We start from the raw sequence: 144,179 nt of genomic DNA on the forward strand, positions 1-144,179 counted from the left end.
TTTTTTTTCAAGTCTCTTATGAAAATTTGTTGATTTACGATGTTTTAGGAAGCCTCTCCAAAAATCAGCTCGATAAAAAATTTTCGAGAGGTCGCTCACGAATTTGGAAATATCAAAAATAATCGAACTTTAAATTTTTATTTCAAATTTTTTTTCTTACGCTGAAAATTCAAGCCCAAAATTTAAATATTTAGACCTCGCTCAAGAATTTTGAATGCTTCTTAGTGCTGTCTTTTAAACGTTTTCGAGCGACCCTTGAATATTGATAATAAAACTTCTCGATTTTTTCACCATCGATTTGCATCATAATGAATGGAAATATAACTCGAGAGATAGAAATAATAAGTTATTTACATACTTTTTTATTTTTTAATTCGATTTTTACATTTTTTCGCTCAATCAAAACTTACCAAATTTTATTGTTTATGACTGTTCTGTATATTTTTGGTAATGCAAAAGTTATATTTTAGTAAAATGACAATAATTGAGTTATAAAAGAAAACAAAAACTAATTCAAAGTATTAGTCACATATTATCAGTTAATTTTCAAAATTCTCGCGCGGCGTTTAAATATTTAAATTTTGGGCTAAAATTTTCAGCATAGACATGATTTTACAAATATAAATTATTGCTGCCACGAGAAAGAAAATATTTCGAAGTAAAAATTCAAATTTCGATCATTTTTTATATATTCAAAATTCGTGAATGACCTCTTGAAAATTTTTTATTGAGCTGATTTTTGGAGAGGCTTCTTAAAACATCGTAAGCCAACAAATTTTCATAAGAGACTCGAAAAAAAAAATAGTCGGTTTTTTTGGGCCACCCTAATATATATATTGAATGGATACGCTAGCCCGTAATTTCAATTATTTTTAATTTTACAAAATTATGCTTTCAAATTTATCAACTCGTTTATTCAATCATATCAATAACTATTGATTTTATGTCGACTATCGTATCCTATATTTATCTTGACTCATTCATCGAAAACCACTTAATTAATCTTTGATTGACTGTTGACACATTATTCTACAAATAAAATTCCCAAATTTACATTGATCAATTTCATAGAGCCAATCACAGATTGAATGTGAGTGTAATATAATAATTACCTAATTAATATCAGTAGTAATTAATTAAATTAATTTATTGAGTCAAAATAAATGATCGATTATGTAATAAAATATTAATTCTAATTTCTACTCGAAATTATTCGAGGATTAAAACCACAATAAATCAACTTGCCTGATGATCCTTAACAACAAAATAAAATAAATTCAATAAATATAACGAAAAAAAAAATTAATTATTTTTCTAAATAGTTTTCTTTTAACCGAACACATTAGAATCAACAGTAACTTTTTAAATATATATATAATCTAATAAATATTTATAACAATTAATAAATCAACTGGAAAAAATATTTTCTATTTTTTTGGTTTTTTCGCTAATTTAGAATCCTACGTAATAAATAAACTAATAAATAAATAAATAATAGTAAATAAGCAAAAAAGATTAACAGGTAAGTTGTTCTAATGTAATTATCAAAAAAGACTATAAGACCCGTGTGCAGCTTACAAAACAAGTGACCATATTTCAAGTCTCGAATAAAGCGTGCATCGTTTGGGTCTGAACTACTGCTAAGTAGTAGGAGGGACCGTGATATCGGACGTACTTATTTCGAAAAACGTTTTTATTTATTTATTTATTTTTTTTTTTTAATTATTTTCTCTAGGTGCCTAATTAAACTACTACACTCTGCTCTGGATGAAAAAGCTAAATACTCTTTGTTTTTTTTTTAATTAATTTAATTTAACTTGTAGTTACTTTATTTAATTTAAATATTTTGTTTAAATTTTTATTTTTTTAATTATACCTCATCTTTATTTATATTTGTGACCTGAACTTACATGAGCAAACAGACTGAAAATTTAGCCTTAACGTGATTTGATTATCGGAGAACAAACTATGTACACATTTGCGCTAATTGTGGGAGCGAGCAAACAGTTAGAAACTAAAATTAAGAAAAAAAAAAAATAAATTAAAATTACTCTGTAGACTTATCGTTAATTAATTCGCGATTAGGCCCCATTTAATCCGTATCATCCCATGGGTACGCAAATTTAACAGACGAATAATAGCAAACTGGAAAACTGGATTATCGAATACTACTTTTCCTCTATCGTACAAATTATAATGTAACATGATCGTAATATTGCCCAGGGATTGCAAACTCATTCAATCGTACTTTTCATGCAAAAATATTCTGTTACATTTGAATGTTATATACATATATATATATTCATATATATATACATATATATATATATATATATATATATATATATATATATATATATATAACATATCTACGCATGACTATATGTATATAAATGTATGTAGTATTATGTTTGTGTGTTTTATATGAATCAATGTACGTTCGTTTATATGACAGCTATTTCCCTAGCGTCCGGTAGTATGACCGGAGCCGGAAATAAAATTTCATGGACGTTTAATTCTGGGCACGATTCGTAATACGATCGGATTGACGTTTTGCGAATAAAGAAATTTAAATAAACAAGCATACATATCTTTTGTTCTTTAGTATTTTTTATTTACTTTTTTGGAAGGAAATAATTTAGATCTAATGAGATCTAATTAAATTAACGTAGATCTATTTTTTTTTATTTCATTTTTATGAATTTATGAAGATCCATATAAAACTTCTAAATTGAAAAAATAAAATTTGATTGGACTGATCTAATTGATCGTGATGCGCTTCGTAAAGGGAACGATCTAGATAGCTACCGTTGTTCATTAAATAAATCTTTTATATTTGAAAACTGATCTTCCTTTTTGGAAGGCCAAGCCAGGCATGGCCATATATGATTATGCATAGCCTTGTATGGCTATATATGCACATACACGACTATGTATGACCATGTATGACCATATATGGCCATATATGTTTAATTAATCGCAGGCATACATGGCCATATATAGTCATACAAAACCATGTATGGCCATACATGGCTTTGTATGATTCGTATATGGCCATGCATGACTATATTAAAAAGTTTGTATGCCCATGTACGGCCATTAGGACGCTTCGTTTCCGGCGAAAGTATTTTTTTGTTGCTCATCATGCAAAATATTGTTTTTTATGCTAAAACAATAATTCCTGCCAAGCTTGAGCTCTTAATTCCAATCCTAAGTACTTTCTATTTGATTTTCAAGATTTTCCATTTAAAATACACGTAAATTAAATTACTTTTTTTTAATTTTCTAATACTCAGCTGCGTTTTATGGTATCGACGCGGTTTTGGTCGCAAATTGTAGGGAATTTGGTGTTCTTCAAAAGTGCCCGTAGTAACTTAGCTGTAATTCTAGCTGTTTCGCTGATGTCCGCTGAGGAAGTCATTTTTCGTATCAAATTGACCTTTATTGGCTTGCAGAACGTAAACCAATAAATGCACACCAAAAATGTAAACGGAAATTTTATAGGAAATTTTATTCTCATCAAAAAAAGCCCTATAAATCAAGTCGCTGAAGTCCATAGTTTCCGAGTTATAAGAATTTTAATAATTTAAAAAGTAAAATAGAAATTGTCATTTTTTTTTTAATTATATTATATTTTTTTAATTATTAAAACTCCTATAACTCGGAAACTATGGACTTCAGTTACTTGACTTATGGAGCTTTTTTTGAAGGAAATTAAATTTCCTATAAAATTCTCATTTACATTTTTGGTGTGCATTCATTAGTTTACGTTCTGCAAGCCAATAAAGGTCAATTTGATACGAAAAACAACTAGAATTACAGCTAAAGTACTATGGGCACTTTTAAAGAACACCAAATGCCCTACAATTTACGACCAAAACCACGTCGATATCATAAAACGCAGCTGAGTATTAGAAAATTAAAAAAAAGTAATTTAATTTACGTGTATTTTAAATGGGAAATCTTGGAAATCAAATGGAAAGTACTTAGGATTGGAATTAAGAGCTCAAACTTGGCAGGAATTTTTGCTTCACCCTAAAAAACAATATTTTGCTTGATGAGCAACAAAAAAAATACTTTCGCCGGAAACGAAGCACCCTAGTGGCCATATATGCTCCATACATGAACCATATACGGCCATGCATGGCCATGTATGATTTATTTTTCACGGGAGGGCAAGAATTTAAACTTTCGGCGAAGGCATGGTAAAAATCTTAAAATTTCCACAGTTTGATGATTTGCTCTTTTTGGTATTTGTCAACGTTAATCTACACACAGGTCAAGAAAATGGTCAATAATAAAAAAGTTATTTCTAAATATATCTAGGTAGACTGTTAGATTTTTATCTCTATTGATCCAAATTATTTCTTCCCATATTACTTTTTTTTTGTAATCAGTTATTTATTTCTTTTTTCTTTTATTATTATTATTATTATCATTATTATTATTATTATTAATATTATTATTATTATTATTATTATTATTATTATTATTATTATTATTATTATTATTATTATTATTATTATTATTTTTATTATTATTATCATTATTATTATTATTACTATTATTATGATTATTATTTTTGAAACTCTAGCTCCCACATTGCATTATATATTAAGTCGAATAGACTAGAATAAATCAATTAAAAAAAATGCATGAGTGATGAAAGTTTAATATTGCAATCTACACACTACAGATCGAGGTATTTTTTCATTTTACGTATGCTTAATTTTTATTTTTTTCATTAAATATTTAATGACATAACCTATTTCATAAATAATCAGCAATCCTTAATGACTTTAGATTCATTTCAGTTGACTACTATTCAATAATTAATTAAAATAAATGCATATAATTTTTTATACTTATTTTTAGATGTGAAAAGATGTCTATACACCATTTTTAGTATACTTTAAACGTTACCCAAGCAATAAAAATAATTTTTATTCCAATGTATATATAATTATTTTGATTACATTGAAAATTTAAGAGTAACGTGGCGCCACTGATATTTTTATTGTATTTTATGTAAATTAATTTAATTATATATTACATTTTAAAACTACTTATACTAATGAGTAACACATTAGATAAATTCAAAGTTAACCCTGTAGTACACTAAAATAATTACCTTTTAATATTATTTTTATCACCAAACTTTACTAATTAATTAGCGTTTAATCAACCTGACACAATGGCAAATCTACCTGTTCTGATTAAATTTAATTATTATACTTTATTTACAATAATTTATTAATTTTGATGCTGATGTGATTTGTAATTATTATAATAATAATATGTAAAAATTTATTGTTGTAGAAAATTAAGCTGACATATTAGTCATCGGGGTTATATATTTTGACATAATATTTGTATATTGAGCAGTGAAAATAATAAACTATAATTTTAATCTATTACTCAAAAAGATTCGGAGAATGAGAAAAAAAATACGTAAATGCTTATTCATACAAATTATTATCAAGAACGGATGACAGAGAAATATATTTTTGCATACTCATATTTTATTCGGTTTTTAATAAATTATATTTTTTGAAGATTTCAACGCCTTTATTTATTCCTTCAATACTAAACTCATTGTGGGATTAGTAAACGCTTCTTTAGTTAAGCCGGAATATCAGAATATCTGGTAAAGACTACGAGATATGTTATACTGAGTTGTGAGTAGAGGATTTCAGATTTCGGAGAAGAACTATGGTAAGCTTATCGTAATACGAATTGGATCTTTTACTTTACAGGCTCCTCGACTTTTTTAATATTTATTCATCCATATTTTACATATTTTACTTTTTAAATTTTATTAAAAAATAGGAGAGATCAAGGCATACTGGGATACCCTTGTTAAAAATTTTGTATGTACAAAAAAGTTTTGTTAAATCCAAAAATGCACACCTCAATCGCTCATATTATTTTTAAATCATTACTTTTATTTTATTATTATTTTCTTGTATTAACTGATTTTTTTTGTCATTAATTTTTATTTAACTTTTAAATTATTGAGTTGTAATTTTTGCCGTAAATTTCTCTCTGTGTACTCAGACTTAAATAATTTTTTTCGTTGATAATTGAACTCAAATTAAAAGTAAACTTTCAACTGCACTTGGATTAATAATTTTTGATTTACCATTTATTTATTTTAAATAAACAGTACCATATTAAAAAAAAAAAAATATCCCCGATGACTAGATTTTGATATATATTTATAAACGAATTGAAAGTCTTTATTTCATGATCTAGCTTCTCACGCAATATTTTATCACTACTAAACATTCGTGTCTGAAATAATAAAATAGCAGTCACGACACAAACAAAAGATAACGAAGTAAAATATAAATAAATAGTAATAATAAGAATTAACCAAACTATTTTTAGTTTTTTTTTTATCTTACATGCTAGTACTTTGGTAATTAATTTTGCATCAATAGTATTTAAAATGATAAATAATAATCCATATACTACAAATGGACGTTTTGTTCATGGGGTATTTGCTTTTACGCATTTTTTTTATAGTTTAATATTTTTTTTTCAAATTCCAATTTCTTAAAAAAAAAGCAGTAGAAAAATAAATGAACATAAAAGAGTTTACAGTAAATTTTTCCCTGCGAAAAGGAATGAGCTCACACGATTATAAATAATCGATTGTTACTTTACCCTCTCAGTCAAGCAGACTCTTCTCTTATCGGCACTATCAATTTTCATCTGTCGGCGAGTCGACTCACCACCATTAGGGTCAGACTTTACTTGACTTAGACCGTTGAAATATATATATATATAAAAAAAAAAAAAAATAACCAAGAACAGAGAAAGTCAGACGGTAAACGTGCTGTTCTTAAGATATAGAATAAAACACGATATAGAAAAGAGTAGAATATTTTCTCTGTTATTTTGTATCGTTTCTTTCCCTTTATTTGTTAGCCTCTCTATTCTCCCTCGTCCCTATACTAGTAGAATTAACGATATGAGGACGACAGTTCCCTGGCCCAGATAGAGAGAAGAGGGTGAGTCGAATCGTCGATCGAGGACAATTCTTCCAAGGACGAAAGTGTGACGATGGACGTGACGAGTTTGAGAGATTTCGTCTGGCGTACTGATCGCGTGACTAGAATTCTTTAAATTTTATCATGAATATCTATAAAATAGCAAAAGAAATGATGACAAAAATAATATTCCGTTACATAAAAAACAGAATTGTCATTTTTTTGTTATTCTTTTTTTTCTGTATTATCTAAATAATAGCGGTAAAAGACACTTGATGCAAATTTTTTGCAATATTTTTGGTTCTACTTTCGATACTTTTGTCGCATTATATATTTTTTTTTATACTTTTAATTAATGACACTTGGCAGTTTACGTATAATGTTCATAATCCCCACACTCCGAGTGTGTGGGTGGTGACGAGCACTAGGTGGGATTTGGATCTTCGTAAGCTTTTTCATAATCTCGTCGTCGTATCACGGCAAAATGTGTCATTTGAAATGAGTTCGTTTTTTTACAGCCACGTTCTAAAGTCCCGGTCATGCTGTAGCCCATGTTAAAGTCACTTGATGTTACATTTGATGTCAGGTACAACTATAAAAAAAAAAAAAAATTTAATTAATTTTATTTTTTATATAAATTTTTTTATTTTTACTAAATTGTAATTTATTAATATATCTTTTCAGTTTCAGAATAATATCTTGGATAACTAGTGCTATCGAGTATAATACACAATGTCACTAATTGTCTACGATATTTTATATTATAAATGCTCAAAATTTAAACACCATTAAAATCCTAAGTTGGCGTCATGTATGCAGTCGCAATTCTTCTGATAATTTGTCGATATAAAAATTAATATTTATTTATTTTATTCAATTTAAAAAAAAACTATGTTACCAACATGCTATCGGTTCAACTTCCAGATTGTTTTCAAGCTTTGAAAATAAGAAATTAATTTCAAATTTAAGTTCAGAAATTTTTTTTATTTAGGTCAGAATTAGAAGTAACTCACAATCTCAAACACTTTGCAAAAGTTCCTTATTCTTGAATCATTCAAATTAAACTAAAATTCTGGGTGGCCCATTTTTCCCCTAAATATTTCTAGGTATCCAAGCTTTTAGCCCCCCCCCTCGCCCTTACACTCATGCAAAAAATTAAAGGAACAGAAATTTTTTAGTAATTTTTGAAAATAGCTTTTTGTTATTTTTAGTATAGATTAATTCTGTTTCAGACCTTTATATTCTCTTGATTCTTCCTAACCTATAAAATCATTGTATATAACACCCACCAAGAAAAGGAAAATTTTGAAGTGGTCACACTTTTCAGAGTGATCAAATTACCGAATCTTGACCTAGATCAGAAATCAATATTTCAGACTTATCTGAAATGGTAGCTCATTTCACATTAGTACCCTTCATAATATAAAACCATTAAACTATGCTTCTTTGTAATTTTACACGCAGAGAAGTTTTTAGTAAAAATTACCCGAAAAAATATGATGTTATGAGGACATGAGGAAAACATATAAATTTTTGCCATACACATTGTAAAATATACTACTTGGTAACATGTAAATTAAGTGTTATTTCTACTAATAACATAGTAAAAATTTAGTTACTCACTAGATGTCCTTACAGTACCAAACTTTATAGGTAATTTTTACTCAAAAATTCTCTGCGTGTATATTTTTTATATTAACGAATGAATTAGAACAGCTGAATTATCCACTCGAAGATTAACAATACTGTAGTCTAATAATTATACCAAAAGTACGATTTCAGTATGGTATTCAACTATTATCGAGGACTTTGGAAGTTCAATAGTTCTAAATCACAATGTAACCTCATATACCGAAAGCCAGTCAAAGGTGACCACAGTTACTCTAACCAAATTAGAGTTCTTGATACCAATAGTAAACCCACTGAGCCACCAGAAACTCGAGATTAACCATTAGTTAATAATTTTAGTTATCTATAGTGACATAGTGAGACATGCGACCTATTTCTATTTACATTTGATTGATTATTTGTTGAATACACACTTTTTAAGTAAAATAATACATTGTGGTCGGACAGGCAAAACAAGACCGCCAACGAAATAATTGACTTTGGTACATTTGAATACGGTATCTTTTTTTTTATTTACATTTGAAGTAGTCAAACCAAATTTCAGTTGCCATAGAACAAAATTTTTTACCGGGGCAGGCAAAATCTCAAAAAAAAAGAAAAAAAAAAAGGGATTTGCAATAAAATCATCAAATCGAGATGCTGAAAAAACAAAACTGTTGAAGATAGATAACTTATATAAAATTTAAATATAGCGAAAAAGGCACAGTATGTATTTTTTGTGACCAACAACACATTGAATCCACTGAAAAATTCCTGAAAAAAAATTTTTTTCAATTTTCTTTGAAAGATAAAATTTTGGGGCACTCAAAATTGTACAAAAATGATGATGAGTCGTAAACAACGATTAAGAACAAGTTTGGGGAAAAAAGTATTTTTTACTAAGTTTTTGGTGTTGTCCGTTTTGCCCAGCCCATCTCGTTTTTTTCGCTCTTTCTTTTCCTGTACATTGCTACTACCATTAAAGTCTTATGTAACTTAAATGAAATTGAATATTTATGTTTGTGTTACCATATTCCTTTATTTTGTTAGGTAAACAGAACTATAACATTATTTATTTCTCAGCACAGTTAGATATGTATAATATCAAATTGTTCACGGTTATTTGTACATGCATATGTTGAAGATATATTCCACATGAAAATCCTCAACACGAAAGATATACCTTTTAGCACATGCTTATACTCTGTAGCAAGAAAGGATAATAGTGGTGCTTCACGACGTATGATATGACGTGGAGAAATATCACAAATAAGAGAGAATACTCTCAGCAGGCAAAGTATATATACTGCTTATATAATATGCTTTATACATTTTAGTTTTGTCGTAAAATTTCCACAGCATAATGTACACAATTTCTTGTTGACAAAACACTAACTCTTTGATATTTATAAGTATACACCTATATTTTCAAAAAATCTCAGTCATTTTTATGATTAAATTTACCAACTATAACTTATAAAAAGTATATATTTATGTTATTGATCAATCAAATTAGGTGAATTTGAGGCAAAACATAACACCATTTTTTAAGAAAAAAAATATTTCGTTTCAAAATATTTAATGATTTGTAGAAGAAATGATGAGTCGAATTGATCAGTTTGGGCTGGCCAAATTTCAGAAAAAAAAATTTTTTTTTGAACACTTATGGTCCATTTTACCTTAGGGCTAGCTTTTTCTAGTTTTTAATAAAGTAATTCGGATAACAGAAGCTCGAAAAACAAAAATTTATTTTTTTACAAAAAATTTAAAATTGTCTGCGCTATTCAGCCAGACGAAACAATCCGACCCATATTTTTTGCAAACTGTAGTTGAGCATTTTTAAAGAAAAACAACAACTTTTTTTTAACATACTTTAACAGTTCGGAATCTCATCTCTAATGGAAAATATATGTTTACTTGGCATGCAAAGTGATGTTTTGAAAAACTTCAGAACTCTGAGTGATGGAATGAAATTGAAGTGACAATTAACTCTCAATTTCTTACATTTTTATTAGAAAAAGTATATGAATTAACATCTCATGTATCGTAAAAAATAAAATAATTGTTCATTTATCAACAATTCATCTTTGAAATAAAATATATACTTCAATAATTACGTTAATTCTGAATTTAAACATCGGTAAACTAAGATATGCATATAAAGTTGCTTATTTAATTTTCCGAATTCACGTTAAACGAAATCTTTAAACTTAATAAAAAAAAAGGTATATTGAAAAGAATATTGTCACTTGAATTTTATAAACTTCAAACTGAAGCTTAAAACCAAAAAAAAAATCACCATCAAGGTGTCTCGGTTTATGAAAATCCCAGGAGGTGTCAAACGTAATGAAGGACTTTATCCTTACGACAACGACGCTATTGACAAAGTCGTAGTGTCTGTGGTAAATACAAAGATAATCCCATGCGACTGTAGCCGTCTGATAAGAGTGGCAAGAGTAGCAAGTAGAGTTTGGCTACATTTGTTGGACGATTCCCAAGGTATACCCGCATGAATACTCCAAACTATAACTAAGTCATACAATTCTATCCACTTTTTTTTTTTTTATAATATCATATAATTAACAACAACGTTCATTTAGAGAAGAACTGGGTAAGGTGCGATACTGAGGCAAAATGAAAAACCAATTTAGACAAAAGAAATCTGGAAATCGGTTGACCTTGCGGGTCAGTTCCAAAACTTCCTGTTGTTTTCAAGCTCAAAGAGCTTAAAATTATTATTTTCGGTATTTTTAATTTGGCCATATCTTAGATTCTATTGGTGTTTTTAAACTTGAAAACAGGTACGCTTCGTATTGAACTTGGAAAATTTAAAACATCGAAAATAATTAATAAACAAATGTTCTTAAAATTTTTATTCACGATTATAATCAATTGAGTCAATGTATTCAGACAGAAATCATTGTAAATGATTAAAATAAGGATTTAAATTAGTTTTGACTCAGATCAAAGTGTTAATATATCAAATATCCGAGAAAAAGGTCAAAAACCGTGTTTTTCATGTACCTGAAGATCTGAACTTTTTTTGCGCAACGAAAATGAAAAAATTTATGAAGTTCTACTGTTTAAAGGTGACTTGAGTTAACATCCATACACACACACACACACACACACACACAATCGGACATCATTCTGAAAATGGTCGGAATAACTTCCTAGGACCTCAAAACGTTTTGCAATTGTGTAGTTATTTTTCCTAATTTGTTTTTAGAAAGCACTTTAATTTTTTGTACTTTATCAATAACAATTAACACTAATGTGAATAATTAAATTAAATATTCAACAAATTTTTCATATCACTTGTATTAAATCTGCGAGTTTAAATTCCGGTTTTGCTAGTTGAAAGAAGCCAATTTCCGAATTCAGACCAATATGATTAAGCAGCTAAAAACTGATCAGTTTTTTCCTTAGGAAAGCAATTTATTAGTTTTTGCCGCCTAAATTATAAAAAATTTGCAAAAATTAAAGCATGCACCATTTTTCTTGCAAACAGTGGCAAAAAGTTAAACTTTAGGTGCAGATCTGGTAAAAAATATAGTACACACCACGGATGAAGATAGGAAGTCCCAAACCGCGTGTTTGCAACGTAATTTCCAATGAGGCAATTGCACACGCGGGTTGGTATGTCCTACTTTCTTTCCTTAGAGTATAATGTACTTTCCTGACTTCACCATCCCTGTTAGAATTGCATATGTTTGTTGTAACCCTTAAAATATCTATATCATTATTATAACCAACCAAATTAGCAGTTGTGTTCGGAAAATTAAAAAAATAATGCGAGTTCCCAAAAAATATTGTTAAATTAATAAAAAGTCATTATTTCTCCTGGTGAATTACTTAAACTTTCATATTTGAAGCAGCATTATTTTTTTACTGTGCTATCGGTCAAAAATTAGCCTGTTTCAACTGGCTCCAGATTTAAAACTCCCAGTATCACTACAGGTAATTTTAAAAATATAGTGAATAGAATGGGATAGAACACGATTTCAGACTTTAGGTGATGTCAGCCCTTGCTTTCGTTTCAGACAGTCAACTCCACTCTTGTCTGAAATCGGCTTTTCCCATTTTCTGCCACGCAATATACTGTTAAATAGTGACCTTTCAGTTTTCAATACAATAATCAGATAACAAATACTCTAAAACAAGAGGAATTTATTGTTTTTTAAAATTCTGAATTGCCCACAAATTCAGGGCTAATCGAATTATTCTGTCTTTTTTTTACAAACGATCACCAAGAATTTTTTCAAAAACAATAACTTTTTCATCAAAAAAATGATGGCTAATTTTGCTCTGGTTTTTCCAATTATTACAATTAAATCGAAAATAAAACCGATACATAATCAACTGGATAAACATGCATCACCTTGAAATCCGGATCAACAGTCTGTCGCTTAAATGATCCAATGATATAGAGCGTTCCTGTCCCCGTATCAACCATCTTCGCTTGAGTTGTGTATCTGAAATCATACAATATCTTAACTATATACTTGGTTATACGTATAGATCAATAGCGATAACACATAGAAACAATACATTAATGTTCGTATGAATTATAATCGTTGATTACTAATGACGATTGATGATCAATGGATTCATCACACGTCAGCAAAATCTCATTGATCTTGCTCTTGTCTATACTATTTGCATTCTAGACGTATGATCTCTTGATCATGATATCATATATAACGTCTTAGTAAATACACCATTTATATATATATGTATATAGTACTCTGGTAATTACATAAACGCACGATTAGATCAGTATACTCAGCTGCGGCTGCTGCTAGTGCTTCTGTTTCTAATGCTTCTGCTACTACTACTGCTACATGCCAAAACTGTTAACTAAACATCTGAGCATTTGGTGAAGTAAGTGAGACTATATATGACAAGCAATGAGCTTGCACAGCTATAATACATGTATCAAACTTTAATAGTAGTAGAATCTAGGCTTATAAATTTGTCAGAATTCAAAGTGAAACTTTTGTTTTATTACAGTTTCATATATATTCTAATACATGTTTTTTTATGAATTGTAGAAAAATTATAGAATTTTAATGGATTATTGAAAAATTATAGAATTTTAGTCAGCAATTTATATTTCATTGCTTTATTTTATTGAGTATGACTTATTGTGTACGACACAAAAACTTGGTTGTTAAATACAAATGTATGTACGCACACGCACACACACGCGCGCGCATGTATACATATACTGTAGAAAAGCGAAACAGTTTTGTAAATTTATACTGAAATATCCTTGTAGTGATCCTCTGTGGTTTTTGAGCATACCCGTGCCACAAACATCACCCATGGCGTTCTATCATAGTCAAAACCACCAAACCAACCTTGTTGCTATCAGAGTAGCCTGTTAAACTTGCTTGCGTCTCTTGTTTCCTATTTAAATCACGTCAAATACTAATTATTATGTAAATTGTATGCATACATTTTTAAATTGTGGAATTATATTTTATTTGTGATTATAATGGACTTTTGTTTTTGAATGTACAATTGGAACATGAATATTATTTGACATAGAAGAAAAAAATTTTTTTTTCATAACATCTGCTCTGAAACTTCAATTTGTAACGATTTTTTAGCTAAAAAGAAGCTAATTTCAGGCTACTGCCATGTTAACGCTATGATATGAAACAGAATTCAATTAAATCCTTACTTCGATCACTTCCATTGATTTTTGCCTAATAAATATATTTTTTTTTGTTTATTGAACATGATTGTTAATAAATATTTAAAAGACGCTTATTCATTAATTATTTTCGATTTATAAAATCTCAAACTTTAACATAAAACGAAACTCTTTTGAGCTTGAAAAGCTCATAAAGACAAGGGCAGCAATTGTATTTTCGAGCTCGAAGAATTCGAAAATGTATTTATACTAAATATTCTCGAGCTCTTTGAGTTCGAAAACAGCGGGAAGTTTTGGGGCTGGCCGATGCCCAGATTTTCTCATAAACTTTTGAACCAAGCGTATTTTTTGCACGGAGAGAAAAGAATAGTTCTGATTCCGATGCTAGAATGGTAACCGTTACTATGTTACATAGAAACGAAGATTTTTGTGAAAATCTTGAACGAATTTGCTGGGAAAAATCTTTAGAATTGTGGCAAAAATATGAGTGACAGCTCACATGACGCATCGAGGTTAGAGTAAGACAGCAGCCGCGCCAAACCCCATTTTCAACATTAAAAAAATTATTGTTCGTGGAGCTGGAGTTCCAGAATTCGAGACTTTTTTCAGAAATTTCTTCCTCTTTAAGGATCTTCTTTTAGATTTTCGATATCGCTTATAGTTATTGAGTTATGAACAAAAAGCTAAGATTCTGTATTTTGTTTATGTTTTTTGTTAATCAAAAATTGAAATTTCGATAAATAAAAAAAATAAAACACACATCTTGCTCAAAATTTAATTCCGCATCAAATGAGCAATCACTCATATTTCTGCCACAATTCTAAAGATTTTTCCCAGCAAATTCATTCAGGATTTTCACAAAAATCTTCATTTCTACGTAACATAGTAATGGTGACCATTCTAGCATAGGAATCAGAACTATTCTTTTCTCTCCGTGTGACATTACTCGACGAAATAAAACTTATTATAACAAAATTTTCTGAAAATTACGATATGATACCCTATACAATAGCTATATTTCTAAAAAAAATATACTTAACAACTGACTGCTTTTAATTCGTCATTTGAACATATACCAACAGCTTCCCACACCATTAACCTGACATTAACTTGTTCTGATTGATCTCAAATATTGAAACTTCAAGTTTCAAGCAAATATTATGAAAAATATAATGAGTGACACAGGGTGATACAAGAATACTGGCGCAGATGATGTCAGCCCTCGTTTCGTCTCAGACAAACAATTTCATCCTGACTTGTATTCATATTCTTTCTTTCCTTGTCACTCAAAAAACTTTTTCATATAACCTGCACTGAAATAACAAGTTTTATTGCCTGTTTATTCAGTCGAAACAATACTACACATTCTGTGTGTGAAGATATGGAACAAAAGGACTTCAGACCCGGGCGAAGTTGGCTGCCTGAGCCGTAGGCGACATCACCCGCACTATAAAATTATGTTTCATTCTGCCTCACATACTTTATTTTTCAGAAATACCTGCATCGAAACTTAGTTTCAGTGTCAGCAGCCAGTCAGAAACAAGTTAATTTAAAACCAATGGTATGATCGACTATTAGCGTAAGCGTAAATTGTGATTTTTTACACTTATTTTTATAAAACATCACAAAATCAGAACTGTAATTTACGCAAGTAAAATTAATGGTCTGAAATTAAATTATTAAACAAATGACAAGTATCAGAGTTGAAACTACGAAAGCTTTCGGTCAGCAGGCAGAAACATTGATTGTTTTTTCCCAAGGGGCGAAACATATGTTTCTGCCCTTTAACTGAGGCCTTCACAACTTACGCACTTGCGAATATTTGTTCGTGGCATCGAACTAAAATTAGTTTATTTCGACTGGCTGTACAGTCACTGAAACTTAGTTTTGATACTCGTGTAATGAAAAAGCGTATTTTACATACTAATGCGATTAAGCAAGTTCGAAATCATCGGTTTTTTCTCTAGAGTCAAAGCTGTCTGGTTTAGGTCTCGGCATTAGTTTAGAATTTTATATAAGCCTTGTTAATATCGTATTTGTTGATTATAAATCTTTCAATTATTTGTTTTTTGAATGAGCTAAGTTTACAATTTAATTTGTTTAGGCACTAAAACTCTGAAATTGTTTTATTTCGACTATAGATTTAAATATTTGAACTTTAAGTTTCGACCGGCTTTTTATGAAATGATGTACTTCGTGGTTTAGAATAAGACATGATTGCAAACTCTGTATGATATTAGGCCTTAACTGTAATCTTCTCGTTTTATATCATGCCAACTATATACTGTTATAATATTTTTTCTTGTTATAAAAGCCATAAAAAGTGTAATTATAGATAATTCCAAATATACAGAGATGAATTTTTGTTTTTTCACTTTTCAAACCTTCATAACCGAGAAAATTCGATTTTTTTAAATTGAGGGCTTGAAAAGTCAAAAAATCAACTGTATCTAAAAATATAATTGATTAAACAATTTTAGATTTAGCGATTGTTTTTTTTCCGTTGTTAATATTCAATTCGTCAAATCAAATGATTTATTGTAAAAAAATAAAATAAAAGCCACTACAAAATTATTTACTGGTAAAATTAATTGAAGCACCACTTCTGTATATTTACTAATATCATATTTCTGTATGAAGTTTGAAAATTTGTTAAGAGTGATGAAAAGGTTTAATATTACTCTTTTAATTGATTTTTTCATCTATAAAAAATTAGTAAATAGTATTTAATGAAATTTTCACTACAATTTTCAATAAATGAAAATTCTCTGTGTAGAATTTCAGTGATGTAATTTACAGACGTTTAATATGGCGGGTAATTAAAAAAAAAAGAATGTCATGTTTTTCTGGTACGAAGCACATGCGTGTAATTTACGAGCTATTATTTTTAGTTCTCTTACGTTTTAACTGCAATAACGTAAATTTTCTTTTTACCTTTCTGCACGCTAATTTTTTTTCTTTTTTTCGTCATTAATTATTGTGCTCTATTTCTGTTTCTTTAAACTTTTTTTTTATTTATATTTTACGGATCTAATTGGTTTATTAGTTTTTTCCTTTTTTTTTTTTTTACCTTTTTTCAATTAAAAATAATTAACATTCAAATTATATGACAATGAATATTTTTATGATTGTCTGGTTATAAGTGTGCTAGTTGTTATAATTGAGCGCAATATAGTCTATTGGTGTACCTGCTATTATTTTCTCAACTTGAATTATACTAGGTACATCACATCACGTACATTGACTTGACGTCTGATAGATTAAAAAATATATATCTCTACATTACAATGCAAAAATGAAATATTAGATTTCTTAAAATGTCATAAATGTTATGAAAAAGTTGGAAAGTTTTTTTTTCATCCCAACCATGTATTTGATAAGTTTTTTATTAATAGAAACTGAAAATATTATACACTTGACGCTCGTTATAAGTAATCCCATTATAAGCTGGTTTCCTTTATCTACTATACTATTCGTTACGACTTTGAAGTTCCCCACTCTCTTGGACACGTACAGTTCATGTTTTGATGCTCGTTTCAAGCATTACTAACTATATTTTTTATACAAATTTTTCTAAATAACAAATTTTCGAAAATATGGAAGATCCAACCACGTATGGCCTCCTAAGCCGCTAATTATTTATGATCATACTTGCCCAGAAGTTTTAATTTCGAGTACTGGGTGGCGCCCACAAAGGTGCTGACTTCCAAAAACTCTACTTTACCGTCTCTATTTTGCGGCTGAGGCCCTAAAATGCCTCTTGACTGTACTTTTCCTCTACAAACGGACGAAAATGAATGGGACTACAGGGAAAAAAATCACATTCTAGCTTACCGACCGAAGATTTTGATTAGTTTTTCAATTTAATTACTATTGAGTGGTGGCACTAAATTTCTCTTCGCTTGTAGTTTATTGCGAAGGAGACATATTGTTATCAGAATAACGATATATGATAAAAGTATGACGAATATAAAAAATTTGATCAACGGTTGACCCCACGGGCCAGTCCTAAAATGTCCCGCAGACAGTTTAAACAAACAGTTTAGAGTACAGTAATTTCTTTAATGTTTTGGTGATGATAGATTCTCAACTGAAGAACCGATTGCAATAAATTATGCAGTGATTAAAAGAGACCGTGAAAGTAAGGATCGTAGAATTTTTGAAACATTCAGTACATACTATGAGGTATTTAGGAAAAATTGTTCGATAGCTATTGCCGATGGGTTTCATCAGGTTCTGCACTATATATGCTTTGGAAATCGATTGGATCAGTCGTCTTGAAGATATTAAAAAAAATCGTTTTTCAACATTTCTTTCGCCAACAATATCTCTCGAGTGAATAAGCTCGAGGTTCTTGTAGCAAATGACGCGCTTCATTGAGTTCTAGAGTTGATTAGAACTTAAAGTAGATTTATCCGTCCGTTTTTAAGAATTAAAAAAAAACTAAAAAGATCTTTTATTTTTTGTACTTCTTAATTATTTTAGAGCCTACTCGATGAAATGATCTAAAATTTACAAGAAAATTGGTGGCTAAAAAACTCTTTCGATTGACGGGAAGAACCATTCAAATCGGTTAATTAGTTAAAAATTTATAGAGAGTTTATATACATACATGCATACTAGGGGATGTCAAAAAAAAAATAATTTTATTTTTTTTAGGTTTCATAGTCTCAAAAAGTTCTTTGGGACCTAAAAAAAAACCTCCTAAAAAATCAGCTCGATAATAAGTTAATAATAAACCACAATCTCGAACACTTTTCAAGAGTTCCTTATTCTTAAATCATTTAAATTGAACACAAATTTTACGGAGCCCACTTTGCCCTCAGGGGCCCAGTATGCCCCCTCTTCCCTACATATAAACACTTTGCCATCACTCTGAAAATAGTTAGAATAGCTTCTTAGGATAAAAACTCGATTTTCGAAAATCGGAGTGAAAACGATAACTTCTCGATATTTTTGAAAATCGTTGATTTTTATAACGCGAAGTTAAAAAAGATTTTTTTTTTTTACATATTTTGGAGAAGGTCCTTCGTGCTCCGATTGAAATCACATGGTATTTCAATTAATTAACATTTCCATGTCATGAACTTTAATTTGTATGAAAAAGTCGCTGATTATTGAACTTTCTAACGCAATTTCCTAGTCGTCATTAAAAACGAGCTCGGATTATATAGAGTATGGCATAAAACGAAACATTAATTTTGACTTTGTCTATCATCCCTTGATACTTGATGTACTGCATGTTAAATTTTAGTTGAAATTTTTACTGAAACTGGTAATTTATCTTTAAAAGGAATTCTCTGTATGGAGAGTATCTTTGCGACAGGGTTATGAAGGATATACCCTGCGACGAATGTTTTATGATACTCTTGAAATCTTGAAAGGAAGTAGAAGGTATATCCCGACAGAATTTAACCCAACGGCGATCATTAAAAGTTTAATCGTCTTCTATTCAAGTGCAGCGAATGTCTTGACTTCCATTTGAAATTTAACTGTGGTACATTAACGAAGAAGACAAAAAACAAGAATGAAAAAAAAATAAAAAAATACATGAAGGCATATTTTTATGATTTTTATTCAACACTTGAACCGAAAAAAATTAATGACTGTAAAAGTTACGAAACTTTTATAAAAACAAAAAAGCCATCTGACCCTACCCAAAATGGAAAGATCGATTTCTTATTTAAAAAAGGCTACTCGGGCACCGAAATGGAAATAAATTTTTCATCATTTAAGTATTAATTTTCAAGTTTTCGATAAAATTGATTTAAAAAATGAATTTTGTTAATAATTTTTTGAGGATTTCGATACCATCAGAACACATAAAGAAATCGTCTAGATGGCAAGCTGAGTAATAGAAATAAAAGCTATAATAAAATGTTTTAAAATATCTCTAATAACAATACACTATAAGTTTTTTTTTGAAGTTATTTATAGATAAAACAGCAAAAGATCATATTTTTTCTAAATATGTGAAATTCCAGACACCTGTATCTTCAAAACTAATCGATCGAGTAGACTAATTTTTTAACGTGATCAAACTATCGAATCAAAAATTATGTGTATCAATTTTTATTCAGATCGTTTAAAAATTTTGGGCATTGTCATGCCTACAAGGCTCAATATTTTCTTAACAAATCATGGAGTTGTTTTTTAACGTAATAATGAATAAACGGCACATTTTTAGATAACATCATAGTACTGTGATTTGAAGCTTGTTTTATTAGCTACAAGATGCAATCAACAAAATTAACCTGAAATATATCATTCAAAAGATATTAGGTTGATTTTTCTAAAATCTAGCTATTGTATTTGCTCTCATGGTCGATTGTGGTGATCAATGGCGGTGGAGGAAACACCCATGCTTGGTCTATTTTCCAAGGTCGGCTGAAAGCATTTATGAAACAAGATTCGCTGTCGTTGGCATCTACTGACACATACTTTGGAACTACCCTTGATTTGCTCGATGCAACAAGATATATGTAGGGCGTCCCGAATTTTTCTAAAAATTATCTCGATTTTAGTGTTCCTCAGATGCCAATTTAGAAGCAAAAGACCCCAAGAAAGCTTGTCTGCTATATTATTGTAGCGACTGGGTAGATAAAACGGAGTCAGTTGAATGTGAAGTTGATGCAATTCTAACAACTACTGCTTCACTAAGTTCTGCAGGATCTGAGACCGAGTCCTTCCTTGCTTCCTGATGTAAATTACCACTGTCTTATTGTTTGACTGTACCAGGACTGCTCTGTCACTGAAGATTGTCTTGAGTTTCCGAGTCGCACTCAGCACTGTAAAAAGTTTCTTGCGATTTATGTGCCCGTTTCTTTGTTCCATCTAATAACCCGACTCCATCACTCCGTCCAAGTGGAAACCTCATTTTAGATCCAAGGCATCTGTTGTCAGGTTGCATTCCGGGATCTTTTCAAAGATGAGGCTGGCCTGCTGTGAATTTTCCTGCCACCACACACAGTCCTCTAATGCCGTTGTAGTGATCAATTAGAACTTTTTCGGATTCGTCTCTGGTAGTTTCTTGAATGCTCTCTGAAAATTGCGGAAAAACAGACGACCCAGTAGAATCACTAGCGCCGAAAAGTTCAGCTGGCCCAGCAGCGATGCTTCTGGTACAAGTAAGTTGTAACAAATCATTCGACACCTCCTTGAATGACGAGTTCCCAACAAAAACTTCTTTGACGCTCTCATAAGCCTCAGTATATTTTGATGCCAGCAGTTTGAGTCCTTCCTTCAGCTTCTGACGTTGCTTCAACAACCCATGCGTTACGGTCCTAGCCATTTCATCTATGTGCTCCAATAACGTATGGTAATACGCTTTCTGGACCACACCTTTCAGCTGAGAATTAACTGTCAGGGTATCAAACACTGTAGAAGCATGAAGTTTTTGCTGCACCTTTTTTAATCTTATTCTATTCCAACTCGCTGAGCCCAGTTTTTGGCAGGAAATACCCTGCTCTTTAATATCCGCAGAAGGTGGAGGAATTGTCAGTTCCCTTTCTTTTACCTGCGGCACCAACGACAAGGCTTCCAGATCGTTAGAAAGCTCCATGGGGGAATCTCCTAACTTTGCAGGAGTCCAAACTGACATCACCTACTGATTTATCTCCATAGCTGACTTGTGATTATTCTCTAAAGATTCCTCCTCCTTACTCGATCCTTCCTCTTCTCCAACGCCACGATTTTCTTTTAATCTGTCAATTTTTTCTAACATTATATTAAACATTTGTTCATCTGACCTTCTATAACATCTAACCTGGATCTTTTTCCACCTGGTCTTCTGGCCGCAGCTCGAATCGACTATAGGTCTTCTCGTTTCGTTCAACTGACTTTCCTTATCCTCTTCATGATACGGTCTTAGTTCTTCCGCAGCAAACTTACACGATACACACAAATGTTTTATTGGAGCCACCGCGTGTAGAAAAATCTCTGCTTGAGCAGCTGATCCTTTTAACTTATTCAACAAGCTTAGAGGACTGATGATAAGGTCACGACAAAAGCCCAACAGAACATATTTTCTTTACAATCCTTGTATTGTTTCTCTGGTAGATCTGTCACAAAGGATCAAAAGCCTTTGTTATCCTCACCGTCGAAAAAGCAAAGCACAGTTTACTTAAATTCTAAGAATTAACTTGCAACTCCAAACCAAATAAATTTTCCATTGATAGGTCTAAAGTCTTCCAATTCTTCTCACTTTCCGGTAACGACTCCTGGACTAACAGTTTCCAACGATCCAGAATTTGATCTTCTTCCTCTGTTGGAGCAAACTCCTCCATTATGGACCAACTCATCTGAAAGAAATCATGTCGATTTAATAGTGAATCCACCGAAAAAAGATTGAGCTCAAGAGAAAAAGTCTGCAAGCCACGATAGAGCGTATGAAATGCTCTCATTTACATGCATTTACCGTGTGGCTGCATTAATCACGCCACCATGGCTGCAAAAAGGCTAAATTCTAAGCCATTCTCAGAAAAAAGTACGTCTCAACTACGTGTGATTCGCAGTGGCTGCGGGTGCGACTCCATTATCCGAAAAACCAACCAAGCCGAGGTATTATATCCTTACACTCCTGAGACGCCTTGACTGTGAATTTTGAGCTGTCACCGCTGCCGCTGCAACTGGTGAGCCAAACCGCTCACTGAATGAGTTCCTGAAAAACTTAAAATCATTAGTAATTAACTTACCTTAATAATAAATATTCCTTTGTCACAATATCAGGAGTTTTAACGAACGTTACACAACGTTTATGTTTTGGACATATACACACATCGGAAAACAATAGCGTACTGAAGTTCCGATCACGAGTTGATCCATACAACAAATCGCGCTAGCTGGCAAATGAATATCGGGGGCTGAAAAGTGGGAAAATTGCTACCCCTTAAGCCCTTAGGATGGTCAAATTTAACAAATTCTTGATGTGTATGCATATTGGAGATGGTAAGTAATCTCCGAAAGGTCAAGCCAAATGCATAGACCTGAAATAGACTTTTTTTGTTCACATATGTTTGATACCCTCCCCAGTAATGTAATATACTAATTTCCTGATTTTGAAATTATAAGAACTTTTTAAAGATCACCAAATGAATTTTACACCTCAAAACCATGTACGTACCATTTTCGATGCTTTTCGTTTTGAAACATGATTTTTTTAAGTAAAAATCATGCATCTAATCAATTTCAGAATGTTCAAAATTTACCTGGGTTATGTATAACTCGATATAGAGAATGTGCGAATTCGAAGAGGTGTGTGATAAGGCTTAATATAATGTTCACTATATATAATACTAAAGTACAATACGGTTGAATGGTTTGTAAAGATTTTAATACATTGAATTAACATAATAGTTTTTTTTTATTTTTTCATAACTCACTTTAAATGTTGAAATATAATTTAGCTCCACGCTTGTTATTTACATAGCCAAAGTTGGAAGAGAAAATATCTGAGTGACAGTGTTGAGCTACTGCATTTCCCACTTTACTTTCTATGAGTTTTCAACATACCCTATCTAGATATAATTTGTTTTTGAATTTTATTATTCAAAAAAGTTTTTGCAAACAACTTGAAACATTATTATTTTTTTTTAACAAGTTATTCAAAGTGAAGTTAAAATCAATTTGCGAAAAAGTTTAGCTTAACTGTAGTCAGCATTCGAATTTGATAAAACTTTACTAATTTGTATATTACTTATCAATCTTCAATAAATAAATTCATTCATTATATAATGCCCGTAATTTCGGTAAAAGTTTTTATTTTCGTCAATGAAGAACTTAAATTCGACTTTTCTAACTTTAACATTACTCTGTAAAAAACTTCCGGAGTGAAAGAGTATTGGATGATTTTTGATTAATTCACTCAATCTCATAGAATTCACTCCAAAATAATTTTTTGAAGATATTTATTATAAAATAACTTTGCAGAGTGAAATCGTATAGAAAACTCTTGGATTAGATTTGTAATATAGATAGTGAGGTTATGTTTTGACAACTGTATTGAGTGCAAAAAAGGGTACGAGCTTCTTCATATTTACCCGAAATAATTTTTTTTAAAATCATAAGCTGATTTCAATAGAAATTTTCACGCCTTTTTTTTCAAATTTCGGATTTATGACTGATTGAATGAATTCAGATTGAAATAAATTTCGTATTCACACTTGATTATTTGCAGTGCACTATTAAAATTTGAATATTTAATGAACTTTTGTTATTATTCAATTCCATTATTCTATTTCACATTGATTAAAAATAATAATATACAGTTCCAAAGAATTTAGAAAGAAAAAAAAAAACAACTTTTTTTTTTTTTACAAAAATTCTTGTGTACGCCGTTATATTTATTATATTTTTTCCCTACGTACACTGGTAATAAAATAAACAATCTTCTAATGGTAACAGTGTTCACAAGAAAAAAAAATTAATTCTAAATTAATGTAGGTCTGTGTATAATAATAATAACAATAAACGAACTTAGAAGCACGTTGTACGCTGTGAACATTAACATTTATACTTATTCAAATAAACACATTTAAATCTGAATAATAAAATATTTATTTTATTTACGAAAGCTTAAACTGTTTATTTAATTTCAGTTTTTCTATTCATTTATTTGAATAAAGTTGTTTGAAATCAAAAGATTTAAATACTATAAAGTGATTTTAATCCTGTAGTAAAATAATGAGTGAAAAAAAAACAGCTTGAATTTTTTCGTGAGTACTTAATCTGAAGTTGAAACGAAAGTGGTGCCAGTGGTACAGAATGGTCCGAGTAATGGGCTTAGACCCTTCATACGCTTTTACGAGACTCCCTTTCATTAAAATTTTAAGCGAAAATGTGAATTGCCATCGTTTCAAGCTTATGCCTTGTAAAATTAATCTTTCTTCTATATGTAACTTGTCTAACGAGTATATTTCTTTTTTAGTCACTTCAAAAGTCATCGAACTGATATTTAAAAATAAATTTTTTTCAATACAATTTATATTATAAATTTGCATATAATCACCTATTAGTTTGCCTGTAAAGCTACGAATATCTGTAAATTCGTATAAGACTTGATGTGTCGAATAACGGTTTTCTAGTTAAGCTATAGATTACATATAAACTCTCGGAGAGATCTCGTTAAAATTTTTATGCTTAACTAAATCTTAGATATTTAACGAGACGATTTGATTGCGAAAATCCAACTCTATATGTGTTACTTTAACTACGATTGCGTTATTCTATACCTTTAGTTAAGATGCTCATTAAATCTTAATGAAAGGAAATGACTTAGTTTCCAATGAATAAGTAAAGGGCATTAACAATACATAGATCTATAAATTTTGTTTTTTATTTACAAGTGGTTATTTTTAAATATTAATGACATACTTTATTTTTAATTACATTTTATATAACTTTATATATTTTCTCAGCTATAAATAATAAAAGAGCAAAAATATAATTGTGATTTTAATTTAGGGTGAGAGTTGTAGAAGTTAACTATTAAATCACTTAGCGTACAACTACACGGAAAGAATTTTTTGATAAAAATTTCTCTGTAATTTCGAGTAATCCTGAGCCGTTGCAAAAAATTGGTATTTTTCGTTTTAAATTTAAATTTTTTGTTTAAATATTAACATTGCTAGACTATGTTTTACTCTATTATTGAGTAATTTTTCAAAAGTCTTATATTAAATCGATTATTGTGAATATCTCATCTTAATCTATTAATTTTTACTTCATGCGATTAATTTTTACTCCCCAATATACCATTCTTTTAAACCCATTGATTTTTTGTTGAAAAATTGCTTCTAACTGGAATAAATTTTCTAATCTATGGAAGTAATTTTGACTCTAAACTGCAGAGTAATATTTCAGTAGACTCCGTTAATCATCGGTCAATATCGGCTTCGATTAAATGTCTTTTATTTTGTTCGGGGTAACTGACATGTTACGCACACAAACATAGGCTTGGAAAAAAGACGATCTCTGTATGTCTCTATAACTTAATATTTATTTTAAAATTAAAAAAAAATTTGTATCTTTTCTTTTTCAACACAATACGAGTAATTTTTTTTTTTTATTCTTTTTCAAAATATTTATATTAATTCATATTCTAAGGCAATTAGATGGTTTTTCAATTTTTTATGAAAATTTCAACCTATTCATTGTAATTTTTATTGTAATCCAATATAAATTTTATAAATTGAATCATCAACTTTTTATCATAGCCGACGAGTAAAAGTTGAGCTAGAGAGAATATATTTAGACAGCCGCTAGGTGTAATTTTTACTCGTAAGTATGAGTAAAAATTAATCTGATTACTGAAAAAGTAAAAAGTCGTAGCAGCCCAAGATTACTCAATTTAGAGTAATGTTTAGAATTAATCACATGGCAATATTCATACGAAAATTCTTTCCGTGTAGTATTTCAAAATCCCAGTGTGCTCTATTCAAAGTATTTTTTTTTTTCACTTTATCTAGAAGCGTTTTATTAAAGTAGTCACTAGTCCTCCCTTTTTCTGAATACTTGATGCTTCGACATTCTTTGAACGCTATCTACAGTACATGCAACTAAAATAGTATCTTAGATAACTAGTGTCATCGAGTATGTCATGACTTGTTTATACACTATATTTCATAGAATAAATGTTCTAAATCAAATTAATGAACATCTGAGGGTTTTATTTACAGCTACGACTTGTATCCTGCTCTCGTCTTGATTGTCGAGTTAGCGTATTTCTGGGCTGTCGGTACTGGTCCAGGGGTCGTCTCGTGTTCTTTTCCTTTTTTTCATCTCAGTACTCTCACAATTTATACCCTTGATTGTATTACTCCAGTATCTGCTTATTCAGATTAATTAATACTGAGATATTAAAGAATACCGACTCTGTGCCTGGTATTCTGATAAATAAGTTTCTGGAGTTATCGCTTGGTTCCACAATAAGAAGCCGCCTGATTTCGATAGTGACCCGATGCTAGGGTCATCGCAGTCCTCTACGTCTGCTCTGCGTACGTCTCGATGGTTACTCGGTCCTGTCGGTTCTGCCTCGTCTCCGCTGCTGTCTTCTGTTTCTAATAATTTCATTCGGTTGTCTTCGAATGCTATCGGAAAACGAATCTACTTAATTGTGATTGGGCCTAGCTTGCGAGTATTTTTAATTAGCGCGCCCAACAACAAGTCGGAAAACTCATTCAAATGCTCGTTTGGGGTAACGGGTAGGGAAAATGAACATGAGTGAATTATCACGATTTTGGTTGATAAAATAACTCATTTCACCCTGTTACATTCTAGTTTGTATAAATGCCCAAATCTAATGCATTCATTACGTCATAAGAATACCAGATTTCATTTTATTTGAGTGCATCGGGCTATCTCGGCTTTTTGACAATAGAGCACTCTTAGCACTTTCGCGCTCGAGATGTGTAATATTAAATATGACAAAATGGATAATAAAGATACTTCAATGTACGAATTGTGAAGTCAGTCGCGCAAAAAATATCTATTTCAGTAATTGAGTCATGTTGTGACTGCATTTTTTATCATATTTATGAGCACTCTATACTATCTGCCGCATATAGACACTCATTAGCATACTTTTCGAGTGTTTTTTACAAAAACTAATTCACATATCTAGTACGATTCGGTATAAGACGCTTAATGCTAACCGTCACAACTTGCGTATTATTCACGATCGTCCTCGATGCATAAGATACTATTTTGTATAGTTAAAAGCAATTACACGAAGGAATTATTCTCGTTTAAAATTCTATGGTGCCAGAGTAAAGCCAGACCAACTTGTAACATAATCGATGTCAATTTTACTATGAATAGTAATTTTTGTATGATTTTGATTTAATTTCCATTCGGTGGCCAACATATAGTCCGACTTTACTATGAAACCATAGCATTTCAAACGATAGTAATTTCGCCGTGTAGGTATTTTTATTACTCGCGGTGTCATATTTAATATATTAGATCCAACACTATAGGCGCTAAATGGCGAACGTTCTAAGTATGTGTTACAAAAAATTTATTGCTATTTAATTCTAGTGTTTTTTTATAAAACGGTCGAAACAGACGTATTTTAATTTTAAAGTAACATAAAAAGAAAGCTAAATTAAATTTAGGTACTCATCAAATGCATAAAAATAAATATATTTTTTTTCCAGTTGGTATTTTTTTTTTAACAGATTCAGCACTGTAGTCATTTTTGTAACGATGCTAAATCTGGTAATTAGTTGGTACTTAAGAGTTCGTTGAAGAAATATTTTAAATAGTGATTATTTTAAATTTGTGAGAAAATGTTAAAATTTTTTTTTTTTTTTTTATTTTATTTTATTTTTTTTTTTTTTTTGGGTCGACGAACGATGAAACCTGATATTTTTAGATTTTTATTTACAAGTATTTATTGAGTAAATAAAAAGCTTAAAGTATTTATTGCGGTAACGAACAAGTTCACAGTAAGTATTGTTTTTATAAGTCAAATATAAAATGAAAATAAATATATAAATTAGTTTATTGAAGTGAAATTCGTTCTGTATGGGAGTTTTATTTATATTGTTCATGTGAAGTGGAGTGGAAATTAGAAGAGAAATAATTTGGGAGTAAAGATATATATATATATATATATTAGGGTGATCCAAAAAAAAATCGATATTTTTGTTTTCTTTCGGGTGTTGTAAAAAAAGTTTCTATATATCGAAAAAAATATCCTGTCAAAAGGACGATTTTTTATTTCAATTTTAAAAGGTGACGCTCGCTCTTCGAATTTTCCCATGCTAATAGCATGGGAATTTTACTTTTTTTATAAAAAATCTTATAACTTTATTTTATGTTGAGGAAAAAATTTGCGTCATGGATATTTTTATAGAAAATTTTATGCTCTACAAAATTGTTAATGAGCTCATAAGCTCTAAATCATACGGTTCAAAAGTTACAGGTATTTGAAGTTGATAATTTTTTTAAATTCAATTGTACGGTTGTGATCATGTTTCTAATACAATCTTCACATAAATTGATTTTAGAATAAGTGAAAAATATGATAAAAGTGAATATGTTAAAATAATAATTTTTATAGTAGCTGAGTTTTATTTTAGGTAAATTGAGTAAAAATTTTTATTACCTTTGTGTCACACAAGCAGGAAATTATAATTTCCATGAGAAAGTATTCATTAAGCATATTAATTAATCATTAAGTACAAAATTTATATTGATGTTTTTCAAGCCATTCTGCAATTAATGAAATTCGTTACAAAGCCTTTGTTCGATACTTTCGCTGAGAGTAGCAGTTTTGGTGTAAATACCATTTGAACGGGGATTTTCAAAAAGTCATCAACTTTAAATATCTGTAACTTTTGAACCGTACGTTTTAGAGCTTATGAGTTCATCAACAATTTTGTAGAGCATAAAGTTTCCGATAAAAATATCTATGATGCAAATTTTTTCCTCAACGTAAAATAAAGTTATAAGATTTTTTATGAAAAAAATTAAATTCCCATGCTATTAGCATGGAAAAATTCGAAGAGCAAGCGTCAACTTTTAAAATTGAAATAAAAAATCAGCCTTTTGACAGGATTTTTTTTTTCGATGTATAGAAAGTTTTTTCACAACAGCCGAAAGAAAAAAAAATTGCGATTTTTTTTGGAGCACCCTAATATATATATATATATATATATATATATATATATATATATATATGTAGAAGAGGGAAGTCACTGGTGCTATATACAGCAGCAATGGAAGTAGTTCAGTACTCGCCACGAGATCGCGCCCACCGGTTGTAGTGTCCCTTGTAAGAAACATACTTTAGAACGTAGTTATATTCCAAACTCGGGAGCGATTTTGGCACGAGCACTCTTCTGTTATTCGACAGAGTGACAAGTACCTTTTTTGATGATAACAGTATATCCTCTATTACATCGTGGCATTAATATTTATTATCAATGTTTTCATAAATAATTTTGCTTTGAAATTGAACTTGGACTTACAAAAAATATATATGAATATGAACATAAATATACGATTTATATAACACATTGTAAAGGAGTTTAATTATATATAGTTCATCATAATTATATATAATCACATAGGGTCATTTTCCATACATAATTGTATATAAGTATATATAATTTTTTACCCAGACAAGTAGATACCCTATGGCAAAAACATTAATCAAAGATTATGATAGATTGAATGGGCTTAGTGTTACAAATTGGTGGAAGATAGTTGGACTTACTAATCTGTTAGTCTCAATGATAAATTTTAATTAACGAATTGTTTAACGTATATTATTATATTCAATTATTAATTCATAAATAAATCATTTATTTATAATTTTGCATAAAACTGTTCTTTAACTTCTCGCTATGGAAATAGGATCATTTAAAAAAAAAAAAAAAATAAATTATTGGTTTCGGTCCGATTTCCAAAAATTGAAATTTTAACAGATCTTGACGTTTGAGGTTCTAGGAAGCTATTCGTACTAATGTCAAGATGATTTTCGAGAGACTTTTTTTGAACGAAGAACCGATTTGGCGTTTTTGATAAAGTGGCTCATTAATCGCAACAATTCGTGAGAAATTGAGCATAATCAGTGGAGTCTATACGGAGATATTCCGAAAATAAATTTTTTTTTTTGATAACTTGTACTCAGTAGATTGATTCTAAAATTTAATCAGCCATTCCAACCATCGAAATCGGTTCATTTGTTCAATAAAAGTCGATGCTGGAAGAATTTCAAAAAAGTTTTTTTTTTTCTAACAAAATCCAAATCGTCAAACTAATTGATGACAGCTTTTTTTAATCTTAGTAGTTAAAAAACAATTGCATTCAAGAGTATTTCCGAGCTCGAAAATGTATTCACAATGATGTTTTCGAGCTCATAGAGTGAGTTCGAATACAACGAGAAGTTTTGGGGCTGGTCCTCGGGACCAGCCGTTGCCCAGATTTTTATTAAATCTGTTTTTATTCTGATATTAAAACTCTAGTATCAGCATGGATTCGAATTTTAATAAAATCTGCATTTACTCTATATTTATTCCGTACCTTATTTTTTTTTAGAAGTCACAGAGTGAATTCAGATTAAAAATTCACTCTCGTTTTTTCACAGTTCATTAAAAAAGTATAATCTTAAATATACTAAAAAACATGATACGTATTAAGATATGTTAAATAGAAGAATTTATAATCTTATATAGTAAATTAATTAATGCCAGTGACGAAATCGAAATTAGCATTGAAAATAGATTGATAGTGATTAAAGAATAGAGGAGTAATTTAGTCGGATTATCCAGGGAGAATCTAAAGATCTTCATGATCGTTAATCGAGCCAGAATCTCAGCAATCTGAAACTATCGCCGGGGATCCTCAACTCCATTACCTCCCCTACGGTTTCGTGTCACTTGGGAATACCGAGAGGAAAAGCGCCCTCGTGAGAGTCTGGAACTGTACTGTGTAAACTTTACCTTAACCCACCTACTGCGAAGAGTAACAAAGACTCTCACACACACACACACCGACACATTGTAGTATTAAGCTCAATGAATAACTCTTATAAATACCAACATCCTATTTCACTCTTCATTTAAATTTTCCAGCACACACTATGAGCAAACACAACAACGCAAAAAAAGCAACTTTTCTTACTCTCATAAATTTCGTTGCTTGCACATTTTATTTTGACCTTATTACCAGCTTACTTCATAAAAAAAAAAATTACGTGCAGAAAACTAGTGTTCAGTCACGTATAAGATTGTAAGTGGTACTATTCAACGTATGGTCAGCCAGTTTGTACAAATGTTCTTGGGCAACGTAAAGAGCATAACGGACAATGAGGATAAGAAAATGGAGAAGAGAAAAAAAAACGTAGATAGGTAATATAACGAAGGGTTTGAGTGGCAGTAAATTGCGAGTCCTTATCACCCCTGGCAGAGCGGAATTCTCTCTAGCCTGAGAGACAGAAACGAAAATGCTGAAGCAACGAACTCGGTATATATATATATATATATATATATATATATATATATATATATATATATATGAAGAGAAGGAGCAAAAGGAAAAGCTATATACTCAGTAAGTTAGATGAGTTCCAGTTACGCGAGGTGGTAAAAGTCATCTAGCGTAGCTTCAGGTCCATGTAGTGAGTAAAGGAACCAAGTATAGAAGTATACAAGTACACAAACACACAAGTGTATCATGAGGTAAGGGCCAAATGCCGAGGGTATTATTTGCCCCCGAATAACGCGATGCAACTTGGTTAGATAGCTTAGAGATATTTTGTACACTAGGTAGTTTGTGTATGAATTTCACTGTGAGTGTATTCATGTCTATATATATATGGAGTTCAAAGTTGTAGGTGATGTCTCAGATACAGATGATAGCTGATAGTTGAAGTGTATGCACATGAAAGAACACTGGTAAGATAAGAAACCATAGTATACCAACAGAGATGTAACGAGAGTCATTAGTATATTTTTGAAATCGGTATCATGTTCTAGAAATTGAATACTCTAATAAACTTAAACTTTACTATTATCATGGAAGGGAATTGCATCGTAAATACATATGTGGAGCATGTCTGACGGCAGTATCCATGCTTCGAATTGGCAATTACATGCTGTACGGATCTTCGGTTCATGAAAATTCTATTTACAACTGTTACAATGAGTGTATTTTATATTCTACAGTAATTTCCTGGTTTTAAGTGTGGCTGTAATATGAAAATTTGGTTATGATAATGATGTTTAAAGTTATTAGCATTTGAACTTTGATTAAGTTTGTCGAAAAAACGATACTTTTTTTAATAATGATGGGAGTTATTTTGGACTTCCCGCTTAGAAAATTGAAAATTTTCAAGTGTAAAAAAAGGAAGTTATTCGATTTGGTCCAATTTTCGAAAACCGAGTTTTCAACAGATCTTGACGTTTCGAGGTCCTAGGAAGCTACTCTGACTAATTTCGAAATGATGTCCGAGTGTATATAGGAACGCATGTATGTAAATGTTCTATAACTTTCAAACAAATTAACCGATTCAGATCGTTCAGGAAGCGTTCGCAGCTTATTAATTCCTACCATCCGTGAAGGACTAAGCTTAATTAGTACAGTATGAGCGTAGTTATTTGAAAAATACACTTTTTTACAAATAATTTTCAATTTATTTCTTGGATTGGTTCAAAAATCGAATCAGCTCTGAAAATTTGAAAATATCGTTAACGACAAAATTTAAAAAGTGTTTCTTTTCCAAAGAAATCAAAATCCTTTAATTGATTATTTCCGAAAATTTTTCAGTGTTAGAGACTAAAACTGCGTCGAATGCCACTTCAAACTATGAAATCGGTCTACCATTATCTCGAAACATATCGGAAATGGAATATTATTAAAAATATAATGATTGTTCTCATTTTTTCTGGACAACTCACTGTATAATTTATCAAATGTAACCAAATTGAACCAATTCTACCACATTATATAGTTTTTTTTCGATCACTACAGATTTCATTGCAATTGTTTTGTTCGCTAAGAATATTATCGAAAAAATGTAAGAAAAATCAATGTTTTTCACACTTTTTTTGGACACTATGTATATTAACGCTCTGATCTAATTCAAAATACATTTAACTTTCTATTTTAATCGCATTCATTGATTTTTGTCCGAATTTATTTATTTTATTAAGCAAAATCGTGAACAACAATTAAAAAACCATTTGATCATTAATAACTTCCAATTTTTTGAGTTTTTTAAGCCGAATCCGAGGGTTAGAGTGAAACAATCCCTGTCTGTCGCTAAATACCAATGAGTAAAATGTTGTGTGTGAGAATAAGAAAAAGAGAGATAAAAAAGTAAATTTTTGTTATACTCGCTCCAAAAGTTCAACTTTTGAGCGCTGGGTGGCGTCCGTAAAGGGACTCTTTTGTAGAGACTCTACTATACCGTCTTTTTTTCACGGCCTAGGCCGTGAAGTTTTACCCCCTCCTTCTTTTTACTAACTTTTCGTGTACACCCAGACGAAATTGGGAGAGATCGTAAAAAAAAAGTCTCATTCTAGTGTACCGACCAATGAATTTAAGTAAAGTTTATACTTAGTTACTATTGAGTGGCGCTAATTATTTCTCTGCTGGCAGTTTATTACGAAGCGGACCTAATGTTAATAAAATAATAACCACGCCATTTTATTAACCATAAATACACAATACAAGTAAATTATCATGGTATATTTTCAAAGCAAGTAATACAAATTAGTCAACTATTTGTTTATAAAATATCTATATTCACCTATGAGTGTGAATGTAGCAGACATCAGACAAATTTAAAATTATAAATAAATAGAGTAAATAATTTAAAAAATAATATTTATAATAAATGCACGTATTAATATTTGAATTTTTTAAATGCGCATTTTTTAAAATTTAAATTTATTAAGTATTTACTCTATTTATTAATAATTTAAAATTTGTCCAAAGTCTGTTACATTCACACTCATATTCACTTACAAGTGATTGAATGAAAAAAAAAAAAAAAATATCATTATTTGCCTCCTATTATAAAGATAAGAAAAAAAACCCTTATTCGTTAATAGATTTTCACCATAAAATAGTTTTTAATTTTTAAATTGATGATGAGAGATTTTCGGTATTAATCGGCTATGCTCCGAGCAGCTTAGAGCAAACAGCCGAACACGTTACCAGAAAGTGAACAATTTTTGAAAATCCATCTTACGGCACTCAGTTTTAATGGATTCCTGTACACATAACTCAAAATATATTTGATTTTTTTCAGAGAAATATTAATTATGGCAAACGTAGTTAGTGCATTTAGTGCTGCTGGACTAAAATATGTTTTATTGATTTTCTGACAAATTATAATTTGGTCAGATATTGGGTTTTGAAATTATGTAGCCAATATATGTATGCGTGTGCATATATATATTATTTAAACAGAACTCGGTTGAGCTTTAAATGCAAATTATTCAACTAAGGTTTATTAAATTCTCATTGATGTTGTCTTTTAATCAAAATCCAATTAAGGTCATTGGATAATTTATGGATGACTATTCTGAGAAATATTTTACTTGTCAGAGAAAAGTTAATAGTAGTAATTAATATCTTTTTTATTTTGGATATAATTTGTTAATGAATATGTAATGAAATTACCTGAGGCGAATTTTAATTAAAAAGTTTACATTGAAAAAGTTGTGAAATAATAGGAATTTTTTTACCAAAAATTTAATTTGGAAAAAAAAATAATAACTCAAACCCATAGCTAGATAAATACTGAAATTACTTTATAATGTTATCACTTGAGCTTATAATACCATTCATTTGATTCTAATTCAGTTGAATAGATTATATTGATTCAACATAATAAATTTATTCAAATGAAATTTTTATGATAGTATAAACTTAAAATTTTTTATAATTTTTTTCTGGAAAATCACTGAGAGCTAAAACGAAATAAATAAAACTGAACTTTCAAATCCATCCACTTCCAATTCTAGTTCGAGCGGCATAAATGCTCTAGAGAGCTCGAAATGATTTTCATATGGAATTCACAATTTTAATGAATGGTTATGTATGAATACTAGTAAGCGTATAAGTGAAGTTAGCTCTGATACTTTTTGAAACGATGTTAGCTTTTTCAAAGAGATGGAATCCTGAATCACCAGGTGTGACATAAATCAACGTCATTATCGAATTGATACGATTTTATTAGTTTATACCCGAGTCGAAATTTAAAGTCGACATTGAGCCTCCTAAGGTAGTTTTTATTTCGGACTTAGGGGCTTGAAGTAGATTCTATTCCCATGTTAAATTAAGTCCGACTTTGGACCCCAAAGTGGTACAAATTTCCATTTTTACCACTTTGGTGTCCAAAGTCGGACTTGAAGGGAATAAAAATTAGATCCGAATTTCGACCCCTACAACCTATTTATTAATAATAATAATAATAATAATTATTATTATTATTATTATTATCATTAATATAATAATATTATTAATTCTAATTGTAATTACAGTTAATAATTGATAATAATTGTTTTTAAAGAAAAATAAGATCATCCGTCGTTTGATGTTTCGATCACTTTTATTTTATATTTTTATCACACACGTAATTACTCGTACTCGCACTTTAACACCGATTAAGAAAAATATTTTCACAAAATTTATTTAATTTATCACTGTAATTATTTAAATTATTATACGCACTTGAACCCTATATTATAATACATCTACAAAATTTATTTAATTCATCACCGAATTTATTCATTTTTCTACATGCACTTTAATATTGTAAAACATATTCACAAAACTTATCTGATTTGTTATTAAATTTATTTGAATTCACACACGCTCTCTAGCACAAATTAAGAAACATGACTTCACGAAACTATTATCATTTGTGTCTTTTATAATATTAAAAAAATTCACGTGATCTTTTTCTTTTTTTAATCTTTGCCTCGCCGTCGCGTTGCAATATTTTTATTTTATTTTATATTTGTAAATCCACCTTACACACACGAAGGTTACACGCACTTCTGACGCCAAATTGTAGTTACTGGTAACTTATTAATTAATATCACTTATACTACAATGACAACACACTTAAACTAGAAATAACAACACCACAATTAACAGCAGTAAATGAAAGGCAATCAAAGATATAGTTTATGGAATACAAGATGTATGCTGTTATACTGTTAATATATGACTGACTTTAGTCGCGCATCTATAAAACAAGAGAAGAAGGCATTTTTTTTTCTAGTTATTCAAATATTTATCTACGTATAAATGTATTACGAGTTTCAAGGGGACAGTAGTCGGTCATAATTTTTAATGTCGGACTTAGCGGTTCAAAAATACCTCATAGTAAATGGTAGGATCCTGAGGTCCAATGTCGGAGCTAAGTCGGCTTACAGTGATCTAAATCGGTTCTATTTCAGGCTACAGGGATAAATATAGGCTTTAAATTTCGACATCTTAAGATATATATATCCCTTCAAGTCCGACTTTGGACACTAAAATGGTAAAAATGGAAATTTGTACCACTTTGGGGTCCAAAGTCGGACTTAATTTAACATGGGAATAGAATCTACTTCAAGCCCCTAAGTCCGAAATAAGAACTACCTTAGGAGGCTCAAAGTCGGCTTTAAATTTCGACTCGGGTTGGAATTCACACAAATAGGTTCTGTCCGGGAACAAAAATTTATATAAAATTGTATCGAAATTTTTTCGCCAAATATATAAATATGTGTGATTATCTATAAAATAATATTATTGTACACAATCGAATATACTTATATAAAACTATTAGGGTGCTCCGTTTGGAACAAAATTTTTTTTTTCTTTTGTTTTCAAATGAAAATTTTATTCTGCATATTAAAATAGAAATTCTGTCCAATTTTAAGCTCTTAATATCAATTGTTGGTAGAAAATTTAGTCTTCTGCAAAAAAGTTCATGGAAGTCCAGTCGCTAAAATCAATATTTAAAGGGATATATCAAATTTAAGTTCAAAATTTTAACAAACTCTTTCGATTGTCGCAAAAGCATCTCAACCGGTTAATAGTTAAAAAGTAGTAGCGATTTTACACCCACCCACACACTCAAATATCATTCTGAATAGCTTCCTAGAACTTCAAAAAGTCGACATCTGATGAAAACTCGGTTTTCGAAAATCGGGGTGAATACAATGACTTCCTGAATTTTTGAAAATTTCTAATTTTCGTAGCAGAAAGTTAAAAATGTTCGTTTCAAACGAAGCACCCTTCTTAATATATATTGAAATTTATACAATTTTATATCTATTTGTCTTTAATTTCTTGCTTCACGTTCAAAATAATTAGATATAATCAAATCTCATAATGTAAAATTATCTGTAGTTATATAAAATTATCCATAACTCTATATCATTATATCATACATAATTTTTTTTTTTTAGATGAATACATACTTTCACATTCCGAAGTAAAAAAAAAAAAAATTCTCATGCCTATAATTTCAATGATTTTTAACGAATAAAAAAAATATTTTTTATAAAAAGCAAATTGGAAACTTTTAATTATATAAAATATTATTCCATTATTTCAAACTAATTCGTATTTCGACAATATCTATTAATCTAACTTTAAATACCTACGATAAAATTAATTTTCATAACAAATGAATTGTTTTAAGCAATCAACGAATCAAACTCTTTATCCGGATTGTTTTTATTTTATTTTATTTTTTTTTTTTTTTTTAAAATTCACAACTATTTTAGTGCTGGTTCATTTTGTAACATTTCAATATTGATGGACATAGACAGCTGTATCTAGGCCACATATACAGTAGGTAAAGAGAATATTGTTACCAATTAAATTCAACCTTGCACACGTTTAAATCCACTTGATCATTGTGGGACTCATACGCTAAAATAGCTAGCAGGTCGAACCGCACAAATACCCTATCAATCCATGTGGTTTTAGGGTTGAATTCCCACAATCTCAACATCCGCATAAAACAAATAATATAATAAAAATACATTTTCTCGTGTCTCTTACTCTTTTTTTTTACCAGCAATATACCACTGCAATCTTTAGGTTATGTTTAATCTAAATTGCTGTTATCTTACCAATGAAAACGGAAATTAACCTGTTTCTTCCTGGCTACTGTAGATTAATCGTGCTTTTCTATCTTTTCTTTAAGAGTTAACGATATATATATATATATATATATATATATATATATATATATATATAATCCTGACAAGAATAAAGCAAATGAACTTTTAAAGTATTTTCAAATATTCTCTTCACGTTTGATTGTTTTTTCCCTTTCTTTCTCAATTTTCTTTTGCTAATTTTTTTTTTCTATGTTTTCTATGCTCTTAATGGTTTTCAAGCTTTTCAACGAAACTTTTAAAATGTATCCTTAAATCCTTTGAATCTATTTTGTTTGTTTTTGTTTAACATCTCAATCTTTATACGATGAAAAAAAAGTTAAGCAAAAAATTACTATATACTTAGGTAAACTTGAAACCATCAAAAAATCTATGGTCTGATCCTTTTATTTTTCAGGAGGATAATTACCCAAGTGATATTATTAAAAATTGCTCAGTCAGAAGTAACAACTTAATAATTTTTATTCCATTTTATAGTTCAGTATTTTATATATTTAGTTTAAATAAGTAGAAGACCCTCGTGTGGTTGATATATTTGCCTAATAGCTCGAATATTAACATCACATAAGCGTATTATATTCATTTTTATTTACTATATACAATCATTTCTGTATGAATGCTTAAGAAGACCCTATAATGTATCTACAGAAGACTGCTTTGATAAATATGTCAGCATTAAACTTAATCTTTGTAAAGGTTACGACCGTTCAGTTTAGTGTCATTTGTCAAGTGATTTTTTTTCAAAGTTGACCTACCTCTTGAATATATACTTTAATAGGTTCTCTCTTCTTTAACAATATTTTGTTATAGGTTCCGCCTCTTTTATTATTACTTTGTAAGTCTGTGGAATCATGATCTGTAATTTTTATAATTCTTTGAGTTTAAAAAGCTATTTTTTATCGTCTTTGGCCAATAAATCCGGAGACACGATCGTATCTTCCGCCAAGTACACGCCCAACAAATTAACCCTAATTAATGTCTTTATGAAAAGATTTGAAATCGCACCAAAAACAGCACAGCTGTAATTGACTGCGCTCCTTGAGCTTGAAAACAGTTGGAAGTTTTTGGGGTTGGCCCGCAATCCATTTTTAATCCATTTTCAGAATTCTTTCTTTGTAATCGGAGCAACACGGACATCAGAAGCAATTGACAATCTCAAATTTTTTGCCAAAATTTAAAAATTGGGTCAAAAAGTTATCAATATGTATTTAAATTATTGCGCACATACAATATAATTAAAAACATTACGATAGTTAAAAAGCGTAGACGAGATATTGGTTCAAATATTTAACGTAGATAGAAATTAAAGACAAAAATAGAAAAAGAAACTTATTTTTATGATAGTAGAAAAGAAGTAAATTTAAAAAGTTTGATTTTTCTGAGGATGGCTCATTTTGCTTTGCCACTAAAGTAAAGTTAAATTAGATAAAAAAAAAAAAAAAATTTAACTCTCTAAATTTATTCACGTGGGTTCATTTTGAACTTTCATCTTTTTATGCCTGGGTCGTATTGATACTGAACTTTATTGAGGACAAAGCGATAGTAAAGCTTGTGAAAAAACTCACACCTTCGACATTATTCGCTTTGGAGGGTTCATTTTGTCCCTCTCACCTCTTTCTCTCATAATTAACAGAAAAATTTTATTTTTATAAGACAAACAGTACTTTTTTACTAAAAATAATAATTTATTTTCGTGTACTTTTATTTACCATAAATGATTTAATGACGAATTGAATTTATTTACTTGAAAAGATACAAAATAAAAAATACTGTTAGTAAAACATAGTTTTAGTTACTAGTGAAGGCGTATGCAGTCGGCAAATATTAGTGAACAACATTATTACCACTTGAAATTATATGTACCAATGTGATTCGACGTTTCTCGATCAATCAAATGATATAATATAGATGTTTATACTGTGATACAATGTGTGTACAGAATTCCATAGTTTTAGAGTTCGAGTCATTCGTGTGAAAAGATGACATTACAGTTGAAAAGTTTGTTGTGATTTCAGTCAAACGAAAAATCACATTGTTAAAGTTTTACGCATCAACCAGTTTGACTTTTTGCTTTAACAACAAATTATACTGATACTATAGAATTTTCTATAAAGCTCTTTTGTAACCTAACGTATCTACAACTAATTAAATTTGTCGTAAAACTTTAAATTAATTTATTAATTAGTAAATAAATTACGTATTTCTAACCTTCTTGTTCCTGCAACTTCCACGACTTTACATCGACTTCGGCTCCACCAAAAAGGTGTCAATGTCCAATAAGAACTACTTGCACTTCTTGCCCAGCCTTCTTCAGGAAACAAGAGAACCTGTAACAAGAAAATTTATAATTGAAATCTTCTTTTTTTTTTTTTTATTTAAATTCTTGAAAACACATCATTCCTTCTTAAATAAATTTACTTGAATTATGTTACTATACATTTGATCCAACAAATATTTTCTTTTCAGAAACTTGTCCATAAAAAAAATGATCAATTTGAATTCGCAAAATATTTCTCTCTCTGATTGAAAATCACATCTGTATAACGACACCACAATTACAACGGTAGAGAAAAGCAAAGGAAGATTATTTATTTAGATACAAAACGTTCGCTGTTTGGTTATCAACATCTGACTGACTGACTCTAGTTGCGTCTCTATAAAAGGAGAGAAGAAGGCATTTGTTTTCTGGATACTCAAATATTTATAAAGATCGGTTTCACTTTCGTTACCCAAGTAGGACAAAGACAACTTTAAGATGTTATAGAAGAGACTTTCAAAAGGGCGAGACAAATATTTTTTTGTCTCAAAGTCAAGTTTTTTTTACGATGAATTTTTTTTTTCGATGAAAAATCGCGGCGTTGGCTGGGTTCGATCCTGGACCCGTTGGGTTCAAAGTGGCGCGCTAACCACTGCGCTGAATGATGAACATGAAATACAGAGTCTTTCGGATTTATTTAGGTACAGGTTAATGGCCACACATGATCATATATAATTCTTATGGTCATTCACCTGCTCAAAAATAACAGGCGCGCGTCAGCGCGCAAAAGACTTCTAGTAGTAATATAAAAAGTTAAAAAAACTAGTTAAAAATTTAATTTTATTTATTTTATTTCAGCATAGTAAAAAGGCCTAAATATATAGTTAAGTTTACTAATGCAGGTAATATTCATTTCCATATTCAAATAATAAAAATTACTAAATATAAATAAAAATGAAATTCCCAAAACAGCAAAAATTAAGGTACCAGTGGGTAATAAGGCTTAGCTAAGGGAGATTTTGAATAGAATCGAAAATATTGCATTTAATTATCGAAATGTATCATTAATCTTCCTTTCAATACATTAGCCATGAAATGTGATGGAGTAATAGTAATTTTTACCATAAACAAACAAAAAATTATACTTTTACAAAAACCATACGAATAGGCCTTATTTTAGTACGGTAGGGTAATAAGGCCTACGGGTTAAACAAACTGGAATAGTTTAACTATACTTAATAAAATTGGTATTAGAGATGAATCATCACTTAATTTAGCAACAATACTTTTTAAGAGTCAGAAGACTAGATTGCTTTGCTCAACAGCACTTGAAACGATCAGTATCCTTTTTAAGAGTCAAAAGGCTAGATTGTTGTCTATAATTTCTTCTGCGCTACGACAGCATATGATGGATGATGAAATATAGAAGACAGGGAACGTTGTATCGGGACTCTATAAATTTGTCGTAAAATCTCTATACAAGACCCCTCTACTAAAGTAGCCTTCAGCGGAGGCGATTATTTTAAATATCATTTCTGTCACTTAGGCTTAATTACCCGACAGGCCTTATTACCCGTGGGTACCTTACACAATTTCAAAGCGTTTTAGGTTCACAATATGAATATAGTAATTTTAACTGATATTTTGTAGTAAAGTTTCCTATCCCTGATTCAAAAAAACGATTCACTTAATGGTGAATGTATATCTATATAGTAATAAAATTGAATCGCTTTGAATTGCTTTGAATCGATTCTAAACATTTTGAATCGTTTCTTTTAGTCAGGGATATTTTATTCTCCGTGCAGACATTTAAACTCAGTTTGAATCCATATAATTATGAAAAATATAGTTTGTAGCATGGGATAAAACACGATATCAAACTTTAGATAATGCCAGCTCTCGCTATCAGCTGGAGCAGTCAACTTCACCCCATCTTAAATCATCTCATTTCATCCCTTGTCTCACGATTTTTCAAATTTAACTAATATGGTGATCTACTAGTGAATTTAACTGTAAATTATCATTTGTCACATAACTTAAGAGCAAAAAAAAAAAACAGAAAAAAACAACGAAGCGATTTAAACGAAAAATAATTTTTTACTAAAATTTTTAAGCTTTTATTTCACCGATTCTTTATCAACAAATTCACTTTCATATCTTACTGAATTAAAAACTCAATAAATTTTATCCATCAGGTATATATATCTAAAGCAAAATGTTTTTATAGTCACTACCTCAGTGCATTAAATTTTTTATTATACATAAAATTGGTATTGAAGAAAAATATCTTTACAATGATGTTGCAATCCTCCTAAGGTGTAAGTGGATAATCCAGAAAATTTGTCAAGATAAAGATACTTTTGTCGCACGTCCATCTTATTTTTTTTAACCTTTATACGTTCCCTCGGGTGATGTGGCTCCAACGACAGAAATATTGAAATTCTCTCAACTCCCTTGAGTTCGGCTACGTGGCTTTCAATTTTTTGCATCATCTTTTCCCTCTTTTTTTTTCTCAACATTTTATATTCTTTTTTTCTCTTGGCATGAAGTCTTACATTTTTCTTAATTTTTTTTTCTTTTTTTTTTTTTTTGTTTATTTTTCATCCAGCACAACTTCGTGAGCGTCATGTTCAAGTTTGTATACGCAAGCGTTCCAATAACCCCACTGTATGTAAGAAGTCGAATCGTGATTTACAACAAGCCACTCATTGAAAATTGTTGAGAAAAACTAACTGTATATATACTTAAAAATATATATATATACAAATCTAATGTAAAACGGACGTGTATAAATTGATGAAAAAAAAACTTTTCTCCTTTTTTTTTATCCAACGTCAATTTCGATGGAAGAAAAATTTATTTCGATTGCCAAACGAGTTTAGTCTTGAGTCTAGACTACCTACCATGAGGGTAAAATTCTCGTTAATTTTATTCGTTGAAAAACCACGTAGGTAAAAGCAAACAAAGTTAAGGGGAAAAAGATAGACGATAGTCTGGTAAAGCACATATAATATATATATATATATATATATATATATAAAGTATAAAATGAGGAAAAGGAACGTACACACTTTAAATTCGTATTTTTCATGAAAATATCTTTACTAAACTTGTCGAATTGACGTTCCAGTTGAGTTACTTACGAGATTTTTATCGTTCAAATCACCTATACTTTCCATCTCCATATCTCTTTTCATCTTTTTTTTTTTTTTTTTTATTTATTCATTTTTTTTTTTCTACTCAAACTCTTCGATATCCACCGCAATGAAATTTCGTCGACCTAGCGCGAGTAAACAACTATATCGAATTCGTTTCTACCATAGCCTTTCGAATTTGCTGACACAAGTGCAATTTGATATGAGATTTATCTTTGCAGTTTACGGATTCACGATTATTCCATACTCGTCCTGGTGGTTATTTCACGATATCGTATACCATACAATCGTATTGCACACACATCTTCTGTGTCATTCATTCGCAATTTTGCAGATTGTCAATTGCACATCCATACATAGCAATACTACAAATACAATATATTATCAAAATACATACAATAATGACGGTGCATTTTAATTAACTGCTGTGTAAATATTTGTTTCAATTAAAATAATAAAAATAATAATAATTGTATGTTAAATTGATACTTTAATGATTATTATTATTTTATAAAAGCATTATATATGAATTTATAAAGTGTTGAAAAGCGATTTAAAATAAAATTATGGATAAATAAATTGCTCGACAATTTGATATAACGACCACGTGAATTAGGTCAGTCTTTGTAGACTGTACCATTATTGAGAGTATCATATACTTGGTTTATTTTGATGAATTACTTAGTAGTAGGGGAGGGAGGGGCAAAAGGGGGTACCTATGGAAATACTAAGTTTTCGATGGCTAAAATACGTAAAATCTTTTTTTTTTAATGATATTCAAGGTAAATAGACGAAATTGTTAGCTGCCGTTAATAAATAAAATTTTCATTTCTGGCGGGAAAATGGGTACCATTTAAAAAAGTTGGAAAAAAAAATTTCTGAAAGTTGATCAAATTTCATTAAATTAGATTTGTTTTTACTTGAAATACATACATTTCACATCATTGGTGAATACGAAGGGAGAAAACATTTTTTTTTTGTGGGGCAAAAAGGCCCCCCTCCAAAAAATAATAATTTTTTTTTTTGCACGACTCATGATGCGAAGCATCAGAGAGTGCTTTACGATCGAAAAATTTTTTTCGTCTCACTTCGGCAACTATTTGAATTATTATACAAATAAATATATAATATATCATATTATAATAAAAGGTATAATACTGAATTTTTTCAATTCAATTCTTTTTTTTTATTTGTTTTTATTCATATATATATGTATATATTTTTTTTTTGTTATTAATCGAGATATTTTAAGAAAATTCTTTTATAATTATAAAAAATTACTAATATACTTAAAAAAAAAATCAAATTTTAAATTTATTCATGCTTCCCGCCATTTTTTTGTTATTATTTTATTATTTCATATTAAATGAGCATTATGAGTCGTGCACTTTTGGATTTTCCAAATTTTTTTTTAATTGAATTGTTATCACTCATACACAGAACAACGTTTTCATTTATTGCGTGCGTATGTGTGTACATATGTGTGTGTAAATTCTCTATATCTTTGTAATGAATTAACTGATTGTGACGGTTCTTGCGGCAATCGAAAGAGTTTGTTGACCGTCAGCTTTTCTGGAAATATCAGATCGATCAATAAGATAGACTCTAAGATATTAAGGAAATAAAAAAAAAAAAAAAATTTTTTTTTTTAGTTTTCTTTTAATTTTTCGAAAACAGCTCGATCGATCGATTTTAAAATCTAATAAGCTCTGGAACATAAAGCATGTCAATTGCCACCTCAATCATCTCAATGGGTTAATTCGTTCGAGAGATATCGTTGACGAAAGAAATAGAGAAAAACGTTTTTTTTTCACTTATCTTTGAAGTGACTTATCTGATCAATTTATAAATCTAGGCAGCTCTAGAACTCAATAAAACGCGTTGATTGCCACGTAGAACATGAAAATCGGTAAATTAGTTAAAAAAATATGGATGTTGAAATATCTAAAAAATAATAATTTTCCTCGTTTTTCTCGGATAACTCAGAATATAATTTTCCAAGTAGCTTAAAAATCATACTAGCTCTATGTCTTTATGTTTTTTCTTGATCACCACATAATATTATGCAACACATTTTTTAGTTTAAATGATATAATAGACAAAAGAAATTGAAAATACACCGCTTTTAAAATTTTTCTCGGTCAAAACTCATTTTAATCCGTATTTCGATCACTTATATTAATTTCAGCCTGAATACATTTATTTTGTTGAACATAATTGTTAATAAAAATATAAAAAACGCTTCTTCATTAATTATTTTCGATTCTTAAATTTTCAAACTTGAACATATAAGTAAATTGTTTGAGCTCGAAAACAGGGAGAAGTTAGGCGGACCCACAAGGCCAACCGTTGCCCAGATTTTTTTAATTGCAAATACAATAGCTATTTCCGATACATATTAAAACGAGGGTTTACGGTATGCTTTCATTGGCGACACAAGTCTTGGGTTATGACGCATTCTCAACGAGAACGAGCACACATATTTCTCGCACAAGCGCAACGAGTGCGAGATAGATGTAGGTACGTGTTCTCGTTGAGAATGCGTCATAACCTAAGACGAGTGTTAACACAAAAAGTATTCACTATGAGAGAGACTGCAGCGCCAGACAAAATATGAACTACGGGAGGCTGTCAGAGTATGTTTTTATACGTATGTCAATAGCAAGAAACATAAAAATAAATAAATATTATAAATAATAGTAAAAAAAAAAGTTGTAAAAAATATGTGACAGTTTTATAGTAATTGCAGTTTTGTTTTTTAGCTGAACGGACCATTAATAAGTAAGTATAATGATAAAAAATAAAAAAGATTGCAGTAAGCATTTAGGTTAAGTTGTTTGAAATTCATATCAAAGACAAAATATGATACTAAGGAAAAAATCAAAATGAAAAATGAATAATTAAATAATAACAAAATAAATACTTTCACGTGTGCTTGCTTACAATTTCAGTAATCATAGCCTCCCGTAACTCCGCAAGTAACCACTGCAAACGCTTCAGTCAATTTGATTTCCCCTACCATGGCTTCACTCAGAGCGAATACCAGATTTCTTGTATGATTGGTTTTTATAATGATTGTCTTTAAAGTTTAATTGAAAAATTAAAGTTTATCTTTAAAGTTTAATTGAGAAATTTAAATAGTTAAAAATAAAAAAAAAATTATTATTGTTTACCAAAAAATATAAAATTTCAGAATGGAATATATTTCTGCAACAACTTATTCACATGGTTTGTTTTTCAGTTTTTATTTCAGTTGATTTCTGAGTTACATTTGCGCGAATAAACAAACAAGATATTCGATACGAGTGTACAGAGAGACGATTCCTATATCTCTTTTTCTCTAAAGTAAACGATGGTCACTCCCTGATTTGTATATAAGGTACCAGCGGGTAATAAGGCCTGTCGGGTAATAAGGCCTAAGGGACAGAAATGATATTTAAAATAATCGCCTCCGCTAAAGGCTACTCTAGTAGAAGGGTCTTGCATAGAGATGTTACGACAAATTTATAGAGTCCCGATACAACGTTCCCCGTCTTCTACATTTCATCATCCATCATATGCTGTCGTAGCGCAGAAGAAATTATAGACAACAATCTAGCCTTTTGACTCTTAAAAAGGATACTGATCATTTCAAGGGCTGTTGAGCAAAGCAATCTAGTCTTCTGACTCTTAAAAAGTATTGTTGCTAAATTAAGTGATGATTCATCTCTAATAGCAATTTTATTAAGTATAGTTAAACTATTCCAGTTTGTTTAACCCGTAGGCCTTATTACCCTACCGTAGTAAAATAAGGCCTATTCGTATGGTTTTTGTAAAAGTATAATTTTCTGTTTGTTAATGGTAAAAATTACCATTACTTCATTACATTTTATGACTAATGTATTGAAATAAAGATTAATGATATATTTCGATAATTAAATGCAATATTTTCGATTCTATTCAAAATCTTTCTTAGCTAGGCCTTATTACCCGCCGGTACCTTAATTCCTATAGTAAATTACTTTTCAGCACAGTAAAATCATACTGAAAAGTGAAACAGCGGATTCTTTGGCATTGTTCTATAGTTTCGCCGAACTCTCAAAAGAAAGACCTATTTTACTCGCCCCACACGATCCCGAAAATTCAAATTTAAAAACAGGAGTTATAAAAAAATTAATTCGTTTGCAATATCTGAAAAAGCTCCCCTTTACTTCGTATGGTCAGTAATTTTTTTGTAAGTTTAGAATAAGTTTTAATTCCAATCAAATTTCTTTTTTATTTATTTCAAATTTCTTCATACAGAAATATCAAATAGTTAGTTTAACCATTGAAATAGAAAAAACAATATAGCGTGTGGGATATATACAAAGTATTATATTCAAGTCATGTCACGTTGAACAGACGTGGTGCAAAAAAGTTTGAGCTTTTGCGAGACGTCAAGTATTGTACATAAATCATTGAAGTGGTATGTGGTCAAACTCACTTTTTAGCTCTCTGATACTCATGGCTATTAAAAGCTTAAAACGTGAAAATAAAAATTAAAGTTGGAAAATCCAAACGTGCACAACTCACTTGTTCATTCTGAATGTGATCAATAGATGGCGCTCCTATATGCAAGAAGGTTAAACAAGAAATTAAGAATTTTTTGTACGAGTAATACTTCTGATAAACAATTGTTATAAAAATTTTAAAAGTTTGGGGTGAATAAGCCATTGAACCTAACCCTTAAATATGATATTTAAAAAAAAAAGAGAATATAATAATAATAATAATGATGAAAAAAATGGCAGCTAAATTTTTTCATGAATCGCTAATTTAAGCTTTTGCAGATTATAATTGAACCAAACAAATTTGAATAGTGATATTCAAAAAAGTTCTTCTTGAACCACATATCAGAAAGTTTATAGAGATCTTTTTTATAGAGCACTGAAATTCTTTTAAGATTATGTGTAGCCTATTGCCGTATCTTTCTTTGTTTAGGAGAAAAAAAAAAAAAAGGTAAAAGTTGACAAAACCCCATGATATTTAAATGAAAATGTACCGTCTTCAGTGCAGGTTTAATATGCATTAAAAACTTTTGTTAGCCCGATATTTTTTTTCAGACTATAAACTAAAAATTAAGGGGGTGCTGTAAGGTCAAAAATCAGCTTGGTAAATAACGGACATCCTAGTACATACTCACGAACATCACAGGTTTTTTTTTACATGTATATATTTTTTTTAAACCATTATCTTATAAAAAAAGTGATTGAAATGATATTCGATTTATTCATTAATAAATATCTTTCAAATGTTACGAATTTTATTTCTGTTGAGTATATTTGAACGAGTGTAAAATGTTTTATACGTGAGTGAATCGGCACGGACCTAGTAAGCATTAGCGAAACACATCTCATTGCTTCTCAAATGAGTCGTGCAATAGCAGAATAAACATTTTTGTTACAAAAAAAGTGAAAAAATAAAAAGTCGTGATAAATTATCCTGCATTATTAGTGAAGTAAACTGGGATTTAACAATAAGAAAAAAAAAAATGTAGAACATCAATAACGTTAAACAAAAGAAAATAAAAAAATACTCAGCGAATTATTGAAATGAAAAAAAATTCTTTGAACGTGTTTTTCATCAGGTCTCGTATTTTTCATGGGTTTCATTTTTTACGAAAAAAAAAATTATGTTATTAATATTGAAACAACCTAAAGAGCTTTTTCATCAATCGTTTAGCTTTTGGCCATTCGTAAAAAAATATGTAAATAAAAGAAAAAAGAAACAAAAAAAAAATACGTCGAGTGTAGATCCACAGCGGAATTGTAGAGATATATTTTAAAGGTTTTCAACACACCGCAGATCTTTTGACCGAGTTTTTTTCGTTGGTTGACTCTGCATCGTACTTGTAGATATAGTGTATATATCTACATAAATATATACATAGACTCAAGTACCCTTACAAATATAAAAAAGAATTGAAAAACACTAATCAATGTACAAAAACAAAAAAGCTTGGAGTGTTTGCACCTTCATCAGAGCATAGAAATCCTACAAACGCTTTTCATTGATTGCCACCGGTAAATTCTCGCTTTATTTCTCTTTCTATCTCATAGACCTTTTCTGTTTCACGTATACCACCCAACACAATTTAGTTCACCGCGTAACGCATAAGCATAATGATGCTACTATCCGATGTAGTGAGAGAGAAACCAAAAGAAAGGATGCAATACAGTAATCACCAACTAAAATTCATGCAATTTACATTCGAAGCCGGATTTCCCTGATTGAATACATACACAATAGATTGTACAGCTCTTCTCACTATCTCGTAATAACTATCACTTGAATTATTTTTTATTATTACTTTACTTGTTGATTAGAAAATTAACAAAATTTGGAAAATTAATAAAATCCAATAAAATATATAAATTATCAATTTTTATTTTTAATTAAAAGATTTTTTAATAAACATCTACCAAGAAAATCGTCGTTTTTTTTTAATTTAGTTAATTCTACCCGCTTCGCGTTCGAGGCATGCAATTTGATGGATTTGATTTTTTTCTACGTTTTAAAGATACTGTAGGACAGCTGAAACATTTTTTCTGAGCTATCAAGGGATAGTCAATTTCACAAAGACAATATAGAGAGAACTGTACAATTATATGTAACAGACACTGAGAGATTGATCGTAATGGTAGGAAGGAGTAAAAGGGGATTATACCATGCGAATACGAGTATACATTGTATCAAGGGGAATCACATATACATATATATATATATAGACCGGAATCAAGTTTAGGGAGGAGTAGAACAGAGACCGAGTGAATGATAGCCCGCGAGCTATTCATGAACCGAACCGTTGCACTATGCGTTGCATAGTACGTTGGTTAATCCTATAATCTGGTGCCACGGTCCATTGGGCCAGCATCATCCACTCTAGCAAGCCTGTGCTACATTTACTACGTCGTATATTCATTCTTTATTGTATAAAAGATCTTGAAATCCAATCAATTTTTTTTATCGTCACTCCGTTGTTCGGATAGCTTAATCCGATAAGCTACTAAGTCAAAATCGAGATTAGGAGTTTAATTGAAATTGTAATCGATTAGAATGGACTCATCAGATACAAATTATTGATCAAATGACTAATTGCTGGAAAATTTTTGAATTAATTCATTTTTTTATGCAAAGTTATATTTTTGACGAAAATTCTAATGCATTTTTGAACTTACGTCGCATTCTTGTGAAATTCAATTAAATATGTTAAAATCAATAACAAAAAAATAAATAAATAAATAATAAAAAAAAACTGTAGCGCAATATTTTTTGAAACAAAGTTGAGTATTTTTTCCAATAGTAGAGAAAGAACTAATTTTACTTTTGTTTCAGCTTTAAATGGACTTTCCTAAATAATTTACAAAAATTAATTGTTGTTTACTACTGTCATTTGATTTTAGTTCTCAAATAAGTATTCGGCATCAATATGATTTTGTCAGAGAACAAAAAAAGTTTAAAATGTGCCTGAGTCAAAAATCGATCTTCAATTTAAACCTCAAATTAAGGTTGCAAATAAACGTTTCCTGGAACCACATTTGAACCTATATGTCGCGCTTATTTTTGTTCTTGCACTATAGAGGTTTGGATGAGGTTCCATTTTTTGACTAGTGTGAGACAAAATAAACCTCACAAAAATATTAAATTAATAATTGAAAGTTTTAAACTTTTTTTAAAATCAAGTTTACTTTTTCTCTTATGACAAAAATGATTGACATAGAATTTTATATTAAAAAAGTTAGTTTAAATAAATCAATTTCATCGATCCCAAACTTATTATGTGGGTCAGACTGATATGTAAAATATATTTCTAATTATTAATTGTTCAAATTTTAATTAAATTATTTGAATTAAAATTTGCAGGGCTGATTGCAGATGTAGAAATTTTTTGCAAGCAATTTTGAGTAGTTCAAATCACTTCATGACGCTTGTGTTACTTACATATAATTTAAAAAAAAATTCTAGAAGCCCTACTTTGACCCTTTATTCATTTATTTGCCACGTTAATATTAATTTATAAAGAAATTTTGGGCCAAACCCCCCTCTCTTTTCCAACAGCTGGTTTTCTTACGGCTCTTCAAAAATATTTATGAATTACAAAATAATATTCTTTTAAAAATGAGTACAATTAGTTAGTGGATGTTAATAAACAACAATTGATTATTAACAAAATAATTTCAATTTTTTATTAACATCTACTTATGACATTTTAAACGTACATATAATTAATTTTACTGGGTAAATCTTTTTTTTTTTTTGTGCAATCGGTATGAATGAAGCCTATCATAAACCCATGGTAACAATCACCGAAGAGCCGATAAGTAACACAAGACATTCAATATCGCACTTAAGGTGATTCGTGAGTATGTAAACCGAGATGATCGAATCCCTTGGTTAGGTGTGGTTTTTGGGTCATGAATAGACTAGACTCATTGTCTGCTTGTCATACTTCTATTCCAAAGATATACAGTAGGACCTCGTTATAAGACTAGCTCGGGGCTGTAGGGGAAAACATTCTTAGAACTGAGATACCCCCACTATTGTGCTTAACAGCGTTTGCGTCCAAATCTCGCTATAAGACTATCGCCGTTTTACGTTTTTTTTTGTATTCCATTCAACTCTACTCTAGTGAATCTATTTTATATATAATCATAAATAAACAGAATTTTGTCGTTCTTTTCTGTTAAGTAATTATGGGATACCACGAAATTTTAAGTACTCTCTATGAAAATAAATTACTTAATCTATAATCTTTAAGTATGTACATTTTATTTCGATTTTAGTCGTACTGGTTGTTAAGTAATTATGGGATACCACCAAATTTTAAGTACTCTCTATGAAAATAAATTACTTAATCTATAATCTTTAAGTATGTACATTTTATTTCGATTTTAGTCGTACTGGTTGTTAGTCTTACAGCGAGGTTTCGGCGCAAAAACTTTTATTGAGTTGTTGGTGGGGGAGGTGATCCGAGCAAGTTTTAACAAATTGAGGGGAAGAGTCTTATAACGCGTAGTCTTATAACTAGGTCCTACTGTATTTACCACAAAATTTAAGTATATGTATCGAAGCTTTTAGTTAAACATTTCAACAGTAAATAAAAGTCTATCATTGAAATAAGATACAGAATTTCGTTATTTATACAGTTACTAATTTTGTTGAGTGACTTAATATAGAAATAAAAAGTCAACTTAGATTAAAATAATATGATCATATAGCTATATTGTTGAGTTCTAGTGCAACGAGTAAACTCATACACACATTAAGTCCATGATAAGGCAGACTGTACTCCTTCTCGAACCATTTGCTACCTAATCGTCTAATCCGGTGATCTGCCCACATGCACCAGGTCATTCGTTCTACAGGACCAAGCTGCTGGATATTAAGGCAGTTGTCGGGTCATGGGCATAGTGTCAGAAAGTTCAACAATATCGTATATTTATTAAGGGTATTAAGATACAATTACCATTTAAATTCGAAGTCGATTGACCATCGCCAATTCGAGATATTTATAATCAAACTTCGGATCATTAACATTGCGAGCAATGAGGAGTATGCGTTTCAAGTCATGTTCATGATTCTAATAAAAGCTAACATTCAGAAACTTTTGAAAAACTATCGAAAAATTATGGTCTGATCGGATTCTCCGCCCGGCGCACTGGGGAGCTTGCAATATACCCGGGAAATTTTAGATTCATAATTAAATTTAATTAGTAGAAAAAAAGTGAATAACCAAATAAAAAAAAATATATTAATTATCAGTGTATTGATTAGAGTGAAATTTGAGTAAAACAAATCTTAGTATATCGAATCGATCATTGATTAATAGAAATAAATGTGAATTTCGTTAGCAAAAAAAGCGTCAAAGTACCTTAGGGTGGCGGGTCCGAACACATTAATAGAAATAAAACAACAAAAAATTATAATTAATGAATTATTTTTAAAATATATACACATATGTATTTTAAACATATTTATCGATATGTATATATATATATATATATATATATATATATATATATATATATTTAAAATATTTCATTAATTATATAGTTTTTGTTGTTTTATTTTTATTGGTATGTTCGGACCCGCCACCCCAGGGTACTTTGACGCTTTTTTTGCTAACGAAATTAATATTAATTTCTATTAATTAATGATCGATTCGAAATACTAAGATTTGTTTCACTTAAATTTCACTCTAATCAATACACTGATAATTAATACATTTTTTTTAATTGCTAATTCATCTTTATTCTACTAATTAAATTTAATTATGAAGTTAAATTTTTCGGGTATATGCAAGCGCCCCAGTGCGCCGAGCGGGAAATTCGAACAGACCATTAATGGATTTGTCCTGAATTTAAAAAAAAAAAGTATTCACCATCTCATTGTTGAGATATATCAATAAAAAGTTCAACAATATATGAAAAACTATACATGTCAGTGAATTGGGAAAGAACAATCTGACAACGCTGTACACGAGTATGCACAGAATTTGAGCGACAAATTCGAACAGATATTTAGTACACTCTACAGCAGCTGGTAGAGCATACGCAACGTTGTCAAATAATAATTTACGAAAATGTTCATCAGTATTTGTGTATACGTATATATAAGTTGTGTGTAGATAAACTTCTGACGAGTACAGTATCAAACAACAACAATGTCTCATTATATCTATCACCTAACCTCCTCTTACCGCGCATATGGTTTATCACTTTTTGACTGTATTGTAGCAGGACAACTACCTTTATGCACAGTAAACGATATTCAAAAGCATGAAAGTTAAAAAATGATCTAAGTACATTTTTTCAACATTGCTAAGATAAATTTCTACGTACTTTACGATCATTTTTGTGTAGTGCAGTAATCATCTTTATCTATTTTTTTCAATGTAGATGGTTTATTCAAAACCCCAATATTATTAAGGTTATTTTTAATTTTATTATTAGCTCTTGAATGTGCAAATGCATCTTGTAAGTACTGCGGCGCCTATTATTTAAAAAATTAACTCTTACTAAAAAAGTTTTCCCGTCAAATTATAATTCCGAATAACTACTACTGAGCTCTGGTAGTGTGTGTCAATAGAGAAGATTAAGTTAGAGTGACAGGAGCTAGATAGACCGTGTAATATGACACGCCTTGAGCAGATCTGGCACAAGATATGCCCAAGTATCTGCAGATAGCTTCAGATGCAAAATATGCCTAAGTTAACTCTATCAATACATCTTGAGCAAGATATGCTCAAGATTCTTGTAAAATTCTTGAAGTATAACATTACCCAAAATTTTTTATCAACTCTTGCGCAATTATTGCATTGTAAATCTTTGGACCAGTGTCTGCAGCAAAATTCAGAGTCATATAAAGACATAGACAAGTAATGAACTTAAGAACAGTCTTGCACAAGACTGCTATAAAGTTTTTAAATGAGGAACCATCTTAATCAGTCAATTTATTCGAGCGATATCATTTACGAAAGAATTTTAAATATTAAAATTTATTTTATTTTCCCGAGATAGCGCATAATGTAATTTTCCGAATGTTTCAAAAATTAGACTAAAATTTCTTGGCAAGTTTTGGGGCTAGCCCACGTAGAGTCAACCGTTTTCCGGATTTTTTGAAGGAGGAATCAACATGTCCCAGAAATTTTTTTTTTATTAAAGATATTGATTGATCATTGCACTTAAAAAAAAAGACGGTGTAAGTTCAAGCTATCCCAGTGTTAAAGATATCAGAGATAAATTCAACTACGATAATAGTTTTAAAGTTTTTCTCGATGATAAGCGCTGTTTAATAAATCTGAAGAATGGTTGACCCGGTAGGCCAGCTTCAAAACTTCCCGCTGTTTTCAAAAACGTTATTATTCGTAAATATTTTAGATCTTCGAGCTCAAAAAACGGTTGGACCAACAGAAAACCTATTTCATTGGAAAAAAAAAAAAATAATTTTTGTCCAACGACATCTTCGGAACGAATTAACTAATTTGTATGTTCTTTGCGGCAATTGATAGGATTTCTTGAGACTTAGCTTTGATTACGTTTTGAAATAAAATACTTAAAGGACTTTCGAGTTATACAACAAAAAACAAAAATCAATCTGAAAAACGGTTGATACTGTTAGCCAACCTTAAATTTTTTCACTGATTTTAAGCTCAGAGAGCTCAAAAATTTTATAGTTCATTAATTTTGAGCTCTTCGAAAAATCGTGAGCTTCAATTTACTTTTTATTCATAAATCTTTGTGTCTGCTTATCATATAGAATAAAAAGCCATATCTAATTAACTGATTGAGTTGAAAGGATAATACTCGTCGCAACATAACTGAGTTCTTTTGTATACATCATATACATTATGTACATCGACCTATTAAATAGCTAAAGAAAAAAAAAATACCAAGTTAAGTCCTCGCATATATGTGGAATTATAAAATTAACTTAGTAATGTTACTAATGTAATCTCCCACGCGAAAAATCTCGTTTGTATTCCGATATGTATTTCGATGTATTTATTTTATTCATTTCTCAACAAAGAAAACAGAATATTAAATGGAATTTTAGTTACATTATTGTAAAAGACATTGTCAAATAATTTCTATGCCTTTATTTGATAATAAATTCACGATTGAAATGAAATGAACCTTGTAGCAATTTATTATTGACTGCAAATTTCAGCAGAATAAATTATATGCTAACAGTGAATTGTTTTTAGATTCAATTTATTAGACATAATATTAAACGATTGAAATAAGTTGAAAATTCATTTAATAAATGTGAATATTTTATTAGAATGATTCAAAAGTCATGAGCAAAGTCAGTACTAGCTCGAGCAGTAGAGTACTTAACTCTTTCAGGTTTTGCCTTGAACTGACTTTCCTGGGTACGAATTCTATAAAATCGAATAAGGAAGATCGTCAACATTGCATCTTAGGTTACCCTACTTTTGACGTCACCAATGTTCATGTCTAACGCTTTGTCATCGTTTTAGACTCTGGAGTAGTGATGGCGGTCGCAGAAATTACTTATCTGCTTTAGTAAGACCACTGTAAATATGTTTTACAGGTTTGATAAATCAGGAAAACCAGAGATGCGCTGAATAAAGCGCATAATAAGTGGACTTAACAATTATCCGTAAAACACAAGGTCCTTAGAACTTCGGAGTGTACTAAATACCTATAGTTTGTGCGCGCGCACTTCATACAACTCGTCCTAAAGATATTGCGCTTGACGGATAATAACTACAGAAGAATCTCCCTAATGTGACTCTCCGTAGTGTTACACTCTCTGTAAATTTAAAAAGATTCTCTCCCTAATGTTATCAACCCTGTCTCCCACTATGTTTTTTCGTTCGACCAATCAAAAAAAAGCTTAGTGGCGGGAAATTCAAATCTTCCCATTTGCGCCTATTCGATGAAATCCTAACCTAAAATTTGTTTTTTTTTTCGTACATCACGTATTTTTACCGCGCAAGCCTGCACACAAGACACGAGTATTGGTATGACGGGGACGACAGGATTTGTTAACATTAGAGAATGGTCCTGGACAAGAGTGTTAACATTACAGAGATTTTACTGTATTTTAGTCCACTTGTAACGTAATGCATTATTAAATAACTGTATACTCTTGCTGTAACACTAAATAGGTTTTATTTATATATTAGGTTCAAACAAATTTTTGACATCGACCAAGTTATTTCTAAGTTTTTAATGTTTTATTTGCATTTTCATTGTTAAGTAATTTCGATTCACGGTTTAAATTTCAACTCAGGTAATTGTGCATCACTTAAATACCTCACTATTAATTATTAAAAATTAATTACATTTTTATTTTATTATCATTGATTTCATACAAAAAATTTTGATTTCCAAGTTTGAATTTTTTCCATAGATAAAAATAACTCGGCTTCAATTATTTGAAACTGAAACAAAACATTTGAAATCGCAAAAAAATTTTAAACAAAACTGCTACTAATAACAATAGTAAATAAAAAAATTTAAAGAAATATTATACAATACCCTGATTGGGAAAAATTATTTGAAATGATTCAAAACAAATTGAAGTGATTTGAAACATTTTGAATCGGCTAATATATAGGTATACACTAAGCATAGATTAAATAATTCTTCTCAATCAGGGTAAAAATAAAAAAAATAAGATAAAGTATAATTATGGTCGTAAATCTCAGTTTAATCTCAGTGGTTTTAATAAGCCGCTAGTTACTTTAGAAGTTGATTTTCCCGTCTCTTACCCACGCTATGATTACTTCCTTGGTTTTTTTTCTTTAACCGTGCCAATCACTACCATCTGATGTGGCGACCCGTTTTCCAAGCTTCTTGGCATTGATTTCAATCAATATTTCAGCTCAACCCTAGTTCACCCTCACACTCACTACTCATTTCATTTTACTTACTCCTCACAACTCACAGCACGCCGATATGAATCACTTCATCACTACACTCTAATATAAACTCAAATACTTTTCCACATTCCCACTCACATTGTGAGCAAGAGAAATTACCGGATCTCGTTTGCGCGCCAGGAAAATCTATTAACATCCGGAGAATTAGTCAACTGATTGCTGAAGAGCGCATACATATGACAAGATAATTTTCTCTCTTTCTATTATATTCAAGTTTTATATATGCAAGGTTTTTCAAGTACCAGAATAAAATTATGATGATAAAACTTGTCTGCTAGTAATTTATCACTGATTGTACGGTTGACAAGTATAATTGATAAAAGTTCATTTTCATATTATATATATATATATATGTATGTATTTTTTTTTTTGAATTGTCAATCTAACTGGTTGGGGATGATGAGAAACAAACGAGAGTATTCTGGATGTGATTTTATTTAAACGATCATTAGTTGTCGCGCTGAAGGACATGTACCTACAATTAAATAATAGTCACGCACAACCTCGCTTATACTAAATCTGCACATTACATTTAACATCACTTTTAATGAGTTTAACAATTTATTAAATCACCCTTTCCAGTTATTAAATTTTAAGTCGTTATTATTCAATTTGTATATGAAACACTGCATAACTTTTTGTAAATACCCTGTGTAAAAATTTGATGAGGAAAACTATTAAGGTTGCTCGGACATAAATGCACTTTTCAAGATCAGAAGCTTATTTTTCGATATGAAATGAATTGCTATCTCATACGTCTAAATTAATTTTTTGAAATAGATTTGACGAAGGGTTATCGTTAAATAAATTATTAAAAAATTTAAATTTAACATGTAGCCTATAGAGAATATTAGCGAGATGCACATTTATGGATTCATGCGTCTAACTCCTATAAAGATTAAAAAACAAAAAATTTCTATTTCAATTGATCAACTTTCGTAAAATACGTTAAAAATAAAATGAAAATTTTTTGAGGGAGGATTTTTTTTAATTTATTGCATTAAACAGTTACAAAATTTGTTTTTCGCAAGAGGAGGCCCTTATAACTAGGGTAGAATACATTAATGTATATAAACAATATTAAATACTATTACAAGAATAACAAGACAACAAAAATTAAATTACAGTAGATTGCACTATTAAAGACCAAGAGCCCATGGTCTTAAAAGCGAACATTTCTCAAAAAAACTGACAATAGAAAATAGGGCTTTGATGTCGGAAGTCATAAATAGATTGGTCGTTGATCCACTGACTCTCAGAACTTCTTGCAGGTGGTAGTTGCGAAGTGCGGAAAACAGAGGACATCTGACCAGCATATGCTCAATACTGTCCGGTTCCTGGAAGTTACAGAGCTGGCAGTTGGTGTTTGGAGCAAACATCACTGATTGCTTGTTCACGATTACGGTGCATTAATAACTGTTTGCTAGTCGCAGTTGCGCAATTGTGCGTTTGGTCACCAGTGGAATTTTCAGCAGGAGATATTTTGCTGGGCAATACCAGGCTGGCCTGAGTAGCGGAAACACGAGAGACTTGAGGGACGATTTTAAAGATATTTTAATCCAAAAGATAAGAAATTAACGAAAATATCAGTCCACCATACTTAAAAGTAAATAAATCACGTGATTCAGCGAAGTGTGGCAACGTTGCATAGAATAAAACGCGCCAACTTCGAATTGTAAAAATTCCTGTATATTTTTATGGGTTATGTTTCTATATTTCTTTGTAAACAAAAGAATTTATTGTTTTCAATTTATTAAACTGTGGAAAAAAATACATTTTAAAATATAACTATAATATTAAAAATGTAATTGGCAGTGGGGAAAAAGGAAATGTAGAAACACTCCACACTTTACATTATATTTTTAAAATTTATTTTAAATCAATTTAATATTTTCTATTTTTAGATTGATTTGCATTACTTATTTCGATATTATAAATTAACCTATTACAACTTAACACTACACAGTGAGGTAAATGTAACAGCAGTTAAGCGCGATATTGCCAGGTTTATGTTTTGTGAAAAAATACTGGAGTCAAACGTTGACTATTTATTGTTTTTGTTAATTAAATTATTCAATTGATCTAATTAATAATAATGTTTGGTAACAGTTCAATTATAGTAATTAATTATTGTATTCAAATTTTTAATTTTAATAAAAACAAAATTTAGATTCTCTTATAACTTATGGAGTGCTGCCCATGCAACCTTGAAGTATGTACGATTAGTTTTTCAAAATTATGGATTCGATATTATTTAAGAAAATTTTCCATTATTATGGAAACACTTTATATATTATGTTACTATTAAAATGTGGAAAAGCTTCCATATTCTGTAAGTATAGTGACTATAAAAATATATATGGATAGATTCTATATAAATATAAAAACCGATTCTATCTTCATATAAAAATGAATTTCACATATATCTACATATAGGAGAAAGGGAAGAGAGGAGGAACAAACTAAACCTCTTACATATATTGTTGAAAATTTAATTGGAGGAGAGGAGATGGCGGCGGAAATTATAGAGAAATTCGAGTGGGATAAAATTTCAACAAAAAAAAATTTTCAACTAATGAATCAATGAACGAGGATAATACATAACACAGCTCGTATACCTTTTGAAATAAATCGCAAATTACGGAATTGAACACTCAGAAAAAATTCTATTTCTACTCTATTTCGAATTTTAGGATTTATCAAATTTAAGAATCAATCAGCTAAGAAATTTAGTCGTTACCGTTAAGTATATGGTAAATATTACGAGTAAGGAGAAATTGGTTGAGCCTACTGATTATTTCGCTCATAGTTACCAACTTAGCTGGTTATTGTAATTGATTTCATCATTAATCACAGCCAACAGGACTAATAATTACAATCGTTACTATCAGTAATTTCTAGCTATTTTTAACCAACTGATGGTTTTGATCACTAATCGGTTGTCACAACTGATTATTTTTCATTGTGTATCACCTATTTCTTAAAATTTTTTTTCCTTACTGTGATGAATTGATTTTAATATGTATTTTCTATTATTATTTATGTTTTCTTACAGCATATAAATATATGCTAAACCTAATTGATTATATAACACATATATTCAAACCACAGAATAATAGGGTTGTGTTACATACTGGAAATTTTTCAGTTTTTATTTAATTGTTTCTGTTTTACCCTGCAACTATTTTATTACAAGGGATTGATTCTTGAAAAATTATGAATTAAAATAACTCAAGGAGATTAAAATTTGTGAGCTTTAGTGAAAAGGCCAAATTGCCCCTTATTAAAAGAAACAATTTGAAACGATTAGAAAAACAAATTTTTAAATACTTTTCAATGCTTTTGAATACTTTTGAATCACCCTTCTTATAGGCATTTAACATTGCAAATCTTTTCAAATCGTTCTTTTAATCAGGGGCCTGTACGAGTTCAAGAACAAGATTAATAATTTAAAATATATGGTCAACTTATTGTAAGAAAGGTAGGAGAGCTGAAGCCTTACAATCTTAAAATAGAGAGAGTAACTAAAACACAAGGAAGTTGTAGAGTTAGATAATCAAGGAAAGCTATTTGGTACGTTGAGGATAAGGAGGGATGATTTGGCGGCCCTAAATTAACAGTAACGCTCGAGAAGGACGTCAGGGGAGGAAGAGGTCAGGTAGAACACATGAGCCGATGACGGTAAGGTACTCAGAAAAACTATTAAAAATGCAATTACAGTAAAAATCCGTAATGTTAATACTCCTGTCCAGGACCATTCCGTAATGTGAACAAATCCTGTCGTCCTCACTATACCAATACTCGTGTCTTATGTGCGCAGGTCTGCGCGGTTAAAATGCGTGATGTACAAAAAAAAAAATTTTAGGTTAGGGTTTAATCGTATAGGTGCAAATGGGAAGATTTGAATTGCCCACCACTAAGGCTTTTTTTGATTGGTTGCGCGGGAAAATGTAGTAGTAGATAGGATTGTTAACATTAGGGAGAGAATCTTGTTAAATTTAGAGAGAGTATAACATTAGGGAGATTCTACTGTATCATAAATAGGAATGTTTGCTCGAATACTTAGGCGACTACCGAAAATATTGAGAATATGTTGCCCACATAAAATGATAGCCATTGTTATGCAATACGTAAAATAAAATTATTACTATAATCGGATAAGTACGAGGCCAAACAATTCACAAGATACTTTAAGGATTAGAAATTTAAATACTTCGGACATTATTTATTATGCCTTTTTACAAACACAGAATAAAGTACCTAATTTACTATAAAACGTAGAATAATTGTTGGTCAAGAGTCCGTGCAGACCATCGACAAAATATAATGCCCAGCGAATGGCTCGTATTTAACATAAATGATTGAATTACAGTAGAATGTCCCTAATGTGAATCTCCGTAATGTTACACTCTCTCTAAATTTGACAAGATTCTCTCCCTAATGTTAACAATCCAATCTCCCACTAAGTTTTTCCGCGTAACCAATCAAAAAGCCTTAGTAGCGGGCAATTCAAATCTTTCCATTTACACCTATACGATTACACCCTAACCTAAAATTTTTTTTTTGTACATCACGCATTTTAACCGCGCAGACCTGCGCACATAAGACACGAGTTTTGGTATAGTGAGGACGACAGGACTTGTTCACATTACGGAACGGTCCTGGACAGGAGTGTTAACATTACGGAGATTTTACTGTACAACAAAACTAAAATTAGATGCTTGTATAACAGTTAAATTTTAGTATTTATCAAAGACGAAACATTTTGTATTGATTTTAAAGTCCAGGTTGGGTTTAATTGGAGTGTCGAAACATCCTCAGTGGGCCCTTGCCGTTAATTACTTCATAAATTATTGATTATCGTGATTCAAAATATTTTCGTTGCAATCGCTTCCGTTACTCTTCACATTATTAATATATGAAGACATGGATGAGGTTTTTGAAGGATGCTGGGTAGCCGGTAGTGGCGCCCAGGCCAGAAGAAATTATTAGGCTGTCGGTGTCAGCGTCCAATATTTAAGATGGTTATTTTGGATGAACGATAGCAGCGCCCAAATATACGGGTGAAATATTAAGGTGCCAAATCACACCCCAAAGTAAAGAATTAATTAATTTAAAACTAAGTCTGGGGTTTATTAAATGGAATGTAAAACGGCAGACCTAAACCTTGGATTTAGCAACCAGTTTCTGCTAAGTCCTCAGACTAACTGATTTCCTTTTTACACTGCATAATTAAATATAAAAAAATTAATAGAGTGCTACATCTCAGGTTTCTTATGGGAAGGACGAGACAGACCAATTCTCATCTACGTGGACACTTTGTTTTGTCTGCGAATGGACTGCGAGAGATTATAATTAATTTATAAAAGATTATAATTAATTAAATGAATTATATTTATTTAATTAATTTATTTAACGGGAACGTAACAATTATAATGTATATATATATATATATATGTATATATATTATAAAATTTAAGATTAATTTAAGCCTGATAGCTTCACCAAAAAAGTCAAATAATATTAAAATTTACTATAAATCCAACTTTGACCTCGAATAACTTTCGAAAAATTAAATTTATCGAAAAATAATAAGACCTTTTTGGTAGAGCATTCAATTTTCAACAAAAATTTATATTAATATTTTCTGATACACTGATTTTCTGATAAATAATAAAATTCCAAACAATCAAAAAAAAGTTTTTCCATGTTATTAAAATGGGAAATCGAATAATGCGATGAGCTACTTCTAAAACTTGAATTTAAGAGCCGATCTTCTGACAGAATTTTTTTTTTGGTACCGCGACCGGTTACCCTCGGACAAAATAACCCCGAGAAAATAACCTAGAACAAAATAACCTCGTAAGAAAATAACCTGAAAAAAAAAAAATAACTTTATTATAAAATAACTTGAACATCAATAACCTAAAAAAATTATAAATATTCTGTCTTTTACTTAGAAGATAATGACGATCAGGTTATTTAATAACAAAGTTATTTTTGTCCAGGTTATTTTGTAACGAGGTTATTTTATGCTAGGTTGTTTTGTCGGGGTTATTTTGTCGATTTCATTTTGTCCGAGGGCAATTTGTTACGGAACTTTTTTTTCAACATATCGTATCAATTTTTGGAAATGTCAAAAAACAAAAAATGTTGTTTTTCGACACACTCTAGTAAAGATAAATGAAAGTGAGTGAGGTATCCGATAAATATCGAGCGTCAATAAAGCATATTCAGCACTTTCGCGCTTGAGGTGTGCAATAACTAAATAAATGAATGATGCGGTCGACGAAAAAGTGACAATCGATGACGGACAGCTTCTTTACATTAAACTAAAGTAGGATTTAATCGGGACAGTGATTGTAATAAAAAAAAAAAAAAAAAAAAAAAAAAAAATTGTGAAAGGGTAAAAAAAAGCCACGACGGAAGGGTTCAAACAAAAAGGGATCGTTGAAAGCAAGTGCCGATTAGAAACGCCGACACACATATATTTTTTTATTGTATGTTTTGATCTCAATACGTTATTGCAGTATTGCAGTTATTCATATAACGTGTTATTTTATTTACATATTTTTGTTTTCTCGTTTTCTACCTAAACCAAATTTTTTTTTTTTTTTCTGAACAACATTTATAGAATTTTTTCGTTCACAGATGAATGAACCAAAGGGTTATTTTACCATCCGAAAAAAATTTATGGGGTGATAAAGAATTTGAAGAGCTATTTTACTGCTATGACGAAAGTAATTCAAAAAACAATCGATAGAATTTTTTTTTCTTTTGAACTTTTTTTTTCTACCACGTTTCACAAAATTAGTAAATAAACGTACTTATATTCTCATAAAAAGTCCGCTAATTTTTAAAAAAGAATTTTTGCATGAGTCAACTCAATGAAAAACTCTCTGCCACTTACTTTGCTTTCTTTTTCCCAATTCTCTCTCTCTCTCTCTTTCTCTCTTTTCGTCTATGCCCCTTAAAGCCACTTTACTAAGTTCTCTTTTGTACTAAAAAAATGGAAAAGTACTTTAGAAAATGTAAAAAGAATTTTAGTTTAACGCTCGTTTTACTTAGCACTGTATAAACACAATTAAATAACGGGCAATATTTAAAATCTAGTAAATTATATAAATTTATTGACATAAAGAAAAATTTCATAATAACAGATAATAAAAATAATGAAATAAAGAAAGTAATAAAGATAGACCATAATAGAAATAAAAATGAAAAGTAATTCATTTAAAGTTATCCGGGTGTTTCTGTGAAAGTAATCTTTTGGTAAGAAAGACAGCCAACGAATACAAAGATAAGAAGCTTCGGAATGCTCTGCACAGCCAGCACTATCGGAAAAACGGAAAGTCACTTTTTCTTTGTACTTTTATGGAGGTTAGAAGTGAGAGCTCGTATTTTTCACGATGTCGGTGACCGCAGAGACGTCAAGGCTTTAGTATGAGTGTTATGGATAAAAAATAACTGAAAAAGAGAAATAAATATAGAAGTTAAAGGATATCACTCGTTTTGTACATTTTACTCTTTTGCACGATTTTAAAGGCAAAGGGGTCAGCTTTTGAAATCTAAACCCTTTGGTTTGTTGGAAACGACAATGAAGATGACAAAAAATACCGGAAATATTCAATTCTAATTCTTTTCCTACCGTTTGATCTTGGGATTAAAATCTTACAAAGTCACTAATTTGAAAAGTACTTTTGATCAATTTAAAATTATTTTGTACTTAACAGGTTTCAATCCGATACTGTATAGTATTTGATTTTTGGTCGATTTCATAGAATTCTAACTATTGTATTTATCCTTATCTTCTTATAAATTTTGAATTTGACTTGTAAATAGTTTATAAGTCATGAATAGAAATATACTCAAAATAATCTTTTTTCAACTCATGGTAAGAAAGCACGTCTTTGATTGGTTACAAATGATTCTACAAAGAATAAATATCGCAAAGAATGTCCACATTTTTCGTGAAAAATATGACAAATCGACACTTTTTTATACATCTATAGAAATACTATTTATTAGTCACTAAACGATCCAACAGAAAACCTAATGAACAGCCGCCTCGAGTTAGGACAACGGAAGTCCCAGATTATGGAAAATCATCTTACTGTATTTAATTATAATCTACCAATCAATGCTAAAAATAATGTAACGGATTGGGTAAGAAGGGCTTTCGACACTCGTTTGTTGGCAACACTCGCCTAATGGCTCGTGAACCAATCACACTCGTTGTCGAAAGCACCTTCTACTCAATGCGTTAATATACTATTATTAATGGGGTTCCGTTTTTGTCAAACTATGCCCAGGAGGCATCATAGCTCATTCGATGGCGCGTAAAAATTTAACGTTAAAAATAATTTCTTAACTTATCTAACAATGTGGATACAAATAACAATAAATATTTCACATGCACGGTAAGAAATGCATGGCGTTCAACACCATGCGGGTGTGGTCTCAAGGCTGATACTAAAACAGTATGTGAAATATTCCAAGACAGTATTGTAGCGAGTCCCAGAAATATGGCGTTATTTACTATAATGTATAGTACTGGAGCTATTGTATTGCTCACACGTATGCATAGCAAGCATGGCGAAACAGCATGGCCCTGAGACCCATACTACAATGCCGAGAGCACAATGCTACTAGTTTTTTCCGCCATAATTTTTGGCGTGTCGATCAATGTATACTATCGTATTACTGCCAAAACTGTATAGATGTCGTTAGAATAGGCTTTTCAGCCAGAAGCATTGTGGATATGGCAACGCAGTATGGGCCTGACGGCCATATTGACATTGCGGCGTCTACGAGAACTATTGCTAATGTTACTACTCCCACAATGATCGAATTACCTATGTATACAATTTTACAACGTATAAAAATCTCCGATACCATGCAGTATGGCGTTCATGCCTATGCTGGCATAGTGATATCCGCTAAATATTTCTTACCGTGTGGAATGTTGCACAGTTAAGGGAAAATAACTCAAATATTTATTTACCTGTATAATAGTTTTCATTTTTTTCAACAATAACATCCTCCGCGAAATGGTCAGGACATAACCTCGACGATTTCGAAGACCGATAATTTACATTTAGTCATTTCCCAAAAGGCCCGATATTTTCCATCATTGGGAAAAGTTAAAGTTGCTTTTCCTTTACAAAAAGGAACACATCACTTACCCGTATTCTGTATAATTTGTTCATTTCTTTGATATCGAATATATATGATGATTATGCGACACTAATAGCTACTCCGAAACACATATTTAACTGACAAATATACTGCATATTTATTATGGTCTGATATTTATATTATTTATCGAAAACATCATATAATTGAATGTAAATTTGAAAATTTCTTGGATTTATTTTTTTTAAATCACTCTGGAACAAATTTTTTATGTCTTTTTAAATTTGACATTTAAAAATGTGCGCTCGACCGAATTCGCTATTATGCTGCTCTCAAGCGGAGGAGTTTGGCAAAACTGAACCCCATATTCGCAAATGTTTTATTGTTCAGATTTGAAACTTTTTTTTCTTTAATATTAAAATAAATATGCATTTGAATTGTATGTTCTATGATTTTAATATTTATAACGAATACATTACATATAATATTTAAAATATTTAAAAATATCCCAGGAGAGGAACCGCCAATGATGACTATAAGGCCAATATTAGTCTTTCTTTAATCTGCCAAGACTTGATAGCCAAGCATGGCTGAAGCTCGGTCTCATTGTACAACCTAGAATCGAGTATCGGTAACCGAGCCTGGCAGGAGCTTAATTCAATAATAAAACCAAGCTATAACCGAGCATGTAGTCTCAGGTACGCAATAGTTCTCTATGTCACTACAACTGTCTACTATATTTGATATAATTTATGTTTAAAATTAAAATGTCGTTAAATTCTTGAAATCAGCGTCATGCAGTTGCCATAATTCTGAGAATTCTTCTTTATAAAAATCAAATTCTGATATAAAAGGGATGCATTGAAGCTTTAAAAAAAAATTAAATACTGCATCCGACCAATTAGAAATTATTTGTGGTTTGAGAAAAAGTTTATGAGGCCAATCTTATGCACTTAAACTAATATTGTACTAGCGTTAAAAATTATTTATCACGTAAAAAAATTATTTTGTGTAACTTGTGACAATTAATTTTTCTTTTCAACCTCAGTAGAACAAGATAAATATTTATTCTGCTAGAAAAGCTTTTGTATCATAACGGAAGACATTTATTTTATTTTGCCTGTTTTCATCAACGTTTATAAAATGATTTATGGTTACAAAAAAATTATTTCTCATCATAACAAAGTTTTCTATTAACGTAGTAAAACTAACTTATGGCATCAAATAAATTTTCACGTCCATAATAAAAAAATAAATCGATAGATAAGTATTCTATAAGAAACAAAAAACGTTTAAAAATTTTTTTTCCATAAACAATGTAAATTTATCTCAATTCACATAATGTTCAAAAAAAAAAAATTATTATAAAATTATATCACCTCACTAAAGACATATTTAATACCTAATATAAAAGAAAAAAAAGAAAAAACAAACGTATATAAAACCACAATTTTATCGTCTGCTTCTTCTCATTCTGCTTCTGGTCAACTCATAAAATGAGAATGAAAGAAGAAATGAGTAGGGATGAAAATTTTTAGTACTTGAGTTGGTTTAACAGTAGATCCACATATTCTACGACCTACATCAACCAAAGGATACATTATTACTATCATCGAAAAGCAAAGCCTCCAATGGTGCGGGGGCTCTACTGTAGGGTGTTCAGGGTTAGTTGCTATGACGACGCGGTACAGGGGCGCTAGCCGGAATTCACCCTCGGGTCTTTTCTCGAGGTTATACAACTTCTAGATTCTATCTCTCACTCTACATTTGGCAGTTCTATTCACCCCGTACACATTTTTTATTTCGCTCCTTTGTCTCTGTGGTACTTTTTCTCATTTTCTCTGTTCCCTACTCTTGCTTTTCTTTTGTATACAGGCTATCGTAACGATTTGTTGGCCTCTTTAACTTCCTCTGCTGTTGTTTCTCACATTTACCAAGGTCTCAGTTTACATTTTAGTCTCTCATTTCTCTTCCATTCGTACTATATAGTACATTCAGTCTGTCTACAATATGAGCATAGCAGTTGGTAGTTTAACCACTTGTGCAGTTATTCAGCTATAAAAACACTCAAGAAAATTAAAAAATAAATAGCTAATAAAATTAAAATAATTACAGGTGTTTGAATAGTGTTTTAGTCAAATCAAATTAAAAATTATTATTTAATTCGAAACTAGAATATTCGACTTGAACTTGAATTATTAATTTTTAACTCACATATAATAAATTATGAACAAATTTTCTATAATAATTTATAGATAATTTGCACAATTCTATCGAACAACTGTCTGAAAATTGACATCACTTGACGTCACTTTTTTAATTTAATGGTAGCTCCCGAGCTAACGTGATATTGCCCTGGAAATTAGTTCATAAAAGATTGATCGAAACATTTTTTATCGTCATATCGCATTTGAGTGAGAACTTTTCTACGAATTTATAACTTCCCGCTGCGAAAATTGAAAATTTTCAAAAGATGGAAATTTATTGGTTTTGATTAAATTGTTGAAAATCGAGTTTCGATCAAATCTCGACGTTTTAAGGTACTAGGAAGCTATTCCGACCATTTTCAGATGACGAAAAATAAAAATTGAAAAAATATTGTTTTTTAAGTTTTTGTTGCGTAACTCGTAAATCGCTCGACCGATTTATTTCTAAGTTTGATTGAATCTACGTTTCAACTAGGTCTGTTGATTGTCATGAAGCACGTGCAAATTGGTCGATTTGTTCCGAAAAATTGATGGACTTAAATTACTTATTTCGGTCAAATGTAAATTTTTTTGGCCCAACCGTTTTCTGAGCTCGAAGAGCTTAAAAGTTTACTAATAATAATGTTTTCGAGCTCTCTTAGCTCGAAAACACTGGAAAGTTTTGGAGTTGACCCACACACAGTAAAAATCGAATCGTCAAAGTGTAAAAAAAAGTGTATGTTAAAATTCTGAGTGTTGAATTTTCAACACTTTTGTGTGTAAATTTAACATACAATATTTAATTTGTTTCAACTGTCATAATCGATTGATTTTTTAACACACAAAAATGTTATTTTACACAAAAGTAACACTTTTTACATGTTACTGTGAAATCAACACACAAAATATGATAAAAATAATTTCGACCGAAACAAAAGAATTCTCGGATAATTTCAAGTACAAAGTTAAAACTATTGCCTCGGTTGTTTTTCTAAGGGGGAAGTACGACGAGCTACCCATCGTGTAACCACACTATTGTGATGATCGACTGGCATTTTTTATTATTCATTTCATTTTATAATTTTATTGGATTAATTTTAAGAACATTTTAAAAAAATAATAATAAATGATTGTATGTATATATTGAACAATACATGATATTATTATTTTTATTATTATTATTTTTCTATTATTTTTACTAATATTATCGTTATTTTTAATATTTCACTACTGAAGAATCAATTATCTACAGTTGTTTCATTGATTTTAACTTTACACCAAATAGTGTAAAAAATACTTTTGAGAAGTGTCCAAGTAGCACAAAAGCGTATGTCAAAATCAACACTCTTCAAGTGTTACAAATAACATATGAGTGTGTTGAAACTGAAGGTTACGTTTTCGAGAATTTTAACACTCATGACGTGTTACTTTTAACATACACGAGTGTAACTTTTTCAAAACAAACGACGTATGTTGAAATAACATATAAATAAGTGTCAATCGATCGTTTTACACACGAAAGTATCAATTTTGACGAATCCTTTTTTACTGTGCAGTGTCAACCGTTTTTCAAATTTTTTTGAATAAACAAATCGTTCGTTATGTCCGGTATTATGACTTGCGGTTTTTATATACAATTACAAGTGTTTTGACATTTAATATCGTACAGGAAATTATTTTACAAAATAAAAAAGTAAAAAGTTTACCGAATAATTTTTGACATCAATTGACAAGCTAATTGTTAGTTCTTGTGATCTGACTGACCATAAAAATGACGGCCATTTCGCTTTTCATAAACTTTTAATTTATTATCATTTTATTAATATTTTATAAAATGATTTCATCACTATATCGTTAACTTCATCGTGAGTTCACAATTTAATTAATAAAAAAGTAAGATAACTTTACAATGGTAATGCTTTTTTTTGTCTCACTGAGAGACAGTTAATGTATTAAGAATAATTAAATCCTAATTTTATTTAAACTTTCAATGAAGATTGACTAGAAGTTAAGAAAAATAACGGCGCTGTATATATTAAAGATATTAAAAAGTTTTGAATTATTAACATAAGGACATAGTCGCAAGAGTATTATGTAGCTATCGGATCCTTTGAACAAAGGAGTAACCCGTCTTTCTATAGAAATTAGATAAGTGCTTGAACTAGAGGGAGAAGATAAAGTTTTAAAGGGAGTAAATAAAAAAGTTGAAGCAAAAAAGTAGTAATAGTGGTAGTTATACAAAAAAGAAAAATGCCCCAGGCGCATTCTTTTCAGAACGTTTATCAGCGTACGACAAGTAAAGTCCAAGACACAAAAAAAAGATTCATGGCAGTTTGACGTCGTCATTGCATTTCAAACTAAACTTTTAAAAAAAGTTTTATATTTAACTAGTGAATAAAAAGTTATTAATTTTTTAATCAAGTCAAAATTTTATATTTGTTCCAATAAAAATAAATTATAAAACACATTGATTTTTTGTTAATAAGCTTAAAAGTTAGATAATACTTAGGAAAGACAAAAAATTGCTGTAATATACGTGAAGATTAAGTCAAAATAAATGTTAACAATTTGCATCTGATACTGCGAAGCAAAAGAGGTCATTACTTGCAGATGGGCCAACGTATCCCGATCTCCCTAAATAGTTAAATATTGAAATTCACTGCGTCTATTCAAAAAAAATATCATCTGAACTGCGGAAATAACAGTTTGATCTATACTCTATTGTTCATTGTACTGAACTGTTGTGTCAATTATGAAAAAAGTTTGGACAATCCAAAAGTGCACGCGTCATATCGCTTATTTAATTTTGAAGTCAAAATAACTTGTATTTCTAAATTGAAGAGTAAAACAAAACAAAAAATTTTTGCTTCTATCACGCCACTATTTATGTCAACATTTGACGTTAAAAAAATAGAAAGAAAATTAAAAAAAGTTGTACAAAAATCAGCCGCTTGGATGCAGCACCAGTAAAAGGCCCACAACAGAATATATCTATATAAATGTTTGCAAAAATATCCCTCAGAGGTAACACCAGCGGAAAAATATATACGGGGTTTTGTATACAAGAATACTATTAGTCATCATTTTTAATTAAATATAAAAAAATCTATAGAAACTACGATAGTGAATATCGAAAGGGTTCATCTTAAGAAAATTCTGAACAAAGTAAAAAAAACTGCTCTCGATACGATAATTTTTTCAGCAGTTATTCTGACTACATCCAAAAAAAGTCTATATATACAGACATCCAAACGTCCAAGTAAAGTTTTTTACAACTTTTTTTTCTTCAAATTAGCAAAACAAATGTTTTTGGAAAAACATTAAATAAGTTTTCTCAAGTCTTTTCTTGATATACGTGAAATATTGTCCTATCGATGAAATATGAACGTAATAGAGTAATTTTAAGGCCAGAAAATCGCTTGACCTTGACGTGTTGAGAGTAGAACACTATCTCAAACGCTTCGCGTTATGAGGCGTGCAATCGCTTTTGCGAACGTTAAAATTTCTCAAATTACTTTTAAGAAGCTTCATTACCACTTTAAATAGTAAGCTTAAAATTTTTTTTGGTGGATTCGAACTACGGTGGCTTACCAAAATCAACCATAAGTTATGGTGGATTTCGAAAATTTACTGTAATAAGCAGTAAGATATTCCACCTCAATTATACAGAATCTTACCATCACTTTTCACCTTTGGGATATTCTACCGTACTAAACGGTATTCTCCTGTACTTTAAGGTAGAATACCGTACTTCGCGATAGAATACCTTACTTATTGTACGGTATGGTATCATTAAGAGAGGTATTGCACGATCGTACCGAAAAATACGTCATTTAACCACACCATTCTGCGTAGACAAATAAATATCTGAAAATTAAACGCCAGATATATTACATATACACTAGGGTGATCAAAAAAAAAAAAAATTATACAATTAATAGCTTAAAAGGAACTTATTTATCCAGAAAAAAATGCTCGCTAGCCATTTAAAAATTTCTATTTAAATAACACGTAAAAATGTTTTTTTTTATTAAAAATATTATAACTTTTGAACCGTTCGAGATAAAAATTTGGCTTTAGAATATTCTTGTAAGGCATTAAATTTTCGAAAAATAAGTCTCAGAAGTCGGATTTTTAAACTCGATATTTCGTATTCTTACGGACCATTAAAGTTTAGAGTAAACAAATTATACAGTTTTAAGCCTCTATTATTAAAAAGATCAACGGAAGTGTCTGGGAAGTGCCTGGGAAGTGTCTTTCGGAGCACTTTCGATGCACTTTCGGAACACTTTCGAGCACATTCGAGCAGATAGATACCTGTCAAAAACACAAATTTCACATGATAAAAAAATTTCAAATAATAATAATATAATTTTTTTTTTCTTACAATATCAATGTAGTGTTGATATTTTTAATAAAAAGCACTCGCTTCGGATCAATTCACCGCCACTACCGAAGAGTACCGAACTCAAGGTAGCGGGACTAAAGCTCTCAGCAGATTTCGGGTAGCTTGTATCGTTTTGGCTACTCTCACTATACTTCGATGTTGCAAGCATGTACACCAACGCAAATTAAAAATTATGAAAATTAAAATTCACTAAAAAATTTTTGAAAAAAAGTTTTAAGTCAGTTTTTAAGTTCAGTAAAAACCACTAAGTACCGCGGGCATTGCTGAGCACTTTATAGTGCTGTCTGGGGTGATTACTCATACACCGGTGTAAAAGACTCGATTATTTAAACGATCTTATACTCAGCGTCGGATTCGCTCGCTGCATAGCGTCCATTTTGTGTGCGATAAAATTTCAAGATGGCGTCCGATGACCTCATAGCCCTTCAAGAACAAGGCATATCCGCTCTCAAAGCAATATCGGTCAGATTAAAAGAACAAGTCATAAATTTGCATTGAATAGCAGTTGCTGAAGAAGAGGTAACCCAGCTAAACAACATTTGGTTCAACGTCAGACAATGTATTGAGAAGTTTACGAAAATGCATCGTCTTTTCGTAATAATATGCCTACATCCGTACCGACCAAGTGGCGGCAATAAACATTTTGTTTTAAATTGATTATTTTCCCTAGATTATCTAAATTGAACGATTCAAAACTACTTGAGATTTATTTGTTAGTGTGCTCACTCACTATTCCATTTTTAGACTTCACATAATCGATGTGCAATATGAAAAGCGTGATGATGATTAAAGGTGAAAAAACTTAATGTTCAAGATTGTGTAAGAGTAAAGCATACTCAATGCTTTGAATCTGTGATGTGCAATATAAAATATTAAAAAAACCGTTTATCATCAAATAGTTATATAGAAAACCATAAATTTTATGTATTAAAAAAATAAAGGAGCCATAAATGATCTCGATTATATGAACGACATCATATCAATTTAAAGTGACGTGTCAGCTAGAATTTGTCAAGTGTCAGCAATAAACGAGAGAATAACTGGTGGAGGTTGCGTGACTGGCAGTCTTTTCCCTTCAAATTTGATACACGCATACACATAGAGACTCCACATATATTTCTATATACATACGTATATATCTAGTTTACATAACACAACACTGGCTGAACTTGTAGCTGTCTCATACAGTAGTCGGCCCTCGCTTACAGATCGTTAATAACAATGAAACTGGATGCCTAGAAAATGAACACAAAATCCCGGTACATAACACATGACATGAAAACTCAGACATATAACATTTCCAATGAATCACAATCATACTAGTTACACTAGAGATCATTCTAGAAAAGGAACAAATAAGATAAGCATATTCATAGTCATTGTCAGCAATTAATCACAGACTACAGCGTGTGGAACATAATGTCAGTACAAAGTCGACGACACAGAGCCTCCAGAGACGAAAAGCATCCTTATCACTACACACAGGAACACGTGTTCTCGGGTCAAATTGTCAGAAGCTTTTATCATTAATCATCCTAAGCTTTTCAAATTCGTTAAAAATTTGAATGAAGGTTTTTAAGTACTTTTGGTATATTAATTATATGAGATTAAATATTTGGTTTTAATCCTTTCAAAACTAATTGCATCATTTGGAATAATTAATTTCAAACGTTATCCTTTTTTTTTACTATGTAATTCGTTTTTGTTTCGTATATTAATAAGAATTAATAAAGGTACGAAATTATAACTAAATTTTGAAGTAGAAATCACTTACATTTTTTTAAAAATATTAATTATTTTATGCAATTGGGTAAATTAATTTTAAAACATGTTTTTTTATTATTGTTAGTAATAATGATGGTAATAATAATAATAATAATAATAATAATAATAATAATAATAATAATAATAATAATAAAATATAGTTAACCCAACCTTAACTATACTACTTAGAGCAATTGAAGCGATATCAAAAGACCTGGGTTAGGTTCCCAGAATAAACCATCATTATTTTTTTTTTGGTTCTTTTCTATTGTAACATTGAATTCACTCACAAAAATATACATTTTTAAATATAAATTCATACGAATTTATAGTTAAATTGTCTTATGAATATATATATATATATATATATATATATATATATATATATATATATATTCTTGAAGATACTTGAGATTTTTAACATTATAAAAAAAGACACCAAAAATTAAATAATGGAAGGTCATCTGTGCCAAAAAATTAAAACAACAATATGCCCATGCGCAATGCAAAATAATACAAGAACAAATAACAATTATAATAATAATAACACTAATAATAATAAATTCTAGAAGTAGGGAATATTTTTAACCTCATCCATATCTGAATCGAACAGATTCGATATTTATTGAATTAACAATAGTAACCATACCAAAATGAATAGATTCAAGCTTCTAGAGCTTTTCGAAACGCAGGGCGTATTTAATCTTCATTTCAAATGGGATAAAAATTCAATACATAATAAAAAAAATACTGCATACAAAATATGATATTATGTGAAAATACTAAATCAGCGATAAAACTTAATCGTTAATTAAAACGAAACAGTATATATATATATATATATAAATTTTTTAACGAATGATATTTTTGAACTCTACTCAATCAATTATAATAGATTATGATGAAATTTCTTGAAAAATCGACCATGAGGACAAATACAATACCTAGATTTAAAAAAAAATCTACCTAAAATCAAAAAAATCAGGGAGGCCTCTCTCAACCGATACTATAACATGAAAAATTTTGAAAAAAGTTAGAGATCCAAAAATCAAATGGTGTCTGATTTTGCGTGGAAAGCCCCATACATAATACTATCAAACAATGATATCTAGCGAGTGTGAGATAAGGTAGTCTATAAAAGCGTCTAAAGCTCAGTTTCCTTTCATGTGGATTGAATGAAAAAAAAACGGAAACTATACTTTTCTTCCCCTTTTTGTCTTTCAACTTCAACTAGGATTCATCGATGGTACAACTGTACTCTACAAAGCTGCGTTTGAGACAAAATTCTATTGTCCAAAGTCAGTTAGTTGTCTTTTAGTACATTGAGTCCATTAAATTTATCCATTCCATGATCACGAGATCTTTGAGAACACCCGGATGTCAATTATTCAAGTCATCCAGGCTTTTAATGGTTAATTCAATTTCACCGCATACAATGATTAAAGAAAACTGGGGCTCGATGGTCCACCTAAGGGAATATAGTTACTTCTTACTGCTTTTGAGTACAGGCCAATTGTTTTGATCTACTTCGAAAAAATTAAATATTAGTTTACAATTATTGTAATAGAATAAAATTGATTATTTCCGGTGCACAACGGCTCACCCCAAAAAATCATGAAGAAAAAAAAAATTTTTTTTGATGAATTTTTTGTTTTTGGTTTCATAGTTACTTAAATACTTCAATGTACTTTAAATAATCACGAAATCAAAATCTTTATTTCATAAAAAATAATTTTACTTTATTGAATTTTTTAGGGGGCCCATTTTACCCCAAACACTCTGTTTAGCTTACGAATCCTCAATTAAATTAAATTTTAAATTGCATAATAGCTTTTAATAGATAATTTTTTTTTTATTTACTCTTCTGAAGTAGTTCATCGTAACCCAGATAGTGGAAATCGCACTGAAACTTGGAAAATATCTCAAACTTATGAAAACAAAGCGATGAAAGATTTTTTTTATCTTTACCATATTTTGTTGACGTGCGCAGTTCTGGTTTTCCCTACATATTTTATTATTAGTAGATTTTAAAGAAATTTAACTATTGTATGTGTCTTCATGATGGAATTTTCAAAAAATTTTGCTACCTCTAAATTCAGCTCGACAAACTGAATCAGGAAATATATATGGTTGAAAGTTTCTATATGTATTTATATATATCCTTATAATATTATAAATGTGAAAGTTTGTATGTTTGTCCGTCAATCACACCTTAACGACTGAAGGGATTTTAATCAAATTTGGCATAAAGGTACAATTTGTCATAGAAAAAAACATAGCATATCTTTTATGATACTCCAAAGTTCTGCGAAGGGTTTCGGATATTTTTATATAATCCATGCATATATATATATGCGAAAAATATTGTTTACCTTCTCACCACTATATTTGTGGAACCATAAGGCCTACGAACTTGAATTCGGCGTGAACCTTTATTATGTCATGTCGGTATCCCCTACTAAATGGCTATAAAAAAATAGGCTCCGAAGGGGGTATGCGAGGGCGTCAAACCATGACATACTCCTGTTTTTCAAATATATACGTTACAGAGTTCAAATTAGGTATGAAGATTAATCACGTCGTCTATTTCTTAAAAAAAAAAATAAAAAAAAAAAAAAAAAAAAAAAAAACAATCACATTTCAATCAAAATATTATGAACTTTCCGTTTTATCCGAGATTTCATGAGAAAGTCCCGCATATTTTTATCTCAAAAAAATAAGCAAATAATTTCTATCGTCCCATCGTTATAATTGTGGTGTTATTATTTTTAATTGCTTAGTTTGTCATTAGTTAGAAGCCATAGATATAGAAATAATTTTAATCATAAGAAAAAATCATCACTTAACTTTAATTTACGCCCAGCGAAACGGGCGGGTAACGGCTAGTATATATATACGATATAACGCGCCGTTCTCTAACGATAGCATCCCCAATTCTACGCCGTTCTTAATGAAACTTAGAACACTTAATCCATGGACGATTACCTCGGATGAGTTCGAAGATGAGCCAATTCGGCCAATAAGTTTAGAAGTTATGGTTAATTGAAATTTTGGAAAACTTTCCAAAATAAGTTGTGTTCCGATTTAACTGGATGTAACTTTTAAACGGAAAGAAATAACTTATTTTCGTTTGTTTTATCCGAAAGCTTGCTCGATTTTCTCTCATTTTCACTGTACAACTTATTGAATTAAACATTTTTTCTTATAGATAAATGGTTTTGAAAATTTATAAAATATTACAAAAACTAATTTTATGCAGATTATCACTTTGATTATGGACACAATTTTAAACCAGTCGCCTTGAAACTTGGTATACGTATTTCGTGGGTGACTACCTTGATCGAGTTTATAAATGAGCTCAATCGGTCGATTAGTTTATAAGTAATAGCATTTTACAATTTTTAAAATGTCAGAAATTCATATTTTTACTTATTCTTTATCCAATATTTTTTGAATGTGACCTTATCGAATTTCTCGAACATGCATCTGAAAGTTCTTCAAATAATCTTTAATTTTCATGCCTATATAAATACCGAGACCAATACAATTACTTATCTTACGACTTATTAAATGAAATTTTGCTATTGCATTAGTTCTTATATTTTTTAGTAAATTTATGAAACTACTTAAAGTCATATTATTGCAGTGTAGCACTTTTAAAATTCGAACATCTCAATTCAAGTGGGTACATCTAATTTTGTTTAATAGACAATGTATAAATAATATGATATATCAATAACAAGAGTAACATTAATAATAAAATTATGATAATAATATTTTCTATAATTATTAGACGTTTGATTTTAAATTAGGCTTTTTATTTCAAATATTGGTACTGATTTCGAGTATGACACTTCACTATATCACAATCAAATTTTAATCTCAGAATATTTTATAAGTAGATTTCATTGAAAACCAACTATTGCATTTGTTCTTATGGTTGAACTTTCATGGAATATTCCCATAATTTATCATAATAGGTTCGAAAAAAACTATTGGGCCAAAAATTTAAATGTATGTGTACGCATCTTTGAATAACTTTTAAACCAAAACTCATAGTGCATTACCATTCACTGTAAAAAATCACAGGGGTGTCCAAGCGGTGTAGGTGTTAAAATTAGCGGTGTTAAATTTCAACACCGAAAGCGGTGTAAAAATAACGCCGTCACCGGTGTAAATATTCTGGACCGCTGTTAAATTATTTGATTTTGTGAATATTTTTACTTACTAATTTTCATAAAGAACTGACATTTTTTGTGTTTTATAATCTTTAAAGTTCATTCTCCAAGCAGCCGCAGTTTACCCTGCTTTTACACTGGTTACCCCACTTTAACACCGGTGTTTTAGCACCGATGAATTACTCCTCCTACACCGGTGTAATTTCATTTTTACACCGGGCGAAGTTAAAGTGAGTCCATTTTTAACACCGCTCTTTTTACAGTGTTAAAAATCTTCTGAAGCTCATTCAGTAAGCTTCAATTTTTGACATTAACTTAAAATTTTGACAATTTTTTTGTTTTATTGCCTTGAGAATGTTTAAGAACTACAAAAAAAAATTTTATTTCGTGATTAACTGTTATTTGAAAGGTTAAAATAATTAAATGATGAGAAATCTACTTCCATTTTGGCTGCCAAATTGCCTTTTTTTTTGCCCATATATTTTTTCATCATAATGATGCTTTTAACATGCATATAATGACAAATTCAACAACCATGAATAATTAATAAGTATCGTTTAGTAAACACGAGAGCTTTTGTTCCGCTTCGGTTAGTATACTGTCGCATACAACCCACAGACTGAACGTTTAGTTTGCGAAGTCTATCAAATCTGCGTGGACGCAAATGTTTCAGTGAGTGGTGTATGGAGAAGTGTGCATAGAGAAGTAACGAGTAAAGAATAGTAGAGAAAAGAATGTATACATACATATTGTAAGAGTATATATATATATATATATATATATATATATATATATATATATATACATATGTAGGAATGGAAATTTAAAAATAGACACCGATATCGTTGCACTCACGATTCTCGTCCGTTCTCCTTTCTCATTGCCTTCCTTTTACTATATATGCTATACATATATAACATTGCTACTGAACGACCAGAATGTCACTCGTACCAGCTGGAAAATGAATTGAGTTACGGAGATTCCGTTCCACTCCGGATACCACCGCGATTCTCGTTCGGTTCCGCTGCCCCGAAATGAGATTTCAGGATCACTTCGTGTTACTATCCTCTTCTCTTTTTCTATCTTCATACTACTCTCACATTGTTTCCCACATCCCTATCTTTTTTATTGGGACTAAAAAGAGAAAAGCTAAAATGAAAAAAAAATAAAATAAAAAAATTGAGTGGTTTATATCCAAATGGAAACTAGAGAGATTGAAGCCGGTAGAATGGTTTGCGAATAGCGTATGGCCTGGCTAAATAATAATGGTTATTGAAAGAATTATTTAGCAGATAAAATAAGCATCGATCTAAAATGCTTTTAAAATATATTTTTATGTTTGTTTTCATTTTGATAAAGCCTCCGATTTAAGCTTTTATAAATTGATGAGGATTATCAATAATTCTCAAAGTTAGTATATATGTAGCATATTTTTTTTTTTTAAATTGACGTCAAAAATTAAGCTAGAAGTTTGATTCTATAAAAAATACTTCCTCGTAGTTTTTTATAGATTTTTTTTACGCTGATGCACCGAGTCAAAGTGACCATTAAAAAATTTGAAAAGCTAAAAGCGAAAAATAATATCATAGTAAAAATAATGCCATTTATCTATGGTCTATTACATTAAACTAATAAATGGAAAAAAAAGTAATCGTAACTGAATAAATTGTTGTGAAGTATGTATGGGTAAAAATAAATAACTGACGCAAACCAATTTTTTTTTATATTTTAATACGTATGTTTGATCGAACTAAAAATATTTTATGATAAACTTCAGAGTAAAAAAATTTTCTTCATAAAATTAATGACTATATGCAGGCGCGTGGTGGGCATAATAGGGACGGACGGGAAAAATTGAGTCCTCTCAATAACTTGATGAAAATTCATTTTTTTAAATAAAATTTTTTTTTTTTATTATTATTTTAAATGATTTGTAGTAAAAATGACTTTTTTCAAAGTCTGCCATTTTATTATTTTTCGATGAAATTTTATAACTGTAATTCCGACTTGGAATGACATATCTACAGATTAAGAATAATCGAGAATTTTTGATTTCAGATGTCTCCAAGAGTCAAAATTACCCGAGTCATCCACGCGCGTTTTTTTTTTTTTTTTTTTTTTTTTTAAGAAGCCAACTTCAAGTGATAATAATAATAATAAAAAAATATTTAATTTCCTCAAAAAAATTTTTTTTGTTACTTCAAGATGTACATAAATTACATTGAAAATTTGAAACTTTTTATTTGTTTTTCCAAATAATAAAGCCCCTGAAAATAGTAGGCATGAAAAACGACGCGAGTTAGCAGCCTACTCTATCTTAAAACGAAAAAGTCTAAATCAAGTTTAATTTTTGACCAAGGGCCCTGCGCCTGAAAGTTCAAATTTTTTGCCTCTGTTTGGAGAAAGAATGCGACATGCGTTAATTTTTATTATTAGTTTTTTTTTTAAATGAAGAAAACAATTTTCTTTCCTCCACAGAAACCAGAAATATAAATTTTCATTACAGGTATGATGAAAATTTATTATTTATAAAATAAATCTATACAAATGGTAAGTCAAAATTAAATACACTAATCGCATAATAGATCAAGTCACATCGTCATCTTGAACATCAGCAAATATTTTATACATGCGAAGAATTTCTTAGTAAACATTACCCAAAAAGTTTGGTACTGTAAAAATATCCAGTAATTATTACCATACATATTGTAAAATATAGTAGTCAGTAGCATATATATATATAGTATTGTTTTTACTAACAACATAGTAAAAATTTAGTTACTGACTAGTTGTCCTGATTGTACCAAAATTTTTGGTTTATTTTTGCTAAAAAATTATCTGCATGTAGCCCTGCGTTACACATATGGTACCTAAGTAGAGTTTAACGTCTTTACTAACTGTGTTACTTTTATCACTTGAATTATATCCGAACAATTTAACTTTATTAATATTTCTGAAATTAAAAAAAAAAAATAGGCCACTCGGTATCCGAAATGGAAGTAGATTTCTGTATATATATATATATATATATATATATATATATATATATATATATATATATATATATATATATATATATATATATATATATATATATATATATATATATATATGTATAATTTAATAATCACCCATCAAAAATTTTCAAAGATATAAACAATGGCATTATCACCATAACCACATAAGTCAATTATGTGACTTTGAACCCTTATTAAAAGTGTAACAATTATCGTAAAACAAAACATAAAAAAAGGAAAATATAGCTTTTTCTATCGGCTATCAAGTTCTTTTTACATAATAAGGATAGATATACCCGTTAAAAAGTTATTTACGAAAAAAGCCGAAAAAATAGGATTTTTGGTTATTTTTGGAATTTCAAATATCCACCATTTCTAAACGAGTTGACCGATTTTGCTCATCTTCGAATTTAACCGTGATAATCGTTCATAGAATAAGTGTGCCAAGTTTCATTAAGATTGGTTAGAAATTGTGGTCGCTATCGTCGCAACATGGCGCGTTATAATATATATATATATATATATATATATATAAACTTTTGAACCAACGGTATTTTTGGAACCTACTCGATGAATTATGATAGATTATGGCCAAATTCTTTGAAAATTCCACCATGAGGACAAATGCAAAAGATAGATTTCTATGAAATCTACTAAAAATCTATTTTTTTAGTGACCCCATTTTGCCCACAAATTTTTTTTCATGTCAACTGAAAATTTTTTCTATTTCTGTCAAATAGCAGTGTAAAGAAGATTAACTGTCTTTGAGTTCACGAGTCTACTTTTTTCTTGATACCCCAATTTTCTACCCTATACTATATTTCAAAATTATCTTGTTATTAAATAAATAAATGACTGTCGCAAAAAATCCAATAATTATGATTATGCACGGAGAAAAAATTATGGTAACAGTTACAATATATTATGGGAATGGTTCCCATACTGTATGGTAACCAGTTTTTTTCAAATGTTGATTATAGGAACGGCACCCATATATATTATGGCAATCATTCCGATACCATATGGGTATAATTCCCATATGCTATCGGAATAGTTCCTGTGGAATCATGGTAATCGTTACCATGTATCTATGATAATGGTTACCATAATATTATGGCAATGGTTACCATAATATTTAGAAATTATAATAAATTTTTTTTCATAATAAGCGTTTTTTTTTTTGTATATTTAAAGTTTTGTAATATACAAAAAAAACGCTTCTTACAAAAAAAAATTATTATAATTTCTAAATATTATGGAAATTATTACCATGATATTATGGTAACCATTCCCATACTATTGTGGTAACTATTCCCATAATATTATGGTAATCGTTACCATAATATTATGGGAATGATTACCATAATATGATAGCTATGTTTACCACAATATTGTAGGAATAGTTACCATAATATATAGGGATTATTCCCATATACACTTAGGAACCATTACAATGTGGTTATAGGATCGGTTACTATTTGCTTGTGGGAACTATTCCTATGAGTATGGTAATCATTACCATGATTCTTTCACATGCAATATGGAAACTGTTTCCATAATGATAGGAATTGTTCCCATACTTATGGAAACTTTCCCAGAAAGTATGGGTCTATATCCCATAATCCCAAGTAATCATTACCATAACGGTATAGGATGATATTTCATAAACGTACTAGGAACAGTTACCATAACTTTCTCTCCGTGTGGTTAATTATATTTTACCTTGAGATAATATTATTAATAATATCCATTAGTATTTTATTGATTTATTTATTGAGGTCAATACATTGTGTGACACAAGAAAATTAATTTTTTATATCTCATACTTTATAAATTCTCCATTTAAATATTTTTCGATCCATGTATAATATCAGCTTAAGTATAAAGATATATTGTAAATATAGAGCATGCAATAGTGTGATATAAAGTGTGAAAATTAAAAACTCAAGACTTGGTGATATTCAGTAAACTTTTTAATAAGTGTCCTCGACCCGAAGAGGTGTAGCATGCAAAAGAGAAACTGACGAGAAAGCCAAGTAAAGAGTAGATAGAGTGGATGGTAAGTGTATCGACAAAGAGTACAGAGTATAAAGCTAAAAGAAAATATAAAAAAATAAAATAAAATGAACCTTTTATAGTGGCGGGAAAGTTCCAATTTGCGGAAATGACTTTGGAGTAAAAACTTTAGATTATACGTATTCTAATAACAACATCGAATTTCAAACTATAAACGCTTTGTGACCATCAACACTGAAATTTAAAATGCTTAAGAGAAATGTCATCTAACGCAATGCCATTGGCCCAAAATTTTAGGTGCACTTTCATAGCCATTAAACAGTAACTTCTGTCGCGCATGGAATCCACAATATCTCGTTAGAACTGACGAGTTACTGTAGTATGTAGATATACATGTATACCTACTCATAGTTATCTTATCTTCCTCTTTTTATCTCTCATTATTTCTACGTCTCACTGACGAGACTCTTGAGACGTGTTCCATCTCTTGTTGAATTAGCTGAGGTAACAGATCCACAGAGAATATGAGCATTTAAATTATTTAAATTAGTCGAACATTTTAAGAAAGCAAACTAAAAGTGTACTTAGGCACTCATTGTAACATTAATGTCATTTTTTCCGTTTATACTATATAAAAAAACAATGAGAAGCTGAGTAAAATGATCCTATGAGAAAATTACAACTTCACAAAATGATTCGTAGCATGTTACAATAAATACTAATTAAAAGAGCTGTCTAGTTTTTTAATTTTAGATTACCCTCGATTACATGTTTATTTTATATTTTTATTTATAAGCAATATTTATATATATTTTTCATAACCATTATGAGGCAGGTCACTTTCATGTTAAAGTGTAGGCATATCTAATGAGCTGTAAATATATATAAAGGAAGGTTAATATAAGACAATTATATATATATATACTGAGAAAAAAATTTCTTCTGACAACTAAATTTTAGTTATGACAACAAAATGATTTGATTGCCGATTGCCAACCATATATTTGGTTGTTTTGACTAAATATTTTATAATCCACCAACAAAACAAATTATTAGAAACTATAAAATATTTAGTAAAGATAATTACGCGTTAAATAGCAAGCATGAAATGATAATCTCGGGTCAAGCCTGGTTGCCACACCTGGCCCATTAATGGCCCACCCAAGTAACACGTGTTTAAGCAAGATTCTGGAGTAAGTATCTTGAGCAAGAGCCCTGGCTACTAGTGTCTTTTTCTACGTATGTGTCTTTCGCGAGATCGTGTATCAAGAAACCTATGTCATGATTTTACGTCTTGCTCATATTATTGTACGCAATAATATTAAAGATATCTTGAACACGTACAATGAATCAGTGTCTAACGCATTTCTTGCATCAGTAACTTACAGTAGGTACTTACGCATAGCTTGCTCAAATTCTGCTGGGATCTGGGCGTGAACTGCTGTCCTTCATCAGATTACTGGGTCTGAATGGTGGCAAACCGTAGTGAAGGATATCTACAGGAACGGCCAAGGCTAGGTTACCCAGTCTTGGGTCAATTTTGTGACGCCTTTTGACATCACCTAACCTAGATCTGCAAGTTTTGGCCCAAAGATGAGTATGGCCGAACCTGGGTTAGTCATTTCTGACCATAAGTTGGCTCATCATAGGAATGACTAAAGTTGAGTACCTAGATACTGCCCAAACATGGGCTAAAACAGGTAAGCCCAAGCTGGGTTTCCCAAAAATGAGTCAGACATGGCCCCTCTGCCCAACTCTCGGCACTCCTGCATGGGAAATGCATGCATTTAAAAAATCAAACTACTTTTTTCGTTAACATCGCTTAAGACCGGAAAGAATTTTAACACCGGATAGCATGGACTTACATCGGGTTTGTTTCTTACAATGGACACAATACTTCCAGAAATTAGGAAAAAAAAATTTCTCTCTTAAATATTGGGACTATTAAGTACATACTCAAATATTTTTACTTTCTTTCGTTACTTTATCCGTCACAGGTAATTTAAATTTATAACAGCGGTTTTGCATTTGACATTTCGCTAAATAAGTTCAAAGAATTCAGTCCTTCTACTAAAAATCTTCACTCAAGCATCTCGGTTTACTCCATCACGCCATTTCTTTTTTTCTCGTATCTCCTTTCCTGCGCTACGATTTTCTTTACCTTTCTTATATACATGTATATATAAGCTTTTCTGGTGCATCCAATTTCGTATGAAATTCGGTGAGTTATTGGCTGGAAAGTAATAAGAACTAGGGAAATTTTATCCTTTCTTTATTCATTTCTTTTCATTTTATCTATTCGAATATTTTTATGATCTGCATTTTTTTCTTGCTATTACATGCATTCAGAATAAAAAATAACTTGATAACCAAATTAAAATTAAGATTATTAGATACTAATCTTACCGTCATGAAAAAATTTTATAAAAAAATCCAGCAACGGTTGGCCCTGCGGGGAATATATATAATATTTTGGTAATAGTCACTGAATATTATGGTAATGATTACTTGAATCGTTGAGTAATGAGTGCAATGACATTTAAAAATTTTTTACTATGGGAACCATAATATAATGGTAGCCATTACTATATTAGAAGTCCATCCCATAATTCCAACACAGAAAAACAACTGTGGTTAGTATAACTGCATCTATGGTTGAGGTCACTGTAAATTGGTGTAAAGCAAAGCCAACACCATATTGGAATAATCTTAACCATACAAGTTGTAATGCTAACTACAGTCATCAATCTTTACTACAATATTTAATTGTCAGTATTATTTATTTAGCATCCCGAGTCAAAAAACAAATTCTAGTTTGAATCTCAAAAAATTCAATTCTTTTGATCTTTTATTTACCGGATGAAAAATCATACGATATTGGCACTCTAAATTCTCAGTGAGAATCATGAGGTCTAAATGCAAACTCTTCATCGGTTTTAAATTCTAACGAAGCTCTAAAAATCCTCAAAAAATAAATTATCGTATTCTGAACTTAGAAAATTTTCGGGTTCAAAAAAAAAATCTGAGTACTTCCAAAAATTATTTGTCAAATAAAATAAATTCATTAATTTATTATTATTATTATTATTTGTTTTTATATATTCCTGGACAAGCTTTTAATAGGTCTCAAAAAAAATTTTTTTTTTTAAACTACCTAAATAATATAGAAAACAATATCAAACATTTTGTCCTCAATAAATTTTTGTATTTTGATTGGAAAAATTTATACTAAATTTTCTTTCGGTTAACTATTTTCTCATAGTAACCATTATATTTTTTTTTGAATATTTGAATGGAAATTTTTTTTGAACATTTTGATAGAAAATTTAATTTCCTGTCAAATGGAGAACTAATAAATAGATTTCAAACTAACAAGATTATTCTAATCGCGAAAATCTACTATTTTGATATTAAAATTGGGATTATCTCTGAATCTATGGGTCCTACGTAATTTTGTGTAAGGAACTTTTTTGTAGAGCATAAAATTTCCGATCAAACTAAGTTGATGAAAAAATTTTTTGAGCATTTTTATCTTTGTCTGCAATGGGCGAGCCTGAGATGTTGACCAAAAATTTTTTTCTTTCACACAAAATTTTTTTTTATAACTTGATAAACAATATTTTTGCTATTACTAAACGAAATTTTAAAAAAGCGGATTTTCGGCCCACCCTACTGCATAGGTTACGTCATTTCAGAAATTGAAGCCTAAATTTGGAGCAGTAAATTTTTTTATATTATGAGGATTTTGAGGTCTCCAAAAAATTTTTTTTATACGTTTAGCCCCCAATTATGTAAAATTGCCCGTAACTACAACATTGAGGCCTAAACTGGAATTATTTTCCACACAGTTCTCAATCTCCAAAGCCCAACTTGTCCCTCAAATACCTTACGTAATATTTTGAGGTTCGAACTGAAATTCATTTTTTGACTCGGGTATCTTTTATCAAATATTAGAGTACCTGCTACTACAATGTTTAATTACAATTCTGAGGTTGGGAGAGCCATAATTTTCTTCCGTGAAGTTATTATTATCATCACAGTATAAATGGATATTTCATAAACGTACTGGGAACGGTAACTATAGCTTTCTTTCAGTGTGGCTGGATCATATAGATACCGAACTTATTGGGGGGGGGGGGGGGCTAACAAAAAATGTAACAGTAATCTATATTTATTAACTTAATAAATTTTGCCAATAATAAAAAAAATATCAGAGCAAAAGTGAAACACCTTTCGTATTTAAGAGTGACGTAAAAAAATATATATTTACCTTATTAGGGTATCCATTGTATCTAAGTAATTTCCTACAACATTTGCCACGATTTTCATAATAAAACATTTGGACCATTTCAGCGTGATCCGTTGCAGCACTGACAGTGTAAGGGCCGCCTGAATTTGTTGGGTGTGGGCGCGATGGCTCCCGACGCCCGAGAGGCACGCATGGGCACCACCCTGAAACCATCACACAGACCTTTTTGGCCGAGTGCACTTAATACTTCCGGTTTTAACGCCAGATTCTGCCTCTTATCTAGTAGATGGCTGCCTTTTTTCTCTTTATTATTTTTTATTTTTTTTTCTAATACTCAATAGCTCTCACTATTATCTCTTTGAATGAAAAAATAAAATCCTTCCCAATCACTTGCACATGGACCCCAACCTTTTCATGACTTCCTTTCCTTTTGTCTTTTCTTATCACTCGTTCAAAAGAGGAATTCGATATCCTACGACAATATATATTCTCGTATTCTCTTTTGAGATTCCTTTACTTGGCTTGAATATTTATAGGATCACACTTCGATCTCTTCTATTCACTTTATCCTCTTTATTTTACTTTACTTTATTTTTATTAGAATGTATTTTCTATATTTTTCTTTTTTTTTTTTCTCTTATTTTCTTTACTCGAAAAAAAATAATATTATTTTTATGCATATATTATTCCTCTCGTTTTATTTATATTTATTATTTACTTTGGCAGCTAATTTATCTTTGGCATTTTATTTGGTTGATAAAATTTTTTATTATATTAAACTAGAACATCAATCCAGTCATTGTATCTTTGGCCGGAATATTCTCCAGTCTCGGATGGCAGTCTGAAATACGATAAAAAAAAATTTCACCATAAATTTATAAAATGATAAATTTAAAAAATAAAATTTCTTATGTATATTAAATAACTAATTATTTTTAATTGTAAAAGTTATTGCTGAAAATAACCATGTATAATGACAAATTTTATTGTTTCGTATAAAATGAACTTGGTGAGTCGCTTGCTGGCAGAGTTTGGTTCTACTATAGAAATCTGCAATTCATGAGAAAAAGAGATGAACCACTCGTTCGTCCGTCCGCGCGTCATTTTCCATCAGTTCGATGTAATCATGGAAATGTCCTCTCTTATAGACTTCATTCTTTAGTCATTCTTTTTTTTGTTCTATTATTATTCAATTCCTCGATCCCCCATTATACGATCGAAAGTACGCTGAAGGGCATTGTAATAAAATCTCGAAAACCAATATCTCTTTGGGATAAGCAAACAAGATCATCTATGAATATATCTCTTGAATTTAGTGAATATAGGCGAGATCGGGGCAAAAAGACTCCACTGAAAATTTGATCAAGAAATTTTTTTTTTTCGGGTAATTACTAAAATTCCAATATATTTGCGCTTGCTATCCCTACGCATGACGGCTGGGGCAAAATGAACCAGCCGAAAAATACGAAAAAGTCATTTTTTGATATTTTTATCGCCAAATTATAAAAAATTTTATATACTTAGGCATTTTCAGTCCTACGCATGATATCTGGGGTAAAATGAACCAGCCAAAAATTCTGAAAAAATGTCTTTCCATATTCTTATCGTCAAATTATGAAAAATTGAATATACTTATCTACTTTTCGGCTGATTCTCTATGCATCGAGCAAATTTGGCCACTAAAAATATTTGAAACTAATGAGTTTTTTAATTGATTAATTTTTTAAACAAAGCAAAATTATTTCTAATCTATCCTGGTCAAAAATTAAAAAACACGTTTTTTGGGTTAAAAATAATAACAAATAAGAAATATGGAATTTTTTTTTATTAAATATTAATTAGTAATTAATCTCATCTTAAGGAAACGATTTATTACACTTTAAACAAATTTTTTCGAGTGGTATGAAAGTAAAAATAATTGTCAAGAAAAATAAATACATTTTTAACGTTGAAAACAGTGTAGAAAAAAAAAGAAATCTGGGCGTCAGTTGGCCTTGCCGGCCAGCCCCAAAATTTCCCGCTGTTTACGCGCTCAAGGATCTCGAAAACATCAGTGTAAATACATTTTGTTTTTTCATCATTTTCGTTGATACTATTATCTAAAATAAAGAATGAATTACATTTCATTACGTGGTGATCGAGAGAGACCATAAAGATGAAGACTTTGTATGATTTTGAAAACACTTTAGTACATTATGTTATTATTATTATCTATCCGGTAAAAATGACATAAAATGTTATTTCTTAGACATTTCACCGTCTATATCTTTTGAACTAATTAACTGATTTTGATATTTAATATGGAAATTAGCGCGCTTCATTAAGTTCTAGAGCTGATCAAATTTTGGGAATGATTGGTTGTCGTTTCAAAAACATTTTCGAAAAACCGTTTTTTACTTTTTACTTTCGCCAACGATGTCTCTCGAACGAATTAACCCATTGAGATAATTAAGGTGGCAATCGATGCGTTTTATCAGGTTCAAAAGCATACATACATTCGGCCATAATCTTGAAATTAGTCAGAATAGCTTTCTAGAACCTCAAAACGTCGAGATCCGTTAGAAATTCAATTTTTGAAAATCAGACCAAAACCAATAACTTCCCCCATTTTGAAAATTTTCAATTATCTTAGCTGGAAGCTATAAAATTCTTTTTCCAACCTAAAAATATTTTATTTAACTCATGCGGAAGAATCATTCCTAACTGGTTAAAGTCACCTTATAAAATTTATATTAAAATACAATTCTTTCTTATTTGGTTAGAAGTGTGATTTAATATATATTAAAGCACTTATTTTTATATTAAACCACTGAATTTGAGTGAAATGGGCGGAGTATATCCCTACTCAATAATTCAAGGCAATAACTAATCCATCAGTTTTCTCTCTTATGATTTTACTTTGAATTTAGCTACCTTATTAACATGAACAAAATCTCGACAGCACATGCGCATTTAATTAATCAGCACATGCATATGTAGATCAACGTCTGCTGAATTTTATAACCTTACATATACATATTAATAGATTCAACATAACAACAAAGTTGACTTTTTTTATCGAGTTGTTTAGTTAAGTGAATAGTATTAAACAAAGTATCCAATCCCATAAAGTATGAATCTTTTTTAATAATAATAGAGTAAACTATTATTATTAAGTGCATTGATTTTGTCAATTATTGTATACATGTACTGACATCGAGTATAATACCAATTCCACATAATATATAAGATACTATTTATCGATCAGGAATTTTCTAAATGACATCAAACATAAGTCTGGTGTAATGAGGAGGGATAACTCGAAATATTCAAATTTAAACCGATTCGCGCCAAAAGACTCGATCGCATTCTTCTATTGCTGTCAACAAAGTAGATTACCTGAATTCTAATTCTTCGGGGACACCCTGATATCACGAGTTGATCGTGAAAAAGTTGGTCATTTATTAGTTTCCGACCAACTTGACGACAATTTATCGACAACTTCAGCTTTTGCAACTTTTGGCTACAAGTTACTGCCAACTTTCTCAGAAAGTTGGCGCCAGTATGGAGCCGCAACTGGAATGCAAGTTTCTGAAGAAATTGAAAGGAAACTTATCGTCAACTTATGATTGCCAACTTTTTCAAGCAACTTTTGCCACCAACTTTCTCAAAAAGTGACCGTCAACTTTTTGGATTTACAACTTTTGCCACCAACTTTCTCAGAAAATGTCTATCAACTATTGGAGGTATCAACTGTTGGCGGTCAACTTTGTGTCCAGTTGCGGCTGCAAGTTTCTTGTCAATTTCTCGCCAACTTGGCGATTAAGGGGTTGGCTAACCTGGAGGCCTACATCACTCAGACTCTTGGCTCGCAGCAACTGCCGTAGTCGGACGTGTTCTGGCATCATTTACTACACTACGATTCTATGCTGCTACAAAACCTTTAGATTGCTGCTATTATATCTATCTATCTAATTGAGCTAAGAGTCTATTATCCCAGGTTAGTGGAAGCTTTAAGTTTTTATAAACATTAATTCAATTATTTACTATTCATGATTTGTGGAGTAGATTGGAATTAAAATTGGAACGGGTTGGACTAAATACGTGGACTGAGACAAAGTTTGGAGAAATGAAGGACGGTTGTAGTTTTGGATTTGAAGGTTGACGGAGTTGTTGGAGTAAGTGGAGGTTCGTTTAATCATAAATTCAGATAAATTATGGAGTCGTTTATATAAAATTACTCTGTCGAGTCAGACAATAGATGTCAATTTACTGAGACGAATAAGTCAATCATTTAGGTGTTAATTTTCATAGTCGAGTCAGTCAATAGTCACATGTTTAATTGACATAAAACCAATTTTTTAATTATATCTATTTAAATTGTCACTTTTATTTCAATAATAATCATATATCATAACTTGAATTTATTGGATTTATTCTACTGAATTATTAAGCTTGTATTAAACTAGTGAATATACACGGTGAATTAGTGATAATTCACTATTTCAGATTTAGAGAGTATAGAAATAATTTTAATCATGAAAAAAAAAAAATCATCACTTAACTTTAATTTATGCCCAGGGAAGCGTGCGGGTAACGGCTAGTATATATATATTAGCGAAAAAAAAGAACATTACATAGATTACGGGAAGCTGAATTTAAGAGTAAAATAAAAATTTGAGTAAGGAATTTAGATAATCGAGATAGGACAAGAGGGAAAAAAAAGGTAGTATATTAGAACAGATAATAAAAATGGAGAGATGAGAAAGCTTAGACGTATGAAACTAGTAAAGGAGATGAGAACCATAGACTGTAACATCAAAGATGTTAAAGGGACTCAATTTTAACATCGATGTGGAGTTAAAATGGACTAGCACTAGTGTACCAATACTATTCAGCGGGCTAGCTATATTATTATAATTAATAAGTTGTACTTTTTCAGTTTAGTGGAGTAACATTTATCTTACAATTATCTATTTTTCAATAAATTATAATACTTCGGCATATTGAATTTATTTCTAACACTGATTAACACTAGAAAAAATAATAACATCATCGGTGTTAATTTAACACCGTACACGGAGTTAGTTTAATACCACCTACGGAGAATTTAACACTGTAAACTGAGTTAAAATGAGCGAAAGAGTATGTAACATTGGGCGCCGCGTGGATCTATTAGAAGCTGAAGCTAGCGGCCAAAATAAGTAGCGGCCACGCAAAAAATGACTTGCCGCTACTTCTTATGGCCGCTAGCTTCAGCTTCATGTGGATCTATGACGATTTTTTTTACTTCCCGCTGAATAAATTGAAAATTTTCGACAAAAAGGGAAATTATTGGTTTCGGTCCGATTTTCGAAAACCGAGTTTCCAACAGATCTCAACGTTTTGACGTCCTAAGAATTCATTGTGACCATTTTCAAATCGATATCTAAGTGTATATATGTGTGGATGTACTTCTGTATGTAACTATTCTATAACTTTTGAACGGATAAACCGATTAAACTTTCTGAGGTGGCGTTTAAAGCGGCTCATTAATTCTAACATTTTCTGAGAAATCAAGCATAATCGGTACGGTACGTTCAGAGATATTTCAAGAATAAAATTTGTTCAAAATTTTTTTTTTGATAACTTCTAACTTAAGCCATGAATTGATTCCAAAATCTAATCAGCTCTAAAACTCTGCAAGTCGGGATGAATGCCGCCGCAGCCATCAAAATTGATTCATTCGTTTAAGAGATACCGTTAACGAAAAAATTACAAAAAGAAATATAGAAATATTTATACACAGTAAATATTGAAGATAAATTTGAAAACAATGTTTTATCTTAATAAATTTCGTAATTGAAATTGTAATTAATTAAATAAAGAAAATTTATTAAAATATAGATATATAAATTCTGCATTAACTTAATTTTCATTTTGCTGTATATTCACAAGAATAAGAACCTTGTGAAACTAAAGTTCCAACATTAATTTTCCGTGAAGTTGAATTTAATCAAACTCAAATTCCTAGCTGCTGCATTTGAGTGACTTGAAAGGCAAGTGACAGGAAAAGCGAGTGCTGACAAGAAGGAATGAAAGATAATATATGTTAAGTAAAATAAAAACGATATATATATATATATATATATATATATATATATATATATATATATATATCTAGCAAAAACAATGAAGAATGATGAAAAATAAAGTAAAAAAGATGAAAATTACTCCGCCTTTTTCTCGTTTTCATCAAGTCCTTATTTTTGTCTTGTGCTTTAGTCAAGCTCTAGTATAAAGCTTCAGAATTCATTTTAGGTAATTCCAAACGTCTTTCAGTAAATGTAAAAGCAAGTGCGAGAATGGGATAGATAGACAGATAGATATAGTGATGTAAGAGAAGAGAGGGTTTTTAAAAGAAACGGAAGGATGCTAGGTGATAAAGCTCTATAAACTTGGAGCAGGTCCTCCGGTTCGTTGTCACCACGAAAAATAGGTCATGCTGCTGGTTTATTTCCTTGCTGGCCTCATATTTTATTATTTTTTCTTATTCACTTCTTCTTCTCTTCAACCTTTATTTATTATATGTGCTAACAACAACCAAGATGTATCAAAATTGTAGAAAACAACGGAAATCGGTTATCTTTTTAAGAACAGAATATTTATAGCTTTATTGATTTCTATTATACGATAGACATATATTTTGTTAAATCAAAATTTTCAACTATTTTTTTTAGTTTCTGCTATACAGTATTCGATTTTTATGACACTCGTTACTCACGATAAACCATTATTTATCTCTGAATAATAAAATCTTTGTAGTGTAGTAAAATAAATGCATTGATGCATAACCATGATGATTTTGATAACAATCCACTTGAAAATAGCATTATTTATTATATTATAGTCTTTCTAAGAGATATTACGTGACTTGAATAATGTATTAAAATTTTTTTTCTTCAAGTTTTTCGTATGAAAAACCAAGAAAATAAAAAAGCTGACCATGGTCAACTAATATTCAAGTCATCAGGAAATAAAAATAAATTTTTTTTCGATCATCACTTACGAGCTACCAGACCAGAATTTTAAGGTCTAACCAGGTCGCAGTCTTAATCTCAATAAACCTCTTCGATTGCTGTAAAACCCGTTCACGTAGAACAATTCGTTTTAAACTTATCGACCAAGCCAATTCTGCAAAATAAAATTTTTTTTTCTTTTTGTTTGCTCAGTATTTTATTGGGTAAGAAATATTTGAACTTTATAATCTCAGTCGTTGAGTAAAACAAGATTTAGAAATATTCTTCATTCGCTTTGTCAATAAATAAATACGATAAAGTATGTGATAGTTTGTTAAATTTTCATTAAATTGCTTTTAAAAAAATTGAAAGACGTTTTTAGGTCCTAGGAAGCTATTCTATTTTTAGAATAATTTTCAAGTGTGTGTGTGTGTGTGTGTATGTGTGTTTTTAAACGTTTTTCATTTCTTGAGAAATCGTGAAATCTGATGACTTTTGTGGCAACAAAAAGATTTTTTTTTAACTTGAATTTTATGAACTTTTGAAATCATTTTTCGAAAAAATCTGCGGAGTGAACACAAAGTCGATGGTTTTTCATTGTTTATTCCTCTGAAGTGAAATCCACTGCGAACGGGAATTTGTTTTAACATTAAAACCCCTGAGTGCAATGGATACGGATTTAAGTAAAATCGACATCACTCCGCTGAAGGAAAAAATTCCTATTCACTCTATTGGCAAAGTCATTTTTTTTAGCTTCATAACTCTGAGTGACGGAGTGGATTAGAATTCGAAATTCATATTCACTCCAAATTCACTTCCGATTTCTCGCACAGTTTTCATAATTTCCCAGAAAATTAAGCCCTCAAAATATATAGTTTTTCATGTATCTTCAATTTATTTTACTATTTATCCATTACAACAATTGTTCTGAAAAACAAGCATTCAAATTAGGTGTAAGTAGTATGAACAAAAATTTAAATTTTGGCGGTAGAATGATTACGTTAGAGTGCTGCCATCTAGCACAGACTGTATCATATTATATTTATTTTTAGTTCTGCCAACTGTTGTTGGATTTTGGTAAACGGACAAAATAGACCCGGAAGAAATCGAACTGGAAAAAATAAACCCGTAAAATTAATTTTCCAATTGACTATCGACTTCAGGTTAATGAACTTCATACTCTGCCATACTTTTTAATCGTATCATATCTTCCAATATCTCTCAACTCCTCTGTTACTTTTTTTCGTAAAAGAGGACACCTCCAATGGTTTCAGGGGCAGATCCCCGTGGAGGTTAGGGGGCGAATTTCTATAAAATTTGTATTTTAGCTGTTATCTCTAAAATAATCGACTTTACGAAAAAAAAAAATGAATGGCAAATTTGTTGGGAATTTCACTTACTACAAATAAAGTTCTATAAACCTAATTCTTTAGATGAATTTTTTCTTAGATATTGAACTTTAACGCATTAGTGGTATAATTGATTTTCCATATAATAATACTATATTTTTGAATCAATATTACTTGTCCAGAATTCGATAAACCATAAAAATTTTGTACAACTAATGAGTTTAAGTTCAATTTCTAAGAAAATGTTGATCTAAGGAATTAGGTTTATAGAACTTTGTTTGTAGGAAATTAAATTTACAACAAATTTGTGCCTATAAAATTTTGAGTGTGTATAAATTTTTAATTTATCGCATTAATAAATGTTATAAAGTATACAAACTTTTTTCTAATTTTTGTCAATAGACTAACACGACCAAAAGCGGGATTACAGCTAAAAAATTTTGAAGTTTGTACAGAACTTGTGAATAATAAATTTACTAATCGATAAACTATTAATAGAATTAAAAATGTAATGCCGTAAGATGGGCGGCGGAGTCGAATTTAAAATTTGAAATGAGTGATTTCCGACGTCAAAAATCGAGAATTAAACATGGAAATGGATAGAAAATCCATGATTTTATTCTCATTCATGTTCACCCATTTTCACCCCATCTTTATTCATCTTCATTTATCTTCATATGAATTTCTTATTCATTGTTTAAAATATTAATTTTTTTTTGTCCCGTCATGAATTGATAAAACCTTGTGATTTTTTAATGTCCCCAATTGTTTTTCTTATGTATAATGAACTAACTAACTGTAAATTATACTGAATCTACTCCCTGTTTAAAAATATTGATTGACAATAATTAGAAATGATGAAATTCAAATTTTTTTCAATAATTTCAATTCTTTTGTGTGTATATATAGATATACAGTTAGCATGAAGTGACCGCTTCTCAATTTTTTTCAATCAGTATTTTTAACCAGGGCTAAAAAATAGGTTATTTTTTTAATTAAAAAAGTGTGAGCACTATTTTATTAATAATATTTGTTGTAGAAAAAAATTTTTTTGTTGATAATTTAATGAACTGTATTTATTGTTTTTATTAAATGAAATAATATAATATTAAATTTAATTATACACAAATATTGAGAGAAAAATATTTTTCAGCGCGTTATATTCATTAAAACTTTTAGGAAAACAAAATAATAAACTTTATCTAAAAAGAAGAAAAAAAATTAATATTCAATAATTAGAAAAATAAAAAAATGCTCATTTCCAATACGCGGAAAATGATTGGGTAAATAAATTAAGCTTTACTTGATTTAATTTAATTATGAAGAGAACGTTTAAAATAACAAATGAATATAAGGAAAGTTATTTAATGTTATGTTGATAAATAAAAAGTTATAAATTAAGTGTATGAATTTTTGTGAATATATTTATTCCAGTAATTTATTAAATGATCAAAAAAATTAAATTCATGGCAATTGAGCCATTCATTTTACAGATAATATTGAAATTCGAAGTGATTACATTTATCCGCAACTAATAATTTATACAGCTGCTGAATGTAATTTATTATGTATTCTAAATTATTATTCGGTGTCAATTGTGTTGACTAATTATTTAATTAATATAAATCCACGTATTTGAATATTCTCTCTATGAGTTTATTACGCAAATTTAATTGAATTCCTACTGAAATTTTGATTGTTCTGAATCAATACACTGTAAAAAGTCGGAATTCGGAGTGATAACGGATTTAATTTCAGATTTGATTCACTCCGTCACTTGGAGTTCCGGAGCTTAACAAAAAAATCAATCTGAATATGACGTGGATGGGAAGTTTTTTTTAATGGAGTGATGTGAATTTTATTTCAATCCGCTTCCACTCTGGTCTGGAGTCTCAATTTCAAAACAAACTCCCACCCGAAATAAATGCCATTCCTAAGGAAATAAATAAATAAAAATCCATCTACTCTGCATTCACACCAGAGTTAACCCACGTTCACTCGGCATATTTTTACGATGTAAAAAAAATTCCAACTGCGGTTTAATTGTTTTTTGCATAGGAAACATAGGGATACAGAAGGAAAAATAAGACACTACACGGAGACATTTTTATAGTAACAACTATCTGTAAATTTTAGGTCCAGTGGGACAATTTGGTAATTTCAGGAATTATATTATTTTTAACTTCCCACAATGAAAATTGCAAATTTTCCGAAAAGAGAAGTTATAGATTTCGGTCTAATTTTCGAAAATTGAGTTTTCATCAGATATCGACGTTTTGAGGTCCTAGGAAGCTATCCTCACTATTTCTGGATGGACGTCCGTGCATGTGTGTGTGTGTGTGTAATTATAATAGTATGTTAATACCCGTACAACTGCAATGCTTCTGAAAAAATTATTTAGTGAAATCAATTAACATCAGAATTAAGTACGCTAAGGATAAAATACAACCGAACTTTATATCATTCGATCAATTGTTACTCAGATAAACTGCGTCTCAAAGCAATTAACGTTGGATAAATTTTGACGAATTAATTATTGCTCAGAGCAATTGTCAGCGAATGACTTATCGCTCGGATGAATCTCCTGCAGATCAATTCTCGCAGATCAACGGTTCCCAGTTCATCAGTCCAGCCATCGATGAATTACATCATGTGTTGTCCGGAAATAATAAAGCGAATTATTATTATTTTATTTTTTCATTGCCGATATCTATCAAACTAATCAACGGTTTTTGAAGTTTAAGGTGGTATTGGGCGCAAGTTTTTAGCGTCAAAAGTACATCTTTCTGATGCCAGAATAGCTTTCAAGGATCTTCAAACGTCGACATCTGATAAAAACTCGAATTTCGAAAATTGAGGTGAAAACAATAACTTCCTGAATTTTTGAAAATTTGCAATTTTCTTGGCAGGAAGTTGAAAATTTGGCCGGTTAATTGTGTCTGTCGAGAGTTAAGATGCTTACGAAGATTCATACGTAACAGTTGACAACACTAGTTTCTTGGATTAAAATAATTTCTTTCAAATCAATGAATTGACAAATCAACTCAACACTGAGTTTAAATTGTTCCTTAAAAAATTCTCTGTATGCGAGTATGCAATTTAATCTATTTTCGTACAATGAAAAGAGTATAGAAATGTTTTTGTGTGAGCGAAATTGTCGAAGAGGAAGAATTACCAGTAAAACGCTGCCTCAGCGCTTTTGCGCTTGAAGTGTGCAATACTCAATTATGATAATTTAAATAAATTGTAATTATATGTTGAAGTAATAATTGTATTACTTTTATTGTTAGTTTCTTTATTCATTAATTCAATAATAAAATAAAAATATTAAGCCATTTCCAAGTAAATGTGAAAATTAAAGTGAAGAGGACTAAAGAGTATAATTTCTCACTGTCTACGTTCCGCTAAATATTTCACGTCGCGGCTCACTTAATCGAGCAAATCATCCTGATAATTAAAGCCCAGTGGCTAATGAGCGAGGATGCTACTAGAGCACAGGAATAAACTATGAAAACGAAAAACTAATATAACAATAGTGGAAAAATATACAAACGGAAAAAATACAATAAATTGTTTTTTAATTACTAAACAGTACTTCCATTATTTTTCCACAATTACTCTATATATAAGAGTCCTGTAATTGCTTTTTTTTATGATTAAAAAAAAAAAAGTTAAATGTTTGACATGCAGGATTTTAATTACATCATTACTTAACATTCTAAAATAATTTCCTCATTTTCCAAGTACAATTTGTAGTTAACAAGAACGAAAGGAATGTTAATTTTCACCTTTCTCGTGGGTTCTAATATTAAATGTTTGTTACGTTCTTGAGATAAAGATAAGAATGCATAACTATATTGGGTAGACTAGAGAAAAATGAGACACCATTTTCAAGACTAAAAAAAAGTTTTTTTTTTTTTTACAATTAGAGAAAGAGTAGTAGTAAAAATTTTTTTTTACAGTTTTTTCCGAAACCTCTCACTGTTTTCGAGCTCAAAACGCTTAAAATTACCATACTGTCAAAACATATTCGAGCTCTCTAATAAGCTCTACGACATGTTTAAAAACATTGTTCTTATTGAGCCCTTCGAGCTCAAAAACAGTGTCGTTTCGTATTAATATCCGAGAATTTAAAAAGTTGAAAACAACCAATGAGAATAGTTTTTTCAAAATTTGCTCACTACTTTGTTTGATAAATTCAATATTTATGGACAGAAAGTAATAGAAATAATTAATAATCAATTTCATCGCTGATATCTTTTGAACTTGTCATAAACTAAGTACAAATAACTCCAGTAAAATTTTTTTGTTCAATCGCTCATAGCCGTTCGTTTTATTTCAGAGTCAGCATCTCGCAGTTTTCAATAAAATTATTCAGATAATAAATACTTCTACAAAAAAAAAAATTTTTTTTTCCACTGAAAATTCTAAGCCGGAAGAACTGTCCACGTTAAATAAGTTGCCATATTCTTTTCTAAAAACTGAAACCGAAAATTTTAAAATAAAAAAATAAATTTTTTTTGTTGCACATAAAGCGTTTTAATTTGCCCCGGTCGTTTCTAATGTATTTATTTAACAATAAAAGTATTTTATTGTTTAATAAATTTTTTAATAAAAAATAATTCACCAATAAAATCAAAATAAATTGAAGTATATGAGGCAAAAAATAGGTAAGGTCACAAGACCGGATGTCAAAGGTCTACCGGGTTGACTTTTATCGCTCGTAAAAATGGTGACGTCGAGAAAAGTCTAGTGTAAAGCTCGACAAAAAAAAACATTTTTTTTCTCTTACAGAATACTCTCCTCTGCTTCTCGTATCGTTTCACTGGCCATGTTAACCACTAGTACGAACAAATGTCTACGTTATTCAGTGCACCTGGAGCATTACTGAAAGCTCTAACCTTTATGCATTACTATTTTAATTCAATATTTATTTTTCCATTGTTTTTTTTTATTTTTACCAAATAATATAAAATATTTAAAAAAAAAAAAAAAAAAAAAACATTCTAATACTCTCAATTTATTTTTTTAATGCACCATGGCATCAATTATTACTCTACAATCTCATAAATACTCAAAAATCACATATGTGCTTTTATTGTTTTTTCAATGCTGTGTAAACTTTTTTTAATTTTTTTAGCATAAAAAATAAAAAAAGAAAACAAAAATAAATAAATAAAACATACGATTTAACGTAGATTTTAATACCGATATACAACGTGACAAATGTTCACAAGTATACCTGTGGGAATGAATTCCAACGTTAAAATAAACGGGACAAAACTGTATCCTGAAGTTTTCCAGGAGACTATCATAATAACAATAATATAATACGTATATAAAAAAAATAATATACAGACAGAATGAGCTGTGTAATAGTGACCTATACAATAAAAAAAGTATATCACGAAAAAATATGTATACATGGAGCAGCTTTCGAGTTATACATATATTTTAAGTAATAACAACAAAAAATAAAAAGAATTTAAAAACAGCTAAAAATAAACGAAACAATATAGTTTAAAGTATATTAATGAGAGTATATTTGAAATATACATTTTTTTTTTTCAACTACGTTTTTCAATTAGTTTTCTCATTTGATTCACGTGGTTTTTATTAGTTTGTTTCGTATTTTACATCTCTCATTAATGAAAAGACCAAAGTATATATATATATATATATAAGAGTGTGTGTGTGTGTGTGTGCAGATGATGGTTAAAACTGGATAATTGATTTCAAGAGTAAACTATGGAGAAATAGGTGCTTAGATATAGGTAGGTAGGTAGGGAAATAGGTAACTCAACTCCTATACCTATTTTCTGGATGATATCGAGGGCGTAATATGTTCAGGAGTGTTCAAACCACATGGACATTGTGCAAATGGAAGCGTAAACAATGCTTTAGCTACTAGCCCTCCAGTAACGCTTGAGTATTCTACCGTCACCTCCATTCGTCCTTCTCACTGGGTTTCCTTCCTTCTCCTACTCACAAACAACTCCCTTGTTTTAGTCATACATGTATTCATAGACGTGGGTGTATGTGTATATGTGTGTGCGTGTGTGTGTGTGTGTGTAGAGGTACTCTATATATTCATACAAATAGACGTCAACACACGCGTTAGAGTTGACATTCAATCGCTTTCAACTGGCGCTTTTGTTTGTCACCAAACTAGTTTGATTGTTCTGATTGAATAACTTCTACAAGTAAATTCTTTTTTCCTGTATACACATGCAAGGACTTCCTTCGTTACTCGTGGGAATGAAAAGTTTTTATTTATTTTTATAAAACTTAAATAAGAATATAATTTTGAATAAATTTATGGCATGTGGCCCAATTGAAATGATAGCCAAAAGGATCAAAAAATAAAAAAATTTTAAATAAATTTATCTATGAAGTTATCAATTTTAAGATACGTTTCTTTGAAATCTAGCTTTTTGTACAGTGTCTCATGATGATACTGTCATCAAGTATTATCATAATATTCTCTAGTTAATCGAGTGATTTTCAAAAACACTGTTGGTTCTAAAATTTATATATGCATATATTGATCCCCTATACCGACCCTTGTTCTAGCGGTAACCCTTAAGTTTCTTAATGGATCGCAATTAAATTTTGTATGCACTTTTTTTTCGCGGTTACCTTGATCAAGTTTGAAGATAAATAAATCAGCCGATTGGTTTAGAAATAGTTGCCACCAGCACAGCCAGATCGTGCGATATTTTTTCCCTCCCCATTGTGAATAGCATAGGGTGTAATTGCTCAAAGGGGTAAAAATATCACACGATATGACTGCACCGGTATGGTTGCCACTTACAATTTTCGAAATATCAAATAAAAATTAATTTTCAAATAAATTTCTACCCAAACGTCACAACAATTTTGTAAAATTCACGAAGTTCAGTGATAAGCTTCAATTTACATTTTTTTAATTGTTTCTAAGACTATTACTTTCATTTCACATGGTTAAAAATATTTTTTCCTATGGCAAAAAGACAATTTTCAAGACTTCATTCTTGCTCAGTTTTGTAACAAATTTCGAAGTTCGACATGTCGAACTTTTTTTTTACACGGGCGATTGCTGCAAGAAACATTCAAATTGGTTCAGTTAAAAAGTGATAGATCGGTCACACACACGCGGACGTCCATCCGGAAATAGTCAAAATACCTTCATAGAACCTCAAAACTTTGACATCTGATGAAAACTCGATTTTCGAAAATCGGTGTGAAAACAATAACTTCCCGAATTTTTGCAAATTTGCAATTTTCTTAGCGGGAAGTTCAAAATTGAGTAGACCGTTTGAGACATGTAATTTATGTTAAATTTAACACAAATGTTTTTACTGTGTACACATGATTTATATATAATTATACAGAATTATATATAATTTTACATAATGCCACGAAAAAAATCACAAATCATTATTTATAATGTCACATAATTATATATGGTTATATATAATTAACAAGCAATGTTCAGATCTATAATAGGTACATGTGTTTTTCTACAACTTGAATTTTCAAATAACTCGTCATTTTCTATGTTCTGCTTAGAAATGAAAACTCTTTAAGCAACGAAAAATTTTTCGATTTAAGTATAAAATTTGTCGATTTAAGAAGAAAAATTTTGACTCAAGATAAAAATATCAAGATAATCATTTACTTGGTTCAAGATAATTTTGATTTTCCGAATCCATACAAAAAAGTTTCCTGAATCAAGACTGCAATTTTCGGCTGATCTACTAGCGCCGATGCAAAACATTTCAAAAATCTAGATCTAGTAGATTTTTTAAATTTCATTTTGTTTTTTTATTTTCGTTCTGCAAAAAACGTTCCAATCTTCAGGTACATGAATTATTTTATAGTATAAAAATTAGGGTGTGTCGTAAAACATTATTTGGTTTTTGTTGAATGTTGATTTTTAAAAAGGTATCAACTTTAAATACCTGTAACATTAGAACCATACGTTTTAGAGCTTCTGAGCATATGAACAATTTTGTAGAACATACAATTTTTTACAAAAATGTCCATGATTCAAATTTTTTCCTGAACGTCAAATGAACTTACAGGATTTTTTATAAAAAAAATAAAATTCCAATCCTATTAGCATAAGAAAATTCCAAAAGCGAGCGCCACCTTTAAAAATTGAAATCAAAAATCGTCTTTTCGACAGGATTTTTTTTTCGATGTGTAGAAAACATTTTTCAAACAGCCGAAAGAAAAAAAAAATATCGATTTTTTTTGGAACACCCTAATACATCTACACATACACACTAAATAAAAATATTTAATTAACTTATGTTTAAAAACTCCGTAAAAAAAATTCTACAAGTATTAGTCATAGCCAGTAAAGCATCAATTAAATTTCATTCAAAATAATAGAAAAATAAACTAGAAGAGAAAGCATAAAATCGTTGATTTGCAGTAATTAGTAAATTAATTGATATACCTATATGTGGATATATTAATATATACTTTAAATCAATATTTAATATGAACAAGCAAATATGAACATAAATCTACAAAAACCAACAAATAATATTTTTACTTTAAATTCATTTTATGATTTAAAATTTATTTTTATAGAAAAGTATATTTCTCAATTTTTCACTGGAAAAAATATCCATTGTATAGTTTTATATTCAATTTTAGTAATTATTATCCGTATTTATAAAATATAAAATGTAGCGATAGATGTAACTCAAGAATATTTTCATTTCGCAACTCTGAATTTGATATTAAAATAAAATATTTAAATAATAAAATTCTGTGAAATTTAATCATGAAACTGTATTCATTATTGTTAAATAAACTGGATCAGAACATTGTTTTAATTAAAAAATTTTTAATTAAATTATTTAACATATCAAACAAATATTGTATTAAATAAATGTTTACAATGGAAATTACATCATCTCTTTTATTTAAGTATTCAATATACGGCAGATTAAAAAAAATTTAATTGTCAGTTGTAATCTCTGACAGCATGTTATATTCATTTTTAAGTAAAAATTATTATCGTCCAGTGACTTCATCACTTTTTTAATTTCCATAAATTAAATATGAGAATTGTAATATATTTTTTGCATGTATTTGATTTTAAAAAAAAATTTTTTTTTTAAACTGTTCAAACTTGAACTCATCTTTCTCGGCTTCTCTTAAAACTTTTTGATCTGACTAAAAAGGTAATGTTTTGTAGTGAGTTCGTAGAGGGTATAAAGAGTGTAGTCTGTTTTACTTAAATTACTGGACGTCAGTTAGTTTGATATCCTCTTGGTACTCTTAACACGTGAGAATATATATGTATATATAAACTCTCTTTATCCTTATCACAGTCTCTTTCACTTCCTCATCTTCTCTATTGCAGGTTAAACTGGCCCCTCTCTTTTCATTTCCCGTAGCAAGTTCATAAAACCCTTGATGAACTTGCACCGGCTGTAGCCACGCGAGTGCTGCAGTTGAAAGCTAGTCAATATAATGAGCATATCAAAGGGTTTATAGAGCTATAAAGAATATTATAAAAACAACGAAAAAAAAAAAAAAACTGAATTAATAAAAAATAATTCATATGTATATTTATGAACTAAAACAAACTATTGTTTTTCTTTTAGAGTAATTTACTAAGTTAAAAATTCATTTTCGGTACAAAGGCTGGATTTAAAAATAATAATAAAAGATCGTCTGATATTTCCTGACGAGGCGAAGTAAAATTGCTCCGATGGTCTTTTTCTATACTTCTCTTTCGTCTCGCATCTCATGCAAATTTTTTCTATATCCAGTTGCACGAAAATTCTCTATGTAGAGTGTGCAAAAAGGAAAGTAATTTCGGTAAAATGAAAAGAGAAAGAAAAAAATAAAATTACAAAAAAAATAAATTACGAAAGCAAGGATAATAAAAAGAGACAGAATAGAATGAGATTCACAAAACTCTCGAGAGCACTTCTTGTGGTCGAAAGTTAAATGCGACTCCAAAGTACCAAGCGCATAGATATCGAGAGGCTTTTCAAATAACGCGGCTACCTCTTCTGTTTTATTTAATTTTATTTTTCTCTACTTCTTCCATTTTTTCTCAACACTCTTTACTATTCCCAATGTTCTACATTCATAGTGTAACTGAAAACTATGGCATAACGTGAACAGAGTTTCTGAGAAACTCCAAACAACAACAACGAGAACGATAAAAAAAAAAAGTATTAGAAAAAAGTTAGACGAACCGAGAGAACGAGTAAAGGATAAGACTATGAAGTCGAGTGGTATAAGAAAAGGGACATAAGACTGTAAGAAACGCTCAGAGGAATCATATGCACCTGCGGCAGTTTCCGCGACAGTTTGATATACGAGCACGTTTTCAGTAGAAGACTAAAGAGAGATAGACTAAGAAAAGAGAGATAGATGTCAAGCACAACTTTTTTAAAAATGTCTCACCATAATCTTTCATCTTTGCGTGTAAAAAATTTTTTTGCTATTCACATTTATAAAAATAAATAAAATGAGATAATTTTATTTGTCTCATTTTCACAAATATGTTCACATCTAAAAAATGAAAAAAGTAATATTTCAATGAATTAATAATTATAAAACTGCACCTGTTTAATTTTTTAATAAATTCCTTGCTCAATTAACGTAAGAACATTCTTGTATCTTCGTACTATTTATTACCTTAAAATTTTCATTTTTATTTTAAGATCAAGTTATAGAGTATAATTAATAAATTATTATTAAAAGTGTCAATAGGTTTCATTATGTCACAATAATAAAAAAAAAGAAAAACGATTATTTTAAATTACGACACGCGCGACTCGTTACAAGCTCAAACGCGGACTAAAACCTACGACGGTGTTCCGACCGACAACGTAACAAAACGTACGACGACGCAGGACGTACTGAAGGGTTGCACGTCGCGCCAATCAGATATATACACCATATCAGCTATATACAGCTGGACGTAGTTATATTACTATACTACTGAGTGAGTAAGTGAGAGACGAAAAGAGCGGCGCCGATGGGACGCTGAATCCGTCGCTTAGTTACCACGCATGCGTAAGTTCAATTCATCCCCTCAATTTTTCAAGTAGTAGTAGCTGTTTTTGCACGAGTAGTAGTAGCAGGTAGGAGTCATCGTAGTTACGGCCATAAAATCAGACAAAGAAAGGTTTCTGTACATCTAGGGATTAGGGTCTTTTTTGCAAGATATATTCAAAAATTATAACATCGTTCATCAATAAACTTTTTTATTATACGTTACTAATGTTTCAGTATCATAAATCATCAAAATACTTTTACTTTCAGAAACTCGATAGTTTTTCTTTTCCTAATTTCCTTAATAGGCAAAATTTAACGAATAAAAATAATGTTAATCTCTTATATATATTTAAAGTATTATAATAAATTATTATGAGTAAGTGTGATTATCATAATCTGTATCTATAAAATGACAGATCTTTTTTTTGAACGCACATCACGTAGAAACTAATAAATATTTTAACATGAAATTTACATTACAAAATTCTGCGTATTTCAAAGAAGGTTTTTAGCTGTATATTATTATGATTTTAATGATAAAAAGTATATTTTTTTAAATTTCTTTTTAACAAATTTTATCGATTATCAATTGTTCTTTTTTTTTTTTCAAACAAAATAAAAGAACATAATGTATTCATGAATCTGTCCTTTTTTTGGCATGATATAATTTTATTTTATTTTCTAATTACTATTTTAAAAATTGCTGAAAATACTGATAATAATAATAATTATCATCATCAAATTAAATTTTTGTTTGAAAGCACAGAAATTTTTTTTTAAATGTCGGATAGTAATTTTAATGTTAAGAAATTGTATTGTTATGCAGATATTTGTAATAAAAAATTATATATATATATATATATATATATATATATATATATATATATATAATTTATATCAGTAACACATAAAAGTAAAAAAATTTGGACAACGGTTAGGCCCTGCGGACCAGCTCAAAATTTTCCCACTGTTTTTATACTCAAAGGAGCTTGGAGAAATTAGTGTGAATACATTTTCGAGCTCGGAAATATTCATGCATGCAGTTGTTTTTTTGAGCTTTTCAAGCTCATTGTGATCAAAATTAAGATTTAACTCAGATTACAACATTAACATATAGAATATCCAAAAAAAATATTAGAAACGGTGTTTTTTCAATTTTTTTCGTTAATAACCCGGGAAAAACGAATAATATAGGATCATATATGGCCAGATATGGCCATATGTACTCATAGATGACTCTATATAGCCATACACTGCCAATTCAGATATTTGGCCACAAACAATCTTACAAGTGTGTGATACAGCACAGTCAGTAACAGATCAGACTTCGGACTAGAAGGACCCAGGTTCGAGTCCATGAATCAGTGGGTTTTTTTTTCCATGACAGTCATTGTATATAGAACTTTATGAAGTTATACATAATCATATAAAACTATATATAACTAAGTAAAATTAGATCGAACCAAAACTCATATCTAATTTTATCCAAGCATTTAAATTAAATTTTATATAATTATATCTAAATTTTTTTCTCGGGAAATAGTAAAAATTGCGTTTTTCCAATTTTTTGTTGATAATATGATTTGAACTGAAAAACAAGTTAGATGACACTATATGATGATCGAAAGAGAATATATATATATATATATATATATATATATATATATATATGTAATAGAACGCAGTTTTGAGGACACGATTACACCTACAATTTTTAATGGATATTAATTAAATTTTCTACACTTATTATATGAATAATTATCTTGATCAAGTTCGGAGATGGGCTGAATCGGTCGAATAGTTTACAAGTTATGACTGTTTGATATTTTCACAATCTTTCGCAAAAATTCAGTTTTTATTCACGGTTTAAGTTTATATAACTTTGAAACTAAAAATTCATAGACAATTTCTGCATAAAGTATCTTAAAACTTCTTCAATAAGCTTTTATTTCCGTTCTTAAACTCAACGTTTTGACTACTTCTTTTAATAATTTGATAGCTTTTAAATTTTACTAATTTAATTACGTTTTACTAAAATCTTGAATTGACAAACTAGCTTTGAGTAAGCATAGTTATATCTATAAACCGAGTTATTGACATTACATTTGAAGTCTGCTTAATGTTTGTGTATACTGACATGCTGAGAAACGAAAATATACATACATAATAAAATGTATCACAAGACGAGTTATAATCATGGGGCGTACAGGTACATTTGAAATATCACAAGTAATAAAAGAAATACTTTTGAAATATAATATAGCTGTGAAATTTACCGGTTATTTTATTCACAATACAATACAACTCACAAAATTGGATTATAATTGGAAATGCATAAGTTATGTGCAATGAAAACCATATTTTCAACATTTTTTGATTCCGTTAAAATTTTCAAGGATATCAAATTATTGGAAAAAATATTCAAAACATAAAATTTATAGTCATAAATTAAAGATTATTAGACAAGCTTTCAGATACTTTTTACAAAAGTTTTCTATGAATATTAGTTTTACAGTTATATAAACTTTAAAAGTTTAAGACAAATTAAAGATGAAAGGTCTGGGTGAAGCAAAATAATGTTTAGGCATCAGTATGTCAATTCGACGGAGTTCACCTAAATCAAGGCCAGTATATAAATCAGTTACTGGAAAAATACGGCATGACAAAATGCAAGTTGCATTGGATCCCGAAAGCGCCAGTTCAAGGATTGGTGAGCTTCAGCACCAGAACAAGGATGATATACTGGAAAGAATAATCTGCAGGGAGCTGATCGGGTCTTTAAGGTACTTGGCCGTTGCCATGAGACTTGACTCAAATTAGAAAAAAAATTATCGACAACAGGTGTTACCGAAGTAACGTAAAGCTTGTGCTGGTATAAGCTCAGTAGCCAGCTTGAGAAAACCTTTTCTCATTTTTCACATGCTCGCAAAAACAACAGTACAAAAAAAAAAATGAATAAAAATTAAATACGTGAAATCTCAATAAGTCTCTTAACTTACACAGCTCTAAAAACACATGATTAAATAAACATCTATAACTCAAAAGAACTATATGTTTATATTTTAGTGATAATAAAAGTCCATAAAAGTGAAATAAAATAACTCGTCTTCTTTCTTCTTTTACTTTTTTATACATCAATTCTTATTTTTATTCTTAAAAAGGGGATCAGTTATAACCCGTGGGAGTAACGTGTTCACTTTTACGATCAACGACTCGTCGATCGGATTTTTCCCTTTACTTCTTAAGGTACACCACATTCACCCTATGTCGTTTGTGCTTATCAACAAGGGACTTCAGTAACCTCTAAGGTACATGGACTACTATACCTTTTGAACCGTCAGAAAGTGGATTAGGGTCAGCTGGAAGCATCAGAAAAGGGCAGCCATGAAATATCGAATAGCTAATATATTTTTTTTTATGGATCGTCTATCTACTTTTTTAAAATGAATTTTATTTTATATTTTAACTAGAAATATCAATGAATAAAATGAATTCGTATTATTTCATCAAAAATTAATTAATTAATATTAAAATGTGGATTATAAATACCACTTTCCCTTCTTCAATGAACACTTTGACCTTTTGAGTGACTTTAAATGACATACAGGTGCTAGAACTATTCACTCACCCATTAGATAACACGAAGGACGAGTTCTTAAAAGTCATTAGAAAGATAAAAAAAGAGCTTTTTTTTGAAAGTATAAAGCAGTACAAAAATACTCAATAAGTTTCATCAGGCGTTTCATCAGGCGAAAATTTCTCAAACGGAAAATTTCTCAAAATAGAAATCACCTGATATGAAAAACTTTTAATATCAAAGTTTAAAAATGTTAATATTTTTCAAAATCTATGTCCTCTCAAGTGGATATTATTCATCATAAATGTCCTTCAAAATCAAAATCTTTGGACGCTGTTTTTTCAATAATGCATAAATTCTATGCTTTAAGTAACTATTGGACCAGCCTCTTACGCAAAAATATAATGTAAAAAGTTTCAGTGTAAAAATGGGCCCGGAGAACATTACACGGCCGTGCAGTGGGAGGTCCTAGAAAACTATTCTGACTAATTTCAAGATGATGTTGGAGTGTATGTATGTGCGTATGTACGTACGGATGTACGAATGTAAATATCTGTAACTTTAGAACGGATGAACCGGATTGACGTTTTAGTCGTCAAGGCATTTAACGCGGCTTGTCAATATCTAAAAGCTGTAAAAAATTGAAATTGATCGGTAGGGTGCGTTCGGAGATATTCCAAAAATAAAGTTTCTTCAGAAAGGTTTTTTTTGTTATACTCGCTCCAAAGGTTCAACTTTTGAACGCTGGATGGCGTCCGTAAAGGGACTCTTTTGTAGAGACTCTACTATACCGTCTTTTTTTCACGGCCTAGGCCGTGAAGTTTTATCTCCTCCTTCTTTTTACTAACTTTTCGTGTACACCCAGACGAAATTGAGAGAGATCTTAAAAAAAAAAGTCTCATTCTAGTGTACCGACCAATGAATTTGAGTAAAGTTTAAACTTAGTTACTATTGAGTGGCGCTAATTATTTCTCTGCTGGTAGTTTATTACGAAGCGGACCTAATGTTAATAAAATAATAACCACGCCATTTTATTAACCATAAATACACGATACAAGTAAATTATCAGCGTATATTTTTAAAGCAAATAATACAAATTAGTTAACTATTTGTTTAAGAAATATCTATATTCACCTATGAGTGAGAATGTAGCAGACATCAGACAAATTTAAAATTATAAATAAATAGAGTAAATAATTTAAAAAATACTATTTATAATAAATGCACGTATTGATATTTGAATTTTTTAAATGCGCATTTTTTAAAATTTAAATTTATTAATTATTTACTCTATTTATTAATAATTTAAAATTTGTCTAAAGTCTGCTACATTCACACTCATATTCACCTACAAGTGATTGAATGAAAAAAAAAAAAAAATGTCATTATTTGCCTCCTATCCCTCAAAAGTTAAACTTATGGAGCGATAATAACAAAAAATATTTTACGTCATTCGGCCGTTTAGTGGCGATTTTGACAACGACTTTTTTTCGATATTCGCTTTGATGTTAGTGACGCGAATGTTCGAAAACGAGCGTAAATTTCCGTCCTCGGCTACGCTTCGGACGTTAAAATTACGCCCGTTTCGAACTTTCCCGCCACAAACCTTAAGCTCATATCAAAATATTGTCGCTGTCAGCAAACTGCCACTTCACGGCCTTATGACGTAAATGTCTATTTTGGATAACTTGTAATGTGCTCGATGGATTGATTCAAAAATCTAATTAGCTTTAAAACTTTATAAGCAAAAATATTTTTCGATTTTATCCAGTAAATAAGAAAAATTTCTCGATATTTTAAGAGTCATTTTATTACTTTATTTAATACTATAAATATTTAGTTAAGACAGTTAAAAAATAAAGCTGTCAATCTTTCATTAACTGCCGACATTTTTAAACAAAAGACACTGAATAAATGGTAAACAAAACATAATCAATCCTGTAACTGAAAATACTTCTTACAAATATTGTCTATCTATAAAAATACTACAAGTCCATGATTTTATCTTGTTTTTTCTGCCCGTAACGCAATTGTTTTTTAAAACAACAGATCAAAATTGTTATAAAAGATCAAAATTAGATTAAGATTCGATCAAATTTTTTGACCCGAGTATGCTGGTAGACTTTAATTTTTTGGTTTTGGGTGATTTTCATACTTAAAAAATTGTATTTTTATGGGATTTGGATTTTTGTTTTTAGGGGATTTTATTACTAAGACATTTCGTGATTAGGGAATTTAATCCTACACTTATTATATTACTTTTATATTTTCCGTCCTCAATAAAACTCTATGGTTGTAGCGCTTTAATTGTTGTCATTTTCTACAAAATATAAAAATCATATTTACATTTGAATACGTCGTTTAATGGAGATCTGAATAATGGTTCATTAGGTAATAATGTTCGTAGGTAGTGAGTGGATTGACTTAATCACATCGATTAGATGGCGTGTCAAGAGACCAGTCAGTTACAACGACGACTACATAGTCTACGATGACTACGACGACGACGACGTCAATAGGGACGATGTACTAAACGAAGATTCGATTAGTAGTAAGTCTATATTTAAAGTCACTGAGGTTGAATAGACCACAATCATTCTTTCACGACTTGATGACATTTCTTAGGTATTGAAATTTAGTTATAAATAAATTATTATTATTGTCAATAAAAATAAAACAAGTTTTAACTATTTTTTGAAAACGTCTGAATACAATATACAGAAAAAATATTGAATATTATGATAACTCTATATATTTACATTTAATTAATCTTAAATGAATTGACATTGAAGTTTACGTTGAATCTTGTATTTATATAATGGAAAAAATGTTCACTTTGTAATGGTTTGATTATAATTAAGAATTTATTTTTTGATAAAGCTGTATTATAATTAATAAAATTACGTTTATATATAATATCATATCTATGTAGAATAAATAATCACACCAAAAACAGCACAGCTGTAATAGATTGCGCTAAGTACACGTTCAAATTGCAATAATATATTTACTATTCTACAAAAATATTCGAAATCACTAAATAATGCCAAGTTAAGATGTAACATTCTGCAATAAAACAGTTGATAGATCGGTTCAATTGATATAGATGTACTTAGTATAAAAAAGAAATTGGTAAAAAAGACGGAAATTATTAAAATATCAAGTATTTGGAATTTTTTTTAATTAAAAAAGAAAAAAAAATTTTTTGGAAAATATACAAATGCAAAAAAAAATTAGTTGAACGTACTTGGTGTGCATTATTAAAGCGAAATAAGTATATCATCTGATTGTAAAACATTTACAAATTATGACATAACAAGTTTTTTGCGGGTGTGCAAATATCGTTCGAATCGAATCGAATAATTCGAATATTCGCACACCCCTAGTTTAAAGATCTTCCAGCAACAGTATATTGTGCACCTAGGGAGGAAAGTAGGACATTTTCTTCTGAATATAAAATTGCCACCCGAGCCGTAGGCGAGGGTGGCAAAGATGCGGGACGAGATGTCCTTCTTTCCTCCCGTGTTGCACATACGATTTTTTCTCGTACCTGGCCAAAATTTCATAAAACTTACTAAAAAGAAGACAATTTAGTATAAGCAATAACATTTAGTGCGTGAAGTCCCGGTAGGGGGCAGAGCCTCCTCAATCGTATATATGCACAAAATAGTATACTATTTTTTTTCTTTATGCCCGGTCAAAAGTACGTTGACAAATCAAACTTGTATAGACTATATAACTATGTTTTAGCATGTATTGATGCCTGTCCCGAATCAAAACTTGTTCCTTTAATTGTTTTGTAAAACTTCGAGCAATCGGCCCGGACAAACGGTTCAATGGATCGATTTGAAAATTTCTAGGGCTTTTGGGGGTACATACAGCTGTAAAATCACTTGGAAACATTACCTTTTCTATCAATATTTTTAAAGCAGTGATTGATTAACGAATAAACCATTAAAAGTTCATTTTTTGTAAGTTTTCCAAATTGATATTAAGGAAGAAAAAAATTTTTTTTCTTTAAATCGAAAGTGAGGCGTGCGGGGGGTTTATTCAAGTTTCTAAAGCTGCCCTCAAAATTACTGTGCGACCATTAGTTGCTGAGATATCGATAATCAAAGACAAAAAGACCCTTTTTCATTTGAAGGCTGATATCTGAGCAGCAAATTGTCGTACGAAGAAACAAAAAAAAGCAAATTGTAGCTGAATAAATTTCCTAAACGAGCCATAAATTGATTTTTCTGAACAAAATTTCCAGCAAATTTTCGGCAGTTAATGATATTCTGATAACTTTATTTTCGAGCTGTCTTGACTGAATATTTATAATATTGAATGAAAGTACTAAAATTACTCTAAAAATGTCAATAAATTTTTCTTATTTCCCGAAAAATATTATGGTTTTAGAAACTATCAAAATTCTAATGAAATCTTATTTTGAAAATACATTAACATGTTTCAAATATCAAGAAAATTAAAAAAAAATTTATAAATCTACATTACTATGATTATTATCTATATTTGTAAAAAATCCTGTTGAGTGGAACGTTGTGAGATATGGTGAGAAGAAAGATGGAAAAAGGAATTTGTGGGGTGAAAAGCGTTTCGCCTAAGTATACGATAGCCGAGACTCCTCAGTTAGGTGCGTCTATTGTATACTCCACCTAAGCCGTGTTGGAAGTTAAATGTTGAAAATGTCATACATTAAAACAAACATAGGGACGAGGTGCTGCGAGAGGCGCGAGTTGTAAATGCCATCTCGTGGAATGAAGTCGAACTACCATATGAGTGTGTTTGTGTGTAATGTGTAATTTGTCCATTTCAATTTTCTTTTTTTGACTTTTTATGTAAACAAATTGAACCAAGCTTCCAATTTTCGTAGAATGATTTTTATTGAGGCGGGTAAAAAAGTACCACCAAAAAAAAAAAAAGAAAACAGAAAAAGAAAAGTTTTTTTAAGAAAAAAATTAGAAATAAAATTTCGGGACACTTTAAATTTATATAACAATTATAAGAGCCATAAATGACGATTGAAAACTAATTTTGGAATTAAAATATTTTTACCAAATTTTTGGGTTGGTCCGTTTTATCTACCCTCCCACTGTATATATTGACTTTGAAATTTCCTTATTAATATACTTATACATTTGTAATTTGCAGTAGATATTCATTGCAATATTTCCGAAAAAACTATACAGTTCACATTGTTTTTTAAATATACAACACTTTTTCTCTTTATGTCAATCGTATCTTTTTTACTGACATCGTCGATTTTACTACTCGATAGTGTCATGAGCACGAGTACATTGAATATATGTAAACATGTCGACTATGATTATAAATGAAAAGTCAATAAAATTGAAGTTAAAAAAATATAAGAAAAAAATTTATTTTACAATAATAATAGTTTTCACATATTCAATCGAGCTTATTTGATTTTAATTCATCGAAACTTTTATTTTTTTTTAAATTTATCCAGGTTTTTTGAAATCATGATCAAAATGATCATACTCAATGAAAGCCAATATTATATCTTTGAAATAATAAAGATTAAACTAACGTGAATAGTTATGCTGAAGTAGCACTGAATATATAATAGTCTTTGATATTTCATAGTGTAATGGATATTTTATGGCTCATCTAGGTTTCAGATGTGTATATATTCTGAAACAATGATATACATATTACAGGAACATTGTAGTCACTTATAGATGAATAAATTACTTATATTAAAATAATAATATACCTAAATTAGGAATAGTAACAACACAGTTACAGCGGCAAAATCAAAACAAAAAAATCGTGTTACAGACATAAGGTCACAATAGAAGTAAATGTAGTTTAATAGTTAAGATAGTCTAAATAAATAAATAAATAAATATAGGACATCCCACGCCAAATCGGACGGTTTACAAAGTTTTGATTTTTCTTAATTTTTTGGTATTTTTTAGTACCCCTCAAAAGAGGCTTTTTGGTAAATTTTTAGATTTTTTTTATCACTGGTTAAAAAAATATCGAATATTCAAAGAAACGGCTATTTTTTTGATTTTTTGCTCACTTTCTTAATAATGGTCAAAATTTATTATTTTTCTTTCGGAATTTTCGTTTTTCAATGGCTTTTTCACAAAAATATATTTTTGCAACTCATGGTAAGAAAGCACGTCTTTGATTGGTTAATAATGACACTACAAAGAATAATTATCGCGAAGAATTATTACTTGATTTCGAGCTCCAATAACTTTTGAAAAGATAAATTTTTCAAAAAATTATGAGACGTTTTTTGTAAAACGTTCAATTTCCTAAAGAAACAGGTATTAGTCAATTTGACCTATTGATGTGTTAATGAGTTAAAAATACTTAAAGCTTAAAAAAAAAAATTTTCCCGTGTTATTTAAATGGGAAATCGAATTTTTCAAAGAGCTAGGTCTGTAATCGATACAGAATTTTTTTTTTTGTTCGAAAATTTTTTTTTGTGTTGAACTCTGATTTTTCCACATGCACTTAAAAAAAAAATGTTGCGCCGAAATGACGCACCCTAATATGCAAGCAAGTAAAAATTTATTTTTTTCAATGCCGTCTATTTGTTCTAGAAACCATAGCGGAAATGGTTGGATAGATTTTGAGTAAACGTAATATTCCGATCTCATATAGTCATGCCCCGAAGGCAAATCGTGATTTGGTTGGAATACTTACATGAAGGATATCAATTATAATTTATTGATATAGATTTTTATTTTGATTTTTTTTTTCAAATAATACTTTACATAAAGAATAAGTTATGAAATTATTGTTTTTTAATTACTTGTAAAGAGGCAAGGAGAAGAACGAGTATTGTTAATTATAATCTAGTTAACCTAAGTTCAACATCCCACCATTTAATTCGTCCTAACCCTACTTTCCTGGTTCTGTTCTCCTATTCCATTCTCCTACCTAACCAAGTGGCTGAGTCTGGTTTACTGCATCAGCCTATGATGGTACGATCGCGATGTGGACAGTTACTTTTCACTCGATAGTAAGGCCTTAATATCAATCATTTGAATCAGGTTATGGACCCAAGAGTACAAAATGACAAACTTGCACACAATTTCCTCACTGGTGTTAGTAGCCTCACGAAAAATTCTAATAAAACTATTGGAGAACATTACTAAAAAACAAGCCCGGGAAAAAACGGCATGCATGATCATTCGCTAATCTTATGCATGATCAGGCCTGAATATTGGCCAGCAGTGAGCATGCATGATCTACTTTGAGCATACATGACTTTATATGAGTTTGCATGATCTTATCTGACCCTGCATGATCATGTCTGAATATTGGCCAGTCATGAGCATATATGATCCTACCAAAAACAGATTCTCTGTATAAAATCGCACTAAGTACACGTTTAAAATATTTTTAAAGTGTAAAAAAATTTATTTTGTACAAATGAAAAAAGTCGAATCGAAAAAATACCAAGTATTTATTATAATTCACAGTAATGAAAAACATTTTCATAAAATGTCAAAAAAATTGGATAACAAAATTTTGCTCGCTTTGCTTCTACCACCAAACTAACACTCGAGTATAAAACCAATTCCCCAAGATGTATAAGATACCATTAATAATTTTAGGTTGCATTCAGTGCGGCTCATATAGCCTTAGAGCTGATTCGATTCTGAACTTGAAATGTACTGTACTGATTAAGCTCAATTTTCCACAGCACCTTGGAATAATAAGCTGCTTCGAGTGCCACTCCAAAGGTCTAAATCCGTTCATCCCTTCAAAAGTTATAGAATATATTTTCATACGTACGTACATAAACAAACACATACACTCGGGCATCCTCTTGAGAATAGACAAGAAAGCTTCTTAGGATTTTAAAACGCCGGGATTTGTTTAAAAGTCGGTTTTCAAAAATCGAACCAAAACCAATAACTTCTTTTTTTTGAAAATTTCCATTTTTTTAAGGCGAAGTTAAAAATGCCGTAATTGTTATTTGATTATTATAATGAAAATTTCTACAAACTCAATACTTTAGACTTCATGAAAGAAAAAATTAACGCGAAAAATTTTCAAAATATATTGTATCATTTCACCTTAGGTTCGAAGCTGTAAAGATCTTGACATCGTTATTGATATCCAATATATATCCAAGGAGAATGAACATTAAACCGAAGTACAGAATATTAGTATATAAAGAGAAAGAGCAAGAGAAAGCATGAAGGGATGAAAGTACTCAACACGAGGCACCCTATCAGTCAGCCGTCATCGCCATCAGTCTCACCGGCATTTCTAACTCTCTTCCAGTTGGCGACTACCCCTGGAGAGTAAATCTAACCCCTGAAGCGTTTACTCTACAGATCGGATAGCACACGTTACATCAATATTTACACTCTGTAGGTTTATTCACTCGTCAGCCTCTTCTGTAATTTTTATTTTCTTCTATTTGTGTACCTCCAATACACTTTTATGGCATACCATATTTGTTGTTTGTGTATACTTATAAGTGAATTTAGTTTGTTCAAAATGTCATTTTTAAAAATTAATGTCTCAACGATCAACAGTAAGAAGAAAAGATAATTGCTTAAAAATTTTGATGTAATTTTTTTTACACTTTGTTTCCTTAAAGCTTCAAATAAACTCCAAGATATAGTACATGTTTCAAAATGATATCTACTGTTTTTGAGTTGATAATCGTATTATTGTTAAATTTTTATTCTCACTTATAATCAAATATCGTTCATTAAGACTGTTCAAAATCCGCAGTCTTGTTATGATTGTCATCATAATAAGTTTCAAAGATATATCTCGTCACTTACCGCAAATTTTGAATCGCTTATCGAACAACTCGAACACATTCACATCAACTTGGTCTCATCATTAATATCCAAAAAAGAATTTGGAAACATTAATCATTCCATTGATATTTCCACAGTAGCGATCGATTTACTGAAAAAAAACAAAAAAAAAGTCACTTTTTTGTATTTATTTCTAATGAATATTAAAGATAGAAAAAATTTTTTTTATAAAAAGTAGATCTTTTGGCCGAAAAACTTAGAAAATTTTCATTTCTTATGCCCCCGCACATCCCTACCAGTGTCAATTGAAATAACTTCCCGAATTATTGAAAATATCCAATTTTCTTAGTGAGAAATTAAAAAAAATCACATCATTCATTTGCTGGTATCCTAAGTAATTTTAATTGCAAATTTCAAGTCTGTAGCTCTCTTGGACAAAAAACGTAAAAATTTTCAATTTTTACGCTTCCCCAAAACCATACCTAACCCGAGTAGGTTATTTAAAAAAAGTTTACAGCAATTACTTTTTCGTATCGTACACAGAAAAAAAGAAATATTTGTTCCAAATAAATCAATTTATTTGTGACATTTTTAAAAATATTTCTTAATGACAAATAAATATATTTGGTACAACTAAATATGACAGTTGATTCAAATAATTTTATAATTTGATGAAAACATATCATTTATTTGTGGTAAGTAATTGATACATTTGTGGTAAAGATATTAAATTTGTGACAAATAACCTAAAATTTTGTGATACTATACATATATTTGAAGCCTTTATTCATTTGTAACAATTGAATCATTTCTTCACCACAAATGAATCTCTTATTTCACGCAATTAAACTACTCAAATATATTGTATATTTCTCACAATCAAATGTTTATTTGGCCATATCCAAATATACGATATCTTTGGCTCAAATAAATCTTTTTTTCAGTGTGGGAAATTTTTATTTCAAATTTCAAGTCTGATGACCTTTTCGTCTGCAAATGTGAAAAATTTCAGTTCCTACGTCTCCGCAGATCCCACCGAAGTTGATTATTTAAAAAAAAATTTACACTATTTATTTTGTAGTATCGTAGGTAACATTCATTCGAAATATCGGATCTGTTGGTCTTTCACCCTCCAAAAAGGTAAAAATTTCTAATTCTTACGCCCCTGCACTTTTCTACAGCAATGGATTTTACAAAAATAATTGAGCCATCGATTTTCTCGTATCGTTGGTGATGTTTATTTCAAATTACAAATCTGTATATCTCTTGATAAAAAAACGTGAAAATTTTTATTTCTTACGCCCCCGCAAACACCTACAGTCGAACTCCATTAACTCGGACACTTAGTCTACAAAGGAGCGGAAGTTTCTGAGATAATGGATGCCCCTCCTCTTAAAAAATCAATTTTAACGCATGCGCTCTTACATGACATGAATGATCGGGTGGGAGATAGCGTAGCTCGTAGTGGGGGTTAAGACTCAGGGGAAGTTCCAAGTTAATGGAGTTTTACTGTATAACAATCGATTTTATGAAAAAAAATTGAGCCATCGAATTTCTCGTACCGTTGGTAATATTTATTTTAAATTTCGTTTGTAGGTTTCTTGGCCACGAAACGTGAAAATTTTCATTTCTTACGCTGACGAGCTCCACCAGAGTCGATTTAAAAAAAAATTCACAATATCGATTTTTTCAGTTCGTCAGTAATTTTTATTTTGCATATAGTAGTAGCCAATCAGAGAAGCGTGTTTGGCAGATAGCTAATGAGAAAAGAAGATTCAATAAATTGCTAAAAAGTAATCTTTAAAGCTTGGCCGTACCTAACGAAATCTCGAATTTAAAAATTCTAATTACGTTTTGAATATTTAAGGAACATGAATGATGAAAATCTTTCAAGGAAGTTCGTCTTCTGCTTTTTGTCAGAAGCTAAGAAAATCTTTGTTATGATAATTTTTTAATAAATAATTAGAATTTTCAAATTCGAGATTTCGTTAGGTGCGGCCCAGCCTTAAATATGAGTTCCAAAAAATCCGTTGTTAGTGAGCGTCTACGTTCATAAAGGATTATGTTTGCCAAATTTCAAAGTCAACGAGGCCTATAATTTTGGAGATCTCGTAATGAATGAGTCAGTGGAATTTTATATATATATATATATATATTATTTTTTTATCATTTATTATTATTATTATTATTATTATTATTATTACACCACAAGTTCTATCGATTTCCCCTCTTAATTTTAATGTACGTTACTATCTTGCGTCGATTTTATAACATTAAAGTACTGGAAACTACTTCTTTTGATATTGTACACAATTGTCTTTTACGATACATTATTACATTCTTCTTTATTGCTTTCAGATAGTTGACTAAAAAAAGAATATTTACTCCAATAGTATCTTTTAGTTTTTTTATCAAACAGTTGATAAAGTTCATACGAACTTCGAGTTTCATAAAAAAATTTTTTTACATTTTTTTGCTTGAGGAAAACACCTGATTATTTTTTTCCAAGTTTAAATATTCTTATTGGCTAAATAAATATATCTCTTTCATTTTATCCGATGTTATATTTACATAAATATATTTTAATTTTATTCAAGAACCGTATTATTTTATTATTCGAAGTCTTTTTACTATATTTCCATTTATTGATATTCATATTAATATTAAGCATATTGAAGCTAGATAAAGCTCTTGATTCAGAGATTCTATTAGTACATCAATTCAATTCCATGGAATCAATATTTAAAATAGCTAATGGAATAACCGAGGGTTTAAGAGTCCACTTGATTCGAATAAGAGACGTCAGAGAGAGAGAGTAATATTATCGAGGGAAAATGTTACGATGTTTAAGAAGGGTTAACCCCAGCTTACACACTAGGAAAATTGCACTCGCGAGAAAGATTAATTGATATATACTTATAATATTCTGCAATATTATGGTTACTAAATCCACTTACAACTTCTTTACTTTCAACTTCAATAAGTCAAAAATAAAATGTATGATTTAATTCGAATCATTAATATGAACATTTACTTGCTATTTTTTTTTTTTATACATTTTTACTCACAATCTCGATTATTAAACTTGGTGATGTAAACGAGTATTAAAGCTTCGAGTACACAGAGGCATTTTTATTACATAGTAATAAAATTTATTTGTATTTAGTAAAACACATATTATAGTCATGCGCAAATAAAAAGCTTATTAAATACGAATAAAAATTTTATTAAAATCCCGTTTCAAATTTTATTAGTATTTAATACGTGTTTACCAGTATTGACTACGTGTTTATTTATATACTAAATGAATTAATATTGTGAATAATTAATAAATGAATATGTGAAATCTAAAAATTCGTTGTATTTCAGAGATGAATTGAAATTGAAAAATTTTTTTACAGATAAATTTAATTATTAGCAGTAAATAATATCAAAATATCAAAAGTTATTCTTAAATTTGAAGTAAAAAGTGTTAACTAGGTTAGAATCTTGAATCTTAAACTTCGGGCAATTTTTGATACGTGGATATTTTTTTTTAAATCACATAAATTATAAAATAATTTTAATTTTTTAATAAATACTTTATTTTTTGTAAGTTTATAAATTAATTCTAGTATAGTTCATCAAACAACAACATTTTTAATTTTTGAAGTTAGGTTAAATTCATGAAAAAATAATAAACACACATTTCACAAACTTTTTTTTTTTTTTTTTTTTCAAATTAACAGTAAAATTTGACACTTTCATACGAATTAAAGATGGCCGTCATAGAACAAAGTTTGCGGTGATTTTGGTAAACACATATTTATATCTAATGAAATTTTATTAAATGCTAATGAAATTTCATCTTTGATAAAACTCTGATTTTTTTCTCTGCAATCGATTTTATTATTATAAAATAAAATTCATACTTATATGTAATTAAAGTTTATTAATATGTCGCGTTACTAAAACCATAAGGGCGTATCTCAAAATATACGCCCTTTTGGTTCTGCAGAACCAAAAGGGCGTATAAAAAAACTTTTTTGCTTCAATCAATGTAAAAATGTTGACAACATTAGAATCTATTGAAAAAACGAAAGAAATTTTTTTTTTGTTTTACGCCTTTTTGGTTTTAAGAAAAAATTTTTTTAAAATCATAAGGGCGTATCCTGTTTTTTCGATTTATTATCAATTATAGGTAAGAGTAAGAAAAAAAATTGCCAGCGTAATAAAAATTATCACTCCACAATTTAATTTATATGAACAAATATTTATTTAAGTGAAAAAACAAATAAAAAATAGAGAAAAAATAAATTCATCAGGGTATTAGTCCTATACCATCTCCATCGTCAGAATCATCTGTAGCTAAGAGTATGAAAAAAATTTTTTAATTTTTTTTAGAACATAACTTGACAATAATAAAAAAATTTATAAACTATTACCATCGCTGAAAATTAATCTTTAATAATATTGATAATATTTTTGTGGGACGGTGCCTGATGCACAAAAATGATTTAGGTCATTAAACTTGCTTTGATATATTGGTATTCTAGAGCCATAACAATTCTCAAGAACAACGGTAATTGATTTTTGAAAATAAAAAGAAAAAAAAAACAGGAAACAGAAAATGAAACTTTGATTGAAAAATGAAAAAATGCACCTTTGAAAAATTGAACAATCTAAATGTGCATTTTTTTAATTTGATTAAATTAAATTTCACAGCACTCATAGAATTTAGAATTTTTTCGTTCCCGAATTATACATATTTTTTACATTAATTGTTGAATTAAAAAAATTGTGACAAACTTAAGATTCGATCAAAATTAAATAAAGAAATTTGGTTTTTTATTCAAATAAATATTTGTTCAGATAAATTAAGTTGTGGAGTGATAATTCTTATTACCCTTGCAATTTTTTTTCTTACTCTGACCTATAATTAATAATAAACCGAAAAAATAGGATACGCCTTTATGACTTTAAAAAAATTTTTGCTTAAAACCAAAAGGGCATAAAACAAAAAAATTTTTTTTTTCGTTTTTTTCCATAGATTTTAATGTTTTCAATATTTTTACATTGATTGGAGCAAAAAAAAAAAATTTTATACGCCCTTTTGGTTCTGCAGAACCAAAAGGGCGTATATTTTGAGATACGCCCTTTTGGTTTTAGTAACGCGATGTGGTAATGTTTTAGAAAAAATTCTAATACGTGTTTTTATTCCTGACGAATAAATTTGTCTCTCAGTGTAGCCTTACAGAAGAATTTCGGTGAAGCTGTGATTCAGTTCTAGAGGAAAATCGGCGCCAGACGCATGTTTAACTTGCGCATGGCTTGCTTAAGATCTGCTCAAGTTAAAACTGGTGGGAGAAGGAATAGTGTAGGGAGATCTTGAGCAAGCCATGCACAAGTATCTGCTGCATGTTCCGTGTGCAAAACGCCTCAGAAACTTTTTCCTGCACTATATTGGAAATATCTTCAATATTCTTGCTGATTATTACATTCTAGCTTCTCCATTTAGGAGACAGAATATTTAAAGTTACCAGGTTGACGTCATTAAGGTATCGATAAACCCCAGGTGCGTCAGCTGTTGACCTTTTATTTTATGATAAAAATTTTTATGAACTTACCGTGATGGAGATTATGGGCCCCATACTTCGGCTCAAATAATCCCTTTCTGTTTTAACCTCTTCGCTTCAACTGGTGCGTAGTCGTCCCTACCAGTGGCCTTGAAATGGGCTTCGGAATAATACCCGTAGCGAGGGTTGTGGAATAGCCCTTGAAGGTGGTTGCTGTCTGTCTAGGTTGATGGTTTGAAGCAGGGTTCCACTGCTGATACCTATCCAAAAGGCAGGTTAGCCTTTTGCAGCTTTGATGTGTTAGAAATTTCATTCGTGACCCTGATGGTGGATGTCAATGCAATTTCACCTGAGCCCGATGGCTAGAACTACTCCTGGTATGCTAAAACTGTTTGACAGCCCAACACAGATAACGTTACTGGTTCAAAGAGGATTTCCTCGGTAACAACCCACAATTCGGACGATCCGTGATAAAATCGCCCAAAGTCTTTGACTATTGTTCATAATACGCTGCATAACTGAGCTGTCTTACCGGACCTTCGGCTTCTCGGCATGAATTTTGGATCCTGAAAAGAAGTGTTTGGGCTGCTACTATTAATGTCCAAAACAGGTGGGAGTATTAGACTACCGGTAGCAGCGCCCAAACTTTAAATAACGTGTGCATGTTTTAAATAAAAATACGGATCTTTATTTTGCCTTAAAGTCCGAGTGACAGGATCAAGCCAATAAGTTTGTGTAGAGTTGTTAGCTCTATTAGATCTTGTGATCGACTGACTTGATTCTGTGGCTCTTTGATCATATACACTTATGAAATGTTGACGTTGCATCTCAGGTTTCGTATGAGAGAATCATCATGGCCTGAGTAACTTTGTTTGAGCTCGAAGAACTAGATAATACCAATGCATTCAACGCTATTGTCGAACTCAAAGAACTCATACATGTATTGACAATAACGTTTTAAAGCTTTTCAAGCTCAAAAACAGCGGGAAGTTTTGGGGTTGGCCTGCAGGGTTAACCATTTTCAAAAAAGTATTTTTATTCTCTCATAATAAAAAGGTTCTTTTGATGAACTTGATAAGAATGGCGACACAGTAAATATAAAAAGGCTTTCTCATTAGTTCTGTAAATATTTTATCAAGTTTCCTTTCATAGTAAAAAAAAAAATTCGCAGGTGAATAGACTGCATACACATAGATTCCTCATATCATAAAGTATGTTATGTTGCCAATAAAATTTTCTATAACATCGCTGAGCATCACTGTACAACGAGACAAGTAGTTGTATTGTCGGAGACGGAATCGTGCGTGGATCAATAAATCGCGCGTGGAATGGAACGAAACAGTTTGTCGGAGACGCAAGAGCGTAGAAACAAGAGAGAGAAAGAGAAAGAGTTTATTGTACACAGAAGAGAGATGATCGTATACAGAAGAGAGATGAGCTTTTGTCGACGGTCCAGCTCAGCTTGGGCTTTACTGTGTTTGGGGTCGTCGGAGTACGGAGTTAGAGTCAACCGATTTCCGTGCGTGGTATGGTCTAGATCCTGCAGCCCCTCTGGCGCCGACATGTTTCACTCTGCTTCCCTACTGTATGGCTCTCCTTTTATCCTCATTTATCTATTAATCCGAACATCCATCTCTTCCGGAGCTATGTTACATCTATTCGTGCCACTTGCTGTGAATTTCACTTGAATTACTATACGTTATAATCATTCCATTTATTCAATTGTCTGAACAATTTAATTATCATTTATTATATATATTACAAACTTTTATTTTCAATTATTTAGAAAGTTTAAAAAATCCATTCCATGTAAAATATTACTGTGATTAAAATTCAAATGAAAAAATAAAATAAATCGTGGTATTTTATATTGAAAAGATTAATTTTACAGTATCATGAAAATATCCACATATTTTTTTATGTATTTTATTTTCCTAAAATGCTCAATATATATATACATCTATAAATATATATGATGCCAGTAACATGTGCAGGGCCTGTAGTACGGGCAAAAACTCGTTTTGAAAATAGGTCACTACAACAGGATTTGGAGACTAATCGGAAGTAATCCAGGTGCTCTTATAAATATATACGTATTGTATAAATGTATATTAGTTGAAAATCTATGGAGAGAAAATATGTGACATCGAGAGTGGTTACTACGGTTATAGCAGTAGTAAAATTATATAGAAGTATATGAGAAGCAATTAAAAAAAAATTTATTATTCTCAGTCATTGCATTTTATTGTTATTTTAAATATGTAGTGGACTATTGTTTATTTTATTTCTTTTTAATGAAATTCAGGAATGAGGGATGTGACATTTACTCAAAATTTGCATAATCTAGTGAAGAGAGACAGCAAATTGAAATGATTAATTTTTATAGCTTTCCACTAAAAAAATCGAAGATTTACAAAAATTCGGGAAGTCATTGTTTTCACCCCGATTTTTGAAATCGAGTTCTCATCAAATGTCGACGTTTTATGGTCCTAAAATTTTTACGTTGAGCCGTGAGCGCAGTTGCTGTTGATTCAAACATTTACATTCACTTGTCACAGCATCACAAAATACTTAAACCGAAATATTGTTTACCATTAAGTTGAGTACTTTTGATTCCAGACTAGAATTACAAATCATCTCGATTCCAAATTAATTATTCTTAAAGAAAGAATATTTTACTCTTCGAACAATGGACTATACACTCATGCCATAAATTATAGGAACAGAAAAATTTTAGAAATTTTTTAGTGATTTTTGTAAGACGATAATTTTGTAAAAAATAATCGTATCGGGATTTTAAAAACGACGTTTTAAAGCTTGAAATCTCTAGTTTCGATGCATTTTCATCAAAATTTCTTTAGAGCTTTAGCTATTGCATAAACATAAATTTTCTTAATTTTTTCTTTTCTTTGAGAGAGTCCACGGGCTGCGAAAAAATGTTTTCAACTAAACTAATGCATAGGTCGTTTATCAAATTTATTCGGCATCAATTTGGCTTTTTTTTTTTTAATTTGTAGGATGATTTGTCGGAAACAAGTTTTTTCCTTTAATTGTATAAGGATCATCAAAATGCAAAAATAATTTTTTTTTTACTTTTCTTTCATTTTTGCGTTGGTTACTCAGTAAATGTGAGGGAAAGAGAAAAAACAAAAAAATTGAAACTTATTTTTTGTGGTTTTTAATGTTGGTTGATTCTGGTAAAAAGTTTAAGTCTTCTTTTATTTCTCTATACTAAGTTTAAATTTATTGACATCATTTTGAATGTATATTGATTACTAAATAGTGTATTGGTTTTATAGGTTGTTTTTGGTGTATCCATTATGGGAATTCAAAATAATTGCACAAGAAGTCAAGTCTGTGCATTGAATTCAACATTCTGCAATTGTGTATTTATAAATCGGAACCCTTTTGTAAGGTTTAAAAATTCATGCTCAAGGTCCATTGCCCATTGAGGTTGTTCTAAAATATTAAAAGCTGGTAGCTGGGATTGTGGTGACATTTGACTCTGGGCTTCGTTACTCGAATTTCCAGGCACATGCCCTGATACTGCATTTCTGTCTGTAAGGTTTGGCTGTGCAAATCTATTTGTCGTTGTACGAATGTTTTTTATTCTTTCTTTTTCTGCTTCTCTGTTTTTTTGTACCTATTTCAGTTTCTGCTCGTTTGCAAATGGAAGGTATGGGCATCCTTAACAGGAAGCTGGATGACCGATTCCTTTGCAATTAGCACAGTTTAATTTCTCTTTGTCGTCGCTGTCTGCTATTGTGCATTCATCCTTTGGATGATTTCCTCCACATTTTACACACCTGTGATTTATATCACAATTAGTGTAATTATCACCGCCGCGTTGGCATCTTTTGCACTGGAGTACTTTGGCTTGCGTAACCTCTCCCACTTCACTTTTCGACAAGGAAATCGACTCCCAAGGGGATGGCGGGGGTTTCAAACATCAACATGCTCTCGTTTTCTAAATCTATGTGTTACAGAGTTGAAATTTGGCATGAACGTTTATTATGTCATGTAGACATCCGCTATAAAACGGTTTCCATAAAATCGACTGCCAAGAGAGATTCCGGGGGCGTCAAACCTCTTATTGTAGTAACGCAACTATTAGAAACATTCCTTTTTATCCAAGATCTTATAAGAAAGACACGTATATTTTCAACTCAATAAAAATAAATGATTAATTTTTCTTCGTTCGATTGTTATGGTTGTGGTGTTATTATCTTCACTTATTTAACCAAGTAACTAGACAGCAAATTCCTAAAAATATCCAAAGTAGACAAATAATTGTTCTAGTAAAATTAAGTCTTTACAATATGTTATTGTTAGTTTCTATAATTTTAATATGCGAAGCACATAAACCTTTGTTTTAAGTTTTTGATATCTATAAATATATGTAACTATTTAATTGAATATCCATTTACGTTTGATCGTTTTAATAGACTTTTAAACTGATACAAAATTCCGATAATTAATATAATTAACGTCAAAAAATACTAGACTTGATAATATATAACTATATAAGACGTCAACAAGTTTTATGACTTTAGTCGATTTTTTTATGACTTTATCATAATGCTTTAACTACCCAATTAAAAAAAAAAATAAATGACTTTGTCGAGTTCTTTCGTAGAAGTAAACCAAATATTTCAACAATATAATCTTTAAATTAGTATATTTCTTTTCATTTTAAAGTCTTACGATTAGAAAATGTCGAAAATAATTTTTATTATTACAATTGTTGTAATACTTATTATTGCAATAATGGGAAACGTTACTGAGGATTGTATTCTAGCAGGAGGCCGTGTAAGTATTAATTGATTTAATTAATAAGCAATAATAATAATATTAAGGACTCCATGTACGGATGTGGTCATTAATTCCTGGTATACTAAACGTAGCACTGCTATACTTTAATGTACCAGGCATAAATAACCACATCAGTATACATGAATGTATACAGTGAACGCCTTCTAACTTTGCATTTTCTATTTTCGAGTCCCTTACATTTCTTATAAGAGTGGGAGGTGCTCGTCTATTGCCGTGTATTTTGTTTCTTTTATTTATTTTATAACTCTGAAATAAGTTTCTTACAAGAGACACTACAAATGGCGGGCGCGATCTAGTGGCGAACACCGAACTACTCCCGCTACTGCTGCCTAGTACCATAACTTTTCAAATCAATAATCATTAGGTCTTAATATATATTTGTTAACATCAAACAAATATATATATTTATTCTAAACGAATATATTTTTTTGTATCTAAGTAATATTTATTAGAGTTAATATAATAATATTTGGGTTTGTTGGCACTATAAAATAATTTAGTTGTCTATTAAATAAATGTTTTCTTCACTTTACCTAATGATTTATTATCTTAGAGAGAGAAATATTAATGTCAACCAAATAGAGTCTATTAAATTATTTGTTAAGAATGACAAAACAGATTATGTTGACGTAATAAAATTTAGTTGTTCCAAATAAATTTTAATTTAACAGAATTTAACAAAACCAATTTAATTGTCTGAAGAGAAATTTTTTCTCAGTGCAGTAATTACCGTAATTACACTGGAATATATAGTAATTTTATTGTGAAACTACAGTATTTACAACATTATACTGTAGTTCACTATCATTGCTGAAAATTTGCAAAATTCATTTGAATGAGGTATTTTAGAGAAGAAATTAAACGGAAAATAAAATGTAAAATAGAAAGATGAATTGATTCATTTCAAAAACATAATTGTAGATTAACGAGTTTCATAGAAATGTAGGGGAGGGGGAGGCAAAAGGGGATAGGGTAGGCAAAACGAGATTCCCTCAAAATTTGGTGCAAAAAAAATTTTTTTTTTTTTTCGTCTAATTACTGTATATCCGATATTTTTGAGCATTTTCAGCTCTATCTATGACACCTGGAGCAACGTGGACCAGCCCAAAAATCAAAAAAATGATTCTATCAAATTTTTATCGTCCATTAAAAAAAAATTTAATATATTTCCGCATTTTTAGCCCTATCTATAACACCTGCGGCAAAATGAACCAGCCGAAAGTTCTGAAAAATAATTCTTTCATATTTTTATCGTCAAATTAAAAAAAAAATAAAAATATTAATTTATTTTTCGGCTGATTTTCTGTAGTTGGGACAAATTTGGCCACAAAAAATATTCGAAAATAATATTTTATTTTTTAATTGATAACAATTCAATAAAAAACAAAAAAAATTAAAAGAAAATTATCATTTTTTCGAGGGGGGCCTCTCTGCCCCACAAAAAAAAAATTTTCTGTCTTCGTATCCACCAATGATGTGAAATGTAACTTTTCTGTATGTATTTTACATAAAAAGAAAATTTAATTTAATGAAATTTGATCAACTTTCAAAATTTTTTTTTTTTTTTCAACTTTTTCAAAGGATACCCCATTTTGCTCGCCAGAAAAGAAAATTTTATTTATTAACGGCAGCTAAAAATTTTCTCTATTTACTTTGGATATCATTAAAAATAAAAAGATTTGGCGTATTTTAGTCGTCGAAAACTTAGTATTTCCATTGGTACCCCCTTTTGCCCCTCACACCCCTATAAACTATAATATAAATATATGTATTTTTTTTTTCCAGTGTTCTTTAAAAAAAGAAAATTGTTGCTATCCACTCAAGTGCATTGCAGTATGGTACACATATGGTCAATGTATCTAGCCATTACACAGTAAAAAATTATCTAGTGAGTTTATATAAAAATTAGATAATTTTAACATTTTGTAATTTACTGAAATGGAATCATTTATAAGCCAATGAAATAAAAAAAATTACAACCAATAAAATAGTTTTTTTTTGTAGATTACTTTATCATAATTGTCCTATTACCGTTCGTCATTTCTTGAGTTATTATTTGTTTTTTTTTTTTTTTTTTTTTTTTTTTTTTTTTTTTTTTTTTTTTAGATTAAATAGAAATAGCTACAACAAATTATTCTGATAAAAATATAGTATCAAGAATAATTGAGTTTTAAAAAATCTAGTTTAAAATAAAATAACTTTTTAATAGTAGACTTCATTTATAATAAACGTTAATTTCATAATTTGAGAATGTATTTTTACTATTCCGGAACGTACAAATTCGGTATAAAGTTTCATCAGCTTTCACAACAACGGCTTGATATCGTTTTTTTTTTGAATACTAAAATAGAAACGTAATTACTTATCGATAGTAATTAATTTCACAAACAATCAAGTATTATTTTAGTGTAGTAAGACATAAGAAGTTATACAGTATTTGTTTGGTCTCCTTTAGAAATTTATCAGAAACTATTCATTGAAAATGGTGGCATTGGAGGACAGCAGTCGCGTCTGCTCAATTTGCATGGGAAATGGCCGAAGATCTCATACATCCTCTGACCCAATAATAGCCCGCGACTGTCTCCTCTTGCAAGCCACTGGAATCCAATTACGTCAACGTGGAACAGAGCCAGCAGTTGGCTCACAACCGCACAATAAATCCTTCTCTGAACACGTTTTCGTCAACTGAATCGATTTTAACAAATCGTCAGTTTCATTATATCATATACTATGAAATGGGCCGCTTTTGTACTATTACTACAATTCTTATTGATTGTTTATGGTAGACCAATTATAACTACAATTCCTTAGAAAAGTTAAAACAATAATATGTACATTAATTGTCATATGTTTCTAATATAAGTTGTGACAACGCTTTTGTCAGCCCACTTAAAAAATATTTGACTATTGTAACTCCATAACAGAAAATTCTCATTATTCTTTATGAATCGTGAAAATAACAATATATATATGGCATTCCACGCCAAATCACCGAGGTCGTGAACCCGACCATTATTTATTCAGGCAATTTTTTTACATGTCAATTTATTTATTTATTTAGCCAATTTTTTTATTCAAACCCTTACGAAAAAAAAATATATATACGGGCACATTACATATATGAGGCATATATGTCTCATATATGAAATTTGCCCGCATATATACTTTTTTCGTACGAGAACCTTGTTTGTCAACCCACGATTTTAGTAATACGAAATTAAATAAGTATTACTCGTGCATGTATAGATAAATATATGAGTTCACTAACAACTTTAAATTGCGGATTAAGAATCTTGGATTAAAAAACTGACTTTCGAAAATTGGTTTTAGCCTTAGTAAAAATTAACAAGAGTAACCTTTGTTTTAAACTAAGCGCGAGCTACCGAAAAGTCAGAAAGGAGCTGAAAATTTTCGATAAATCTACCTTTCATTCTGGCTGCCAAATGGTATTTTTTACATGCCATAGTCCTTGTTGAAAAACGCATCTATGACTTTTTTTTTAATTTTTATATTGTTTTTTAAAAAAGTTATAAATTTTTGAAAATTTCAGGAAAAAAATATTTAATTGCTCATAATTTTATGAAAAATGTAGATAATTATATAAAGTCGTACATAATTTTTTTCAGCTTTAAATGAATTTTCAATAAAAATTATTAAAAAATTTGATAATTTATTATTTCTTTTTTTTTCGGTTTTAAACATAAAAGTTAGATTTTGCGATGTATCACACTTTTTTTTCCTTGAAAAAAATCTCAAAAATTGAGTATGTTGTACTAAAAATTTTGATCCTGATCACTTTTATGTCGAAAACCGAAAAAAATTTCATAAACTAAAAAATTTGTACTAAATTTTTCGTTCTATTATCGATAGTTCAATAGATAAAAACGAAACCTTGTGAGTCTAACTTTGTTGTTATCAATGATACGAAAAATTCGTTGAAAACTTTTTCATAGCGCGTCCAACAAAATTCAAAATTGCTATTCAACTTTTTGTTCTATCTCTAATAGTTTAGCTGCAAAATGCAAGAAACGCTAAAATTAAAAAAATTAAAATTTTAAAGATCCGTAGAAACTTGAATATTGACGAATGACATTTGACTCAATGAAATTTTTTGTCAAAAATGTAATACTAAAAAAGATCTATTCATTCATTTTATCGAAAAAAAATTTTTTCACAGCTTGTGAAGAAAATACTGCGAAAAAGATCTTTCTCCATATTATTTAAATAGGAAAACTCAAAGTTCCATGGAGAACTTCTTAAAATCAAAATTAAGAGATGTCCTTTGGGCAGAGCTTTTATTTGGACATACCCAATGATATTTTGGGCTGAGGATGAAAAAAAACTATCGATTTTTTTTTGGTACACCCTAACTAAACACAGTAATTCGCAATTATCATATGTTCTGAAAATATTTAACTAAGCAACGAGATCAACAATAGGTAAAGTATCCGTTGTGACGTATATTATAACGTAAAATATCAAATCCGTTTGTTTTGTAAAAAATTGAATACCTTGGAATAAGCGCATCACATATCACATCAGCAAACATAGTATTGTCCAGTTTATTTCAACTCTATATTTATATATTTTTTTGCATGTTCATTCTCTACTCACTTCATTTCTCTCCATTTTTTGTTTTTTAAAATCAAAAAGACCTGGAGCGTTGCCAATCCACACTGTGTCTCGTCGACATTGTTCGCGTTGTTCTCAGTCGTGTGTATATCTTTTGCCTCTAGCCTCGACTATGATTTTTTTTGTTTCCGTTATTTTTTTTTTTTTTTTGTTTTTATTTTTTTCATTATTCCAAACATCCCTAGCACACGCGAAATCTAAAAGAATGATTATCCCAAGCTTTCACAAAAAAAATTCTTTCCTCACAATGACACTGTAAAAGAGACGACTTGCTTTTCTCTGTTTTAATTTTTTTTTCTCAGGTATACACATTTTCCTTTTGCCTGGCATCACCTCAAGTTTCTCATGGTGAGTCAAAATGCAAACTCAAGAATATAGTTTGCCCTCAAGGTACAAGCAAGCTTAGGAAATAGCATTGGTTGCATTTTGAAATAGGATTTAATCAACCACTATCAGGGCAAAATGCCATGAGACTTATCGATTTTGCCAACGTCATCATGTCCCTTGTCTTAGTTTCTTTCTTTTTTCTTTGTTTTCATTATTAAGGATTTGGAAGGCAGAAAGAACTGCAGGATAAAGAGAAAACAAAGAATGGATGAATACAACCACACGAATTATGTTTTTAAAAAATACTTCAAACAATACCATACCCATGGTATTAATTTGTGTTGTTATAAATAAAGTTAAGAGTAAGGGCAAGTGGTTTTTGAAGCTGATATCCTCTTTATTGAAACATCGTTTTCATTCTCCCATACCTTTATTCCTGTCCTCTATTATTAAATGTAAATGTAAGGTTTCAATATTTGTTAGATCGTTAGTCGTGAAATTTCAACTCAAGAATTTATCTAACCCTTGAAATCGTAGATAGAGACCCTCCTAATTTGAAAATTGATTTCTGATCGGTTCTCTTGAAAATTCGAGCGTTATTTACTCAAAGTCACTCTAAACTCACTATATTTTTCAATACTGATTACACATCACAGAAAACTTACTAAAACTTCACCAAGCTTTCCTGTTAAATTGACAAATCCATATAAATTAGTATGCGAGTCCATATCGAAAGTTCGATGAAATCCTACACGGAAAGAAATTTCCTTCAAAAATTATCGTAAAATTCACTGTAATCGTGGGACGAATGGCACGACCTAATCATTTGTCGGTAAGTCAGATAATTTTTAACCTTTTTTTAACAAATTTTACCGTAGTCTACTGTAAATTTTATTCGGTTTTCGGTAAATTTTATGAAGTTTACCACAAAATAAGTGAATTTTTTCCTAATTTTTATTTCAGAAATGCTAATAAATAAAAGCACTGCATTATGTCCCACGATTACAGTGAATTTAACGGTAATTTTTAAAGAAAATTTTTTTCCGTGTAACAACTCACTATTCCATATAGGGGAGGGTGGGGCAAAGTGGGCACCCTAAAATTTTCAAAGAACAAGGCTCATAATAAGTGACTTTTACTTTTTGACGACTATTCATTTATTACTTATTAGCTTATTTATGTCTTAGAATATTACTTATTAGGGAAGGGTGGGGCAGAACGGCCTCTTTAAGCCAATTATTACTTTTTGTGGCTTTCAACCATAAGATCATGTTAGTTTTTTCCTATTTCGAACAAATTTGTAGAAATTTTGCCAAATTTCTAAAAAAAAAAATTTTTTTTGTGGGGCAGAAAATCCTTCCTCCAAAAAAAGATAAATTTTTTTTTCTCTTTTAAATTGTTTTCATTATTAAGAATGTATTTCTTTCTCTTGACGACTATTTTTGGTTTTATATTGCTCAAAAAAATTTTTTTAAAGTGCAATAAATCATTCCTCCTCAATAAGCTTGATTATTAATTGTTATTTGATAAAAACAAACAGTTCTCTATTTCTTATTTGTCATTATTTTGAACCCAAAAGACGAATTTTTTGATTTTTTAAATTACACATCATTTTGCATTATTTAAAAAATTTAATCAATTAAAAAATAAATTATTATCTTCAAATATTTTTAGTGGCCAAATTTTCGCCAGTTATAGAAAATCAGCCGAAAAATGGATTAATATATAACATATAGGATATTAGCAGTATTGTTAACAGCATTAAAATAAACTGAAAAAAAGTAAAGCAAATGAAAAACAATTTTATGACAAAATTTTTGGAGGGGGCCTACTTTGCCCCATGTTTTAAAATTCCTAATTTATTATGAACACAGCTTATTCATAACCTATTTGAAGTGAAGAATTTAAAAAAAAAGTAAAACGAGCAATAAATTTATCTCACACAATTTTTTTAGATAGGGGCCCACTTTGCCCCGAATTTTCGATTTTTTAATTTTAATGGACACAGCTTATTAATGTTAAATAACAAACAAGGGCCTACGATGTAGTGTAACGAGTAAAAAAAAAGTAAAGATAATTCCATTTCTAGCTTACGGAGCCCACTTTGCTCCAGCCCCCCCCCCCCCCCCTCCCGTCTATGAGCAAGCGTATGATGCAGTTCACTTCATTCCATGACGTAAATAATAAACTAGATATCAAGGGACACCCTCGTTCAGATTGTATGCACCATCACAACTACTATAATTTGTGTTCCAATGTCTCATTTACTCCGTGCTATATATCTCACTTTCACGATTCTCGAGCTAGCATCTCTAAGCTGTCAGGTGTATGACAAGAGATTCAGTTTAATAGACAGTGAGATAACCGTCAAGTGTAAGTAGACGTATGCTTGCATTATCATATCAACAGACAAAGCATACCATCAATTGTGTATACATATATACAATATGCATGTATACTTTTATATAATATCTAGCTCTTTGTAATCTTTTTATCAAATAATTTTTTCTTCAAAAGTAATGGTAAGGTTTAATGACAATGAAGCAAGTAAGTATATATCAGAGCACTTTGCTAGCAACACAAAGCTACATTAATGTGGATAAAGATACATGAGATATGATGGCGGTGAGATGGCAAATATATATGCTTACAAATTTATGTATGTATGAACAGTATATAGTTAGGTCAAGAGTTGGAATTCCCAACTATTTCACCTGTATATCGTCAAGTTTGTGGACACATATGCTTATAGGATACTATTATATACAGTACACTAGACTCTCGCACTCGACGGATCATTTCTGAATAATGCATGTTAGATTATATTGGTGAGGGTATAGTTGTATTGCGAATGGATGGACTTCAGACGACATAACGGAAGAGCAAAGGAATCAGAGAGTAGAGACAGCAACTCCTAACTCTCATCGACACCCTCATACACTCTACGGTCTCGTTCTCATTGCCAGGCTTCATCTCCAGATCTACCCTCTGTATACGCGTTGTCACGCATTGTAATGAACCTCACGAAGCTTTGTCTAACTTCCAACGGTACTTGGGACCAACAATTGTACACGATGCAGAAGTACATAAGACTTAATATTTCACGTGGGTTAAAGTTCCCATAATCATATTGCTTGGAAAATTATAGTAGTACCCTACTAGATATAATATTATAGAGAAGAGATAGGACTGAATTAGATGAATATAAAAACAATAAGTCAGTGAGATATAAACTAATGACTGCAATTTGGTTTGTAGTAATTTTCATTAATGGCAATTGCTTCAGTCTTTGATAAAGCATTATTATTGTTGTAATTATAACATTATTCAGAACTTTGAAGATTCTCCGGTATAACTGTTTCTATGCAACGGTGATGAGAGTACTCGATATTAAATTATGGAGAATGTCACCTCGTTATCTCAAACCTGGACAGATAAGTAAGCTTAATTACAACTTAACTTTACTGGATTTGGTGCTTTGATTAAAATATATTCTGTACAATCAAATGCAAAATTTATCCAGGAAATAATAAACAATATAATTTACTTGGGTCAGTTATTAATCAGTTTTGATATAAATTTTTTTAAATAATTTATTACAGCAATAATAATACTCTGAGAATTTATTAGGTTTAACCCTTAAAAAACACACTGTCAGTAAAATTTCGTACGTGCTATCCGATGAAATTTTCACCTCAGCATGAAAAAACGACAAATACTTCAAGAATTTCCAAAACTTCTTTTTGCATCAATTCTAAAATAAATTCCTTATCTTTACAAAGAAACCACAACTTTGATCATATTGGATTTTTATTGAAAAAAATAAATTAAGGAAACAGTAAAAAAAAAATTTTTTTTCATTTATGTGTACGTCATTTATTTAAATTTCAACATTTAAAAGCATAAGACTCAGTGTTTTTCGCTAAAGAAGGCTTACTTTAAAAAAATTTTGGTACCGTAAGTGGGGTTTCCAAAAAATTTTTTATTCTAAACGATTAATGGTGAGTTTTTCGAAGAAATAAACTAAAGGCTTCAATCGACGGTAGATAGCGCGACTCATACCTTTTTCAGCGGAGAAATATCTAAAAAATCGGTTGAAAATCGTCAGAGGTCAAAGTAGCCCCTGCGTAGTAAACAGGATTTGCCAAAGTATAAAAAAAAGCAAGTGTTAATTCAACACACTGTTATCATCTTGCTTGACTTCAGTCGAACTCCATTAACTTGGATTCCATTATCTCAAAACTCCTTCTCAATCTTGACCCCCACTACGAGCTACGCTGTCTCCCACCAATGCTACACATTTGTATGTGTCAGTGTATATTTATACGCACGTAATTAATATGTATGTAAATGCGCATGCGTGTGGTTTACTCTTTAAAGGAGAACGGGTACCCGATAACTTGAAAACTCTAAGAAATTTTCGTTCCTCTCCGACAACGGTTTCTCTTGAACGAACAAACTGATTTTGATAATTGTACCATATCAATTATGCTCAATTTCTTAAAAATTGTTAGAATTAATGAGCCGCTTCAAACGCGACCTCAAAAAGCCAAATCGGTTCATACGTTCAAAAGTTACAAAATATTTACATACATACGTACGTACATGCACACATACATACACTCGGACCTCATTTTGAAATTAGTTAGAATAACTTCATAGAACCTCAAAACGTCAAGATCTGTTAGGAATTCGATTCTTGAAAATCGGACCGAAACCAATAATTTTCTCAATCTTTGAAAATTTCCTATTTTCTTAGAAGGAAGTTGAAAAACATATAATATTAAAGAGCGATATTATCCTAGTTTACAATCATAATACAAGAAAATAGAGTATGAGAATTAAAGAGGAAAAAAAAACAATATTGTTTGAGGATGATATTCATATTTGGCACTGTGCCTAAAAATGTACACTGAAAATTACCAATATACCAACTAATCATTTCACTTAAATCTAGTATATTACACTTCACATCCAGATAACTACATATACCATATGCTGAACTAATTCTACTACAACCATTATGCAACGTGCTACTCGAAAAAGCTCTCTTCTTTTTCACCTACAATGTATCTACAAATTCACGGAGTGCTTTTATTGCGTCATCATTTACTATCCCAGACGTGCAATGGACCGCAAGATTGCCGATTTGTCAATTAACCAATTTATTTATTACGACGTTTCTACTCTTTTTAGGTCAAAGTTAATAATGTTCTACCTTACGGTATATAGAATAATGAATTAAGTAATCAGATCACTAATTTTGATCTAAGAATCTAATAAAGTCTTTCGCAATCGTAAGTTATAATTTGCACGTAATTGGGATTTATATTCAGGACTAAAAAATAACTACACTGAGAAAAAAAAATACTTTCGTTAAGAACATTTACTTGATACAAGAACATATATTCTTGATAATTTTCAAGAATATATAATTTTGTCTTAAGAATTCGTAGAATTGAAGGAAATAATTTTTATTTAATTCAAGTAAAGCTATTCTTATGTTTACTCATAATATAATATCAAATTCATATAATAACAAGAATAAATTTGATGCTCTTTTCTCAAGAAATTGATAATTAATGATAATAAAATAAATATTTTGAACGGATTTCTTGAACCAAGAAATTCTTGTTTCGAAAATAGTACTTTTTTTTTCAGTGTATCTTTTATATAATTCATGTCCGAATAATACGTCGTTAAATTGCTAAAGTCAGCCTTAAAAAAATTTTATCTCCGACTGCATGACGCTGACTTTAGAAATAAAACGTTGGTTTCCTTCGTGCATTAATGCTAACAATAAGTTATGTAATAGATTCATTACATAACCTATTGTATACATCTAGTGACATTAAGTACTACTCGTAGTCGCACTCAAAAAAAAAAAATTATATTATTATTAATTGAAATTTTTTATTATGTGAAATTAAGGTTTTTGACAAGTTTTTGACAAATTTACCTGGTCGAATGTGTTCGAAAGTGTTCCGAAGTTATTCTTGCCATGCATTTCCCAGACACTTTCCAGGCACTTTCCAGACACTTTCTACAGACTTCCCATCAAGATGACCTGCGTATAATACACTATTAAGTACACTCTCACACAGAAAAAACAGAATATTAAAAATTAATAAATAATAGTTATAAGTGGAGTCTGTTATCAATAATTAGTACTATTATGTGCTTAATGCAAAGAAGTTCACTAATTTTTGTAGATTCCTAAAATCTTCTATCAATTATTTCAAAAAGTAAGTAAATATTATTACTTTTAGGTATAATACATGACTTATTAGTGAAAGTTAATTAATTTATGGCATAATCTATGAAAAAGTAATAATTAGTCAAATTAGGAATTAGTACCTTAGATACTGATTTTTCCAGCCGAAAATTGTAAAAGTTACAAACTTTTATTTTATAAATTCGATATCACTGATCAATTATTAGCTTAAAATATCATCTATTCATCATTATAAATTAATTTATAAAATACAATAAATTAAAAATAAAATAAATCGAATAAGTGGTAAATAATAAAATGAAAAATTCGTATATTAGATCTTTATATACTAATATGAACGGTTAGTAATTTTTCGGTTCCTCATTTTCTAAATTTTTCTACGTTTATTTGAATAGTAATAACTATAGATACCAATTTATCGATTCTTCTTCATATTAATTTTAATATACGAAATTACAAATTTTACTCTTGTATGTATGTATACACATATATATATATATATAATTGTAATATAAATAATAGGCATTTTGTAATATATATAATGATCATGGTTTGATATTAGTATCGAATATACTAATTTTAAGTCGAAAATAAACTACAAACTATTGAAATTTTCATCATCATTTTTTCCGTGCATGTGTTGGCAATACTCGCTTCGCTTGTGCCGCATAACCAAATGTAATGTCGATTCCGCAAAATCAATAAGATACTATTATAAATAATAAAATTATTAAGTAATTATTATCTTTCGTGAATATTCATAAAAAATACAAAACTTCATTGTTCAGTTTTTATTTTTCACATCTTATTCGATATATCCAATAAAACCATTTGATTATTTTTTATCTCTACATCAACATTCAAATGACGTATGTGATACGCAATGAAATGAATTTAATATACATTAACCTGACTGTGTTGAAGCAATTTTAAGTGAACATGACTTGACACTCAGTGGTCACTCAGGGGGATCTACGGTGTCCACAATGCTTCATAAAACGTGAAGGGATGAGTAATGTAAGCATCATGCTCATCGCGGACGTTAAAATATGCGGTTTACCAAAATAATTATTCATTTAAATAAAAAATAATTTTATTTTATTTTTATTTAAAAAGCTCCAAATAAATTAAATTTATCTTTACAAGATATTTTTTTCTTCTTTTGTTATTTTATTATATTATTTTTTGTGTACAGACATATAGCG

The 144,179-nt window shown here is 29.9% G+C and overlaps 1 protein-coding gene across 1 annotated transcript; it reads right to left on the minus strand.

Annotated features, from left to right (window-relative positions):
* Positions 1-7,171: 7,171 nt before the first annotated feature.
* Positions 7,172-89,912, minus strand: LOC103571452 (uncharacterized). The gene is made up of 4 exons (XM_008549619.2): positions 89,721-89,912; positions 41,112-41,230; positions 12,985-13,078; positions 7,172-7,587 (listed from the first exon to the last, which is right to left on the minus strand). Exons 1-4 carry the CDS (start codon positions 89,910-89,912, stop codon positions 7,420-7,422), a joined length of 573 nt encoding a protein of 190 aa, XP_008547841.1. The 3' UTR covers positions 7,172-7,419.
* Between the last annotated feature and the right edge of the window lie 54,267 nt (positions 89,913-144,179).

This window comes from Microplitis demolitor, chromosome 7, assembly GCF_026212275.2.
Source record: "Microplitis demolitor isolate Queensland-Clemson2020A chromosome 7, iyMicDemo2.1a, whole genome shotgun sequence".
Classification (NCBI taxonomy): Eukaryota; Metazoa; Arthropoda; class Insecta; order Hymenoptera; family Braconidae; genus Microplitis; species Microplitis demolitor.

What these genes read in the sequence shown, in the direction of transcription:
- LOC103571452 (XM_008549619.2), bottom strand. Translation starts at nt 89,912, where the DNA reads ATGGTTTCAGGGTGGTGCCCATGCGTGCCTCTCGGGCGTCGGGAGCCA. An exon ending in ACAATGGATACCCTAATAAG is followed by an intron (nt 41,231 to 89,720) that starts GTAAATATATAT and finishes TTCTTGTTACAG; the next exon opens with GTTCTCTTGTTTCCTGAAGA. An exon ending in GAAGTTGCAGGAACAAGAAG is followed by an intron (nt 13,079 to 41,111) that starts GTTAGAAATACG and finishes GTATGATTTCAG; the next exon opens with ATACACAACTCAAGCGAAGA.